This window comes from Nuphar pumila, chromosome 15, assembly GCF_984573655.1.
Source record: "Nuphar pumila chromosome 15, dmNupPumi1.hap1.1, whole genome shotgun sequence".
NCBI classification, from domain to species: Eukaryota; Viridiplantae; Streptophyta; class Magnoliopsida; order Nymphaeales; family Nymphaeaceae; genus Nuphar; species Nuphar pumila.
In genome coordinates this window covers 74,496,647-74,640,825 of record NC_143263.1, presented here as the reverse complement: position 1 = coordinate 74,640,825, position 144,179 = coordinate 74,496,647, and the positions used below count along the sequence as shown (strand labels likewise).

The 144,179-nt window shown below is 37.8% G+C and overlaps 2 protein-coding genes across 4 annotated transcripts; one reads left to right on the top strand and one right to left on the bottom strand.

Annotated features, from left to right (window-relative positions):
• Nucleotides 1-26,168: 26,168 nt before the first annotated feature.
• Nucleotides 26,169-121,807, bottom strand: LOC149815623 (disease resistance protein Roq1-like). Of its 3 annotated transcripts, none has more exons than XM_089990090.1 (4): nucleotides 121,191-121,764; nucleotides 103,912-105,055; nucleotides 27,055-28,500; nucleotides 26,169-26,935 (listed from the first exon to the last, which is right to left on the bottom strand). In XM_089990090.1, the coding sequence occupies exons 1-4, from the start codon at nucleotides 121,694-121,696 to the stop codon at nucleotides 26,510-26,512; spliced, it is 3,522 nt and encodes a 1,173-aa protein (XP_089846216.1). In that variant the 5' UTR covers nucleotides 121,697-121,764; the 3' UTR covers nucleotides 26,169-26,509. The 3 variants fall into 3 exon arrangements, with proteins under 3 accessions (XP_089846216.1, XP_089846217.1, XP_089846215.1); XM_089990089.1 differs by lacking the exons at nucleotides 26,169-26,935; nucleotides 27,055-28,500 and adding exons at nucleotides 101,384-101,661; nucleotides 101,781-103,541 and having other exon boundaries at nucleotides 121,191-121,807; XM_089990091.1 differs by lacking the exons at nucleotides 103,912-105,055; nucleotides 121,191-121,764 and adding an exon at nucleotides 28,986-32,997.
• On the top strand, nucleotides 92,816-94,154 carry LOC149815624 (uncharacterized). Its single transcript, XM_089990092.1, has 4 exons — nucleotides 92,816-93,005; nucleotides 93,100-93,239; nucleotides 93,340-93,522; nucleotides 93,654-94,154. The coding sequence occupies exons 2-4, from the start codon at nucleotides 93,125-93,127 to the stop codon at nucleotides 93,737-93,739; spliced, it is 384 nt and encodes a 127-aa protein (XP_089846218.1). The 5' UTR covers nucleotides 92,816-93,005; nucleotides 93,100-93,124; the 3' UTR covers nucleotides 93,740-94,154.
• Nucleotides 121,808-144,179: the final 22,372 nt, after the last annotated feature.

The following is a 144,179-nucleotide window of genomic DNA, read 5'->3' as shown; positions in this document are numbered from 1 at the left end:
TTGGTCTGTGTGATCTTGTAGTTTACAAGGTTGATAGTAGAAATCTCAAGCGGGTTTTGCTTGGGGACTGGATGTAGGTCGGGATAGACCGAACCAGGATAAAATCTTGTGTTCTTTGTGTGTTTGCATTTTCGATTTGCAAAATCATTAAATATTCCGCAGACAGTTTTTTAAAAGCACTATTCACCCCCCCTCTAGTGCTTGTTGCCTCGATCCTAGTGCACTTTCAGACCAGAGCATATAGAATGGGACAACGGTTAAGAAATCCCCCTCGTGCTCGTTCGATTTGGTTCATCTAGGGAGAGGATGGTTGGTACACAAACTCTGATGAACAAGCCATTAATGGCTATTACGAGCAAAGGTTCGGCTTTTCCAGTCATTAGAGTTAGGAGAAATGCTACAAAGATAGCCACTTCTGCAGAAGTTTGGATGCATCCATAAGCCTTTGGATGCCTTTGAGGACTTACTCTCTTGGTCACTGGCCATCCCCTTAGGAGCGAAATCAGTCAGTCATTCGGTGTATAATAAAATACATAGCATAATGGACCCTCGAATCGATCTCGGTTGTTTCTACGTTTTGTGACTTGTGCGTACCCACAATAGCCAGCTCATAATGAAACAAGATATAACTTACGCACATGATTATGAGATACACGTGCTGTGACGTGAATTGCTTGCTTGTTAGCGTGGTAGTTTGGTACGTTACTCGTCGAACTATTTATGCTTATCGAGGCATTACTCTAGTTGTTAAATTGCTTATGCAGTTTCTTGCTAAGTAATAACTAGATTCTCATACTAGTCAATTGCTTATAATACTAGCATTATGCTAGTTGTTACATATTGTGATATAACTGCTACTGTATGAGTGCTTATCGTGTGTAGCTTATAAATTGTTTGTGATGCAATAGCTTGTGTTTTATGATTAATATAGTCACTTGTCGATAAACTGAACTGTTTAATGGTAATCGTATATATTGTGAGCATTGTTATGAATGCTTATCTTATTCAGTTGCTTTGTTTGACTGTCGGATAGAGTTAGTTACTCTTCACCTTTAGAATTAGTTGGATTGCTTGTTTAGCACTTTGGTCCTCACTGCTCTTATATTTAGCGAATATCTTACTTATTGCAGCCTTTGTTTATTTTTGTCTTTTGCACCTCTACTAGTTTGTTGTGAGACAGGTGGTGGATAGGTTCAAGGTGAGACCCTTTCCCTGACATTATGCTCCTAAAGATATTTTGGTAAATATGGTATAAAGTTTCTTTGAAAGCATCTCTTTTGATTAAAACTCTGAATTATTAAAACTGTGCTACCAGAAAACTTCGTTCTTCTTTTTATTTCAATAAAATATATATTTGAGTTGCAAATCAGTTTGTAAAAGGAAAGTTTGTGCTATAATGCGCCCAAAGTCTAGGGACTTGCTATTTTAAACATGATTTTCCGCTGAACTCATGCTTCAAACTCTGATAAATAATTGATTTCAAAGATTTCAACCTTTTTCATAAAAGGTTTCAAGTCCAGGATTTTGGGGTGTTACAGCTTTTGGTATCAGAGCGACTGGGAAAGCGGTAATCCTTGATCATCCGACATTTGCATTACACTGTGAGTATTATTTCTCTTAAATTATTTTGCATTTATTTTATTTGAAGAATGTGTTTTTGCTTAGATGTCGTTCAATGAACTGATCAAATCTATAGACGCATTAACCAGAGTAGTTGAATGGATCAAAGCGATGGTCCAGAACCTGGATCATAAAGTGGATAGGTTGGTTTGCAAAGACACCAATCTAAAGTGAGGTATTAGCCCTCATATTCTTTCAGGTTTGATGTATCTTCGAAACCCCAATGATTGTGTTTTATGTCGAAAGCTAGGTTATTCTACTGAAGAATGCCACTTTAATCAGGGTCGCTGTAAAAAGTCTGCCAAAGATAGTAATGATAACAAGTGTCGACTTGCTAAAAGGCAGAAACAAGGTAGAGAAACTGAGTCGCAACGATCGTTAAACCCAAATTGTTTGAGATGCAATCATGTTCATCGTGGACAACCATGCTTTTGAGACTCTGGTGGTTGTTTTTATTGTTGCAAAATGGGCCACTTTATCTGCAATTGTCGCGAGAAGAAGGTCGTTGACCTCCAATGAATGGGCGATACACCCCAACCTCTTCAGCAACAGCAACAAGAACAACTCAAGCAGTAACCTATGTCTACTCTCCTATGACAAGAACACATCGAAAACATCAAATAGATGCTTTGATAGTCTTAGTTTAAGACTTTTTTTGTGATTTGTTACGTATTTTTGTTAAATAAAAATTTAGCGATAAAATTATGTATGACTTTGGAGTCTCTGAGATCTCAATTATTATGACTTGTCATGCCTACAAATGATTAGTTCTGACTTATTAGGTGGATGACACCTCGCGCCTACAAATGATTAGTTTAGAATGACACCTCACGACTACAAACAGTTAGTTTTTGAATGACATGTCATGCCTACATAGTGTGTTGCAGAAGATTACATTATGATTGGTTGTGTGAATACATCATATCTGTATAACATGATTGATGAGTATCATGAATATTGGACTAAAATGTCTTGAAGATTTATGCGTGAGCTTCACGCTAGAAAGGTCGAATGCGATGTGCTTTGAGGTAAGAATTGTGAATGCATATGATGATGCAATGATCAAAATATTTGCACATATAATTTGAATCTTATATAAATTTATTGAATTACGTAAGAGTTACGTAAGTTAAAGTTAAGTTGATTCATAATATATTATGTGTGTATTCCTACGTATATAGAACTCATGCTTTGATTACACATGCTTTGAGGTCCTAGAGGTCCTATTTGAGGAATGCAATGTTTCCTGTGGCAATGATACAATGCGTAGTGTAAAATGCTTCTATATGATGTGATTGTTATGCCACGCGATAAGAATTATCAAGAGCATGCGATAAATGTTTAAATTGGATATATGATTATGGTTTATGGAACCTTGTTGGAAGGACATGTGATTTTGTGTTTTGTTCTGCCATGAGAAACGATACGATGCATATTGTTGGTATATATGCTTGAGCCCATATTGGTGGCTACTGACCCTAAGTGCGGTCAATTATTTTGAGCAGTCAATTGTATTGATGCATGTATCACTATGTATGGTATCAGTTGAGGACCTCATCTACAAAGGATTACTTGCGAGGGTATGTATGACCAAGATCAGGTTACCCGACTAGAGTGGTAGATCTCTGTGAGGATGTACATTGTCCAAGAGCAGGTAACCGCAAAGACGGTGAACTCCTGTGAGAAAGTATATGGTCCAAGACTAGGTATACCATCTAGGGCGGTAATTCCTCGTGAGGTCATACATTTTCCAGACCAGGTGATCCGACGTGGATCTTGTTAATTATATTAGTGGCTATCGACCTTGAAAGTGGTCATTTATGTTGATGCATGTATCACAATGATTTTCATTGAATATGGCATTTGTTGAAGATTTGGTTCCCAAAGGATTATCTGGGAGGGTGTGTATGATCAAGATTAGATAATCTGGCTAGAGCAGTAGAATCTCTGTGAGGATATACACTGTCCAAGAGTGGGTAGCCACAAAGACGGTGAACTCCTGTGATGAAGTGTACTGTCCAAGATCGGGTATACCATTTAGGGTGATAATTCCTTATGAGGACGTAGATTTTCCAGATCAGGTGGTCCGACGTGGAACTTGTGAATTTTGATAACCATGAAAAGTTATGGTAAGCCGTGATGATCTTTTGAGATTGTTATTAATAGCCAGTTATGAATATATAGATTTGACTTCCTATTTTAGCATGATTATATGCTGGACTCAGATGTGAGAATCAGATCATTATTGATTTCAGATCATGTTTTGGACCTTCTATAGAAGGGTGGGCTTTTCTGAGAAAGTATGACGCTGTAAGTAAGTCACGACAGGTAGTAGTTGGCCGCGTAAGGTCTCGAGAGATAAAGATGAATTAAGGTTATTCAAGATGAAGAGTTTGTTAAAAATAGTGAGAGAGACAAACAACACCTTGATTTTGAAACAGAGACCCTCGTTCAAAGAACGTAAGCAAGCTAGAGCAATGTCATATTGTGCCTCTTCATCCCTGTCGAATCAAGTAGAAGATAACAAATAAACATTCTTATAGTCTTTTGCCAAACTCTTTTTCTTATAGCTTTGTATGAACTTTTGCGAAGATAAAAGATTAATAAAATCACACGTACATTTTGTTCAATCAAGTTGTTAGCTTTGAACTTTTCTCTGTGACTCATTATGTGTTGTCATGATCCCTTTAGAAGCTTACGTGTTTGGGATCACACAAATGTTGTGTATCCTTGTTAACATTGACTCCTTTAGACTACGATCTCTATATATAACCTTCACATGAAATTTCATGGACAAAACTCTTTTAAGGGGGTAGGATGTAAAGCTCTTTAAAAAAAATATCAAACGGACCTGAGCCCGACCCGGACCTGACCCAAACCTAGGTTCTCGAAGCTTTAAGAACTTACGACTTTTAAAAGATGCAAACGCCTCGAGTGAGCGGCAAAATCCCTAGCCCCTTCTCTCTCCTCTTCGCCTCTCCCGTCTTTGTCCCGTGGTGGTAGGATGCAGGCGACGGAAGCCGCCGGCTGCCTCCGAGTTCCGACGATGCCCTATCCTCAGCTCCCCTTCTCTCTCAGCCTCCAATCTCCTCCCCTGTCATCGCCTCTTCTCTCACATCGGTGGCCTCAACAAACAACCTGATGACCATCGCCGTCTATGACCTCACTTCCCCAACGACCACTTGCTATATCGCTGATGACCTACCATCCGGTCGCTGGCTGTGCCAGAGCCACCAACGCCAGAGTTTTCCAATCTCGCCTCACCCTTTTCCTCACTGCTTCTTGTAGCCTCCTGGTCTGCGAGGAGTCATCAATGACTGAGGCCACCGGCCACACCACCCTCTCCAACTGCGGGCGACCGTCGCCACATTCTCCCTCGCTCTCCAGAAGCCTCCCATTGTCGATGTCTTCTCGGTCGATGACCCTCGCCGCCTGGGTCCCCTATCGCTGCGCTCTGCCTAGGTAAACCCCACCCCCTTTTCTTGTTTGGTGATGGTGGACTAGAGCCACCATCGTGGGTGGATCTAGGTCTACCATGAGGGTGGTGTCGAGCACCCCTCGTTGTCTCCTCTCTTCTTCATCTCCCTCAACCCTCCTGTTCTTAGGTCGGTGGACCAAAGCCACCATGGTGGCTCTGTGTTTGCCAGGGAGGGAGGTACTGAGTACCTCCCCTCCTTTCCACCCTGTGTTCCGGTGGGTCGACAGGGACCGAGCCCCTGCCACCACCTTGGGCTTTTTGGGTGTGTCGGCAGGGGTCGATTGAGCCCCGTCACCCCCCTTCTTGTGTTTCTCGGCAGGGGGCGAGGCCCCCTGCCTCTGTTTGTTTCTAGTGGGGGGCTTCACCCCCTGCCTTCTTGGGTTTTGCCTACAGGGGGCGAAGCTCTCCCTGCATTTGTTTCCCAATAGAGGGCGAGACCTCCCCCTTCTCCCTTGTTGTTTCCCAGCAGGGGGAGAAGCCCCCCCTGTCCTCTGTTGTTCCTCAGTAGGGGCCGGAGCTCCCTGCCTCTTGTTGCTTCCTGGCAGGGGTCACACCTTCCCTGCTTCTTGTTTTGCCGACAGGGGGAGCTTTACCCTACTCCTTTTGTTTTTCTAGGCAGAGGCAAGGCCCCTGCCTTCTTGTTTTCGAGCGGGGGGAGAAGCCCCCCTTATCTCTTTTGTTTTTCGGCAGGGGGCTTCACCCCCTGCCTTGATCTTGTTGCCGGCAGGGGCAAAGCCCCTGCCTATCTCATTTCCACCAGGGGGGCTGCACCCCCTATCCTGTTTCCTGTTGAGGCAGGTTCAGTAGGAAGCCTTTGCCCCGTCCCTTGCCTTTGTTTGTCCTTGCAGGCAGGGAACATGAGCTCCATGCCTCTGTGGCTTTTTGTCAAGCGGGGGTGAGGCCCTTGCCTCCTGTACCCTCGTAGGCAAGGTGCAATGTCTTTGCCCCTACCTCTGCATCTCTGACCATCTAGAGCAGGCCTCCTTGCCCTACTCGTGTGGCTGGGGGTTAAGCCCCTAGCCCTCTCTACTGATTTGAGCATGAAGGGAGCAAAGTCTCCCTGCCTCTGCCACTGTTTACTGTCAGTGGTCAGCAAAGCTCTATCAGGGGGGCCATTGCTGTTCCAGCAGGTAGGGAACCTAGGACTCCCTACCTTGCTGCCTTTGTTGCTTTTCTGCAGGAAGCTGAGCTCCCTACCTACTCTCGTATTTGGGGTCCGGTACCAATGCAGGTCTTACCAGACCCACTTCTCATTTATATTATGGCATATCGTTGACCTTTTTAGCATCACATGTTGAACGGTGGATCCAGCTTGCCTTAGTGGCTCAAGCTCGTGCTTGCTTATGCCGCAGGCGTACGAGGACCCGCAACTCCTCAAGGTAGAGGATTTTTGCATAAAAGGACAATGAACGGATAAATGCTAAAATAAAGAAAGATAACTAAAAATGAAAGAGGATGATATATGTATACGTATAAAATATATATGTCTTTTAATTCAAGGACACGGTTTCGTGATCCTTGACTTCTTTACTTTTCTTGTACTTTCCTTTTTTGTTGCCACCATACTATATGTACCTAGGCTTTTAATTCATGTCTTTTTAACTCAAGGATGTGGTTTCACGATCCTTGTCCAATTTACTTTTTCATACTTTATTTTTCTGCTACCCCGCGCTTTGCACCATGGCATTTACTTGTGTATGTATGCCTTTTTACTCTAGGATGCAATTCTGGTCCTCCTCTACGTTCTCGCACTTTTATTTATGTCTTTTGTTTTCTGTTACCCCACGCTTGGCGCCATGGCATTTACTTGTATGTGTATGCCTTTTTAACTCCAAGACGCAATCCTAGTCCTTCGTTATGTTCTTAATTTTTTTTTCTGGCTTTCCATATTATGATTGCCCCGCGCTTTATGCGCCATGGCTTTACTTCTTGCTTGTACTTTTTGTACGTTACTTTCCTATTGCCATTATGCTTTACATGCCCAAGCTTTCTTTCGTACTTATTTTTTATGCATATGTTGTGTTGTCCTTACGTTGTTATCTCACTTTGCACATATGCTTTACTATTGCTTGTGATCTTATCTCTGTCATATGCTCCTTTACTTGCTCACTCTTATCGTTTAATCGAGATATGACTTTGTGCCTCACGAGTCATCTTTTGTACTTGCTTAGTTAGGTTATGATTTCGTACCTCATGAGTTGCTCACGCATTTGTCTGCTTGTGTATTTCGATGGTTGATGTATGATTCCATACGTTGTGTGTGGCGTGTGTGTTTTACGCTTGAGGTGCATCTTTGCACATCGAGTCTTGCTCCTCGATTTGCCATTGTACTATTATGTGCACAGGTTTGCCTCTTGCCAGCTTGCACTCCCTCAATGCAACTTCGACTGTATAGTGTATTGTTTCGCTTAATTATTTTAAAAGACACGATGCACACTTATGCACTTTGGTTCTCCAAAAACGATGATTTTTAGGTGCGAACCTATTTTTAAAACTGTATAGCTATTAAAGCAAATTTCGAAAGCCTTTTGCGAGATAGCAGTTGGATCTCCCAAATCAATGTATTTGGGAGAAGTGTGTTGCAACTTCAGTTCACGTATCAGATACGGCTCGAAAAACCTTGTTTAGGAGCCTATGCATGAGTAGGGCGAGAGTCCTATTGAGAAACTTGCACCATCGCTAGATCAACGCTATATCACCTCTGATGCGAGACCTAGTATCTAGGCTTTTTGGTCAAACCAAGATAGTTGGTGAACTTCCTTCGCGAGATTATTGTTGAAGGATTTCTTTTGAGAAACCCATGCTCCTCCTCTTGTAGTTGTACTATTAGTCATGTACGGTATGTTTGGACTATGAGGAGAAGGCTGAGAGGTCTGTAGAGACCTCGAAATATGTATTGATAATTTAAGGTAATCATGTAATGTTGATATTCGCCTAATAGGCAAGACGCTTGCGACTGTCTAAAGGACCCACACACGATAAGTTGAAACTCGAATGAGTTCACTATGGACTTCTATAAAGTAGATATGTTGGGGGATTTCCTGTGAGAAATCCTTACCCCCCTCATCGTGGTTGTACTTTTGAACAGGTATGTTACGTATTGTGGTGAGTAGGATGAGAGGTGTGTAGTTGTCTCGAACGCGCAGTGGTGCATGTAATTCACATAATGATAATTATGTGCCTTCACAGGCAAGATGCTCGAGTGGGTCAAAAGACCAGAGCATATAGAATGGGACAACGGTTAAGAAACCCCCCTCGTGCTCGTTCGATTTGGTTCATCAAGAGAGAGGATGGTTGGTACACAAACTCTGATGGACAAGCCATTAATGGCTATTACGAGCAAAGGTTCGGCTTTTCCAGTCATTAGAGTTAGGATAAATGCTACAAAGATAGCCACTTCTGCAGAAGTTTGGATGCATCCATAAGCCTTTGGATGCCTTTGGGGACTTACTCTCTTGGTCACTGACCATCCCCTTAGGAGCGAAATCAGTCAGTCATTCGGTGTATAATAAAATACATAGCATAATGGACCCTCGAATCGATCTCGGTTGTTTCCACGTTTTGTGACTTGTGCGTACCCACAATAGCCAGCTCATAATGAGACAAGATATAACTTATGCACATGATTATGAGATACACGTGTTGTGACGTGAATTGCTTGTATGTTAGCTTGGTAGTTCGGTATGCTACTCGTCGAACTATGCATGCTTATAGAGACATTACTGTAGTTGGTTAAACTGCTTATGCAGTTTCTTGCTAAGTAATAACTAGATTCTCATACTAGTCAATTGCTTATAATACTAGCATTATGCTAGTTGTTACATATTGTGATATAACTGCTACTGTATGATTGCTTATGATGTGTAGCTTATGAATTGCTTGTGATGCAATAGCTTGTGCCTTATGATTAATATAGTCACTTGCCGATAAACTGAACCACTTAATGGTAATCGTATATATTGCGAGCATTATTATGAATGCTTGTCTTATTCAGTTGCTTTGTTTGACTGTCGGATAAAGTTAGTTACTCTTCACCTTTAGAATCAGTTGGATTACTTGTTTAGCAATATGGTCCTCACTGCTCTTGTATTTAGCTGTTTGCTTTATTAGAGTTTGCTTACTCCACAGTACGTTTGGTTAGATCTGCTAGTCTTGCTTTTTCTGCTTGATCTAGCAAATATCTTGCTTATTGCAGCCTTTGTTCCTTCTTGCCTTTTGCACCCCTACTGGTTTTTTGTGAGATTGACCCATTTCATGGGCAGGTGGTAGACAGGTTGAGACAACTTGCGATGACACGATGGTGTGATGCGTTCAAGGTGAGACCCTTTCCCTGACGTTACGCTCCTGAAAATATTTTGGTAAATATGGTATAGAGTTTCTTTAAAAGCATTTTTTTTTATTAAAACTCTGAATTATTAAAACTGTGCTACCAAAAAACTTTATTCTTCATTTCATTTCAATAAAATATATATTTGAGTTGCAAATCAGTTTGTAAAAGAGAAGTTTGTGCTGTAATGTGCCCAAAGTCTAGGGACTTGCTATTTTAGACATGATTTTCCGCTGAAATCCTGTTTCAAACTTTGATAAATAATCGATTTCAACGCTTTCAACCTTTTTCATGAAAGGTTTCAAGTCCACGATTTTGGGGCGTTATAAAAAGGATCTGATAGCGCAACACCTTGTTTCTCTGGAGTAGGCAGGGAAAACTCGATGATTTTGGCTATAGGATGGGCTCCACGTGACAAAAGGGGGATGTATCTTTGTGCCGCTATGGGAAAGCTTCCACCGAGAATTGCTTAAGGAGTGCCATGATACACTATAGGTTGGCCATCCTGGTCAAAAGCGGACCTTAGCACTCCTTGAGCGTGGTTACTATTGGTCGTAGATAAGGGATGACGTTGAGGGTATGCACGAACATGTCTTATCTGCCAACAAGATAAGGGGACAAACAATAAGGCTACAGGTCTCCTTGAGCCTCTACCAATTCCAAAACATTCTTGGGATAGCATTTCCATGGACTTCATTGTTAGTTTGCCAAAGGTAGAGGGCCTCAGTTCCATCCTGGTTGTGGTAGATCGTTTCTCAAAGTATGTCACTTTCATCCCAACTTCGAAGGAGTGCCTTGCAGAGTTGTTTTTAAAGCATGTGGTGAAGCACTAGGGCATACCAAAGAGTATTGTAAGTGATCGCGATGCTCTTTCTATGGGCAAGTTCTGGCATAAAGTATTTCGGCTACTTGGTGTTGATTTGCTATTTTCAACAAGCTTTCATCTGCAGGCCGATGGGCAAACTTGAGCAGTACCTTAGACACTTTGTTAGTACCAATCAAAAAAATTGGGTTAAGCTCCTTGACGTGGGACAATTTTGTTACAATCTACAGAAGAGCAAGTCTTCAGGCGACAACTCGTTTGAGATAACCATGGGGTAGCAGCCACTGACCCCACACACTCTTGTCGCATAAGAAAAAGGAAGGTCATCATTTGCCTATCAGTTTGTTAGCAACTAGCACAAGAAAAATGAGTTGGCAAAGGCATTTTTACACAAGGCGGCAAAGATAATGAAGAAGTGGGTCGGCAAGTATCGTCAGCCCGTAAGGTTTCAAGTTGGAGACCAAGTGTTGGTGAAGTTATATCCTGGTCGAACAGGCATCTTCCGAGGGTGGCACCATAGATTGCTTAGAAAGTATGAAGGACCCTTCACCATCATAAAGAAGGTGGGCAAGCTAGCATACAAGCTAGAGTTGCCCCCAGACTTCAAGTTGCACCCAGTGTTTGTTATCATCGCAAAATTTTACTTTTGCGAGTTAAACTGACCTTTAAAAAGTTTTTGAAAATAACTCACCTCCGTTTTAAAATGTAGGATAATTCCAAAGAATGAGACTTGCTTGTCGGTATAAGATTCAACCGTTTCTAACACCATAACTAGGAGTAATCAAACCAAAGATCAATCGTGTGCTTTGCTTTGCTCAATTTGTCTAAATCGATATTATATTTCTTAAATGCACAAAGAGTCAGGCATGTGTTATGACTTAGAAATTTTTTTATTGAAAACATGATGTTCGCTTAGAATATTTAAAAATACTTGGAGAAAAGATACTTTTGAAAATCATGAATTGTATTTGGAAAGCATTTTTGAAGAAAGGAAAATTAATTTTTGAAGAAAAGGAGATCTTTTTGAGAAAATCAGATTCTGGAGAAAGACTCGGAGAAAATCGATTTTTGTTGAGATTGAAATGGAAAACATCAAAAGGGATGGGCGTGTGACCCTCAGAAAACTTTTCATAATGTAATCTAACCTAGATGAATAAATGATTGCAATTTGCAAAAGCATTTTTTGAAGAACTTGAGAAAAATAATTGAAAAAGGGATTTTTGGTGCCTTATAGAATTTAGATGAAATAAATTTGCCATGTATCCCTGACTATGGCCATGAATACGTATTAAATATAATTTATTTTGATTGTAAAAGAGAAAAAATACTTAAAAAACTTTGAAATATGCAATAGTTTTTTATGATAGCCTAAGAATGTAAGCTGATTGTGGCTTAGAAAAAGATAATAAATCTGGGTTTTATTCGTATTCTTACAATGGCCACAAATATGAAACCCACCGAGTTTATCAACTCCTTAGAAGCTAGTGCATGTGCCATTTGTGTAGACCATAGTGGATTTGTAACATGCATGAATCATCATTCATCACACATTAACATAATTGAAAGAAGTAAACTATATGCAATGCAACCCTATTCTAAGCAGGAAATTAAATTCTTATTCCAAAGTATTTACAATTTACATCAATAATTAATTAAAATAAAGAAAAAGAAAATATAAGAAATACAACTTTGAATGTCCCTGTAAAACTAACAAACTTGTTAGTGGAGATATGTCAGCTTTTCTGGATTTATCCCACAATATCTGAAAATTGAGAGATTTATCCAGATATAAGCCTTTTTTCATGTTTTCCTGAGATAAACATAATAATGATGATATAAATTTGATATATTAATTAACAATATAACAACTTTAAAATTTGGAATTTGGAGAAAAATAACAAAAATACCCCTAAAAATAAGACTATGGCCTTGAAATCAAGGTTTTCAGAAAAGATTTTTGTAAAACTTTAGACTTCAGGCTCAAATGGATTCAAACAAACACCAAATCAGGTGTAAAGTACCCTAGCATGATTATAAACATGATTAAACCCTAAAAATATAAAAAAAATTATAAAAAAATCTAAATATCACAAAAATAATGATTTTCGCCAATGTTTTACTCGAACAGGGACTCCGCGGGCACCCTGTTTTAATGATTTAATCAAATAATATATCAAATGAATTCAAAAATCTATAAAAATAAACATGAATAGTTTTGATAACCCTAAAATTAAATTATATTAAAAAATATATGTTTTTGATATTATTTTAATATGAAAATTGAATAAAACCCCAAATATATGATTTTGCCTATGGGCACATACCTGTCACAGTGTCAGATTCGAATCGGGTATCAAACCACTATATAAATTTATAAAATTTTACAGCTAGATATTATACAGATAAACAGAGATTTCCCTTTTTACAGATTAGAAAAAACATCACTAGATAGGGAGATATCATTCCAGCAATATATGTTTAATTTCAGCAAATAAATAGCAAGGTAAAATAAATACATCCAGTTTCGGGTACAAGCAAATATAGCAAATCATGTTCAAATGTTACAAAATTTTATTATATGATATTATATACACAGATGAAGATTCTCCTTTTTACGGATCATCGATCGAATCTCCGGTGAGGGAAATATGATCGACACAAGTAGATCTAGGGTTTAGACAATACATAACGAGCCCTGTAATCAAGTTCTGATTTTTGACAGAGGAAAAATAGCAAGAAGATTTATAAAAATCTGAAAACTTTACAGAAAATACTAGACATCAAGACAAAAATACTAAAACTTACATATTTTTGATCGAATCTCCGATGAGGAAGATTTTGCCTTGACAAGTTGTTCTCGAATCCATATAGCGATTTCATGATTTAAAAGCAGGGTTCGGTTTTCTATTTTTTTTGGCAGGGTTCCAAAATCCAAAATAATCCGATTTGTTTACAGGAAATCACTGACATAATCAAGATTTAACCCTAAAAAAATTAAATTTTTTTGACAAAAAAATACACATGAAATAACGTGGTTTTCGCATGCCGAGGATCAAAATCTATGGATTATCGATACAACATTAAAAACCCTAATCTAAGCATGAAAAATAATAACAAAATATGCAAATAACATCATGAATTCAGATTTAATGCTTTAATGAATAAAACAAGCATTAATATGATGAAATAAAATAAAAAATTAGGTAAAGCAAGGTTGGAATTCGATTTATCCTTCGAAAAGAGGAATTTGACCCATTAAACGGGTGAATCTCATCTTTTATTTGGCATAAATATAAAAAATGTTATTTCTATTGATTTCAATGGATTGAAATCATGAAAAATGCCCTCAAACAGCATTAGATAACTTTTTGAGTCAATTTTATGGTTTTTAAACGAAAGATGTGCTTGAATCCAATACACAAGGGGTGATAAGGGTAAAATACATGAAATAAGCATAAAAAAATCAATAAAATTAGTGAGATAAAGTGAATAAAACTTACCTTGGAGGTTGTTGCAACAATAGAGGAATGAGAGGATGCTGGGAGGAGACAGAAGCAGCAAGAAAGGGAGAGAGAATGCATAGGGGTCGACCTCCCCTTTTGGCCCTTTTATAGATTTTTTTGAAAAAGCATTAATTAGGATATAATTAATGCTACTTTGACTTTTTAAAACTCTATCTAAAACCAACTAGGGGAGACGATTTTTTATGGGATCCTAACCTAGGTGGGACTCTAATTACTAACCCTAATTGATCTAATTAGAATTCTAGGTGACTTAGGAAGCTTCCTAAGGTGACACCACTTTTTGTTTTTAAAACCTTAATTTTAAAACTAAAGTAAAAATAGAATTTTAAAATCACATTTTGATTTTTTTTAAACTCCTAACCTAATTAGAACACTGACTAACCCTAAGCTAACCCTAACTCTTTCAAATGTGGCGCCACTCAGAGTGGGCCCCGTTTGGTTTTCCAGAAAACTATTTTAAAAAGCCTGAAAATAAAAGGTGTTAAACATGATTTTTTTTTAAAACTTCAAAAATCACCTAGATTTCTTAACATTTTTTTGTATTTTTTTATGGATAAAATATGAAATGAAAGAAATTTGAATGAAAATGGAGAATTTAGGGTTTGGACACTCCATGTATTGTGGGCCCCACCTCAAGAAAGCTGATAAAATTGGATTTTGAAAAGATTAAAACAAAGTTTAAGAAACAGAGTTTTTTAAATGAATAACAATAAAAATAAAAGATTAAAATCACAAAAATTTAGAGTTCTAATCCAACTAGGACTCCGAGACAGAGTCCTGATTCGAGTGAAACTCTGAAAATCTGGCATTTTTGAATGATAAATAAAGGAATTTTAAAAGGTCTTCTCAAAATTTGATAAAATGAGGTGAAAAATGAAGTTAGGGTCAGAGTCCTAGTTCAACTCAAACTCTTGAAATAGAGTCCTAAGTTTACTAAAACTCTACAAATTTAGATTTTTTTCCAAAAATAGGTGAAAAGGCTTTAAAAACAAGTAAAAATGGGAGTTAAAACATAAATTAGAACAGAGTCCTGATCCGATTAGGACTCTGAGACAGAGTCCTAATTTGACTAAAACTCTAAATTTTTTTATTTTTCTGAAAACACACAAGAAGATTTTGAGAGCTTTTCGTGAAAATAGGTGAAAACTGAAATCAAAATTAGACTCCTGATCCAACTAGAACTCTAGGACAGAGTCCTAATTTGACTAAAACTCTTAGAGTTTTGAACAAACAAGGAGGTTTTATGAGTTTTTTCGCAAAAACAAATGAAAACAAGGTAAAAACTGAAATCAGAATTAGAGTCCTGATCCAACTAGGACTCTAGGACAGAGTCCTAAGTCGACTAAAAGCCTTAAATTTTAGAGTTTTTTAGAAAACAAATGAGAGGTTTTTAGAAAATAGGTAAAAATAAGATAGAATTTGAAGTCATGTTCTGAGTCCTCATCCGACTAGGACTCTGGGGAAGAGTCCTAATTCGACTAGAACTCTGAGAAATTTTGGTTTTCTGAAAAGCAAATGACGAGATTTTAAAAAGAACTTTTGAAAATAAGTGAAAATGAAATCAGGACATAGTTCTGATTCAATTAGGAGTCTGAGGAAGAGTCCTAATTCAATTGAAACTCTAAGAAAAAGACCAAATAAGGGGAGTAAACAAGGTATGGACCCACTTCTAACTCAGAATAAAAAAATGGAAGATTGAAAGAGCTTAAAAATGTAAAATGATGGAGACCCAGTTCAACTAGAATTCTGAAATAATTGGAATTGTCATCTTTTGAAAGAAATCATTGATTCAGAAGTGACACCACCCGGATGGGTCTCAAAATAGATTAAAAATTGGTTTGGAATTAATCCAGATTGTTTTTCTAAAGAAATGCTTTTAAAATAAAGCTCTGGGGGTTAGCCAAATGGAAAATGTCAATTTAAAAACCCAGGTTTTTGAAATTGCTTTCAAAAGAAAGGTTTTAAAATTAAAAGTGGATTAGATGTTTAGAAAAACCAGAGTGCTGGATCTCAAAAATGAGGTAAAATGCAATGCAATGATATGAAATAATAAGAAATGATGAGATATGACATGAAATGTCATGTGAAATGCAAACCCTAGATAAAGAATTTCAGGTATTAGACCCCGATCGACAGTTGTACCAGTTTAAAAATTGATAAAATTGATAAAAATAAATAAAATGTTTCAAGAAATGGTTTTTATCCCTACAGGGCCAAGAGTGACACTAAAAACTGGGGTTTTAACTGGTTTGAGTTGGAATGAACTGAGTTCTAGGGTTTCAGGACTCAAATGAGCTGACAAGACATTGGCTCAAACAGACTCTTGGACTGAGTGATCGAAAAATGATGCAATTCTTAGAGAAATACACACTGGAGTGAAATAGATCATAAAATGTACTCGATTTGAGCTGGAATGAAAGTCAGAAATACTTAGATGAACTAAAATCGAAGCTCAAACACTAGCTCAACTGACTGGACTTAGCTCAATTTCTGCTGAAATGGGCTAAAATGGATTCCTAGACTATAAGAAATGGATTTGAACTGGATATAGGCCATTCAAACTCTCAGTGAACTCAGGTTAGACTCAAAAGAATAGGGTCGATTGGGATTAACTGACTCAGGGATAATTGACAGAAATTCAAGCTAGAAATGAGCTCATTTTTGTGGAAATGAACTAATTTTAGCTGAAATGGTCAGAAATGACCAGTGTTTGCTCATCGTGAGCTCAGGGGAGCTAGAAATGACTGACTAACTATTCTGAACTTGAAATGAGCTTGGTTGGCTTTGACTGACAGGGATCTAAGATGACCTAGGAGTAAAATGAGAATTTTACTAGTGAAAGGAGTGAAATGACACCTCAACTAGATTGGACCTAGGGTTAGCTTCCTATGGGGACTGACATCTGTGAGAGGGGGGTGTCTGGGAATGAGCAAGGAAAATTTGGGGTGTTTACACATACCCCTATTTTCTACTAAGCCGGTTGAAAGCCAAACTTAGTGGCAAAGAAAAATACACCAAAATTGGGCTATAAATTTGCCCCAATTAGAAGAATCTGACAGGGTATGAAAGAATGTGCTCTGGCGATGATGGTAGATATGGAATGAAGAATAAATAAGAAAATTTACCTTATCGGAATGAAGCTCAGGCTTAACCCTTAACCTAAATGGAACAAAAAATGCCTCATAGGAGAACGAGGTTCAGGTTTGACCCTTAACCTGAAAAGGAAAATGAAATCCTCGAAAGAAGAAACCATGATGGAACCCTCGAATTTTGCATGATAAATCCGAGAGGGGTTTGCAAAAAGAAGAAAGGGGGTTCCCTAAAGCTTGAAAAGGGATTGATCTTGGGCGTCTTATTACTGAGACTGAATGACTTTTAAGATAGATGACTTTTTGCAAAAATAATTCAGGTTTAACCCTTACCCTGGACTGGAAAAACAGAATCCTCAAAAGAGAAAACCATAACGGAACCTTTGGATTTTGCACAATAAATACAAGAGGGGTTTGCAAAAGGAAGAAAGGGGGTTCCCTAAAGCTTGAAAAGGGATTGATCTTGGACGTCTCATTATTGAGATTGAATAGTTTTTAAAACTAATGACCATTTGCAGAAAAATATAAATGGCGGCTCAACCTCAAACCAAAAACAAAAAAATAAACTGTCTATGGTGGGACAGTGGGGAACACAAGTAAGTATGCAAATCTGAGAGCCTAGGCACTCAGATTAAAGAAAAAAGGGAAGGATCTTGAAAACTCATGTTATTAAGTCCTAAAGAGGGTTAAAAACAATGCCAAGATATATCAAAATGGGCATCAAGCTCTCACTTCATGTCAAGATGACTTTAAAAGATTGTCGTTATCCCTCAAGGACAAAGCCAAGCATTGGCTGAAGGCCTTGGATACTTTCAAGATTACCACTTGAGAACCTCTGCAGTGAGAATTTCTTAAGAAGTACTTCCTGATTGGTAAGACAAACCAGTTTCGAAAAGCTATCACTAGTTTCTCTCAGCTTGAGGGAAAACAATTTCATGAGACCTGTGAGAGGATGAAAGATCTTGTCCGGAAGTGCCCCCACCACCAGGTTCCCCATTGGCAACTGGTGCAATGCTTTTACGATGGCCTGATTGAGAAGGACATGCAAATGGTTGACTCTTCGTATGAGGGCACATTCATGCTCAAGAGCGAGGATGAGACATGGGCCCTATTTGAAACACTAAGCAAAAAGGCCATGCACCACGCCCGTGTCTTCGTGACTTGATAGGACTACACCTGTTCCTAGTGGTCCTAAGAAGTGAGGGATTTTCAAAGTTGGGTTCGAGCATGATTAGCACATCAAAGTAGGCCAGTTGACCGGGAAGGTAGATCAATTAGTATCCAACCCAATTTTGCTAAATCCAGTAGTAAAAGTGTGTCAGCTATGCGCTAGCTCTGCACACTTTGTTTCTGAGTGTCTAACAACACGACTCTATCCTGAATCCATTTTCGAGCAAGTGAATGCTGCCCAAGGTTTTGTGATGGCAAAACCATCCCAACTTCAAGTGGAGAAATCTACATGAGCCACCCCACATGCCTCCCTAGACACAGCACGGACAAGGTAATGTCCCACAAGGTTAATCGTGTCCTACATTTTTATAGGCCCATCACTAGCTTAGCTTGCCTTCTCCTTAGGAGGCCACATCGAGCCCATCTTTCCAAGAAAAGTTGTTCGAAACCTTTGCTGACATTAAGGCCAACCTCTGTTTCCACACGTAGTCAATAGCAAAGCTAGAGAGTCAGATGAAATAGTTGGCTGAGGTCTTAAGCAGGAAAAGTGAGGAAAGCCTCTCTAGTCAGTCTCTTATCAATGCGAAGGGTAAGGAACCCATTTTTCACAGCCTATACCTCACAAAGTTTCACCATAAGCAGGTCAACTCTGTTATGACCCTTCAGAGTAGAAAGACATTCCACCCTACTCAAGAGTCGACTGGTGAACCCACTGCCACACCCATTGACCAATCAATCTCCTCCACCAGGCCTGAGGAAAGTGAGCAGAGCCCACGACCCATGCCTTCTCCTTCGTATATCCATAGAGCCTATTTTCCTCAAGCCCTCAACAAACCACAAGATTTTGGCAAGCAGGAGGAGTACATGCGCAAAATGCTTGACATAGTCAAGCAGGATCATATCAACATCTGCTTGCTTGATACTGCATACATTGATAGATGTTCAGTTCTTGGATCTCTATCATTTAAGAATAGTTTCTACGTGAAGACAAAGCTCCTTCCTTCTAGTGTAGAGAGACATCAGGTCTACAAGGATAGAGTTGGACAAAATACAGTGTGCAGTGTCACAGATGACAATATTTTTCTCAGAGTCCCTGATTGAGCATGACTTTATGTTTATTGATCTCATGGATAATGAAAGGTCTCCAGAGATCCGTCCGGTTGAGGACGTAAAACTTAGCACTTTATGGGAGGCAACCCATATTTGTAATATATTATTAATAATTTTTGTTTTTCTATAGTTTTATTTGTTTAATGAGTTAGATGCCATAATATGTATGCATTGCATTTTTGATATATTTTTATGAGTTGCATAACAGGTAGACAAGTGAAACCTCTGGAGATCCATTCACATGACATATCAGGTAAGGTTCCACAGTGTGGATCAAGTGACTTCTATTACTTTTCTTCCATTTATTTTGTTCTCATGTGCATTCACTTAGTTTCATACAAGCATGGGGGAGTGTCACTGAGGACAATGTCATTCAAGCATAAGGAGGGTTTAGTTTGCACACCCAATTTTTTTTGTCTTTGTACTTGCATTTTTTATGTTAACTCATAAAAATTGGGCTTTTAAGGAACGAGTTTGAATTTATATGAATGTTTTGCAAAATCTAATGTTTTAGAGGATTTTTAAGCCCCATAGAAAAAAAAATCTGACACAGATCTAGAAAAATATGATTATTTATGTGGATTTCAAAAAATGACAATAAATGCATGTTAGAGTTTATTTTGAATCACAAATATGAATATGCATAATTTTATTTTTGAGAACCTAAGCAAATGAAAAACATTGCATTTATGAGCTCAAAAAGTGATAAAGAGCATATGTTTAGTTGTTTGATATCTTTGTATTCCCCAGTAGCTGGACTCAGACACAAGTTAAAGTGTTTAATTCCCATGTCGAAAAGAATAACAAAGAAAATCACTTTTTTGTCTAAGTTGATATCTGTGGCATATTTTGTTCAAGCAAGTAGAGCCTGGGAGGTGTTTACACCTGGTGCCCTAAAGTCATCTGGCTCGAGAGTCATAGGCCCAAAAGCTCGTTACATAAATTTTATAGAGAGTCTAATAGATATTGACATTGCACATGATAGAGAAGTAGACTATGCATAAAATTATAAAAATTGAAGGTCTAGTGACTTGAGCAATTAAGTTTGAGAGATACTTTGTATTTGATGCTCTAAGGTCGTTTGGCCTGGGAGTCACTGACCCAAAGCTCGTTACACGGGTCTCAAAAACTAAAAATTTGATATAGTGCTCAACAAAAGAAAGAAAAAAAGGTAAAAATTTGAAAATCAAAGAAAAAGAAAAGAGCATAAAAAAAAGAGAAAAAAGTTTATTGCTTAGAAGCAAATATTGAGAAAACCTGTGCAAAAAATATGAGTGAAGATGAGTAAATAATAACATATACTTATTTGATTTTTTGAGAATAAAATATAAATAATTGTGGTATTTAAAAAAGTAAAAGAAAATATTTTATTCCGTGGTAGCCTGTAAAGGACTCTAATTTTGTTTTAATAATGCAATGACATGAAATATTTGCTAAAACAAACTCCTTAACTGCCTAATGATGTTTGAAGTTGATTATTTCATGCATACATGACAGAGATGCTTGTGGGTAGTATCACTGCAAACCCTCATGAGACCTTACTCGTCTACTGGGGTAACCCAGGGGTTGAAAGAGCTTGATGCATATGATAAATCCAATCATGATTCTTAAGAAAGTGAGTTAGGTTTTAGTTTAGTTAGTTGTTATTTTTGCTTTTTGCTTTAGTTTGCTCGAGGACTAACAAACAATAAGCATGAAGAAATTTGATCATGCATACATATTTGTATTTTATTCATCTTATTTTATGGATGATCTAGTGAAAAATTATTTTAAAAACCCATTTTTATCGTTAGTTTTGAGAAACCGCATTGAAATTGAAATATCAGAAAATTATGTATTTCAAAGCTTGCCTTGTGCTTTCACTGTTTAGTTTGGTTTAGAACTTTTTAATTATTAGTTTAATTAGTTAAGAAGTGTTTAAGTAATATTTTATTTGGTTTAGAAAATGTAGTTTTATGAAACATTTTTTTCCCAAAAGTACTCTTTTGAAAATTTGAAAATATATTGGAGTTTTCTAGAAAAAATCTGTTACACTACAAGAATTTTGCGGATTAGCGATAGACGCTATTCAATGCAAATCCATCGCAAATTCATTGTTGAATTGTTTAGTGATAGATTGGCGATGAATTAGCGATGGATAGCATCCATCGCAATTTCTTGATCGCTAATTAGCGACAGAACTAATCTGAGGATACTTCCGTCGCTAATTTGCGACGGATTAGCGAATGTCATGATCCATCACGAGTTCGTCACTAAATAAGCATTGATTTGGTTTTGCGATAGATATATATCTATCACTAATCTATCATAAAATTTAAAAAATAATAATAATTTTGTTTGAAATATAAATATCAAGAAAAAATTAGCAAAGCATTCTTGCCCTAAATTAGCAACCGTGTTCATTTAAACTTAGTCATTGCAGCATTTATTTTTCTCGTATTCATTTAAACTTAGTCTATCAATGCATTCTTGCCCTAAATTAGCAATAGTGTTCACTCTGAAAATAGCAAATGTACCCTTACAAAAACATCATTATAAAGATTGGTGACAACTACATCAACCTCACTCTGAGAATAATGGTGCCTGGCATGGAAAATTCAGCTGCATGCATTTTGAGAACCAGAAGAAGGTTCAGTTGGAGTACATATGATCAAGGCAGATAAAGGCATGCAAACAAATTTCAATAAATAAATTTGTCCACATAACTCATTCTTACCTTAACATAGCGGAAGGAGAAATGAACATGAGAAGATTCAAATCACCTTGCCGGTGTATCTTTGGGACATCTCCAATGAGCCTCCTCCTCCAGAATCAGATCCCCAATCAAGTAGCTTCCAGAAGGTCCAACCTTCTTGTTCCTCTGCTTCTTTGGACTAGAGTCTTTTTGCTTTTGCTCCACCCTCTGCATCTTCATCGGATGCTCCGCCTCTACAACCTTCTCTAGATGGATAACTACCAATGCAGAATTGGGACACTCCTCCTCCACCTGATCAACCACCGTCGACACATGATCTACACCTATGCACCGCTTGTGTGCTGATGACAACAAAGACGATGTCTCATGGGCGGTCTTCTCTACAAAATCTGAGTTGCAAGGAACCCAGACATGGACTCCATGCGGCATCCTCCGCTAGGTTGCTGGAGAGCACAAAAATTCAGTTGGGCGGGTGAGAGGAAGAGGAGAGTGTCGCCGGACAAATTATGGGGGAGAGAAAGAGAGTGCTCCAAGAAAATGGGACAAGAAAAAGGAACAGGGGAAATAGCCTTAAATATGGGGCACATTCAAAATGGGAAAAACAGGCCGGAAAATGAGATTTGAGGAGCGCAATTTTTTGGTCCCACCTCTTCAGGTGTCCAAAGAGGCTTTTAAACCTTGAGTTGGACCCTGGCTCAAGAGGACCAAAGTCCACTTCCCTGGCTAATGCCTTCCAGTTCTAGTCTTCCACTTAAGGATAGGGGGGGGGGGGGGGGGGGGGGCATCGGGCAGCCCTGGCCGGTTTAAAGCTTGGCCCAGCCTAGAAATGGTCTGACCAATTTACTAACGGGTTCATGTTTGAAGAGCAGCTCATGATTGGCCCAATAGGCCAATGTGAAGCAGTCTAGGTCCTGTCTTAGATGGGCCATTTTATATCAAAAAGTAGCGACGGATTAGCAATGAAAAAAGTTCGTCTCAAAATCTAACGTTAATTAGCGACAGAGTAGTGACAGAAAATTTTTGTCGCTCATTCGTCGCGAAGTTGCGATGGAGTTTAAGACATAATATTTTCGTCGCTAATCCATCGTTAATTAGGAACATATTTTGAGACATAATTTTTTTGTCGCTAATTCTGCAACTAATTCCATTTTTAGGGACATCTAGTTTTCTCTAACTAATCCATCGTAAATTTAAGATAGAAATAATTCATCGCAAAATTTTGCCGCTAATTAACATTTTTCTTGTAGTGTTAACCTAATTTTTATAGTATAAATAATCTTCTTCTTGAGGGAGAATGTGTTTTTCACCCTATGCAGCTTGTGCCCCTCTCTCTCTTTCTCCTATGTGCCTCCCCTTCTTCCTTTCTTTCCTATTTTCGATTGACCGGTTGCCTACTACGTTCTTCTTGCTTCGTGTGCTTCTCAATCTAGCTTCTAAACCTTATCATTGTCGGTTCCTCGCATCCCCTCTGCCTAAGAGAGAGATGTAGTCCATTGAGTGCAACAAGGTAAAAACCATCATCTCTTCTCTCTTGTTTCACTATAGTGTTTAGTTTTTGCATTGGATAAATCATAGCATCGCATGCATCATTTGATTTTTTGCATATACTTTATATTTAGGTTTGATTAATTTATATTTAGCATCTGAGAATAAAAAGAAAAAAAATATAGATGTTGTTTTAATCTAGTTCAGCCATTTCTTGAGTTATGTATAGAATAATCTTAATTTAGGTAAATCAATAGTTTCGATAAAGGTTTCATATCTTTTCTTGATTTTAAATAGTTTTAGGTTAGGTTCAGGTCAGATTTAGTCGAGGTTGAGTTTATAATATTCGGTTTTCATGAGTTCAATTAGTTAGAAAATTTTGAAGTAGTCGAGTAGTTTCTTTTAGCAACTTTAATTCTATTTGATTTCCAACATTGAGTGTGTTGTTTTCTTTTGTTTTAATGTCGATATTGTTGTGTTAAAACGTGGTACATTATATAGGTTAGCGTGCTTCGTTCATTTTATTTTTTTGCATAGACGCTAGTTGCATTGCTTTAGTTATTTCCTTTATATTAGACGTCTAGTTATTTCAATAGTGTTGATGGTCTTAGTTATATATTTCATTAGATTCTCTGTTTTAGTCATTTAATCGAGTTCATTAGTTATATTGTTTAACGCTTTTAGTTCCTGTGTTTTTAGTTCATTTATTAGGTTTTAAATGTTTTGATTACATGTAGTCGGTTCAATTAATTCTTGATATTATATGTGTTAGTCATTCATCATTAGTCATTTGTTGTAGCTATGTATTGCATTAAACATCAGTAGTTAGATATCTGTTTACATTATTAGCTAATTCTCTTTTATTGTTTTTAGATTAGCCATAGTTCTATAGTTATTTAGTTGCTCATCCATTCACGGGTTAGCTTCTGGTTTAATTTAGATGTAGTTTTAATCTTGCATATAGTTTATTAATTGGTTTTAATTGATTCAGGTTTTCTAATTAACATAGTTTATTCTTAGCTGATTTTCTCTCTTAGTCCTTGTTCCCTTTTATTGACTTGTTGATATTAGAGTCATTTAATTAATTGTTTACGATATTAAGCTGATTATTTTCTTGATCTTTGAAAGTGTTGTAGGATCGAGGCAACGAGCACTAGAGGGGGGGTGAATAGTGTTTTTAAATAATGTCTTTGGAATTTTGAAGGATTTTGAGATTCGTAAAGCAATCACACAAAAAACACAAAAAATTATCCTGGTTCGGTCTTTCTGACCTACATCCAATCCTCAAGCGAAACCCACTTGAGATTTTCACTATCAACCTTGTATAACCATAAGAACATACAGACCAAATCTGATCTCACTTTCAGTAACAACCCTACTGAAAGCAAATAACTCCTTTAAACCAATGAGTCCTTTCCTTTTACAGAAAAATGAAATAATCAACCTACGAGCTATTTTCTTATAAATGCAGATGAAATGCAATTGGCTTCTGAGGTTGTTGAAATACTCAACTCATAAATTCACTATCTCTCAAAAGAATTTGAGTGAAAAACTAGAGTGAAAATATCGAGTGAGAAAACGAATACTTGAATAAATATGAGTGAAAAGCAAAGAATTCGATCTTTGTAATTCAATGTAATTTGATATAATTCGATATTTTTGGGTGTGAAATGCAGTCATATTTATAGTTAAAAGATTCCATATGTTGAGATATAAAGGGGTGTCAAAACAATCACATTTGAACGGTCAATTCGTTTGAAAAAATGAAAAAATACACCTTTTAAAAGTTACAGAAAAATGACAATATTAGTCGACTGGAACAGTAGTTAGTCGACTGAAATCAAATATTAGCATACTCACAGTTATCGTCAGTCGACTATTGTGTTTAACAGAACCATTTTAAAATCTAGAGTTTGAAACTTAGTCGACTAAAGAAAAGTTAGTCGCCTGGTGAAAATCATCAGTAAACTGAAAAACCTTTCAGTCGACTCCTGCTAAATTTTTCTGAAAACAAACATTTTGTTCGATCGACTAAAAAAACCTTGAGTCGACTGCTGCTAAATTTTCCAGAAATCAAACATTTTGTATGGTCGACTAATTCAGAAAGTTGACATTTTTGCTTTGAAAATTTGGCGCAAAAAATTTGATCGACTAGAGAATCTGTTGGTCGACTAATAAACATGAAAAATTAAGTAAAGAGTTTTCTAAAACGATTTTCATTAACGGTTCTTTTAAAAAAGTTTTTCTAAAGAAATGCAATTGAAATATGCACTCTAAGTAAGGCTCTTACAAGAATCTAAGACATTTAATGAAATTTACATTTGCACATTTGTCTTCAAAGATTCTTCATTGAATTATTAAATTCTTGTCATTTTTCTTCATTGCCTTAGCTTAAATGCAATTGATTCACTTGTTCATCATCAAAATCTAATTCTAGAAATGTCATATATGGCTTCGTTGTCATAACAATCTTTAGTTGTAGTTAGTTTCTTGATTTCTTGAATTAGTTAATCATAGCTTGTTAGTAATTAGTTTCTTGATTTGTTAGTTAGATTGTTTTACTATTTTGTCTTTTAGCAAGTTAGTTAGTTAAATGTTATTAGTTTGTATTTAGTTAGCTTAAATCCTGTTCTTGCTGAAGCTATTAAATTTTTCTTATTTAGTTTTATTCGTACTGTTGGGTTTTGTTGTTGTTTTTTGCAGGAAAGCGTGTGGACATGCAGCGAGCCCTTGAATCTACCCTTGAAGAACCACATGAGGTTTCCTCGAAAGGTCCTTAAGGCCCACAAAGAACCTTTCAGAGAGTCCACAAAAGAGAGAAAATCAGAGATCGAAAGATGAAAAGACTCGAAACAATGAAGACCTTTCTTTTATTTTATATTTGAAGACCAAGCACACCAATTCAAATTAGTCTATATTTGGGCAAAATTACGAGGGAATCTAACTAAATTCCAAGACAGAACTGACCCAACCGTTATCCTTTCTGATCCAAAGTGCATACAGTGACATACTAGAATTGCCAATTATCCTAATTAGAGAGGGCCCCTCGGTTGAGAGTTCGGGACAGGTGCAATCATGTTGCACAACAAGAATGTAATACCGAACCTGATGCAAAAACACAAGATACTGCCCCAATAGAGTCATTCATTGATGAACCGCAGAGTAGGGGTTCACTTTGGACCCACACCTCACAGGCTGTCCTCCATGGAAAATAATCGAAATTCTTGGATATCCGTATCAGAGATGCCAACAGTGAGAAAACCGACTGTCATGGGGCCATTGTCGACTGGGAGATGCATCATCACGTAGTATTCATTTCCATTCCCTATTACCCTCCTTATCTCATTCTCACCCTTCTCTCCTAATTTGAAAATGCTACCATTCTTTACATTGTGCATCTTCAATGTCGACTGAAAGAGCGAACGACCATCCTCCACAAATTCAATATGACCAGTTGGATTTTGCATCTGATCGAAGTATCCCTCTATCCCAACTTTAACCATTATTAGGTTCAAGCCTTTGGGAACGACGAAAGACATCCTTTCCCGCTTGAATGAACGAAGCCTCAGTCTTCCTGAGATCGCGAACACTGTCAAACGTTCAAAGCTTGCCTCCTGAACAAAAATGAGGAAATCAATGAGTAACAAAGATTGTGGAAAACCCACTACCCATGTTTCAAGTAAAACCAACACGAGACTGTTTTTTCTTTTTCAAATGCCAAGGAAGTTATTACCTTTATTCTATCACTTAGAGCATCGGGAAGGTTTGTCCATCCTACAAGATACAACTCTTCCAGTCCTTTCAACTTTTCAAGGCCTGGAACATCCACAAGTTTTCCGCAACCTTCAATACGTAATATCCTCAAGTCTCTCAAATTCGAGACATCTGAGATTGTTTTCAAATCCCTGCAACCACTTGCGTAGAGAGAAAACAGTGACGGCGGAAGTGGAGGGATAGACAGCAGCATTGGGCAGTTCCTTAGTTCTAGTATCTGGAGTCGAGGGCACCTATCCAAACTTTCTGGTAGGCTGCAAACATTTTCCCCTTGGATCTTTAATGTAGTTAATGAAGACAGATTACTCAAATCAATCCTTTCTCTCCCCTGTAACCACTCACAGTCCAAGTCAGTCAATTCCTCCAACGAGTGCAGATGGAAAAAACTAGGAGGCAGCACTTTGAGACCGAGATTACCCATTTTCAGCACCCTCAAACTTGTAAGACTTCCAAAAGCATCAGGGAGCCCCGTAATACCATGGCAACCATCTATACGTAATTGCTGGAGATTTCTCAATGATTCAATTGAATTGGGCACCTCTCCAATTTTAGTACTACTTAAATAGAGCTTTCGCAAATTCTTTGCATGGCCAATTGAACTTGGCAAAGCCTCTAATCGACGGCAATTAGTTGCATCGAGTATTTGGAGGTTGGTCAAATGCCCAATGGATTCTGGAATTCTTCTTATTTCTTTGCATTCAACAAGGTCAAGTGTTTCAAGAGAACTCATTTGACAAACACTATCGGGCATAGACCTTATGCCAGTCCTACAAAGGATGAGGGATTTTAGTGATGTCAAATGTCCCAACTGTTTAGGCAAAGATGAAATTTCTGAGCATCCATCAAGGTCAAGTGTTTGAAGAGAACTCAGTTGGCAAACATTATCGGGTAGTTTCCTCACACGTCTGCAACCTCGCATACTCAAGTAAACCAAGCTCCTAAGATGGCCAATCGATTCATGAACTTCAGCCAGCCCAACACATCCATCCAATTTCAACCTCACTACATTGGGCATGCTAGTAAAATCGGTAGTAGTGATGAGATTTTCGCATGACTCCAGATTGAGGACTTTCAATTTGTCGAAGTTACAAGGATAGCTACTCTTAGGAAACCAATCCATCATGTAACTTGATCTTTGTTGATTCGAAATTTGGGTAATGTTGCCAAAAGATAGGTCGAGGATAACAACTTCCTTGAGATCAAATCCTATTGGCAATGACTCCAAGGGACATCGCCTCCACTCCAACCATTTTATTGTCTTAGGAAAATGACGATATTGTCCTCCGAGTGTGGCACGGCTCATATGAAGTAGTCTGAGATTATGCATCTCTTTAAATTGCACTGTTTTCAATCTGATGGTGCCCTCTGCTAGATGGAGAACGATGCCTTCAATATTATTTGTTCCCTAAAATGAAAAGGCCAAATCAGCCTCAGTATAGGATGTGGAAACTCCATGTGACTTTAATTTTGATTTTTGCAAAAAGAAATGCACACACAGTGATGAGAGTACGCAAACCAACACTGTGTTTGTCGTGATTGATTTACAAGGAATGGGCACCTGTATCATGTTTTCCCAATAAAAAAGAATGTGATTTTCTTAATGTAAGAAAAAGGTTTATAAAAATTACATGTGGTGTTAATTTTAAAACAACAAACCCTAAGAAAACATGTCGACATGTCAGAATGAACGACCCAAGAACCAATCATTACCACGAAAATCTAGGCTGCATAGTTGGTTCACATATTCACATCACCAATGCTTATTTTTAATTAAGACTTAGTTTTATATGACTTTTAACCATGTGATATAAACAAAGTAGACTAAAAAAATCTTGAATAAAAACTGAAGCAAAAAAAAAAAATGAAAGCATTATTAAACTCTCAACTTACTTGCATGTTTCTAAGAACGCTCAATGTCTCATCGTCTTCCCACAACCGGCTCCGCATCCCAGGTTTTGTAATGCTTTCATGTATCACGATTTGTCTTCCCATCTCTCGAATTTGGTCATGCATTTGAAATTCACATGTACGTTCATTTATACTAATCAGGGACTTGCGTTCTAAGGCATCGATATAATCTTTCGGGCAGAGCTTAGGATTGTCCTTCCACATAAGAATTGCATTTTCTTTGCCTTTCCCAATAAAAAAACATGCTATGTCCAAAAATATGACTTTTTCACTCTCTTCAAGCCCATCGTAGCTTATTTTTAACTTTTTGTGAACTTCTTTATATTGAACTTTTCTCATCTTTTTTAACATCGCTCTCCCTTCTTCGGGATTTTTTATATGAAAGAAATGTGACCCAAATACTGCTAGGCACAAGGGTAGCCCACCAGCAATAGATGCAACTTCCTCTGCAAACTCGGTATACTCTCTTGTCGGCCTACTTTTCCCAAATGCATGCCAACAAAAGAGTTGGAGGGATTGTTTGTCGTTCAGCTCTTTAAGATTATAGATACCATCTAGATTGTCTCCAGCTAGAGATAATGCACTCTTATCTCTTGAAGTGAAGATTATTCTACTTCCAGTACGAAACCAATCCCGGCTACCTGCTAGTGCACCAATTTGGCTTTCATGATCAACGTCATCAATAACCAGAAACACTTTCTTATAACGAAGTTGCTTTTTGATTTTCTCGACACCTTCACCGATGCTACTGATAATTGTTTTTTTTCTCTTGAGGACCTGATCAAGCAGCTGTTCTTGCAAGCGCATGAGTCCATTCGCTGGTTTCGCTCCCTCACTAACATTTTCAATGAAGATACAAGCGTCAAAGCTGGAAAACAAATTATTGTAGACAGCTTTGGCAAGGGTTGTCTTTCCGATGCCGCCCTTTCCCCATATCCCAATCATTCGGACTTCATCAGCTTCGATTTCCTTTTTCGTTTTTTTGGAGTCATCAGCTTCGATTTCCTTTTCCTTTTTTTTGGAGTCATCAGCTTCAATTTCCTTTTTCTGTTTTTTGGAGTCATCAGCTTCGACTTCCTTTTTCTTTTTTTTGGAGTCATCAGCTTCAATTTTCAACAGTTGCCTCAAATCAGCAATTCGAGATTCAAGACCAACTGGATATTTGGCCACATTGAGAGGGGCCTTGTCTACTGCATCTGATATCCTTTTCACAATAAGCATCATATGAGACCTTGAATCACTATATGGCACTACTCCATCACCGTATCTACGTTTTTTAGTATACTGTTTTTCTGAAAACATCCATTAACAATAGCATCACGTCCTACTCACACATAAGTGCAAGAAACATACCTGAGTACACACATTAACACAAGCACATGTATATCCACTGATGTACACGTAGAGACATGCACTCTCATTACAAGATGGTCAGTTTATAGGGAAAACGATAATAGGAATAAATGCTTTCAACTTTAAAACAATGTGTTCATTTATAAATGAGCTTATTTTAGCTTGGCTCAGTAGGTTTAGACTGCAATTCTATGATTTTCATTTTCAAAAATGAATTTCTTTTGTAAATAAGCCAAGATCGACAGTTCTAGATCCAAAACAAAACTTGATCGAGTTCAGATCAGTTTTGGATTTATATAAGAACTAGATCTGATTGGATCAATTATGAATCCAAATCAAAACTAAATCTGATTGGATCAATTCCAGATCTAGATCAAAACTAGATCTGATTGGATCAATTATGAATCCAAATCAAAACTAAATGTGATTGGATCAATTCCACATCTAGATCAAAACTAGATCTGATTGGATCGATTCTGAATCCAAATCAAAACTAAATCTGATTGGATCAATTCCAGATCCATATCAGAACTAAATTTGATTGGATCAATTCTAGATCCATATCAGAACTAGGTCTAAATCCGGCAAACTATCCTAGATCCAATCAGACAGTTTTGGATCCAGATGGGTAATGTATCTGGATTCAATCAGACAGTTTTGGATCTATATCAGAATTAGGTCTAAATCAGGTTGGGATTATTTTTGAATTTTAAGAATAAATTCAAAATGACCAAAATACCCTTATGTGTACTCGATATCCATTTTAATAAAATGGGCATATCTTTGCATCCCGAACTCGAAATTGAGAGAGATTTGGTGTGTTGCACTCATATCGTATAAGAGAATCTACTCGCTCATTGGTTTTGGTCAAATTAGTGACACAAAAATTAAAGTTTTATGAGTCAATTCAAGAAAGGTATTTTGGTAATTTTGTTAAAATATAAGAAGTTATGTAAATTAATATGAATATGCTTGTATAATGATCAGATCCTACTGTTAGATCATCTTGAGACTTGATTGCAACTAGAGAATAGTATTCACACTCGAGGTAAGGGATATTATAAGTAATTTTAGATGTAAATAAATATTTTTATGTTGCATGTTATTGTAATGTTGTGAATTAATATGATTAGCTTGATAGCTTTCAAGTAAAAACATGACATGCATAAAATTATCATGCTTGATATTATGAGTTAATTGCATATACATGTTAGTTGTGACATACAAGTTAGTTATGATATGTCTTGTGGTATGTCATGTATATTAGAAAAAAAAATTATTTGTGATAACATGTCGGTGTGTTTATTGATAACATGCATTGTGATGAGATTATGTTTAGATTTGAGTTCAATTTATTCTATTCATGTTGTATGAATGAATATATTAAGATTAACATGCATAACCCCTAAATCCCGAAAGTGACGACATGTGGCAAGGGCTTTCTGGTTCATGATCAAAGTGCAACCACTATGAAGAGTGGGCCGCCAGTGACTTAATAATGTGGATACCCTAAATCGTTGTTTGCTTTCTATGAGATAAGTGTGAGTTCTAATGTCATCATGAGATTAAAGAGTGAATCATGTCGTAATTAGTTCACGATATCACTTGTGAGAAAACTAGTGAATTACGAGTTTGAGAATGTGGTTTAATGTGTTAAACTTAGTTTATGACTAACGGTTACACTCACAGAGTGTTTGAGATTTTGGAGGACCATGAATGATTGAGAACTATCATGGTTAGAATGTAGCATGAACCATACAGAGAATGAGATTTAGCCTGACCTCTCGGCTAGCTATCGGTGGGTTTTTCTTTTTGTTTCACTATAGTGCCTGATGGTACGGGATTAATAGGAGTGTATGATTCATTGTTTAGCTAATATGTAGAATTTGAGTGTTCTATGCGAGTTGCTATGCTCATAGACAGCTATGACCGGTATAGCCGACCTAGTGATAGTTTATGAAGATAGAGTGTTTGAGAGAGTTAATGATGGTAATTAAAATATATAAACTAATGTGGTATGTCAAAAATTAAACTAAGACTAAGGGTTAGAGCCCATTACAATTGTAAGTTTAAGTATTTATTTGCTTATAATAATTTTTTATTGGGTTATAGACTCATCCTTTATTTAATTACAAATGTAGATTTCAAGCACACTAGCACAAACAGGACTTGATCATCTTCTTCTTCGGCAGAGTACATGGTAGCTTTTATTTTTTTGTCATTAAACAATAATGTATTTGTTTTTCTTTTATTATGAATGATAATGAAAAAAATTTAGTCATGTTTTCTCTGTATAAACTTTGTACTCTTTCCCTCTAAAAAGTAATATCAACCGAAATCGACTCCTGAGGTCCCAAATCAGGGTGTTATAAATTAATGTCAATACTACCACTGCTTTAACTCCAACACTGCTAAAGCCGCTAGTGACTCCATCACTAACACCATGGTCACCCCTATCTCTCTTTATCACAAATATTGTAAGTCTACTATCACTATCTCAAAAACCACTTCTGCCACCCTCATTCCCACATCCACTACTCCCACCGCTACTTTCATCTCACATTTACCCCTATCACTGTCATTGCTTTTCTCAACCCAACCTTATAGCCCATACCACTATCATCATTTAAACATCTCTACTAGCACTTGCACCACCGTGATGCATTTTACAAACTAAACAACATATGAAAAATGAGTGTTCTGGTTTTCTCTCTCTCACACTATATATATATATATATATATATATATATATATATATATATATATATATATATATATATATATATATACTATATATATATATACCACTTTTATCTATCACCTAAAAATAGGCATTTTCAGGTTTCTTTTTTTTTAAATCCTTCCCTAAAGATGTGCTTGGCATGGACGATTTGCTAGGAAAAGACACTTGGATAATGTTTTTTTGGATAAGAAATGTGATTCTTCAGTGTTTATAAAAATCATAGATCGTTGGTTTTTTAAACCTTATTAAAACCGACCTGTGTGTCAAAATCAGATGATCCAAGAGTCGATTCCTATCAAATCAGGCATGCCGATCACATTTGTATGGTTATATTTAAAAAAACGTAGAAAAAAACCCTCAAAAGCTCAATAGGCAGTTGGTAGGCCAAAAAAGTGGTGGTACAAGTGCCTACCACTTTTCTTGTCTACTGGACCTACCGTGTTTTTGAGAGAGGTTTTCATGGTTCCTTAAATCTTACTATACAAATGGGATCTACATGCTCGATTTTATAGGAATCAATTATTGAACCAACTGATTCCAACACACATGAAAGTTTTTATAAGATTCAGAAATCATTAGTCTAAAACATTCATAATTATTCAAGGCATAAAAAATCATATTTTTTATTGACAAACATAATCCAAGTGTCTTTTTCTAGCAAATCGACGTTGTCGTCGAACAAATCTGTGGGGTTAAATTTTTTAAAACAATCGGGGGACCCCTATTCGCTTGCAATAGGTTGTGGTAGGCATGCTTGCAGTGAACCTATTGTGATATTATACCACCATAACTAATGTTGATATGCACTTTGATTTATATGATCCTAAAATTCAAGCAAAATAAACAATCCTAAGATTCAAGCAAAATCTGACTTTTGGATCATGTTTCACATATTTTATATATTATTTTTATGTATTGAAGTTGCCACAAATATGATGTTCTATGTCAATTTGTGGGCATCTCAAAAACAAAATCTTACTGTGAACTAAACATGATAAAACTTTCTAACATAGTAAATAACCAACATAAGCACATCTATATAATTAGATGTAACATTTGAGGGCTAGATGCATACAAAAGAGTGTGTACGACCTTATAATTAGATGTAACATCTGTTGGTATTAACTTGATTTATGTAATACTACGCTCCAAAAGCAAAAAGCTAACTTTTGGATCATGTTTTGCATATACTGTATTATTTTCATGTAGGCATCTCAAAAACAAAATTTTACTATGAATTAAACATGATAAAACATTCTAACATAGTAAATAACCAACATAAGCATATCTATATAATTAGATTTAACATCCGAGGGCTAGATCCATACAATCAAGAGTGTGTACGACCTTATATTATCATGGTATGAAATAAATATATACGGTGTGTTTTTTTTTTTGAGAGGAGGCTTGAAAATTAATGGCTCAGAATTTTTATAAATATTCAAGCATCCAAAAATCATCATTTTTCATTTCAAATACACAATCCAACAGTGGATTACATCTGCATGGTTCTATTTACAAAAAAAGTGCTAGAAATGTGCAGTTCAAATGGTAGTTTTCATATTCTAGCAATTCTATATATAGCTGAAAAATCAATTGCTTATAGTCTAACAAATTTTCAACACTCATAAAATCATATTTGTGGAGTGAATAGACGTGATCCAAGAGTCAATCACTATTATTTTGACCATGGAAAACACATCCATGGGCCTGAATTTGGTTAAAACAACCTCACACACTGTGTTTCAATTAAAGAGTTCCTTAGTCACAAGGGCCCTCAGTGGTTTCCCCTAACCACACACACACACACACACACACACACACACACATATATATATATATATATCAACTACTATTTTCAACCTTTTTCTACAAATCCAACCTTGTGAATATGTTCTCTCTTTGCTAGGTGTTGGCTATCAGATCATGTTTTGTCATTGAAAAAGCTGGATTTTGCACAAGTAAATATTTATTAAAAATTTGAGTCGTTGGTTTTCAAGACATAAAAATCTTGCTTATGCATAGTAATACGATGATATAAGAAACTATCCTTTTAAAACCAAGTGTGTTGATTACATCAGTGTGGTCGGTTTCAACAAAAAAAAAGATAACAAAAGCAGCATGAAAATATTGGTTCACTCTAATTCTCACATTCCTATGGCCCTAGATATATATAGGGAAGGGAGGCCGTCCACCCAAAAGAAACTCCAAAATCTACAACCAATGATGATCGAGACGGCTCCCCTTCTCCAATGCTTGAGCAACTAATAGATCGGACCTTGTATATTAGTTCTTTATTATATATTTAGCATGAAATGTGCTTTACACAAAGACTTTACTACATAGAAACATGTTTTTCAAAATGTGAAAATCCATGGCTCACAATGCATTTAAAACATTTGATTTTTAGCACTTTAAAAAACACATCTAAACATTGAAAATTCACAATCCATGATCTAAGAGTCGATTTTTCTTGAGTAGTAAAAACATATTTTTTGCCAAAAAACACATGATCTAAGAGTCGATTTATGCTGAATAGATCAGATTGAATACATCTAAGATGTTAGATTGAGTCAAAACCACACTCGCATCATGTATATATAATATTCCATATTTTTCTTGAGAAAAATGCTATTCTCCGTATGAAAACATTAAGGATAGAAAACCCACTTTCTTTCCAGCCATAAATCAACCATTGTGCTACCCTATATATATATATATATATATATATATATATATATATATATATATATATATAGAGAGAGAGAGAGAGAGAGAGATGGATTCGTGCTAAATGAAATATGCGGGTCTCGAAAATTTACATAGATTTTGAATGTTATAAAAACCACCCATCTGTAAGAATTTAATACTTCAAGACCTAATCCCTATAAGATCAAGGACCTAAAAAATTTACAAATAAAACTAAAAAATTCTAGCATATTTCATTTAGAACGGACCCATTATTATTATTATATTTTGGTAGCCCACTAGGTTGGTTTACGCGGCTGGCAAGAACGTCGGTGGGTGTTCCATCTCCAATGTATTCATATGGAGAATAATATTTTTCTCAAGAAAAATGTGGAAATAATATTTTTTGTTAACAAGGCCATCTAGGCTCAGCTTGTCAGAAGCTCGAGATTGATCTTGGAATAGCAAAAACCAGCCTAACCTGAAGAGGGCTCGAAGTGGCAGGCTCGTTGACCAGCAAGGCATTCAGAGAGAGAGAGAGAGAGAGAGAGAGAGAGAGAGAGAGAGAGAGGTTACTCACCCATTTGTGTCTGTCTTTAGATTGTACCCGGAAATTTCCCCAGCTGTCGACAACGCTTTGATCCATCCATTGATCTCCTTTCGCTCTTCCTGATTATCCAGCTGTCGACAACTCTTTAAGAATCCTGATCCAAAAGGCCCTGTCTGATTCTTAACATGGGTTGGTTCTACATCAAAGAAGACGGGAATGATCATCCTTCCGCACTTCACGATCTCGGCGATCTCCCTCAAGCACCATATCGAATCGGCATAGTGCTCGGAGAAGATGGTCACAAAGAGCCTGGATCTCTGGATGTACCCAAACAGCCCATCCAGACTCTCTCCCTTCTTCAAGTCCTCATTGTCTATGAAGGCACGAATACCCTTGTCTACTAAGGCTTTATGGAGATGACCAGTGAAACCCTTGCGGGTGTCGGCTCCTCTAAAACTTATGAATACATCAAACTCCCATCCGTCTTCCCTTGATGAGGATGACCCTTCTCCTCTTTCACTGTTTTTTGCCGCCATAAGAGGAAAAGGGTGAGAACTATGTATTGAGTTTCCGCTCACCTGGGTTTTATAATGGAGGAGAAAGGCAGAGAGGAGAGGGTGGTGTATGTTCGCCCCCGATGATTCACTGAATCCCACGTCTGTGTTTGGGGGATCGAATGAGCGTCACGTATTCATGCACATGGGGCTCGTATTCCCGTGTATGTTGACATAACTTTGCATCGGACTCTGGTGTTGTTGCAAAGGCTTAATCACCCTTACTTGTTTTGCTTGCCCTGAAATGACGGTTCGAGGAAATGACAAAAATATCCTCCATTCAAAAGTTGTGAAATGACGGGTCGAGAAAATGACAAAAAAGTCCTCCATTCAGAAAGTTTGATGTTAACCATTTAAAGTGGAGACGTGCCCTATTCATTAAACTCCTACGCCATCTGCTGTAACAGTTGCTCCCATTATCAACCCAAACTTTGCCTTCGTCTTGAGTCGAGCTTTCCGCTTTGTTTTTTATCCTGTTGTACAACACACTGTCGCTTTCTCGTGCCTGCCTTGTGTTACAAAACATTCCAGTGTCTTCTCTTCATTTTTGCTGTCGTTAGGCATCATGGAAGAAAGCAATGATGCACAAACATTCCAACCAGTGCCATTAAGGCAGCGTGAGTAGCTTTTCATCTCATCATGCTATCGATGAAGAAGGCATGTCGTCTTGTGTGCCATTAAGGCATTGTTTGGTTATTGCAGGTAGATCTTGTTCTTACGAAGGTTGGAAACTTATCGATATTTGTAAGACGCTGGGACCTGTTGACAAGAATTCTTGTTTGCAGATGCTAGGAAGGGCCTCTACCCAATCAGGTATCCTACATTCACTCATTATATGCATTGTATCTCAAACCGCTGTATTAGTAACAGACTCCCGTTGTGAGATACATTTTTGTTAGTTAATATCGATTTGTTTGCTATTATGCTCAAGTTCTTCCTTATCGATTTGTAATTTATTGTGCGATATATTTATCGACCTTTTAAATAGTATGGTTTTGTATCGTCGAGTTGTAAGTTATTATGCTGAACTAGGGGTGGCAATCGGGTCTGGTTGAAGGGTTGACGGGTCGGGTTGGCGGGTTGGCGTGTCAGCATACCTCAACCCGAACCTGACCCGTTTATCAAACGGGTCGACTGCGGCAAACACGAACCCGACCCGTTTAATAAACGGGTAACCCGACACGACCGGCCAACCCATTTAATAAATGGGTTGGGTCGGGTAAACGGGTTCTCAGGTTCGCGGGTCAGGTTGACGGGTTGACGGGTCGGGTTGGCGGGTCGACGGGTTGGCGGGTTGACGGGTCGGGTTGGCGGGTTGGCAGACGGGTTGGCGGGTTGACCCACCCGCCTAACCCGTTTATTAAACGGGTCAGCCGGGTTGGCGGGTTGGCATACCCCCAACCCGAACCCGACCTGTTTAATAAACGGGTTACGCGGGTCGACCCGTTTATTAAACGGGTTGGCTTAAGCCCAACCCGAACCCGCCTAAGAGGCGGGTTGGCGGGTCGGGTTGGCGGGTCGTGTCAGATATTGCCACCCCTATGCTGAACTACCGTATCGATTTTCAATATCTTACAAATCGCTATACATATCGTTTTGTAAGATATTATATGTTTTATAATATGTATTTGTAAGATATTTGTACACAGACTTTGAAAACGTGTGGGTACAGAAACACATCGTTACACGCATGGCGGGGCAATTTTCGCATGCATATCGCTGCTCTCTCAGCGACTTCTATTGAACTCGCTTTAGAGCCTCGTGGATATTATGAGAGCGTTATCGTCAACACACATGTACAACATGTGTATTTTATTGGCATGGTAAGTGACAAGTCGATGCTCAGTATAAGCAAACATCAAACCGCACTTGCTTTAATACTTTCATTCATTAAATCGTTGCTTTGACTTGCTTAACCCTAGTGGTATCCGTTGTTATATATATCCCGATTAAATCGTAGTAAACCTATGCCGCTTGCTAACGCAAATTGATATATTGCTTACAAAACATTCCACTGTCTTCTTTTATTTGTCGTTGTTGTTAGGCATTATGGAAGAAAACAATGATGCACAAACATTCCAACTAGTTCTATTAAGGCGGCGTGAGTAGCTTCCCATCATCATGCTATCGAAGAAGAAGGCATGTCGTCTTGTGTGTCATTAAGGCATTGTTTGGTTATTGCAGATAGATCTTGTTCTTGCGAAGGTTGGAAACTTATTGATATTTATAAGACGCTGGGACCTGTTGACAAGAATGCTTGTTTGCAGAGGCTAGGAAGGGCCTCTACCCCATCAGGTATCCTACATTCACTCATTATATGCATTGTATCTCAAACCGCTGTATTAGTAACAGGCTCCTATTTTTGTGAGATAATATCGATTTGTTTGCTATTTTGCTGCAAACACAAATTGATATATTGCTTAAAACATTATTGAGCTTATCATCAAGTTGTAATAAAGACGATGTAGCTCAATCAATCGAAAGATCTGGAGAATTGAATATCTATACTTATGACGCAACTGAAGAATTGAACATCTGCACTAACGATGCACATGAAAAGAAGGGTGCAAGCATTAGACCCACTATTGACTTGAACGTTCCAGTGGAAGAAATGCAATTCAATGATGAGGTAGACTACCATGACAGTGCACATAATAAAAGTGTAGGCACCGGGAATGTACACGGAAGTACACTTGACTTGAATGTTCCAGGAGAAGAAATGCAATTCAATAATGAGGTAGATTTTGATGTCAGTACACTTAATAAAACCGTAGGAACTGGGAATGTACATGGAATTACACTTGACTCTGTTCCTGTAGAAGGAATGCAATTTAATAACGAGGAAGCTGAATATAAATTTTACAATGATTATGCCTTAAAAGTTGGCTTCAGTGTTAGAAGGTTTTCTTGGTCAAAAAATGCACAGGGTGTCTTGGTTAGAAAGACATATGTTTGTTCCAAGCAAGGTTGGAAGAAATCAATGGGAGGAGCATGCCAGAATCAAGATGTAGATGTCAGGCGAGATTGGTTTTGAGAAGACATCCGAATGGGAAATTTGTCGTGCGTACTTTAATCAGTGATCATAATCATGATTTATCTGCATCATTTATGACTCCTATGATAAGGTCACATCGTAAAGTAACTGTAGCGCATGCTGCAATGGCTGAAATAGCCGATAGCGCTGACATTGCACCAAGGAAGACGCACAATTTGTTTACCTGCATAGATGGTGGTCGCGAAAATGTGCCATTCACACCTTTGGATCTAAGAAACCACTTGAAAAGGAAGAGGACAGATAACATGAAGAACGGAGAAATATGTTGTTTGGTTCGTTACTTACAGAATAAATCAAGCAATGAACATGGTTTCTTTAGTGCAATGCAAGTGGACGAAGATGGATATGCTGTGAATATGTTTTGGACAGATTCAAAGTCTAGAGTAGATTATGAATGCTTCAATGATGTTCTTGTGTTTGATACTACAGTAAAGATTAATACTGAACAGTGGCCATTTGCGCAGTTTGTGGGAGTGAACCATCACGCACAGAGTTGTATATTAGGCGGTGCTTTTGTGTATGACCAGACCAAGGAAAGCTTTGAGTGGTTGTTCAGAGTATTTATACAGGCAATGAACGGGAAGCATCCTGAAACTATACTTACAGATGGTGATCACGCAATTGCGGCTGCAGTGCTTCATGTGCGGCCAAATGCACATCATCGCTTATGTTTGTGGCATATCTTTCAAAATGCAGCAAAGAACATAGGACACATATTTAATCAGAATACAGGGTTTGACAAATAGTTTACAAAGTGTGTACTTCATAGCGTAGACGAGATCACCTTTAAGTCAGATTGAGACAAAATGATTAAGACATACGACCTTACTGACTGTCTGTGGTTACAAAATTTATATGCAGAAAAAGAGAAGTGGGCATTGGCATATGGAAGACAATACTTTTGTGCAGGTATGATAAGCACACAAAGAGTCGAATCTATGCATGCCACGCTGAAGAAAACCATGTATTCATGTTTAACAATGTTTCATTTCATGGAACAATATGAATTATTTGTAGACGGTCTAAGACAGAATGAGCTTGAACAAGACGTGAAATACTTCAATACACGACCTCTAACTTTTGGCATGAAAATATTGATGCGACCTGCAGCTCTGTATACACTAACTGTATTTGAATGGATCAAGAAAGATGTGTTGCATGTCATGAATTGCAAAATAGAAGGACTCATGCAAACCGAGAATATGCACAAATACCATATTTTTTGTCAGGGCGAAAAGCATCAGGAAAGGCAAGAAGCACATGTCACGTACAATGTTGACAACGGAAGGGTAGAATGTTCGTGCAAAATGTATGAATTCAAAGGTATTCTATGCTGTTATGCATTAAAGGCACTCAATCAAGAGAAGATACAAGAAATACCTGAGTCTTACGTAATGCGAAGATGGAAGAGACGCGCGAAGATTGAAATGCTCATTATGGACAATGCAAGTAAATCTGGTGTTGACGAGAAGTGCCACATAGCCTCCCGTTACCAACAACTGTGTAGGTCATTCATGCATGTTGCTGATTTGGCATCGAGAAGTGAAGAAGGCTATGCATGTGTGAGAAAAGCTGCAACGGAGTTACTTGAAAACGTGGAGTTAATTCACATTAAGTCCGTTGCAGCGAATGAATACCAGCCGAAGATAGTGGAATCGAACAACGTAGGTCAAAATCATGTTTCGCTTGACACTCCCGAGAAGTTGCGCCGAAGTGTAAACATTATCTTCAACAAGTCAGTAGTGAACGTTGTTGATTATGATGGATATATTCATGAAGCGAAGGGTATCAAAAGAAAACCTGCCTCTGATCACAGTCATCGGACGACAAAGGGTGCAGTAGAATTGGTTGGCAAGAACAGGACTAAGAAACAACCAACCTGTAATAAAAAACAACAAAGCCCTTCAAATGAACAGGTATGCAAAACATTATATTGCTTCTCATTGCGTGAAGCTTGTCAAATAGCTAACTCATGTAATGTCCATCATGCAGCAATACCCTACAGAAGTACCACCAAACGTTCAAACCTACATTCCTCCCGACCAGATTTTTGGCAATGATCGTTACAGTTTTATAAGTCTTTTGGTATGTAATCAATGTTGCGAGGAGGTATGCATTTCCTGTGAAACTTAATTCAGTGTCTAATATTTTCTCTTTCATGACAGGCTCTGATGCATTCGACAGATATGTATGGGACACAGGAATCTCGTGTGGGCTATTAATTTAGTTGCCATGCCTCTTTGCATGACCCGATCTCCACAATGCCGGATTTGTTGAGAGTTTATAGTCATTTGTCATTGACGACTTGCGGTCCGTGGTTAGATTTGCTTAAATTGATAGATAGCGATTTTTTGCTTCTGCAGGAAGTCGATTGATGACATCACTGTATGGCAATTTGTGGTTATCGTTGAATAACGAACTGTGGCATCGCAGCGTAGTGATTTGAGTGCATTGTTCGAATGTCAATCAAAGCGGGATGACAAAGGTTGTTCAAGTAAGCTTTTTTGGGGCATTGAGCAAGGTTGCGCTTCATTTTATGATCTAAGTATGCTATCACCTGCGCGGTTGAAAGCCTACTTAGATCATAAAATGAAGCGCAACCTTGTTCAAAGCCCCAAAAAAGCTTACTTGAACAATGTCTGTCATCCCGCTTAGATTGACAGTTGAACAATACCCTCAAATCACTATGCTGCGATGCCACAGATCACTATTCAACGATAACCACAAATCGCCATACAGTGATGTCATCAATCGACATCCTGCAGAAGCAAAAAATCGCTAACAGCCACTACTCATAAATTGTTGTCTGACTCACAGCACAAAGTATCCAGCGATGGCAACAAATCCTTGTCCAGATGACAACACATTCGCTTTCCCGCGATAACCACAACTGGCTACGCAGGGAATGCGAACTCTACTTACGCAGCTCCAAGCGATAAGCACTAATCGAAGCTTACACTTCTTCGGCGCCATGCCTGGACGAAGAGAGATCAAGCATGGAACAAAGAAGGAATTCCGGTCAATTTACCAACTTTAGTTGGCAAAGTTATGACGTAGTGTCGATTCAACTTCTTCTCCAGCAAATCTTTCGTGTTCCCGACACCTCTAATTGCCCTTTGAAATCATTATTGTTATCTTGTGAAAAGTTTTATCCATATATTATAAATAAAAGGCTACTCAATGTGTCTTTTTTCTTCCTCACTTTATTTCTTAAGAGGTAAGTAAACCTCTTCATCTGGTACAGGGGGAACTTTGTTCGCTTTAACAGTGGAAGTACAAGTGTGAGTGGTACTCCACAATTTCTCACAATCGCTATGTAGTTCAACCCGTGGGATCTTTCTGATCCGTCGGGTTTTTATCAACAAACGTTCATTATCGCATTATACTAGTATCGTTTAACACCGCAATTCGGTGTTGACTAACACCCTTTACAAAGGCCGAGCATTGTTGCACAAATCGCTTTCCCGCGATAACCACAACTCGCTATGCAGCGAATATGAAGTCAAATTACGCAGTTCCAACGGATAACCATAAACGTTTGATTTGTCGTACAATATTCATTGATCATGTTGGTTGAGCAGTACATCTTTTAGGTCATAAATAGTCGCACAAGTACTGGAAGGTGTGTTTGTCTTCTACTTCGTGAACTAGCAACAATCAAACCGACGGTTCCTTCATAAACCTAGAGATCCGCCCTCAAACATAGAAAATTGTGGTCGGTGAGGCAGACGAAGACAGCTACATGACCAACAATGTCGAATCATGGGTATATTGTCTGCACACCATCTACATGTTCAGCAAAATACGTCTTTTTCATGCCGTTTTTTGCGATTTGTTTTTGTGTACTATATAATGTAATTTCAATATCGTTCGTTGCAATGTCCGCATTCATTTCAGTCGAACATCCACCGACGAAGTTGGGCAAAAACTTAGTCAATCACTCCTGGAGGACATCAACCGAATGCGCAGTGAATTCGTACAATACAACATGATCAGTAATTTTGTTAGTATGAAACTAGTAGCAGTTGTCTATATACGTAAGTCATGTGTACATGCGTTAACAACACCATATTTGCTGCAAACAGACTATATCCGATTTTGTTAGTTATATTAAAAGCAACGCACCAAGCCAGACTGTAAGCGTCGTCAGCCCGTATTTCATGGTATATCGGTTGTATTTTATGCTGCTTTTCATTATTGATTTAGTCCAATTGATTCGTATGTTAACGTTGGTGTTAGCAATGTTTCAATTTGCAGACTATCTTACGTTGTTTGCCATACTCTAGTGGATTTCAAGACGGCATACCTTATTGGGTTAACAGTAATCACTGCAGAGACCTTTTGTCAAGTGAAAAGGTAAGCAAACAAACCTAGAGTGCAATATTATAGCATAACAGTGCTAACAACATTTTTTCAATCTATTTGCAGATATTGATTCCTACACTCTGGCAATCTGAAAAGCATTGGGTCTTATACGTGATGGATTTACACGAAAAACAACTATGGTGTTACAATTCATTGGAAGTTGACAGTGGTTTACGGCTAGACATTTCTCATCTCGTAAGATTCCATTTATATGAGTATTGTGTCGTGTATTGGGGTCATGATTTTACTGTCGGTCGCATTATTCTCAGATCGGTTTCCTCAAGGCCATTTTGAGAGTCGATGTTAGTGAGTGGGTCTATCGCACGACATACCATGCTCCTTTACAAGATAATGGCGTTGATTGCGGCGTATTTGTAATGAAGTACATTGAAGCGATATACAATGGTGAAGAACCCTGTTTCAACGCTGTATGCCATTTCTTGGCCTCTGTTATTGGGGATTAAGTGCATGTCTATTGCTTCTACTTTACAATCTATTTTTGCAGGTTGATATACCAGGATTCCGCGAAGAACTCTGCAAAAAATTGACGTCCTTTCTAATTGCGGAGGAGAAACTGACGGAGTCGTCACGAGGATCTAAAAGGCTTGTAATTGATAAAAGATGTCTGCTCAAACTGCGTGATTGACAGTCGCAGAGTGAGACTGCGATGTATGCAATGAACAAAGACTTCTAATGTTCGAAATGATAATATTCAACATCGCTATGAAATGTTGTATGCTTAAACATCGCTTTATTGCTGGCATATGAAAAAAGTAGTGAATAAGAGCCATTAATGTCGCTTTCGTATTTTACGAATAGTACAAAGCGATACTCTTGGTGGTCTAACGTCAACTACACTGCTACCACCATGAAAACTTGTGCAAGAATTAGAAAATTTCTTGAATTTTAAATGAGGTTTTCTTCAATTATGATCTTGCAGACATATGAAAAAAGTATAGACGGATACGACAATTGCGTCGAATCCGCATCGATTCAAGACCAAGTCGTTTATGTAGGAATTGTCGATTTGTCGGTTCCTTATTCGCGAAGCAAAGTAGAACTGTGTGTTGTGTCATTCAAATATTAATGAAACGTCCTATCACCCTCCGTCAGTTTTCAAGTATATATGTCAGTTTCATTAAACCAAAAGCAAATCTTAAATAAAAATGCACTCTGCATTAATGAAATTGAACAATGTGGGCTATTCTCAATAGTAATCAATGTGATTGGACTGAATTTTTGGGTCTCAAATAAATCCACAAGTACATCCACACGCGTCCCAAGAAATTGCCTTAGGTATACATTATCGTAGGTTCAGCAATACAGCGATTTCTGAGAACAAACCTTTCTTATTCATAAGTTCACGGAATGCGATTTTTAGAAATATTGCGCAACCGCACCAAAATAACTTTCGTCGTAGGAACCACACCAAAGTATCTTTGTCCGTATAGTATTTTTCATTACTGAAGAACAACTTTACCAACATTGGTTATGCGTATACAACACAAAACTATTTCTGAATACGATTTACTTTTCGTAGAACACCCGCCATCGGAAAGAGATGAATACCCATCACCGGAATGACAGCTCCGCTGAGACCTCCTCGCTAGAGAGAGGAAGAGGACGTGGTGAAGCTCCTGCTGGCCACCCTCAGCGCGAATGCATCGACTGAGTTGTTGTCGAGGAGGAGGGCGAGAACGGTGATGGCGGAGCTCGTTAGGTTGTACAAACAGAGCAATCGATAGGTTTCACTTTACATATTTTGTCTGCCGTTCTTTTTAAACTCAATCAATTTTCTGCATATTTCGTAGCGTATTTCCGGCATATGTTCCTCCAACAAAACATGTAATGTGAAACCAATATATAACAAGAATACCCAATAACATCGGATACAAAGCTCATACAGCGTGAAAACAATGTTCTTTTTTATTGTATATTGCTTCAATATGCTTCATTACGAATATGCCATAATCGACCCCATTACTTTGTAAAGGAGCAACATCCACTCGGCAATGTCGACACCCATAAGCCCGTTAAGGAATCCCGCCTGTGATAAATGGATAATATATTACAGTCCGGTTCACCTCGAATAGCTATGATTCACCTATGGGCACAAGCTTACCAAATACATAGTGTCGCGTTCTACGCCACTGTGGCAGTCCAATGAGTTGTAGCACCATAGTTGTTATTCTAGAAAATTCATCTCGTATAGGACCCAATGGTCGGGATTTTGCCAGAGTGTAGGAAGTAAAATCTGCGAATCGATAAAATAATTTTTCATTCCAGAGACATATCGTGATGGGGATGTTACGACTAAACCTTGGAGAAGAGGTTTGTTCACTTACCTTTCCAAATTTCGAAATGTCTAGGCACTCATCATCGTTGTTCCAACAAGGTAGTGCATCTGTGAATCCAATGTCGTATGGCTTTTACCAGACGTATATCTGTTGCACGAAATAGTAAGGTTTAACCACCAAGAAACATGAGTACGTCATAAAAGCAAACAAAACAACAGCATACCAGACATACCATGAAATAAGGGCTGATGATGCGTACTGTATTGCTCGTTGGGTTGCTCTGGATGTAATTGACAAAATCACACATTGTCTGGTTGCACAAATTTATGAACTTCAAAACATACAAACCGAAACGACCTAGAAATTGATAGTGGTTAAATACTTACAAAATTACTGATAGTGTTCCCAACTGCAAATTCATCTTGCATCTGCTCGATGTCATCTACGAACTCGTCAGGGCGTTGCCGCCCACCCTTGCCTGTGGATATTGAGCTGAGTGCACCATGAGCGTGGTATTCAAGATTCGACATTGAAATTATTGTCTACAGTAAACAACACTAGTCCAAATACGACATGAAAAGACAAATGTTGACTAAACCGCTCAGACGTTTCAAAAAATATACGTCTTAAGCGCTAGTGCTGGTACTGTAGATGTGATTGTCTTCTTCTTTGTCGTCGTGCCTGGCCGTTTTGCTTCCATCGTCTTCTCCGTTGGCGCAGTGCCTGGTCGTTTCGCTCCCATCGTCCTCTCCGTTTGCTCTGTGCCTGGTCATTTTTCTCCCATCGTCCACTCCTTTGGCGTCGTGCCTGGTCGTTTTGCTCCCATCGTCCTCTCTGTTGCCGCTGTGCCCGGTCGTAGTGCTCCCATCATCTTTGGCGCCATGCCGAGTCGTATTGCTCCCATTATCCTCTTCTTGGTTGTCATGGCTGGTCGTACTGCTCCGATTGTCCCCTTCTTCGGCACCGTGCCTGGACGGAGATATCGATGGCACCTTTGCAACGCAGATACGGAAACGCCGTCCTCAGTCAAATACAAAGGTAAAGTCCTTTAACGTGCCGCCCTTTTTCGAAAACAGGCAGCTAATTAAATGATTGCGTTTTAAATAAATAAAAATACGTCTTTTCGCATGCCGCCCTTTTTCGATAACCGCCGCCAAATTAAATGATTGTGTTCGAAGTATTTAAAAATGCATCTTTCCACAAGCCGCCCTTTGCATTTTAAATATTTAAAAATACGTCGTTTCACATGCCGGACTTTTTCAAAAACACCCCGCAAATTAAATGATTGGCTTTTAAATAATTTAAAACTCGTCGTTTGTCGGTCGCATTATAACAATCTTTCAGTGGGAGATTGACACAACCCGAACAAACCCGTTTTCCAGGTATGAATAATCTTTCACGATTATTCTATTGATTATCGTATATGGATACATCGATATATTCATGCAACATACTTTCCTTATCGGTTTTTTAACAACAAACGTTCATTATCGCGGTTTGAATTGAAGGTGTCACTGCCAGATGAATAATTGCTGACCGAGAACCGTATCGTACAGATTTTGGAGCATCAACCTTTTCTTATCGCTATTGACTGTTATCATTTACGCCGTCAGAACTCGCTAAATTATTGTTCACGGCTTATATCACCAATCCTTTTTGCGATATTCTTTCGAGGCGGAGACAAATACAGTGATTGCTAAACAGAAATGCTATATCTTAGCGATGCCAAAGAGGTTAGGCAATGCCACGATTTCTGAACAAACATCTATTTTCGATTAAAGTTTATTTATTACCGAGATCCACAGACGAAATGATGCAATAATAAAGAATTAAACAATAAAAGAATATCACGTTACTATAGCTCATTATACAATTACAACAAAAACCTAGCGTGATAAAAATGAAAATCTAGGATTTATTCTGAGGCACTTGATAAATCAGATGAAATATCATAGACTTGTCTCTCACTTTTTATTGGTGAACTGTCTATCATGCGTGGCCTTTTCGTTGCGAAACCTTTCTTAAAAAAACTGGTCATCATCTCTACCACTGAGTTTAATTGAATCCCCATAGTGCTTACTTCTGCCCTTAATTTTTTATTCTCCCTCTCCATAAGTTCGAACCTTGCGGCAGAGACAATGTTCTCTTTTGGAGCAAGTGTTAGGTCTTCCTCGCGCTTTGTTACTGAGGGACTAGTCGTAGTAACCAGAGAGAGACGACATTTTGGTTGTAGAGGCTGCGCTGCAACATGAGAAGGGGCAGTTGGGAGGCATGGGTTCACAATTTTCTCAATCTTCAGATTTCCCTGCATTGGTTCCCAATACCTTTCGAAATAAAAGGGGTCAAATTGTCGTCCTTCATGATCATACGATACGGCAGAGAAACCACCTGAGTTCCAATTTAATAATTCGTCTCTGTAGCGATCGCGCCAATTCACGTTCCTGCCCCTACCACTATTCATCTTCCTTCTCACTTCCAAAGGCTTATTTGGGATAGACTGCCTCAAGCCAGATTGTAGGAGAACTCGACTACCTTGCTGCAACTCAGCTTCAAAATTGCAGAATAGCCACAAATCGCGGTCAGACAATCTAGCAGCCTCCGCAACAACGTCTTCATCATCGTCCTCCCCATCTCCATAAGGTCTCCACAAAACATGTACATTGGTAATTCTTTTTAATAACGAATGACAAATATATTAAAATTTATTTACGCATGATATGGCAACAACGATATATACCACGGAAGACAATCCTGCAACGATAGATACTTAAGAATGCTAAACATTACAATGATTTATAATACTCAATGGTAAATGCTGACGCGATTGTAAATAATTTTAGAACGTTTACCTCGTTTAGTTGCAGCCCATCTAAAATGGACTTAGCATTATAAATTGTGACGTTTATTCTAGCCCAACGACCGATCTTTGGAAAACCACAAATCGGAGGGCCACAACGTGGACGCAATGGAATAATATGTTCCAATGCCCAGGCCTAACAAAAACAATATTATTAGTAACACCACAACCTGCAATGAGATTTGTCTACAATTACTAAGTATGTAATCAACAAATACCTGAACAAATGGCCAAAATCCCTCAACTGTTTTCGTACCATTACTCGCATGGTGGAGTTAACTGTATAAGTGTGCGAGCATAGCGGCACCCCTGGCATAGTTGTCGACTTCGTCTAAGTCTGTCAGGTACTGCAGCCACATGGAACTTATTCTCGAACCAGAATAATCAGAAAATAATGTAAGACCAAAAAAATATAGAAGAAAGTTGCACAACTCTTGGTCAGCTATTTCAGATGCACAAGTAGCGGAGTAGCCTTCCCATTTATTACGAAAAAATGAGACCTTCATTGATGTTGAATTGATTCCACCAGAAATACATTGACTCCATTCGTCCATCGACATTCCTAACAGGGCCGTGCATTTTTCCCTTGCATTATAGTTTGAATGCCGTAATAGGACAGCACTGCCATCACACTTAAGGCCAGTGATCCTCGCCACATCTTCTAGAATCATGGTGATCTCAAAAGAATCAAACTAGAATGTGTTCGTCTTATCATTCCACTTATTTACCAGGTGGGTCATGGTGTTCCAGCAAGTTTCAAAATATTGCTGGTCCAAAAGGCCACCGAAGTGCATATTTCGTAATTGGTTCTTCTGATATGCACTCAGCTGACCATACCACGACAGAACTACAAGCCATTGACACCGACCTCCGAGATTTTCACCTGGTGCTCTACTTCTCCTGTGAACTCCCTGTAACACAAAATAACATATTATTCCTACCAATTATAAATTAGTTCCATTTGTACTTATAAATACTATTCTACTAACCGCTATAAATAATATTGGTTGCAGACAGACTATCACAGTAATCGCTATATATATTAATACCTAACACAGTAATCGCTAAACATATTATTAAATCTTCACAGACAGAACGGATATATTTACCTTGGTCGCTATTTTCTCCTATTCTCCCTCCAACCTGAGACTTTCTGGTGGGTCCACTGCCTCCAATTGCCTTTCAATCTTCATCTCTACCGGCTCCACCATCGCATGCCTTTCTCCCGCCCTCCTTCTCCATCCTTTCTCTATCCTTCTTTTTCTCATCCTCCTTCTCCTTCCTTTCTCTCTCCCGTTTCTCCTCCTCCTTCTGCTTCCTTTCTCACTCCTTTTTCGCCTGCTCCTTCTGCTTCTCTTCTCTCTCCTGTTTCTCCTCCTTCCTCTCTCCCTTTTCTCCTCCTCCTCCTTCTGCTTCCTTTCTCTCTTCCTTTTCTCCTCCTGCATCCTTTCTCTCTCCTTTTTCGCCTCCTTCTCCTTCTTTTCTCTCTCCCTTTTCTCCTCCTCCTTCTGCTTCCTTTCTCTCTCCCTATTCTCCTCCTCCTTCTTCTGCTTCCTTTCTCTCTCCCTTTTCTCCTCCTCCTTCTGCTTCCTTTCTCTCTCCCTTTTCTCCTCCTGCATCCTTTCTCTCTCCTTTTTCGTCTCCTCCTCCTTCTCTTTCCTTTCTCTCTCCTTTTTCTCCTCATCCTTCTACTTCCTTTCTCTCTCCCTTTTCGCCTCTTCCTCCTGCTTCTTCATTTCCCTTTCCTGCACTTCCTCATTCTGCTTCTTCCTTTCCCTTTCCTTTTCTTCCTCCTCCTTCTCCTTCCATTGCCTTTCCTTCTTTTTCTCATTATCCTTCTCCTGCCTTTGCATTTCCTTAGCTTCCTCAAACTCCTTCTCCCTCCTTCGCCTTTCCTTTTCTTCCTCATACTGAGGAATATTATGTTCCTTCTCTTCCTCCTCCTTATTCATTTGCCTTCGCTTCTCCTCCGCCTCCTTCAGTAGCCTTGCCTTGTTTCGCATTGCACTACGCTCCAAGTCTCTCCTCTTACATTATGCCTTAGTGTCCTCCACGAAATAGCTAAAATACCTTTCCCACTCTTCCACATTCTTCTTTCTCCTTTTCATCTGTTGTGCGTTAATCCTCCGCCTTCTATTTATATTCTCATCAATATTTCTTGCCTTTGCCTTCTCTTCGTCATCCTTGTTTTGCATCTTTCGTTCTTCAGAGTCCTTCCTTTGGTCCGCAGCCTCGATATCTGATGGACAATCCTCCGCATAATACGATTCCAAGGCTTTTTCCCTGTCTTCATCGTTCTCAATCTTAAGTATATTTTGGTATCTTTCAAAAACCTTAGATAAATAGGACTGACGGATCACTTCTCTAATAGACAACCCATAGAACAATGGGGTATCTCTAATCTGATGAGGCGCAAACATTGCTAACCTGCACAACACATTACACGATCATCATGATTAGAAATAGTCAGAATATTTGGGTTCATAAGTACAAATCATTGTATAAGAAGCAATCTTCAAATTGAAGAAAGAAACCTTACACGAAACTCACCGAAACGATGGGAATTTGGATATTCCAACTGTAGAGTAAGCAACAGTAACAACTAATATGCAACAGAAGGTGATTATTATGTTGCGACTGTACGTAAGACGGAAACCGATGCTCTGGAACAAAGGAAAGGATGCTTCGACGACTCCAGATGAAAGCAAAGAATCTCCGATAGAGTGCTTAGAGCGAGAATGAATTGTTTTGAACTATTTGAATCCTACAACATAACGCTTGCTACATACGCAAACTCTGCGGAACGTTTTGGCGCGATAACGATGGAGGGCAGTTTTGTCCTTTTCACGAACCGACGATTCAGTTTTCTAGAAGGAGGGCATTTATGTCCGTTCGAGAAAGAGGAAGCGAATGGCGGTAAAGGGTACTTAAGTCTTTGTTGCGGCACCAAATTACGATGCAGTATGATGCGGACACACATGGGGATACATGCCGGTCTGCATCATATACGTGGCGCTATTTGGAACCCCCGAACATGAGATCTCAGTACCGGCCCTGTTGGGGGGGGGGAGACATATAACCTGCTTTGGGCAGAGAGTGCCTAGAAGTTTGTATTTTTACATGCCTGACGCATCATGCTAATCAACGGTCAGATCAACCACCTCTGTCTTGGGATCTCAATCTGATTGGAGCGTATTTAACAAGATCTAAGTCCATATTTATCAGAAAGAGAATTAAAACCTTTCACACAAAACCACAATTGTCAATCATGATTCATCTTGGGCTACTGCCTTTGTGGCTAGGGATGCTGTAGTTTGTCATTTGACATGGAAATGATCACGATCCGAGACCCATGGGATTACTGTATCTTTGGCACAATGTCCAAGCTCAGTGCAGGTTGATTTGTCTAGTCAACGTGCCTATTATTGTGATATCTTATCTTTCTCTCTACGGGGCATTGGAGTAATTTTCCTTATTATTTGTTATGTCTTTCATTGTGGTTGAGCAATCTCCACGACATGGTTGAAGAATAGAGAGCTCAGCCAAGTTGAATTGAGACCACAGTTGCTTACTGTCGTCCCCCACCTCTGATCCTTTCGACCTATATAGGCCCTCAAGCAACTGGCCTTTACTAAGCAATATAATACCTGGCAAAACCAACCCTTCTTCTCTTCAGCCATTTTTAATTCTTTTTAATTAAGAGAAAGCCTGCTCAAGGTGTCAGATCGTTTCAAGTGAGTTCAAAATGCATGTTGACCGGTGCGTATTGTATCGGCAGAAAAATATGCTTCACTCATGAATCGGTTATTTTTAATAAATATAAAAATACTTAAAATTATTTAAATAACTTTAACATGTGTCACATTTTGATTGACACCTAATATTTTTTTTAAATTTTATTTTTTTTGCCAATTCAAAACGATTCACTTAAGTATCCGAATCCGGCAGCTTCACCTGAATAGTTGGTCAAACTATACAGGGCTTATACAGATACTGACAACACTGGTTTGGACAGTAAAAAACACCCTTCTATCACCTCCCTGCCTGCCTGCTAGGAAGACGCTTCCAACGCTCCATCTTATTTAGCAAGGAACAGCGTTAAAGCACTTTTGTCTCTTTTCTTGTTCACTCTAATGCTGAACAACTCTTTAGAACGGTTACTATGGTTCTACTTCACATGCATATTAGTAGGGGTGTCAACGGATCGGGTTTACCCAGACCCGACCCATACCACCCTATAGGGTCTGGGTACGGTGATAAATAAGAAGACCTAGGTCTGGACCTGAAGGTCTGATTAATATATAGATAAATCCGGGTATAATTTGTGAAATTTTATACCAGACTTGGGCCCGACCTGAGTTCCGATTAAGACCCAGAATTTTTCAATGTAAAAACGATAAAAAATATTATTTTCCTATTTGCAATGGAGATGCATCTTAGACCATTTCAAACAGAGACGTCAGTATCACCACCATCACCGTAAAACAATGTCACGAATCTCACCATCACTGTCTCCTATTTGAAACGTTCTTGCCTGCTTTTTATCCTCCTCGGTGACAGCAGTTAATTTGGTCCGAACGAATGGAACGGGATGATTTTGAACCAACCTATTAAACAAATGATGAGAGAGAGAGAGAGAGAGACCATTTGGACTGATACAGCTGAATATCTCTCATTCCGCCTGTTTGACGACACCAAAATTGTTGTATAGTAATAACGTGGCCTTGCGACGGATGTTGGCATCTGTTATTCCATTGTAACTTAACGAAGAAACTTACGACAGATACATTCCGTCACTACTTAACAATAAAATAGACGACAGATATATTTCGTCGCTAATTAGCATCAAAAAATTTATGATAAAAGCTATCCGTCTTTAATCCGACGTTAATCCATCGCTAAGCTATTTAACGACAGATTAGCATCGGATTAGCAATGGATTGAGGTCGTCTTTCGTATAGTGTGAATTATTGTTTTCAATTATTAAAATTTTGCTCAAGCAATGAATGCTCACCAGCTGTTGACAATAACTCTCTCTCTCTCTCTCGTTCTGCCTATCCCAATTATAGTTTTCAATTATTAAAATTTTGCTTGTGATCCAAACGACCTTGACTTGGTAAAATACTCCATGTGACACCCACATTTCTATGGTTTGTCGGAGGGATAAGATAAACCACATTAATAACATGATATAGTTTTGTGATAGAAAATGCGATATTTTCAAAATAGGTGATATTTTGAAAATATCACATTTTTGTCTAACACTATATTGGTTTTTCAAAACGTTGCATTAAAATTGAGAAATTTTTAAAAAAAATGCCCAATATTTGTGACTATGCCCAATATTTGTGACTATCAATTTAGTAAAAAAAGAATTGTGTCAGAATGAGAAAATATTAGATATTTTAGAAAACCTTTCTTTTCTCCACTTCACCAGCTGGATACGAAGGAAAGAGTTATTAATATCTAGAAAGGGGGCCACCCGATTAATGACTTAGGTGGAGAGCACGCTAGACTATTTATTATATGAAAGAGCCCCTCGCCTTAGTCCTACAACTGTGAATGGATGGAGGGATGGCCCTTTTTCCAACTGTAAAAGGGACCTCCCGTGCAGATGGCCTTGAGATTAAAATCATGCCAAGTTGAATATATATATATATATATATATATATATATATATATATATATATATATATATATATATATATATATATAGAGAGAGAGAGAGAGAGAGAGAGAGAGTGTGAGTGTTGAGAATTTAAAACTATATTGATGAGTTAGGTGGAGTAGATTAGTCTCATTATGAAAAGGGCCTCCCACCAATGTTGAGATTTTCCAGCTATGTCCCATGTATTTGCCGTCTTGAACGTGTCCTTTGGTCCCATGCAAGTCTTTCAAGATCATGCCTGATACAGAAATGCATGGCCCAAGGAATAAATCTCTCTCTCTCTCTCTCTCTCTCTCTCTCTCTCTCTCTCTCTCTCTCCGCCTGTCCAAAGGATTGTTTTCAATTATTAAAATTTTGCCCATGATCATCAGCTCAAAAAAGGCAGATAATTCATCTAGACCACCTTGACTTGGTAAAATACTTCATTTCTCAATTATGTTTGTTGGGTCGGGCTTTTATTACCATCACTAATATCATTTATCAGTTATTTCTGACTGGTGACCGACCGACAAATGACTGGCCTACTATGCCCAAGCAATGGATGGTACCCGTCAGTTCAGGGCAATAACTCTCTCTCTCTCTTTCATTCCGCTTGTCCAAATTATTGTTTTCAATTATTAAAATTTCTTGGCCCCCATCAGGAAGACATCCAATAGAATGTGGCGTGAGATGCTGATGGGGGGAGTCATTGAAAATGTGCGCAGTCTCCGCTACTTCCGGACTGCCCACCATGCTGAACACATCCAAAAGCACCATACTCATTTCCAACACCGCCCTTTTGATTTGCTCCCGTGACTTGTAAGGCTTCCAAAAGCAGTAATCTATATGTAATTGCCAGAGATTTCTCAATGATTCAATTTAATTGGGCACCTCTCCAATTCCAGTACAACTTGAATTGAGCTTTCCCAAATTCTTTGCATGGCCAATCGAACTTGGCAAAGCCTCTAATTGATAGCAATAACTTGCATCGAGTATTTGGGGGTTGGTCAAATGCCCAATGAATTCTGGAATTCTTCTTATTTGGGAGCATCTAACAAGGTCAAGTGTTTCAAGAGAACTCAGTTGGCAAACACTATCGGGCAAAAACCAGTGGCATAGCTAGGATTCATGTGAGGGGGGGGGGGGGGGGGGGAGCAAACAAGGTGTAGGGAAAAAAATTGGTGTGATATTCGGGGGTTCGGGGGCAGCGCCCCCCACAAATTTTTTTTTTGAGATAAAATAAAAAATGGCTACAATTATTAATAAAAATCTATTTCATATGGACAAATCTAACTAATTTGCTGCAGTCAGGGCTGGGCTACAAAAATGGATAAAAATCTATTTCATATGGAATCAGGGCTGGGCTTTTAAAAAAAAAAATTTAACTTCTCCAAGTGGCAGGACTGCCCCCCACCCACACACACACACACAGCTCCGCCTCTGGCAAAAACCGTAGGACAGTCCTACCAAGGATGAGGGATTTTAGTGATGTCAAATGTCCCGACCGTTTAGGCAAAGATGAAATTTTGGAGCATCCATCAATGTCAAGTGTTTCTAGAGAATTCAATAGCAAACACTATAGGGCAAAAACCTTATGCCAGTCCTACCAAGGATGAGGGATTTTAGTGTTTCAAATTTGAGTTAATTGGATGATGAGAGGCCAAACTAGGTTTCTTAGAAACCTGGTTTTGCTTTGCAACCTAGTCTTTGGGAAACCTGATTTGCCAAAAACCAGGTTTATTGGTGTTTGGATGACCCAAAACCTCAAAGAACAAGTTTTCAATTTTGAAAACTTAAAAAAAAAAGGATTGCAAGCCGTTGTCAGCCATTTTTCAAACAAAAAAGATTTAAAAAAAATGTTAAGAAATATAGAAAACACGAACAAGAAAAAGGAAAAATGGTGTAGCCAAGTCCGACTGAGAAATGATCGAGCTAGTGGTAGCTGGCAAGAGAGGCACTAGTCCGACCATGTTTTGGCCGGTGGCTGGCCGAAAAAATACCAAGATATCATAAAAACAAAAAAAAAAGTTGAAAATGTTTAAAATTACAAAAAAATATAACATGGCTAAGCAACCGGGACATGGTCGAGCTAGTACCACCTGATAAGGGAGGCACAAGTCCGCCCTTTTTCTAGTCAGTAGCTGGCCGAAAATAGCTGGATATAACAAAAACAAAAGAAAATCTTTAAAAAATTAAAAATCATAAAAAAATAAGAAAAATAACCAGATCAGTTTTCATCTACACACCGGTTGCAAAATGGCCAGGCTAGTTCCACACAGCTAGAGAGGCATCACTCCAGCCATTTTCTGGCCAATGACTTGCCCAAAGATAGCTAGATAGCCTAAAACAAGAAAAAATTTAACAAAAAAAACTTGGAAGAAACGACCAGGACATTTTCCAACCAGCCACTTTACCCAGTGCACCAGCTTGGCCACATCCCGACTGATAGCTAGCCAGAAAATGCTCGATTGTAAAAAACAAAACTATCTTTAAAAACTGTTAAAAATTATCAAAAGAAAAGAAAAAATAGCCGGACCATTCTTTTGGCCAGCCAGCCATTTTTCATCTGGTAACTGGCCGAAAAATGGTCAGATAGCCGAAAACAAGAAAAAATGTAAAAAAAACTAAGAAAAAAAGGAAAATAACCAGGCCATTTTCCGGACAGCTGCTGACCGGCCCTAGCTGGTGTTTTCCTTACCCGGTGGCACCAGTTCAGCCATTTCCCAGATCACGGCTGGCTGAAAAATGGCAAGATACATGAAAAAGAAAAAAAGCTTAATTTCTAATTTGCAGCCGATACCGCCTTTGCTAGATGGGCCAACCTGGTTTTTTATTAGAAGTAGTCATATATGAGAGAAGAGAGTTGGGGTTGGGAGAGAGGGTCGTAGGGTGAGGGTAACCTGAAAAATCCGGTTTTCCTTTGGAAAATTTTCAGAACCTTGCTCAAACCAAAGTTTTTCCAAAACCTGGTTTTCATGTTTACACCCAAAACCAGGTTTAAAACTTGGTTTTGGGTGTCATTCAAACAAGGCCTTAGCTATTTATATTGTTCTTTATTCAGAAAAATGATACTTTATGATTAATTTGGAACATTTTTAGGAAATGCCCCACAAATTTTAAAATTTGCCCAATGTCTAATTTTGCAAGTTCCTGGTTTTTTGGTTTTTTTAAAGACCTTTTTAACCTTTGCATGTGCGAACCTCACAAATTTTGCATCTGAAATACTTGAATTTCCTCCTAAATTTATAGAACAACTTCTGTTCTCAGTCTTTCGACATTAAAAACCTAATTTTTCATAGCCACTGAAAAGCTGCAATCACAAGATTTCCTATTTTGAGTCAGAATCGAAAACCCCCTCTAGGGTTCTTCTTTCTGAGATACAAAACAGAAACATAAAATTGTTCTATAGATTATTACAACCAAACAATATGTATTCCAGAAAGCATTTCTCCTCAATCATTCATCAAATTGATGTGGTGGCATTGAAAAATTAACATCTTGATCTTTCTCTGTTATTTTTTCTATTTTCCCAAATCCTTGACAAAGGTTGTCGAAAAATAACATACGATCACCAGGATAGGCGCAATTGCACCTGTTCATCTCTTGTTATAGGAACGTTCTCGGGGTTGTATCTCAGTGCCCGTTCATTATTTTTCAGTAAATGAAATATCATTGGAAATATATTTTCATCTAGAATCATTATTTATTTTGTGTGTGCTTTTGACTTTTTTGTTTTCTAGGTCAAAAAGTAGTGGCAAGATGAAGTATCGTCGATGTGTGTTTTGCCAAAAATAGTCACCAAAAATCTTGCCGAGAGAGGAAGATGTTTGGGGACCACAAGAAACCCTAGGTTATGTTAAAATAGCTCTGAATTGCGCATAAAAGGTTTTAAGGAACAAAATATCACATTTAGTGTCATGATTTTTGTACTATAGTACCACAATTTTTTCTAGTGTCACGATTTTCAGGAATTTTGCAACCAACAACATGATACTCGTGACGAAAGCCGTAGATAGTGCAGCAATTTTCATATTAAATTAGTTGAAATAATAAATTTCTCTTTTTATTTATTTGGAAACTTTGTGGACATTACATATATACTAGCAGATAGGCTTAAATATATGGATGAATTATTGAGTTGGTGCGATACTTTTGGACCATGGCATCAAGTATGGGCATTGGCCAATCATTTTTAAATTATTGAAAGAGAAAATAATTTAAATTTTAAATAGCATAATAAACAACAAAAGAAATGGTGAGAACATGCAACTACCAGCCATAAAATTTGACAAAAAACAATGAAAATAAGGCAAAGTTTCATGAACTAAAAATGCTTTCTAGTTTATGTGTTTAAATTAGAATGTATGGAAAATAACAATTCTATGGGATTTTATTATTTCCACTACATCATGATAAAATAATCATAATTTAGGTTTTCACCAAAATTTGTGGCTATGCTTAAAAGACCATATCTGGCACGCTTTCAACTTTAAGCCTTGATCGTACTAACTTCCCTTGTAGGTGATGATACCAGTCAAAGTGTAACTATCACAACAATCGCGGAAAACTGCAAATAATGGCTGCCAGACTCTCGTGAGAAATTGAAGTTTCCATACTTGTGTTTTTAACCGAAAAATAAATACAATCACCCTTTTTTTTATGAAAAAAGCATATAAAAATGTTAATTGATATCACGATGGTGAATTTTTGCAGGAAGATTTGGACAGTTTCCAAGATACAATGGCAATCTAGAGAGAATAACCAGCTCTAGCTAGAGGATGCAAAGTGGAGCCCTTTTGAACTTGGCCAGGTCCAGCCCACTGCTTAAACCAGCCGAGCCCAGTTTGAATATTGGATGATCATGATGCACTGAGTAGCCAAAACGTCAGATCCACCTGCAACCATATTCTTGGATATTGGCCAAAATTTCTGGTCTCACTAACAAATGTCTATGATTTGGGTTTGTGGTTCCCCTCTCATATATTCCACCGCACTGGTGTAAAACCTGAGGTCTCCATTTTCTACCAGGGAATACATCTGTTTTCTTCATAGTTACCCGATACCATATCAGCTTCGATTTCCTTTTCCTTTTTCTTGGAGTCATCAGCTTCAATTTCCAACAGTTGCATCAAATCAGCTATTCGAGAATCAAGACCAACAGGATGCTTGACCACAAAATCGAGAGGGGGGGCATTGTCTACTTCATCTAATATCCTTTCCACAATAAGCTCAATCAGCTTCACCTCGTCCCTGCCAATATATAAAGCCACAAGACAATTAAACAAAGTAGCAACTTCTGCTTAACCCCAGCTTGCCTTTCAAAAAAAAAAAAGTGTGGTTCTAAGAATGTACATTAAAAAAAAAACTAAACGTTGACGATGACAATAACATTACGAGAAGAAAATCAATAAGATGACATTTAAAGCTCCATATTGGAATATATCAATTTATTCAGCTAATGCTAAAAATATATCAATTTAAATATACAAAGGATATTCATGTATAGATTTGTAAGACTTAATGTTAGCCCATTTTCTTTTGTTAAGACATGATTATAAAGCCTTAAAATTTGTTGGATACAGAAGAATGACAATGGAAGGGGCGATCGCCACTTATGATGTCCTGAACCAAGTACAAACGATCATATCATACCTGTCCGTATCGACAGTTTTAGTATATTGTTTTGTCTGAAAACATCCATTAACAATAGCATCACGTCCTGCTCACACATAAGTGCAAGAAACATACCTGAGTACACACATTAACACAAGCACATGTATATTCATCCATTGATGTACACGTAGAGACATGCACTCTCATTACAAGATGGTCAGTTTATAGGGAAAACGATAATAGGAATAAATGTTTTCAACTTTAAAACAATGTGTTCTTTATAAATGAGCTTATTTTAGCTTGGCTCAGTAGGTTTAGACTCCAATTCTATGATTTTCATTTTCAAACATGAATTTCTTTTGTAAATAAACCAAGATCGACAGTTTTGGATCCAAAATAAAACTTAATCTAGTTCAGATCAGTTCTGGATCCAAATCAAAACTAAATCTGATTGGATCAATTCTGAATCCAAATCAAAACTAAATCTGATTGGATCAATTCCAGATCCATATCAGAACTAGGTCTAGATCCCGTCAGACTAGCCTATATCCAATCAGACAGATTTGGATCCAGATGAGTAATGTATCTAGATTCAATCAGACAGTTTTGGATCTATATCAGAATTAGGTCTGAATCGGGTTGAGATTATTTTTGAATTTTAAGAATAAATTAAAAATGACCAAAATACCCTTATATATACTCGATATCCATTTTAGTAAAATGAGCATATCTTTGCACCCCAAACTCGAAATTGAGTGAGATTTGGTGCGTTGAACTCATATCGTAGAAGATAATCTACTTGCACATTGGTTTTGGTCAAATTAGTGATACAAAAATTAAAGTTTTATGAGTCAATTCAAGAAAGATATTTTGGTAATTTTGTTAAAATATAAGAAGTTATGTGAATTAATATGAATATGCTTGTTAAATGACCAGATCCTACTCTTAGAGCATCTTGAGACTCGATTGCAACTAAAGCATAGTATTCACACTCGAGGTAAGGTGATATTATAAGCAATTTTAGATATAAATAAATATTTTTATGTTGCATGTTATTGTAATGTTATGAATTAATATGATTAACATGATAGCTTTCGAGTGAGAACATGACATGCATAAAATTATCATGCTTGATATTATGAATTAATTGCATATACATGTTAGTTGTGACATACATGTTAGTTTTGGTATGTCTTGTGGTATGTCATGTATATTAGAAAAAGATTTTGTTTGTAATAACATGTCAGTGTGTTTATATATAACATGCATTGTGATGAGATTATATTTAGATTTGAGTCCAATTTATTTTATTCATGTTGTATGAATGAATATATTAAGACTAACATGCATAACCCCTAAATTTTGAAAGTGACGACATGTGGCAAGGGCTTTCTGATTCGCGATCAGAGTGAAACAACCATGGAGAGTGGGCTGTCAGTGACTTAACAATATGGAGACCCTAAATCGTTGCGTGCTTTCTATGAGATAAGTGTGAGTCCTAATGTCATCATGATATTAAAGAGTGAGACTTGTCATAATCAGTTCACGATATCACTTGTGAGAAAACTAGTGAATTACGAGTTTGAGAATGTGGTTCAATGTGTTGAACTTAGTTTATGACTAACGGTTACACTCACAGAGTGTTTGAGACTTTGGAGGACCATGAATGATTGATAACCATCATGGTTAGAATGTAGTATGAACCATACAGAGAATGAGATTGAGCCTGACCTCTCGGCTAGCTATCGATGAGTTTCCTTTTTTGTTTCACTATAGTGTCTAATGGTACGGGGACTACTAAGAGTGTATGATTCATTGTTTGGCTAATATGTAGAATTTGGGTGTTCTATGTGAGTTGCTACACTCATAGACGGCTATTACCGGTATAGCCAACCTAGTGATAGTCTATGAAGATAGAGTGTTTGAGAGATTTAATGAGGGTAATTAAAATATACAAATTAATATGGTGTGTCAAAAATTAAACTAAGACTAAGGGTCAGAGTCCACTACACTTGTAAGTTTAAGTGTTTATTTGCTTATAAGTATTTCTTATCGGGTTAGAGCCCACTATAGTTGTACATTTAAGTGTTTATTTGCTTATAATTATTTCTTATCAGGTTATAGACTCACCCCCTATTTAATTACAACTGTAGGTTTAAAGCACACTAGCACAAGCAGGACTTGATCATCTTCTTATTCGGCATAGTATATGGTAGCTTTTATTTTTTTGTCATTAAACAATAATTTATTTTTTTCTTTTATTATGAATGATAATGAAAAAAATTTAGTCATGTTTTCTTTGTATGAACTTTGTACTCTTTCCCTCTAAAAAGTAATATCAACCGAACTCGACTCCTAAGGTGCCAAATCAGGGTGTTATAAATTAATGTCAATACCACCACTGCTTGAACCCCAACACTGCTAAAACCACTAGTGGCTCCATCACTAACACCACGGTCGCCCCTATCTCCCTTTATCACAAATATTATAAGTCTACTACCACTATCTCAAAAACCTCTTCTGCCATTCTCATTCTCACATCCACTACTGCCACCGCTACTTCCATCTCACATTTACCCCTATCACTGTCGTTGCTTTTCCCAACCTTACCATACCACTATCATCATTAAACATCTCTACTACCACTACCATTACCACTACCACCATTGTGATGCATTCTACAAACTAAACAACATATAAAAAATGAGTCTCCTGGTATTCTCTCTCTCTCTCACTCTCCCTCTCTCTCTCTCTCTCTCTCTCTCTCTCTCTCTCTATATATATATATATATATATATATATATATATATATATATATATATATATATATATATATATATATATATATATATATATACCACTTTTATCTATCACCTACAAATAGGCATTTTCAGGTTTCTTTTTTGTAAATGTTTCCCTAAAGATGTGCTTGGCATGGATGATTTGCTAGGAAAACACACTTGGATAATGTTTTTTTGGATAAGAAATGTGATTCTTCAGTCTTAAATGTTTATAACAATCATAGATCATTGGTTTTTTAAAACTTTTTAAAATCGACCTGTGTGTCAAAATCAGATGATCCAAGAGTCGATTCCTATAAAATCAGGCATGTCGATCACATTTGTATGGTCAAATTTAAGACAACGTAGAAAAAAACCATCAAAAGCTCAATAGGCAGTCTGTAGGCCAGAAAAGTGGTAGTACAAGTGCCTACCACTTTTCTTGCCTACATCCAGCCTACCGAATTTTCGAGGGAGGTTTTCATGGTTCCTTAAGTCTTACTATACAAATGGGATCTACATGCTCGATTTTGTAGGAATCAGTTATTGAATCAACTGATTCCAACACACATGAAAGTTTTTATAAGATTCAGAAATCATTAGTCTAAAACATTCATAAATATTCAAGGCATAAAAAATCATATTTTTTTATTGACAAACATAATCCAAGTGTCTTTTTCTAGCAAATCGACGTTGTCGAACAAATCTATGGGGTTAAATTTTAAAAACAATCAACTGACCCCTATTCGCTTGCAATAGGCTGTGGTAGGCACGCTTGCAGTGAACCTATTGTGATATTGTACCACCATAACTAATGTTGGTATGCACTTTGATTTATATGATCCTAAGATTCAAGCAAAATAAAAAATCCGCAAAATCTAACTTTTGGATCATGTTTCACATATTTTATATATTATTTTCAAGTATTAAAGTTGCCACAAATATGACATTCTATGTCAATTTGTGGGCATCTCAAAAACAAAATCTTACTGTGAACTAAACATGATAAAACTTTCTAACATAGTAAATAACCAACATAAGCACATCTATATAATTAGATGTAACATCTGAGGGCTATATCCATACAAAAGAGTGTGTATGTTCTTATAATTAGATGTAACATTTGTTGGTATTAACTTGATTTATGTAATACTACGCTCCAAAAGCAAAAATCTAACTTTTGAATCATGTTTTGCATATACTGTATTATTTTCATGTAGGCATTTCAAAAATAAAATCTTACTATGAATTAAACATGATAAATGTAAGACCCATGATTTTTCTGAGAAAATGCAATGTATGATGTGATTCTGTGATAAATCTTTCTTTTATGGTTACAAGGTTTTTGCACAAAATTTTATTTATATATATATATATATATATATATATATATATATATATATATATATATATATATATATATATACACACACACACACATACAAAACCCTAATATATACATATATAGATATATATGTACGTATTGATATGAATACAAATTCATAATGCACTGTTCACCGAAACCCTAAAATCACTTCAAATTTGCATGAGACCAATCATATCTCAAATTGAGGAATTCAAACGATGCTAAAACCCCATTATTTTATGTGAATTAATGGAGAATGTATATCGATAGGGTATGGGTTATACCAGAGAACATTTTCATAAAAGTAATAAAATTAGAAATATACTTTGAAATTCAAGTGATAATTGGAAATTTTATTTGCAAATTTTCTTCGTATATGAGCATAGGTCCGACTAAGGGGTTGACCCAAGCCCTTGGTCGACCTTTACTCTTGTTTTTGGATGACCCTAGCCATGAAGACCAGCAGGTTAAGTTGACCAGCTGGGGCGGTAACATTCCTGTAAGGAATGGGGTGAGAATCCAAAGGGAGGGCCACGATTGGCCCTACCCATAGCTCAAGGCCTCATGATGATGCATGGGGCATCATCATGAGGGTGAGGCGCCCTTCCAAGGGATGCATGGGTTTGCGCTCCATGGGATTTTTGAAAAATCTTAATACCCATTTCAAAAAGAGGCAATTATGAGAGGGGTGAGCCCTCATTGGGTGCACGGGATTGAATTTTTTTTAAAAAACCTTTCAAATTATAAGAATTGAGTGGTGGAGTTGGGCGGCCATGCATGGCAATTACAAGCTTTCCATCGCATGGAGGGGCGTAAAGCCACCCCAGCCCTTCATCTTTCCTAGGCTAATCCTAGCCATTCATTGTGTCTCTCATCCATACTTAAACCTTCAAGAAAGAGAGAGAGCTAAAATTTGTGATTCTCTCTCTCTCTCTCTCTCTCTTCTTCTTATTCTTCTTTCTCTCCACAACCGTGTGAGTGTGTGTGTGTTTGCTAGGGTGTGTTGTGCAACCCTTTGGTGAGGGAAGCTCTCAAGCTTGTAGCTGAATCCTCTCCTCCATCTCCATCCAAAAACCCCAAGGTGAAGCATTCAACTTCGTATTTCCATTTTTCTTGGAAAATCATGTATAGTATGAGCATGAGACCAAGAGTGTCGGTTGCATCTATGGTATGCATGGCTCTTGGTTGATTAGAAATTATTTTTGGGAGTTTTGAGTTTGCTTGAGCATCCCTCTATTTCGGTCCATGGAAAAAGAGGGTGCTCTAAGCAACCGATTCTCATTTGGTTTCTTTTCATATTTTGTGTTGTTGCATGTTAGTTCTTGATCAATATGCGTTGATGCTCTTGTATTTTCCTTTATAGTTTACATTCAGTCAATGCATTTTGGTTTCTTGTAAGGTTTTCATTCAGCCAATGCATTGTGTTTCTGTGTTTCTTTTCTCTTGTTGCTTGCATGCAACCATATAGGCTCAGTCTGAGTCTCTTGGCACACATAGAGCCACTTTTTTTTTCTTTTTGCTTTCAATTGTGCTTACCTTGTCCCCAGCCCTCTCTCTATCATGAGGACGGCTGGGGCACCTCTTGAACTTCTCGGGTGGCTGCAGTGCTGGACTGGGTTTGATTGTAGCCCAGTCCAACCATAGCAAGCCCTCCCAGCAGCTTGTTCCCTCTGCAGCATTGTAGAGCCGTTCACTTTTTTTTAGTTATTTTATTGTTTTGGTTTTCTGTAGCTTCATTTTTTGGTTGGTCTGTACCCATTTGGGTCAGACTCAGCCAGAAGCACCCTGGTCTGAGCAAGGGATCGACCAGGTGCTCCTAGCTAGGCCCTTAGACGCGCCAACAATGCAACCGAGTGCTAGTTGCACCCGGATAGCTTTGCTGATCTGGATGCCAACACTTGGACCAGCTACACCCCCTTAGCAACATCTGGTCCACTACAAGAAAAATGTGGATTAGCGACGGATGCTATCTGTCGCTAATCTGTCTCTAATCCATCGCTAAATAGTTTAGCGACGGATTAATGATGGATAGCGTCTGTCGCATAATCCTGGTCGCTAATTAGCGATAGAACTTATCCATCGCTGCTTCCATCACTGATTTGCGACGAACATGATCCGTATCGCGTACTAACTAAGGTGTTGGCAACTAGTAATTGGTAAAGAGCTTTAATCAAAGGGCACTCAGTACAAGACCAAAATGAACTCTTTCTCTCTCTCTCTCTCTCTCTCTATATATATATATATATATATATTCTACTTACAAATATATAAATTATATATATTTCATGTAGAAAAAATTATACAAAAATATATATTCTATATATGTACAAATAATACGAAATGGTTTTACACTAGCCAGCTCATGTTCGGCTCCAAGACCCATGAGATGGCAGTATCTTTGCCCCAATGTTCAAGTTCAGTGCTGGTTGATTTGTCTAGTCAACCTGCTTATTATTGTGATATCTTATCTTTCTCTCTACCGGACATTGAAGTAATTCTCCTTATTATTTGTTTATTCATTTCATTGTGGTATAGCAATCTCCACGAGAGATCACTAATGTGTGGAGAACACGTCCACAATTCAATATCACCATTACCATCATCCATTTTTCATCATACATAAAACGTCGTGATTATCACCATCACTGTCTCCTTTTTATTTTCCATTTCTTCCCTCCATCGCTCGACTCGGCGTTCATGGGCACCTGTTCATTTTTCAAACCTTAGATCTACCCCCATCTCTTCTCTTGATTCATGTACTCGACCCTACTGAAAAGAATGAATTGACACACTTTACGGTGGTGCCCAATATACCTTAGCATTTCATTTATTGTGTGTTGATCCCAACTATGTGGATTTGTAGACTGGACTTGTGAATTGACTCAAGTTTGAATTTGAATTCGATTTGTCTTCTTGATTTGTAGGCTGGCTCGATTTGTCTTCCTAATTTGTAGGTTGGACTTGTGAACCGATATTTGAATTTGAATACCTACTCGGGTGATGGGTGACAATTGGGACACAATCTGGATTTGGCAATAAGAATTCAAGGTGGAGAGTTCAGAATTAAAAAAAAGTTAGTAGAGTAATTTTATCATGCAAAACCGTGGTTTAAACTTTGTAAAAGCCAGTTATGTTAGAGAGACATGTCTTTGAGAATTAATTTTTAACTCAGGCATGTATTCACAAGTTTTGTAAATAGGTCAAAAGTTGGATGTGCTTTTAAATTTTTTCTAAACAATGTCATGATATTTTCTAAATAATGTGAGACATGATTTTGTACTTTTTAATCATTCAAAGTATAGAATATGCTCAAAATATATATTCTATATACAAACAAAAGGAAATGGTTTTACACTAGCCAGTTCATGTTCGGCTCATCTCATTCAAGTATAAGTCAAGTTTGAGCTTGGCTAGGTTGAACACAAACACGAGCTGAATTCACTGGTAAACAAGATGAGCCCAAATATGACTTGCACGTTTACCAACCTTAAACACAATAGCAAAGGTTTACTTATTGTTTATGCTTGAGTGTGTTTTGAGTCAGATGCAGATCATTCTTTCTAATTTTTTTTTAACAAAAAAAAATTCAAAAAATGACGTTTAACACTTCTTTATAGAAAAACTAATAATATGTTGAACAGACCCCATTTCAAACTTCAACCAAATGCAAAAGTATTCTTCCCAACAATAACTCAGATCCAGTAGAATCAATTATATCACTCCCTATTGATCAAAATATTCAACTGAAAGTTTTTGAAACTGAACACAAGAACCAAGCAGAGTCACAAGCTGCTAGGTTCATTTACCAGCCCTAGTGGCCTAACCACATTTCGTAGTGGGAGTCAAAAGCTTTTAAACAAACAAAGGCCGACCCTTCTTTGGTATGAATATAGTTTTTAAATGAATAATTAAACGTTATTTCATCACATCCATCTAGTGCACGTTACTTTGTGTTGAGACACTGCAGGTTCAAAACCCAATGGTGCAGTTGTATAGCTGGTAGGGGTCTGCCTAACCCCCACATGCCTTTCAAAAAAAAATTGTTGGCTTTTTGTCAATTTCCAACCATTAACATATGAAAATGATCACCATTATTTGGATCTGCTAAGTTACTTGATCCAATTTAGCCTCTAACAATTCAACTCCATTAGATACAAACAAAAATTTAACCTCATGTCAAAATCAAATTTTGCTTTAAAATCTGAAACCAGTTCTATTCATGAATGATGTGACCAGGTCTAATTCGTTGATAGTTGGATAGACTTTCTATGTGGCTGGAGGGTTTTTAACTTAGGTGCTCAAAAACTAGAATGATTAGATAGATAGATAGGTTTCTAAGGGTTCCACAATGAGGTCTAGATTTATTGAATGCTTTCTATATGAGGATGGAAGGTTCAGAAAGATTATCTCCAACTAATGTGCATTTTTGGACCAGATAAATTACTAACAATACATGGTGCTAACGACACATACTGCTAACAATACTCAAGAGCTACTAACGATAATTTATGTGTTATTACTGATAACTGCAATTCAAGACCAGCTAACGTCAATCTTTGAACAAACTCGATATGTTAACTTCTTTAGGCCATATCTTTCTATCAGAATATCATATTGAGATATAATTATGTGTTGGGAAGCTAATAACATCTTCTACTTTAATTTATCTTTTAAGTGTAAAATCAAATTCAATTGATGTGATTGTGAAAAATGCACTGAAAGTAATCACTACTTGAAAAATAAATTTTTATTGACTAAGTTACCTTGTTTTGGTTATAATTTTTTACTCCAACGTTGAATTGAACTGATTTTTATTAAAAAGGTAAGATCAACTAGTTTAATTGATATTTAGACAAAGAACTTGAAGATGCAATTTTAAAAACCAAATATAAAGTTAAATTTAGAATAACTCTAAAATAAGCTAAAGATGCTAAATTTTGGCATATAACACCTGGTCATGCATAGTTTTTGCATTTTATTAATCATTATTTAAGCATGTTCCATGTTAAAATTGATTTAAAAACCCAATTTTATCGTTAGTTTCGAGAAACTGCGTTGAAATAAAAATTATCAAAAAATCATGTTTTTCAAAGCTTTCTTAGTGTTTTTATTAGATTTAGAATTTCTTAATTGTAGTTTAGTTAGCTTAAGTTTGTATTAGCTAATTTTAAATTAGTTTTAGAAAATATCCTTTTAAAAAACATGTTTTTAAGAAGAGACCTGTTTTGAAAATTATTTTGGACTCCTTTTGAAAACTTTGTTTTTAACCTAATTAGATTTATAAATAGTAGTTTAGAGGGTTGGAAAAAGCATTTTTTCAACAGCCCCCTTTGCCTCTCTTGCCTCTTGCCTCTATCTTTCCTTCTCCCTTATTCTTCTCCATAGCCAATTTTTTCTTCTTCAATACTTCTACTTCTTCTTCTTCCGCTTTTTATGCTTTATTTCATCTATCTTCTAATTCCTGTCTTCATCGACTCTTCTAATCATCATCATCGGGGTACCATAGATGCAGCTAGATTGACCATATTTTCCTTCCCAATCCCTCCATTGGAAGTAAATCACGGTTTGCTTCTTTCTCCTTTTTCACCGTAGATTAGGATCATTCATTGCATGCATCGTAGTTTTGATTTTTACATCTCATAAATCATATCATATTTTGCATATTTAGATTAGATTGTGTGATCATCACAAAATTTTTCCTCTCTTGGTATTTCTCTCTCTTCCTTCTCTTTTCCTTTCTAATCCCTATTTTCCTCCTTTTTGAAGGGAGAAAATAAAAGACAAAAAGAAGAGAGAAGAGAAAAGAAGAGAAAGAGGAACTCTTTTGCGGGGTTTCACTTGACCTTAATTTGAAAATATTTGAGAAAATAACTCACCTCCGTTTTGAAATATTTGCGAGAAAATTGGGAGACGGGATCCGCTCGTCGGTACGAGGTTCGACCGTTCCTGGCGCCTTTACCAGGGGTAATCGAATCAAGAGTCGAATTTATGCCTTTTGCTTTGCTAAGGAATCATCTAAGAACTTATTCTAAGTCTAAATGCACAAAGAATCATGCTTGTGCAATGCAAGGATGTATGCTCTTTTTGAAAAATGATTTTGGGAATCTCCAAGTGTTTCTGATAAAAATAGGGTGAAGAGATGGTTTTTTTAACTCAGAACTTAAGATTTTAAAGTTCTAAGTTTTTGAAATAATCAGAGCTTGGGAAAATAATCTAGACTTTGAAAAGAATGAGAAAGGGAGAAGAAAGGAAATTTCAAAGTCATAAATGGACTTTGAATTTAGAATTTTGAACCTGGATGAATGTCTGAAATGGGGTTGAACTCTGACTTTGAAATCAGAAGGGGATTTTGGGAAATCTGAATAGAATTGAAAAATAGAGTTGGTTTTTGGATTTGAGATAAACTTGAAATGGAAATTAGGTTGGGAGATAGAATTTGATTTGAAATTTGGAGTTCAGAATGGAATTTGAATCAAAGGTTTGGATTCTAAATAGAGTTGAAATCCAAGATGAAATTGAATTTTAGAATCCTAAATGAAAATTTAATCTGAAATTTAAGATCCAATGATAATGTTGAATTCTGAATTTTAAATGGAATTGGATCCAAGATTTGGAATCCAAGATGGAATTTGGATCTGAAGTTTGAGATCCAAGATGGAATTGGATCTGAATTTTAGAATGGAATTTGGATCTGAAGTTTAAGATCCAAAATGGAATTGGATTCTGGATTTTAAGATGGATTTTGGATCTGAAATCTGAGATCTAAGGTGGAATTGGGATCTGGATCCTAGAATGGATTTTGGATCTGAAATCTGAGGTCCAAGATGAGATTGGATTCTGGATCCTAGAATGGATTTTGGATCTGAAGTCTGAGATCCAAGGTGAAATTGAATTCTGGATCCTATATTGGATTTTGGATCTGAAGTCTGAGATCCAAGGTGGAATTGGATTCTGGATCCTAAGATGGGGTTTGGATCTGAGATCTGAGATCCAGAAAAGAATTGGATGCTGGACCCTAAGATGGACTCGGATCTTGAGGTCTGAGATCCAAATGCAGAATTGGATTGTGGATCCTAAGATGGATTTTGGATCTGAAGTCTGAGATCCAAGATAGAGTTGGACACTGGATCCTAAGATGGATTTTGGATCTGAAGTCTGAGATCCAAAGTAGAATTGGGTTCTGGATCCTAAGATGGATTTTGGATCTGAAGTCTAAGATCCAATGTAGAATTGGGTTCGGGATTCTAGAAGGGAGTTTGGATCTATAATCTGAGATCCAAAGAATGGAGATTTATACTTGGAAATCTGGATCCAAGTTGAGATTAGGATCTATCTTTGGAATTTTGATTTGAGATTTTGAACTCTGAATATATAAATGAATTTTAAAGTCAAATTGGACTTTGAATTTGAAAACTTGAATTTTGGAATTTTTAGAAGATGAATCAAGAATCTCAAAGTAAAATTGAACTTTGAATTTGATTGGAATTTTGAATAAAAAATGAATTTGGAACTTTTGAATTTGAATATAAAGTGAATTTGAAATCTCAAAGTTAATTTGGACTTTGAGATTGAAAAAACATGAAATAGAATTTGAAAATGAAAGGATGAATTGGATTTCATAAGAATTGAGGATTGATTGAAGAAGATATTTACATCACTTGGAGTTTTGAAAAAGGAATTTTTGAAAATATGATGCAGTTCTATCCTAAATGATGAATGAATTTTAAATTTTGAAAATCGTATTTCATTTTTTACATGAATTGAAATAAGATTGAAAATATAATACATCCTTGACTATGGTCATTGAATATATCATATAATAATTTATATTTAAATTTAGGTGAAGAATGAAACATATTTTTGTGCTTTTATAGAGTTTAAAATGAAATTAACTCTCAATATACCCTGACTATGGTCATTGGTATATATATTGAATTAATTTTAAGTCAAACTCTGATAAAAGATGAAATATTTTAAAAATATGATGATTTTTTAAAAAAAGGATCCAGTGTGGATCCAGTTTATTTTATAAAAGATAAAAATCCTAAGTTTTGTTTACATCCTGACTATGGCCATTGATGTAAATCATCGACTTAGGATTAATTTACCTTTTACGAAATGATGCACGTGCCATTCGTGTTCCCATTTGTGAGATTTTGGAAAATAAAAGTGAAAAAGCATGAAAATAAGCAATTTATGATATTTATAATGCTCATTCATTCTATCTAAAACAGGAAATGTAAATTCTCATTTAAGATCTAACTATTACAATACATGAAATTTACAACTCCAAATAGTGACCTTTTCCACATATTCCCTGCAAAACAACTAGGTTAATATGAAAAATGGAAGAAAAGTGCACGTATTATATAGATGTCAATGGCAGAAATGTATACATGTCAAGGTATTTAAGGTTCAAACTTGTGAAAAAGATGAAATTGATATGTATTCATATACGTATGAACATGCATATATATGTATTATCTACATATAGGTATATATATATATATATAGGTGGAATGGTGTGTGTTAGGTAGATGTAGAATGTATACTGAGGTGTATTTAGATAGAACGAGTACATTGATTGATGCAGGGGAATAAGTTTGCAGCAAATAGCTGTTGTAGATGACTTATAATAGGAAAGGGGTCGGATATGGAGCTGGGATGGAACTTAACCAAAGAACTAACCGAATCTAGATATAAATTCCAATGGAAATGAGGATATGCTGTGCTTAGTGAATGCATGAAACTACAACAATTTTCATGTATGGTGCAAAAGATGACACAGTGAAGGGGGCTGTGCTTAATGAATACTTGATGAATCCGAAACGAGTTCAGTGACACAATAGAACTTGTTTATTGCAGCTGAGAGAAATTAGCGTTTACTTTCTGAACCTAAAAAAAAAAAAAAGAATCAGTACCTGCATGATACATTTCAATTAGTAAATGACTCATTTGCTGAATTTTAAAACAGGTAATTGTAATGTCTGAATCAAAGTTAGCCTGGCTTGCTGAAGTTGAGACAATTTAAGATTTTGCTGGCTGGGCATGGGATGAAGAAATCCTGGTTTGAAGGCCCACCTTGGAGAGTACATATCATCATTTAAAATTCCAAACATGCCTCTCACATCACGTTGGAACCAACAACATTTCAGACCTGAGTTTAGACTTCACACAGTAGATCAATTTCACCCCCTGTTTACAGCTAGCTGACCCAGCAAATCAATATTAGAGATCAGATATTCGAAGCAAGTCGATTTTGCTTTTTTTTTGTGCAACAAGGGTGATACACTGAATTGTGAATCAGACTAATGCAAGATTTGCTTTCACAAGGACTTTAAACCATTCAATAGCAAAACAAAATATTCATGACAGATTCTAAATGAAGATTCATGGTAGTCAATATCACATGTGAAGGGGAGTTAATCAAAAAGATAACTCTGGGTCGAGGCAGAGGAATACAAATGCTAATATATGATGCCTCTGTGTTGCAATGTGCAGAGGTGGGAAGTATGGTAATACAAATGAGTGTTGGGGTTAGGATACACTGGATGTATGATGTCACTGTAGCTAGTGACAAGAGGTGGCTGGGGATATGAATGGTAGTGAGAATATGATATGGGAAATGAATGCAGAGGGGATGTGCTGGAAGTGTGGCAGTGTATATGATATTGTGAATGGGTAGCAACACATAAGGTGTGCACACACTGTGTGTGCACACCATGGGAGATGGGGTATGTGGGGAATGGAAATGACTGCCTAAGACATATGATATGCAATGGAAATGTATTGGCCTATAGAAAATGGAGTGAATGCTACAGTGCATTTTGCAGAATGAGTCCAGACAACACATATATTGTGTGATGGTGAAATGAAAGGATGTGCTAAGTGATGTTGGTGCAACAACATACATGGAGATGCTATGGGCATATACATAATGGGAGCATGCGATGAAGGTCAAATATACACAGCTATATATGGAAAATGGTAGTAAACCATTGTTAATCAAACAATGAATCTTATATAAAAAAAAAATGGAGATGAAGCAACTAAATATCAGGTAAATGTATGCTGATTTAAGCAGTGAGGGAAATGATAGACATGGATGAGTAGCTAATGTAAATGGAGGGAAATGGAAGGTGATAGACAACAGATTGGTGTATTGGTGCGCATAGTGTGGAAGTCCTACAGTGAAGTGTTGTGAAGGTTACTATGGATAAAACAACGCTCATACAAAACTTTCCTTACCAACGACTATTGTAATGGGACCTTTGTTGATTGACAGTTATCTGCCAGGGTCTTGCATGAACCAGGCAAAGTAAACCAAAACCTGTTTTGTAGTTTCTGCAAGATGTGCAGGAAAAAGCTGCAGCAAATGGAATCACTGATGTCCAATTTTCAGCTATTATGGCTGAAATTGAAGACAGGGTCCGACTGTCATTGGAGGCTTGATAGGGTTGGATGCAAATGCTTTTGCCAAGAGAAGACTGGCTGATATCTTGGAAGTTAACCTCCACTTGTTTAGAAATCGTGGCTTGAAGGACTTCAATGATTTCCAAGAGAGTACTCTGAATCAGTAACATGAATTTTTCGCCTTATGTCCTGCGAAGCCTGGATCAGCGATTTCAATTTCTTGACCTTCAGAAGGTTTTAACTAAAAGTTGGCCAAGCATCTGGCCATGCTACGAAGTGGGTATGGGAAAAGGTTAGATATGATGAATCAAGACAAACTGAAAACAAGATAAAATAAAAGAATGCTATGAATTTGATTTTGGATGATGAAGCCTATGCATGTAATGCAGCATGGGTACAATGAAATGTAATAAATATCCAGCAAACTAGTTTAAGCATTTAGCAGTTGCTTCCCCTTTCATAAAATTTCTCATATCACAAAACGTCTTAACATCCTGAATGATAAAAATCTCACTTATTTCAAAAAAAAAAAATCGCAATGTCTGAAGGGATCTTGGGGAAACTCATATGTTACCTCTTATTCCTTTCTCTGGGTTGCTTTAATGGAAAGGTCTAGTTCATCTGTAGTTACCAAGTTTCATGACATTGATAACAGGGGAGCCGTGGCTTCATGAGTTCTTTGTTCTATATAAAGGAGATTTTGATATATGACGCCTCTTGAATATACCCCCTTCCCACAATCGGTGCTCCCATCTTACCTACTGAAGCACATATTTGATCGTCCTCCTTTTCAAGATAAAACTTAAAATTCATTCAGAAATCGACTGTAATCTTCCCTCAAATATCAAGGTTACTGGTGGCAGGATGTTGCCCATAGAGCTTTGGAAAGTGGTTTGGTCATGTAGCTCTTCACACTGGGTGATTGACAGATATTCAGCAGTCGGGGTCGAACAGTCCCCAATTCAAACAGAAAGATGTAGAAGCCAAATACAGAATGATTAGGCATAAAAAAAAAATTAGTAAATAAGAGAAAGAAGGAAACCTGAATAAGCCAATCATGAATGCTCTTTATAGGAGATGGAGATGATAACACCAATCATGAAATTAAGATCAAGAGAAAAACAGGAAAAAAAAAACAGAGAAAATTATCAAATGAGAAGAACAGGAAAATTAAAATGTAGGAGTATAGACACTCCATTAATTCTACACAGCGTAAGCCAATTTTACCACGAGTAAGCTGGCATTACGGAGATGCTTTAAAAAAAAAAAAAAAAGAAACAAAACAAACAAAAAAACGATGAAGATCAGAAGAAAGGAAACCGAGGGAACTTGAAGGCCGAAAATAAAGAATTATATCAAAACAAAGTCTGTTATGGATGGAAACATATAACTTGATCATGAGAACATCGACAAAACTTGAATGTAAACCAATGCAATTCGACAGTAAATCATAAAATAGAGAAAGAAAACAATATAGGGGTCGGAGACCCCGTCAGTTTTGCACTACTATGGACCGATTTGTTATAAATAAATCGGTAGCATAAGGGGTGCTTGAATGAGGACGGGTGAATTGAAAATGAAATCAAAGTAAACTGTAAAAAATTAATGAAATCCATGTGAAGAAGGTGTATTCATGGCCATTTAATGGAGAATTTAGAGGAAAAGAGAGAGTTAGATACTTACCGAAGTGGGGCTTCCTTTCAAAAGTGAAATGAAGATGAAGGGGGAATTCCAAACGAAGAAGCATAGTGGAGTGGTGAGAGCGGATGAAGGGGAAGGACCTCTGAGGTTTGTTAAATAGGGGATGGAGGAAGGATCGAGAATGGCCATCGTGCAAGAGAGGGAGAGAGAGAGAGAGAGCTTTTGTGGCTAACGGAAAGCCGTTTGGGATTTTACGCTGGAGGTCCCATGCTATTTTTTTAAAATTTCAATAAAAGTTTTTTAGAAAAAAAAAACTTTTCCAAAACAGGGTTTTTAGCTAAAGAAGGGTTTCAACAAGTAGATAAAACTACTCTTTTTTTCTGAATTTCGGAAGAAAGATCCGAAAATATAAGGGAGGCATGAGGATTTTAGCAAGCGGGACCCAAACGAAGTTTCTGAAGGGTTTTTGTAAAATTTATTATTTTAAAGTATTTAAGATTTTCTAAAATGAGATTTTTGGAAAATATCGGGTTAGATTTGGAAATTGGGTTTTTAGGAATGGATCCGGGTCCAGGCATTTTGATCAAACATTTAGAATTCGGATCTCAAATTGAGACTGGACCCTGAATTTGAGAAAACCTCTGAGAAATATAAAGAATTTGAAATTTTTGATTTTTTTGGAACAATAAGAGATCCCGGATCAGGATTGGATCCAGATATCCGATTTGGATCAGAAATTGGGTCAGAAATAAAAATTGAGTCTGGATTCTAGCGAATCCGAAAAATGAATGGAATTTTGGTTAAAAATTAACTCGATTATTCAGAGAATGTGAGTTAGGGACAAAAAGGGAATTTTTGGAATTTTTGGAAAATTTGGGGTGTTCACAGATTGGTTTGTATTTAGCGTTTGAAAAATAAAAAAAAAATAGATTTCATTTTGATAGAATAGCCATGTAGTTGTTTCCTGTTTTGTTTTAGCTAATGGGTAGCATCTTTTGTTAATTTTATGCAGCCACGTTTCAGTTTTGTTTTATATTTTTTTAACAGTAAGTTTTTCTTTTGCAAACTGCAAGTTAATGTTCTTACTTAGTGATTTTTTTTTTATTCCAGCATCGTTTCTATACCTGCGTACAACGGTTTTCTTAGTCTTTAGATTCAACGTTGTTTTTGTTAAATAGGTTCAACATTTCTTCCTTTTATTATTTAGGTCAACTTCTTTTTCCATTTTGTTATACTTTATATTCTGTAACGTGTTGCTTAGTTTAGTTATCACTGTCTTATTTTATTTATTTAATTACACTACAACAAACCAGCGGATTAGCGACGACCTAAATCCGTCGCTAACCTGTTTAGAGACGGATTAGCGTCAGATTAGTGACAAATATCTTCCATTGCGAATTTTTCAACGCTAATAAGCGACGACATTTATTTGTCGCCAATTCTGTCGCTAAGTAGTGGCAGACTGTATCTGTCGCCCGTTCTGTCGCTAAATTTCGATGAAATAACGAATGACAAAATTTGTCGCAAGTCCGTCTTCACTAAACGACGACTTCGGTTTGGTGACAGATTTATCGTCGTTGCTAATCCGTCATTGAATTCAACGCCCATACTAATTAGCGACGGATATATCCGTCGCTAATCCATTGCAAAAAAAATAAAAAAAAAGAAATTTTGAAAATTAAATATTGAGAAAAAAATTCTCGTGATACAATTTATATCAACTGTACAATTTATATTTCCTGTGAATAAAAAACAAAGTACACATTAAAATACATGTAAAAGGAAACTAAAACAATTAATCGATCCACTTTAAAATTCGTAAGTTCTTATTATTTACAATTCAACATTTACATTTTTAAAACAAAAAGAAGGTAGAACAAATTCAACACTTAAATCTAATCATCGCCAAGATTTTGTGCGTCCTCTTATTCAGTGTCTCGATCTGTCCCTTCAGCTCCACTACGCTGATTATCGCCATCAACCTACACGAGAAAACAAATGTCAGTATTGATAAACAAAATATACTAAAATATAGCCTGCTCTATATGTGATTCTATCATGCACATATGTGTTCTAAGGCAGTAAAATTTTTTTATACATGATTCTATCATGCTCATATGTGTTATAAAGCAATAAAAAAACTTTGTATGTGATTCTATCATGCTCATATGTGTTCTAAGGCAGTAAAAAAATTGTATATGTGATTCTACCATGCTCATATGTGCACTAAGGCAATCAAAAAGTTGCATATATGATTCTACCATGCCCATATGTGTTCTAAGGCAAGCAAAAAACTGTATGTGTGATTTTATCATGCTCATGTGTACTCTAAGGCAGTAAAAAAAGTTTATATGTGATTCTACTATGCTCATATGTGTTTTAAGGCAGTAAAAAAACTGTATATGTGATTCTACCATGCTCATATGTGTTCTAAGCCAGACAAAAAACTTTATATGTGATTTTATCATGCTCATATGTACTCTAAGGCAGTAAAAAAACTGTATATGTGATTCTACTATTCTCATATGTGCTCTAACGCAGTAAAAAAACTGTATATGTGATTCTACCATGCTCATATGTGTTCTAAGGCAGACAAAAAACTGTATATGTGATTTTATCATGCTCATATGTACTCTAAGGCAGTAAAAAAACTGTATATGTGATTCTACTATGCTCATATGTACTCTAAGGCAGTAAAAAAACTGTATATGTGATTCTATCATGCTTATATGTGTTATAAGGTAGTAAAAAAACTTTATATGTGATTCTATCATGCTCATATGTGCTCTAAGGCAGTAAAAAAACTGTATATGTGATTCTATCATGCTAATATGTGTTCTAAAGCAGTAAAATAACTTTATACATGATTCTATCATGCTCATATGTATTATAAAGTAATAAAAAAACTTTATATGTGATTCTATCATGCTCATATGTGCTCTAAGGCAGTACAAAAACTGTATATGTGATTCTATCATGCTTATATATGCTCTAAGGTAGTAAAAAAACTTTATATGTGATTTTATCATGCTCATATGTGCTCTAAGGTAGTAAAAAAACTGTATATGTGATTCTATCATGCTAATATGAGTTCTAAGGCAGTAAAATAACTTTATACATAATTCTATCATGCTCATATGTGTTATAAAGCAGTAAAAAAACTTCATATGTGATTCTATCATGCTCATATGTGTTCTAAGGCAGTAAAAAAACTGTATACCTGCCGGGCACCGGAGCTCATGTTGAATGCAAACGAAGTTCCTCTGTCTTGAAAAAAGTTGCACAACTCATTACAAACAATGTTGGGAATGGCTTCATCTAAAAAGTTGCACAACAAATTCAATAAAACTTTCAACACCATCCATATATTCATGCGATAACTCATTGTCAACTACCATACGGTACATCCATTCACGGTTTGCAGTCATTTTGTCGTATGATGTTACGAAATGTATCCTAACCAGTTAAAAGAGAACCATCAGAATGCTATGATGAAGAAAATATCAAATTTATCATGCAATATATGATGTCATACAATCACAAGAATTATGATGCATGCATTGATAACTTAATATTTTCATGTGCAAAACTATTCATTACACGATGCATTAATTTGAAGCATACTATCATTATATAATTTTACATGAAAGTCATAATTAAATTGAAATTAACTATATGCAAGCATGGATATAATTACATCAAATATTACAATACATGGAAATCATTCATATAAAAAAATGTCAAACATGTACCTGCAGCAAACACACTTCAATATCTCGCTAACTACTACCATGCCTAGCATGGAATTCGTACTCCAAAAATAAGAACACTTCTATTCTCGTACATTAAAATCATGCTCAGCATGATCTCCAAACTCCAACAAAGCAGTCCTAGATATCAACAACTAAGTGAGTGTGTGAACAGTAAAGTGTTGCATCCAATAAATTAAATAACATGTGAAGCGCTTGCATCACTTACTCACCACGGGTATTTACCCGATTTGCATTATTTTTGTCAATTACTTACCACGGGTGGCGGAGCACAAGCAGGATACGTTGAGAAATCTGCAAGAGATACTGTGTTAAAATGAAATCACACTATGTTAAAATGAAGACACTCCAGAGGCAGTGATCGTCTCCCGAAGCGGCAGGCACAGGGTGATGACGTGGTTTAGGAACCCGACGAGCGTCGGGTTCCTGAACCACGACCCGTCGCCCCCTGCCAGAAAAAAAACAGAGGCCGGAGGGGCGACCACCTGCCACACAAAAAAAGAAGCAGGGTCGCCCCCCACCCCTCTACCAGAGGATCACGGGGGCGACCCTCTGCTCGAATAAAAAAATGAGGCAGAGGGCGATCTCCTGGCGGAGAAAACAAATGAGGCAGAGGTCGCCCCACTGCCAAAAAAAAAGAGGCATGGGGGCGACCCCTTGTCGAATAAAAAAATGAGGCAGGGGCGACCCCCTGCCCGAAAAAAAAAAGAGGCAGGGGGTCGCCCCCCAGCCGAAAAAAAAAGGCAGGGGGCGACACCCTGTCGAAAAAAAAAAATAGGCAGGGGGTCGCCTGACATGCCAAAAAAAAAGGGGCAGGGGGCGACCCCCGGTCGGAAAAAAAAAAATAAATGACAAAAAAAAGGGGCAGGGAGGCGACCCCTTGCCAGAATAAAACAACGAGGCAAGGGGGTCGCCCCCTTGCCGAAAAACAGAAAACGCGGCGGGGGGTCGCCCCCCTGCCTCAGTTATTTTTTTCGGCAGGGGGGCGCCCTCTGCCGGAAAACAAAAAATGTGGCAGGGGGGCACCCCCCCTGCCGGAAAATAAAAAATGCGGTAGGGGGTCACCCCCCTGTTGGAAAACACAACACGCGGGAGGGGGTCGCCCCCCTGCCGAAAAACACAACATGCGACAGGGGGTCGGCCCCCCTGCTCGAAAATACTAACAAGGCAGAGGGGCCGACCCCTTGCCGAAAAACAAAAAACGCGGTAGGGGGTCGCCCCGCTGCCGAAAAAACACAACACGCGGCAGGGGGTCGGCCCCCCTGCCGGAAAATACTAACGAGGCAGGGGGGCCGACCCCCTGCCGGAAAAACTAAAAGGGGCATCCGCCCCTTTTATCAGAAAAAAAATGTGTCTTTTATCGAAAAAACTTGGGAGACGTCGGTCGGGGGGCGACAGACTGGGGGCAACGGGCAGGGCGGCAGGCCGGGGAGCGAAGGGCGGCGGGCGGTGGGGGCCGGGGAGATGCTGATGGACGAGATATGGGGCAGCAGGAGGGAGAGGGCGACCGACGGGAACAGCGGAACAGAAAAGAAAAAGAGGGCTCTGATTAGGGATTTACGCGATATTTAGCGACGGATTTTGCGACATCCTAAATTCGTCGTAAAGCCATCGTAAATTAATATAATTACGTAGCGACGAAACTATTTCGTTGCTAAATCCGTCGCTAGATAGCGACGACACACTTTCCCCCGCCAAATCCGCCGCTAAAATACGCGGTTATTACGACCAAACATTCTGTCGCTAAGCCGTCGCTAATTTGCGACGGATTGTGCGACCAAAGCTATTTAGTCGATATTTTTGTAAATATTACGGTTCTTAGCGGTGGATTTGTTTCTCTCGTTAATCCGTCGATAATTAGCGACGGAAAATTCTGTCGCTAATCCCCCATTTTCTTGTAGTGTTAACTATAGTAGTTATTGTTTGCCATGATGTTAATTTCAGATGATAAGTTAGGTTCAATGTTGGTTTCAATTAGGCTTAGTTTTGTTCATCATGTTTTGATTACTTAGGTTAGTGTGTTGTGTTATTAGTTTTCACTCAACGTTTTCTTTTTTTATCTTCCCATAGTATTTTATGTTGGTTTAAGCACCCACAATAGGCTGCGTAGATTGATTTTACGGTATGTCAAGTTTTGTCAATATGTTAGATATTCATTGCATGTTATATTAGTTAGATTAAAATTAATTGATATAGTGTATAGTTAAGTAGTAATAGTGATATATGTGCATTAGTTCATCAATTGGTTCATCATTTATTTCATAACGTTACTTGATTGTGTTATGTTATTTTATTTCCTAATTAGTTTATTCCCTTAGTTGTTAGTTGCTTAGTTTAATAGTGTTGTAGCTAAGGTCAGCCCATAGTGAATTTATTTTGTAGAATTAGCAATAGGGTATTAATTTTCTTTTTTTTTATTCAAATAATTAAAATCAATTTTTTAGTGTAAGTAAATTAGATGTGAGTATTTTATAGTCTTAAGTAGAAAATCATATTTTTTATTGAAAAAAATAATCCAAGTATCATTTTCTAGCAAATCGACCATGTTGGACAAATTTATGGGGTTAGATCTATGAAAAACAATCTGGGACCCCTATTGGCTTGCAATAGGCTGTGGTTAGGCATGCTTGCAGAGAACCTATTGTGATACTGTACCACCATAACTAATGTTGTTATGCACTTCGATTTATATAATCCTAAGCTTCAAGCAAAATCTAACTTTTGTAGCATGTTTCACATATTTTATATATTATTTTCATGTATTGAAGTTGCTACAAATATGATGTTCTACGTCAATTTGTGGGAATCTCAAAAACAAAATCTTACTGTGAACTAAACATGATAAAACTTTCTAACATAGTAAATAACCAACATAAGCACATCTATATATAATTAGATGTAACATCTTAGGGCAAGATCCATACAAACAAGAGTGTGTACGACCTTATGTTATCATGGTATGGAATCAATATATACGGCATGTGCGGTTTTTTTGAGAGAAGTTTTCAAAATTAATGGAAATTTTTTAATAAATATTCAAGCATCCAAAAATCATCATTTTTCATTGTAAATACACAAACATTAGATTATTAGCAAATTCACCATGCACATCTGCATGGTTCGATTTACAAAAAAAGTGTTAGAAATGGGTAGTTCACGTGGTAGTTCTCATATTCTAGCAATTCTATATATAGTTGAAAAATCAATTGCTTACAATCTAACAAATTTTCAACACTCATAAAATCATATTTGTGGAGTGAAAAAATACAATCCAAGAGAATCACTATTATTTTGACCACCACATCCATGGGCCTAAATTTGGTTAAAACAACCTTCCACTATGTGTTTCAAGTTCCTCTAACCTCTTCTGCCGCTGCCATCCCACGTAATCACATACATATATAATATGAAAATATGAGAATTAGAATGTGAACTATTATTTTCAACCTTTTTCTACAAATCCAACCTTGTGAATATGTTCAGCACACTCCCTTGCTAGGTTTTGGCTATCAGATCATGTTTTGTCGATAAAAAGTAATGATTTTGCACGGGTAAATATTTACTAAAATTTTGAGTCATTGATTTTCAAGACATACCCATTTGAAGATGACATGTTATGACGTATGATGGATTGATTGCATGAGCACTTTGCTAGTTTGAATTATAGTGAAAAGATGGTCTTCTTAGAGAGACCCAACCACCTAGTCACAGAGTTCAGCTCAGTGAACTGCTCCAAGGGTGGAAAGATGTTGCTTATGCATAGTAAGATGATGATATAAGATCCTATCCTTTTAAAACCAAGTGTGTTGATTGCATTAGTGTGGTCAGTTTCAAGAAAAGAAAGATAACAAAAGAAACATGAAAATATCGGTTTACTCTAATTCCCATAATCTGGTGGCCCTAGCTATATATAGGGATGGGAAAACATCCAACCAAACGAAAGTCCAAAATCTACAACTAATTATGATCAACACGGCTCTCCTTCTCTAATGCTTGAGCATTTAATCGAACGGGCCTCATATATTATTAGTTCTTTATAATTTATTTAGCAAGAAATATGTTTTACACAAACTTCTCTCGTTATAAACATGTTTTTCAAAAATGTCAAAATTGATGGCTCACAATGCATTTAAAACATTACAATACAAAGTATTGTGAGGCCGTTGATTTTTAGCACTTTAAAAAAACACATCTAAATATTGAAAATTCACAATCCAAAACATGTCACTCACTAAATGAATGATAAAAATTCAATATGTAAAGTCTGATCGATGAAAAACTTGATCTTTAGATAAGGAACACTGTGATCATCATCAATTATAGATTTTGAACCTTCTATTGGTTGGGCAGTCCCCCTTTCCTATATATATGTTGTGAGAACTAAACATTTTCAACACTTCTTTCGCAAATCTCGCCATGCAGATGTGTTCAACATGATGAATTTGTTAGGAATAGACTCTTGTATTGTATATTTTTTCCAAAAATGATATGGTTACCTGAATATTTATAAAAAAATTTACCTGTTGATTTTCATGCCTTAAAGTTTTTTACTTGTGCATCAGAATTGGATGAGTTAAGAGCTGGTCCCTATAAATCCAAGCATATGGATCACATCCGTATAGTTAGATTTTAGAGAAAAGAATAAAAAACCCATGAAAATATTGATTCACCCAGTAGTTTTCATATATATATACACACACACACGTTGGACGCAAGGGTGCTGCATGATAAGCTGCACTCTTTTTTCGTGCAATATAGGTAATTAGAGGCAGTCACAACCATCACTAAAGACCTTTTTCCAGGTCAAGTCTTTAATTTGGTCAAAGATCACCAGTAAATGTTCTTTTTTTTATGTGGTACACAACCACGCTTCCGATATTTTGTTTGACGTTTTCGTTTAGCGCCTCTAAGCTCAGCTTGCCAGAAGCTCGAGATTGATCTTGGTATAGCAAAAATCAGCCTAACCTGAACACACACACACATAGAAGCATTAACAAACATTGAGCCCAAATAGCAAAGCAAAACAGGCCCGAAAAGCCAAGAGCAAAAGCAAAACCAGAGATACAGAGGAGCTAAACGAAAACACGGACTGATCATCCCGGTTCAGGAGGCATCTAGAGCAGCAGAAAGTGCTGAGGGTTAGGGAACGATAACCGCAAGATAGAATGTACATCTGACAAAATGCAGTGCATCAGCTTATTGGGCATTCTCTGAAGATGGCATTATTGCTGGCCATCCAAACAGCCAACTAGGAAGAGAGAAACCACGTTCTTTAGATGAGTCTCCATCGTTTGCACTTGCTAACAGGATGCGGGCTCCACAATAGATCTAGGGCGAAAGACTCCTGATGCACGATGATGGCAGGCTCGTTCCAAGTATGCTTGAAAGAGAGAGGAAACTCACCCATCTGTGTCTGTCTTGAGATTGTACCCGGAAATTTCCCCAGCTCTCCTCAACGCATACATCCATCCATTGACCTCCTTTTGTTCCAATGCCTGGTTATTGTGAATACTGATTCAAAAGGACCTATCTGATTATGAACATGGGTTGGTTCTACATCAAAGAAGACAGGAATGATCAGCCTTCCGCAATCCACGATCTTGGCGATCTCCTTCAAACACCATTTTGAATCGGCATAGCCCTTGGAGAAGATGGTCGCAAAGAGCCAGGATCTCCGGATGTACCCAAATTAATAGCTCATCCACCCTCTCTCCCTTCTCCAAGTCATCACTCTCTATGAAGGCACGAATACCCTTGTCTACTAAGGCTTTATGAAGATGACCAGTGAAACCCTTGCAGGTGTCGGCTCCTCTAAAACTTATGAATACATCAAACTCCCATCCATCATCCCTTGATGAGGATGACCCTTCTCCTCTTCCACTGTTTTTCGCCTCCATTGTTTTGTATCAATTAGTGAGAACTAATGCTCTCCCACAATAATTGGAAAAGGGTGAGAAATGGAAACAAATCCTTATCTATGTACTTGTACTGAGTTTCCACTCACCGTCTGGGTTTTATAATGGAGCAGAGAGAGGCAGAGAGGGCCTAGAATTAGCCTAATTTTTTCTATTAACGTCGTTCCCATAAGATGAATAAGAAAAGGGTATGAGTATTACCAAAATTTAATTGACATGGTATAATTAAAATAGGACTTTATGGCGATGGTGATGATAATGTTTGGCCATAAGAACTTTAGTCACATCTTATCAATATGAGTATTACCAAAATTTAATTGACACTATATAATTAAAATAAAAGTATAAAATTTTATGGTGATGATGATGATGTTTGCATGATCGGGGTTTTCACTTGCTTCTCTACTCCATTTCACGCATCACTTCCAGCATCCATTTTGGTTCTTGGAAACTATGCATCAAATCATTAGGATAATAAAGTGTCATGTTGGCACAAGTAGGCCCTGGGTTTTTCTTACCACCTACCACATTTCATGTGTAAATCGTTCCGTACCTCTCCCATGTCAAAGCATTCTCATGGGAGGTGAGATTTTTTTAGAAATCTATGCCCTTTCCCACCAAACGTCCTTCTCTCTTCCATGAGAATTAAACAAACAAGCCCATTTGCATGAAAATGGATTCACATGCGAACCTGCCCTTTCCCACGAAAGGCCCTTCTCTCTTTCACGAGAATGAAACAAAACAAGCCCATTTGCTCAAAAGGATCCTTGTTTCTAAAACAAAGGTACCACGCTACCATGCACGTTCAGTATTTTATCCAAGCTACTTTACTCGCTTGTCATGTTGTTTGAAACCAGAAAACTAAGCTGGTAAGGTTATTTTTTGTTATGAATAAATGAGCAATATAGTTCTTGGATTTGAATCCCTAACTTGACTGATAAAAAAACTCACATTATCTCATGAGTCAATTATGTACTTTTCATATTAACGATGAAAAAATACAGAAGAAAAAAACTTTACAAGACCTAGGTTTATAGGGGTGACCTAGGTCTTGTTTTTTTTTTCAAGTTCGAGCATAATGTTTAGTCTATGACCTGCCCATCTGTACCAACTAGGAATATTAGTGAAGCCTTACCCATATAATTTTGTGCTTCTGAAGCTAGCTTCTTAAGAACACCAGTTTGAAACTGAGGATTTTAGAATAGTTACTATTGTCTCACCACTACCTTAAGAACACCAGTGCTTATCCTAAACAAAGATGGGAAGCTGGAGAATCCATCCTTCCCCATATATGTGACATACGACTTGATCGTATCATGTGCCAATAAAAACAAAACTCTTGTCCTTTCAAAGCTACCATAATAATTTTATGGAGAGAAATTTCATTTTCGAGCCATATTTTCTCTGGTATGGATGGCACAATTATTGAAACTCTGCCAGGTGTTCTTTTTTCTCTTTACATTTTATTTATCTCTTTAAAGGCATCATACTTGTAAGGGCTGCTGCATCACGGTAGCTTTTGTGCATTGTTAAGTTGGTACTTGTTGTGATTACACTTGAGCAATTGATCAAAAGTGATTCATGATTATGCATGCTTTGCTGGCAAGGTGAAGGTCATAGATGTCAAAAGTGATGTTTTCATGCATATAAACAAAACATAACGATAGTCACTGGAACCAATCTGTCATATTCTCTTTGTGTGCATTAGATTACCTTTGTGGCAGTCGACGTTATAATGATAAAAATTATGTCATTGAACCCTTTCAGAACTTATATTTATCGAGGCAGACGATGATGGTACCACCTCGAGTGATATGCTTTATCTGATGAACCAAAAAGTTTGGACGGTCTTCAAGTCACTCGAAAGGTACATCACTACTGCACTAGTAGAATGCATCCAAATTAAGCTCAGTTTTGGAGTTTATCATACAAACTGACACGTTGTAGTAATTTGGAGTTTATCATCCAAATTGACACGTTGAAAAAAAAGAGTAATAGAGTAATTTTGTCATGCCAAACCGTGGTTTAAACTTGGTAAAAGCCAGTTATGCTAGAGAGTTATGTCTTTGAGAATTAGTTTTTAATTCAGGCATGTATTCACATTTTTCGTAAATAGGTCAAAAGTTAGGTGTGTTTTTTAATTTCTTTTAAATAATATCATGACATTTTCTAAACAATATGACAATTTTTAGTGTTTTGAATAATTCGATATGTTGAATATGCTCAAAGTTCAGAAATAATTCTATTGCCCAAGGCAGTAAATGACCTCATCATTCAGGCCTATTTCAGTCCTAGTGTTACCAAATCACTTCCTGGCTAAGGTGCTATTTTCTGTTGGCGCTTGATGTGAGATGCGGATGCACGTCAAATTTATATAATTCAGAAAGTTTTAAAACTTATGTTTTATTGTTTTAATTTATTATTTTTATTCAAAACAAATTTTTAACTTTTTTGATTTTATAAAAAAGTGCTTCTAGTTTAAAAAAAAATACTGCTCAGAATTTTTAACCGAGATTTGAATTTGGATTGAATCAAGTTCGTATAATGATATGTTTTTTGGATCTTTACCACCCCCCAATGAGTTGAAAAAAAAGGCTTCACCATCATCCATCTTTCATCATACATAAAACAACATCATGATTATCAGAATCACTGTCTCTTTCTATTTTTCATTTCTTTCCTCCGTCGCTTTACTTGAATAAAACTATGCAAGTGGAGAGAGAGAGATTTCAACTTAATGGAATTAAAAAAAAAAGGTAATAGAGTAATTTTGTCATGCCAAACCGAGGTTTAAACTTGGTAAAAGCCAGTTATGCTAGAGAGGCGTCTTTGGGAATTAGTTTTTAACTCAGGGATGTATTCACAATTTTTGTAAATAGGTCAAAAAGTTAGTTGTATTTTTGAAAATTTCTAAATAATATCATGATATTTTATAAATAGTGAGATATGAAAGTTTTTGGTGTTTTAAACTCAAAGTGTTTGGTCGTTCAAAAATCATTTTATTGCCCAAAGCGGTCAATGACATCTCATCATTCAGGACTATTTCTGTCCTAGGGTCACCATATCGCATCCTTACTAAGGTGCTGGCAACTAAGATAGTGTTATCAGTAATTCACAGAGATTTCATCAAAGGGCACTCAGTACAATACCAAAATGAACTCTATATATTACTCTCTGTCTCTTATATATATATTATATATAAACAATATTAAAAACATATATATACTCTATGTACAAAAAATATACCAAAAATATATATTTCAGGTACAAATAACATGAAATGGTTTTACACGAGCCACCTCATGTTCGGCTATCTCATTCAAGGATAAGCCAAGCTTGGGCTCAGCTAGACTGAGCACACATGAGCCGAGTTACAAAGTCAATCCACTGGACGAGCTCCTGTTGGAATATGATTGGGATCCAACCTGATGTGACCCAATTGGACATGAGTACATCATAGGGTGGTGCATCACTCATGGGAGTTACAGGGCAGTTGAAACGGCATGCATGCTGATAACGACCCACTCCTTCCACTGCATGCAGGCCCTGCTCACCATCGACTTAAGGCTTGGGCTCATTGTGTGGGTCGATAACACCAAACACCCTATGTAGCATCAACCACTTGCTAAGAGAACTACAAATACGTTTTCATTAAAAGTAATTTTAATAAAAATGTGTGTATAACATATCTGATTGTGAGAAAAGTTCCAATGGTTTAATGTTTGACTTTTAAGCACTATCAGTATGTCCAAACTATTGTTTTCAATTATTAGAGTCTTAGAAGTTTACTTGTTGGAATTACCAAAGAAGGGGAGTGTTTGCCCATGATCATCGGCTAAAAAAAGTCAGATAATTCATGACTTGGTAACATACTCCATGCACGCTCCTAATTATGAATTGGAAAAGAGTGGAATGCAAGAAAATAAGAACAAGTGAATATTACCAATTTAGTAGAGGAACGAGACTTTTGGGCTATAGCTTGTAATTATTTGAACTACCAAGTCATTCATCTATAAAATTGTAGTAAAAGATGTCAATAGCTTGCATTAGACAACCTTAACATGGTAAAATAATCTATAAATTCTACTACATTTCCCAATTATGGATTAAAAAATAGTGAAACCACTACAAGAAAAATGTGGATTAGCAATGGATGCTATTCATCGCTAATCTATCGCAAATCCGTCGCTAAAGTGTTTAGTAATGGATTAGCGACGAAAAGCGTATGTCGCATAATCTTGGTCGCTAAATAGCGACAGAACTGATCCATCACTAATTTGTCGCAACTTAGTGACGGATCATATCTGTCGCTAAATAAGCATGGATTTAGTTTTGCGACGAAATATAATCTGTCACTAATCCATCACTAAGTTGTGATGGATTACATTCTGTCGCAAAACTAAATATTAGCGATGGATAATATCCGTCACTAATTCGTCACAAAAATTTTAAAAAAATTAAAACAAAATTAAAATATAATCCTTGAAACAACTTGGCAACATAGATGAGCCGGTCAGATGTACAACTTTTACAGCAATAAAAAAACACATAAAACTGACCTTGATTATTTGCTCCAATTCAATATTCAGGACTTCATTGAACTGAGATTAACTGACACCATCCCTGATTGTCAATAAAATGAAATGGAATGAAGTTTGACGTATAACTATTAACCATTACATTTTGCCTAATGATTAAAAAAGTAGCACAATTGCACCAGAAAATGATCATCTTCTCAGGCTTCCTTTGCTTGGCACTCTGATAGAAGTCAATCAACAATTCTCTGCAAACAAACAAGCAATGAAACTTAATTCAAGAATACACTATATTAACCTCCAAGCAACATAACCAAGACATAAAGTATTGGCAGTCGTTTGGCTGCATACTTTGGAAAAAACTTGCAACATTATATTGATTAAAAAATTAGATTGAACACAACATATATATCCCACCCAAGTTTTACTTTAGACAAAAGAAAGATGTAAGTAGGCAAGATCTTAGCAAATGAACAAGTGGAAGAAAGGTGGTAAACTTCACATGTTTCATAAAAAAATCATTTCAACGGCCTGAGCCAAACACCCCTTGGCCTTCTATAAAGCAATTGAATATCTAAAAACTAACCGCAAAGAACCAAGCTAACAACTTAAACACCTATTAGGCATAAACAATGTGTTGCCTGTAAAAGCATGAAATATTTGACTCAACCTGATAATTCCCCCATCAGTTTTGTTGTCAACAATAAGCTTGAAGAGAGAATCTACCATTTCTACTTTAGGAGATTGGGTCCTAACATATGCCCGGTACCCGAGAAATTAAGGGCCAATCACGAGAACTCACAAGATGCTATGTTGAACACATAAAAAGATATAAGTGAAAACCAATAAAAAATCATTATATAAACATCAATTAGTGAGGAAAACCTACACAGATAATGAAATATACCTATATATAATATACATTTCTGCAATATGAGAGTTTCAAAAAGAAAATGATGTAATTAAAGCTTAGGTACCACTGAGAGAGCACATTACCGCAACAATTGATGGCATATCAAACTGACCAGGTGATCCATGAAACACATGCATTCCAAAAATTATGGTCGGTGATGAAGAGATTATTGGAACAAATGGTGATTTCTCGATAACAAGAAAGGAATTAATCCCACCAAGCTGATTTTGAAGCACACAAAATTCAAAAGGCATTTTAGCAAAATGCTAGAGATAATCAAATAATAAAACAATAAATTTGCAAGCACTAAAGTACCTTAGAATTGATCTTCAGTAATATATTAGTGAGATATTGATCATTGATTTTATGGGAAGGTGCCATACACTGTCACAATACCCAAAGAAAATATCCATAGACACTATAAGAAAAACATTAATTAGGGACGAAAATTTGCAACGGATTAGAAAACTAATCATCGCCAAAATCAAAATTAACGACCGATTTTGCAACTGAACAAATTCTGTGGCAAAATCCTTGCCATCTCAAAGTCTGTCGTAATGTCACGATGGATCAACAACAAAATTTTTTCGCAAAATCTGTAGCTACTTAGCGATGAAAATTTTTTGTTGTTGATCCCTCGCTACTTTTTATTTAAACAGCAAAATTTTTTTCACCCCCTTCGCAATTTCCCCCCTTTCACTGTACGCACCCGCCTTTTTTTTTCCTTTCACTATACGCAACCGCCCCCCGAGCATTTCTCTTCTTCTCCTTTCTCCTTGGCTGAGCCCCATCCACTCCCTGATCCAGGCGGCGTAGGTGACCTTGGCGGAAGATGGGCCCTCCCGTTCTTGAACTCGTCTTCGAGGAGCGGCATCAGTGTCAAAATTGCGCCTCCTCCTTCGTCCTCTCGAACCTCAACCACCGCCCTGAGTTTCTGCAGCGTGGAGGTTAGTAGTATTGTACTGTACGCACCCACCCCCCCTGAGCCTTTCTCTTCTTCTCCTTTCTCCTTGGTTGAGCCCCATCCACTCCCTGATCCAGGCGGCGTAGGTGACCTTGGCGGAAGATGGGCCCTCCCGTTCTTGAGCTCGTCTTCGAGGAGCGGCATCAGTGTCAAAATTGCGCCTCCTCCTTCGTCCTCTCGAACCTCAACCACCGCCCTGAGTTTCTGCAGCGTGGAGGTTAGTAGTATTGTACTGTACGCACCCCCCCCCCCCCCCCCTGAGCCTTTCTCTTCTTCTCCTTTCTCCTTGGTTTAGCCCCATCCACTCCCTGATCCAGGCGGCGTAGGAGACCTTGGCAGAAGATGGGTCCTCCCGGTCTTGAGCTCGTCTTCGAGGAGCGGCATCGTCATCAAAACTGTGCCTCCTCCTTTGGGTGGGCTACGGCACGGTGGGCAGCAGCAGCAGCTTGGCTTCGTCCTCTCGAACCTCAACCACCGCTCTGAGTTTCTGCAGCGTGGAGGTTAGTAGTATTGTTAATTTTTGAATTTTGGGGTTGTTTTTTGTTGGATTAGGGTTTCATTTCTGCGTTGAATGTTCTGTGGTTAGTAGGAACCTGTTTTTTGGGGTTTCAGGTCATTTTTTATGAATCAGGGCTTCATTTCCGTGCCAACAAATATTTTAGGACATCTCAGTGCAGCCTAAGTGATCCATGCAGTCGTCCATCCACCAAGGTATAATGTGCTATTCTGCGATTCAGTTAGGGGTGATTTGATATTTTTTTTATTTTAATATGCTGAATTTGTTCCAAAATACAAAAGACTTGTTCATGTTGTTTCTAGGATTTTGCTCACAGTGAGTGAAAACGAGGGGACTTTGTAGGCCCATTGATTTGCTTTGAGTCCAACAGCTTTACCTGAACATTTTGAGACAAACTGGGATTTACCCAGTTAGGTTGGTGGACTTGGTCATGCTCTTCATATCTACACGAAGGGTAAAAGATGTTGTAATCAGGCCTGACTTAGGCCTGCTGTGTCTGAGCCATCTACGACCCTACAATCAAGGATTTCTCCTTAAATAGTAGGTTTTCTGTGCATACTAAATGTGCTGCATCTGATATTGTGGTTTGCTTGTTATCTCCAGAAATAATTACTTGATTTTTTATTTATTTTACTTCCCTTTTTAACAATATCTGTTTCCAAGACTGTTTTCCTTCTCTTAGTGGAGAACAGGGCTTGTTTCCTTATATTGGATGAGCATTTATGTTATCATGAAGAATGTGTTTGACATTTCTTCCTATTTGGCAGATGATTACTGCAATTTCAATTGAAGATGTTCGCCGGGAGGTGAAAATATTAAAATCTCTATCTGGGCATAAACATTCGGTCAAATTCTATGATGCTTGTGAAGATGCCAATAATGTGTACATTATTATGGAGTATGCTCTCTTACCTTGTCTTGAGTTTCCTAAAAGCATATGGTCTTTTTCTTGATTATTTCTTCTGAATCGCTTTCTTAATTTTGTTTTGCATTGGACGTAATTGCTTGTGTTTTTTTTAGCCTTATCTGCAGTTTTTTCTATTCTTCAGATTTATTTTTTATGTGCCATATTCTGTCATTCTCCACCTTAAACTTTGTGGGTTCTCTCAAGTTGTCATCATCATTTTTCTTTACGAATTTATGTTATGGCATTTGAAAAGCACAAATTAGTTAGGGATATGCCAATCAGTTCATATATGAAGTTCCATTTTAGACTTGTCATTATGGCACCACATTGTTGTGCTGTTCTCCAAAATTAACCAAACATATTTTATTTTCAGATTATGTGAGGGTGGAGAGCTTTTAGACAGGATCCTATCTAGGTTTGTACTTTTCTTGTTGGATGTTTATAATATGTCACAATTAAGAAATTTATCTTGATGTCTCTTTCATGTGTTATGGTTCTTTAGAGGGGGAGATATACTGAAGAAGTTGCAAAAGCGATAGTTATACAAATCTTAAGTGTTGTAGCTTTTTGCCACCTTCAAGGTGTTGTGCACCGTGACTTGAAGCCAGAGGTTTGGATATTACTTCATAACCTTGCTTCTCAAGTATGAATTCTCATTTTCATCTGTTTATTTTCCAACTTGAAGGGTATTTCAACTTTGAAAATCTGATTTTATTCCCTGCATGTGTATAAATGTTCATTTCTTTGCACATTGACACTAACATTCTGGAACAAAACTTTCTTTTCACCACTAGAGATGAAGGTGCACCAATGAAGATTATCAATTTTGGGCTTTCAGACTTCATTAGACCTGGTAATAGTTGAGACTTCTTGAGCAATTTGCAATTTTGGGCTCTCACTCTCTCTCTCTTTATTGGTGACCATGCTATTGATTACAATTTCATTCTAGCTAAAAGTACAATCCTTTGTTTTGTGCAGATGAAAGATTGAATGATATTGTTGGCAGTGCATATTATGTTGCTCCTGAAGTCCTTCATAGATCGTATAGCTTGGAAGCAGATTATTTTACAGAAAACCCAGAGTGCTTCAAATACTTAAATCACTGAATTGCCTAGCTTGTCTTTGCTGCCAATGACTATTATCAATTTCTCTTAAGTTGTCCTTTTTTTTTCTTAGTTCTTTATTAAAGAGTCATTTGTGTTACTTTTTGAGAATTCTCTGGAAGTTTATTTGTAACATGAGTCACTCTCATGGAGTCCTTTCTCTTGGACTTATTTAGTCTGAGCAAGCCATAGAGCTTTTATTGTTTTTGTTGATTGACACCACACCCTGATTGAGCTGTTCACTATTTCAACAGAGAACAAAATTGTATGAGTATGCAAAGGTTCTTGGCAATTCTCAGTTTGTCTTGCAACCATTTCAGCCATATAAACTTGTCTATGCCCACATGCTGGATGAGGTGGGGAAGGTTTTGGAATCTTTGAGGTTGGTCTTGTCCTCTCACTAACTTTCTTAGTGTTCTTCATCTTCCAGTGTCTTAGTGAACATTGATTAACCAGGTATTGTCAAGCTATACTGAAGTTATTGAAGAATGCTGGTTATACAGCTGATGTCGAAACATGGAAGCTTTTGACATCTTCCTTGGAAGAACACCTTCGAACCCATCAGCAGGTGCCTTTCTGTTCTTAAGTTTCTTATTTGTATTTTGATAATCTCGTGTTGACCTCTTTCATCTTTTGGGAGGATATACCTCAAATTTGGCACTTGCAAAGCTGGTGGGGAAAGTCCTGATCAACATCGATATTCATGTTTCAATTTTTTTTTTTAAATTGGCGAAGGATATATTCGTTGCTAATCTGTCACCAATTTCAATCAGTCAATGTTTTGCGATGGAATTTAATTCGTCGCTCGATGTTTTGCGATGAAATTTAATCCATCGCTAAATTTGTGACCAAAAAACTGATGGATTAGCGACAAACTATGTTTGTCATTAATTCGTCGCTAATTTGCGACGGCTCAGCAACAAATAAATTTTGACGCATTTTAGCGATGGGGATTATGCGATGAACTCTTTTCATCGCTAATCCATCGCTAAACACGTTAGCGATGGATTTTGCGATGGAAAGAGTCTGTCGCTAATGCACATTTTTCTTGTAGTGAGACATATGAGTTTTTCCTCTCAGATAAAACACAGGAGGAACTGTGGTTTTGATTTTATCTGATCAAACATTTTTTCATTCTGATGGCAGGCGGAGCATTTTGAAACTCAAGATACTGTCCGAATGTGGTGAATGGTGGTGAAATATTCTGAGTTCTACCACTATCCGATAAGCTTGTCGTTGTGTATTTCTTGGCATAAAGTAGTTGTGTAGCTCCATTTTGAAGGCTTCAAAAGTGTCAATCACACATTGACCTCTTTTCGTGTAGTTACATTTTCATCTCAACCAAGTTATGGCATCTTCATCGAGTAAAGTTGTTGTAGCCTTCACCATTAGGTCTTCGGCCAATACATTCTAAATATCCAAGTAGACTTTTACCTTGAACACAAAGTTCTTTATGGCCTTGATATCTCACGAACCATTAAATTTTGTTGGCCTTGGCATATCTATCTTTGATGGCCTATCTCCATTTTCACCATTAAGGGTCACAGTCCGTTGTAGAGTGTGGTTCTTCAACTGAAGCTCCATAACTTCAATGTGCAGTGAGGTCACTATCGTAGTCAGCGAAGTAACATGTCCCATAAGCAAGTTAACTTGCTCTCACAGGCTCGTCACATCATCGTCCAACTGTCTGAATAACTCAACTGTGCATGAAATTGCCTCTTTGTGTGAAGTCACATCCTCCACTAATTTATTGACGATTGCAGACATTTGTTGAAGGCCTTAAGGTGAACCTATCTCCTCGGCTTCGACAACTACCTTTTCTTTGGTGCTACACAAGTTGTATTGGGCACCACGATGTCTTGCTCATAAATCATGGCTTGTCAGTGTATCTCTTGACACCGACTTCTGAGTTTCTTCTCCAACTCAAGAACGAGCTTTGGTAGCACTTGTTATAGACATGTTTTCTTTAATAGGCCAATGCAGTGTCACGGTCCTTCCTTATCGCCCTAATCTTTTCGGTCTATCGCTTGTAGTTGCAGAAGCTTTGATCAATCAAAGTGCAAGAGAGCGAGATAGAATAGAGGGAGAGAAATTACAATCACTCAAAGGCAATCATAACGAGAGTGTACAAAAGAAAGCTCAACGTATTTACATTCATTTACAATTTTGTCTCTAGGCTCATTACAGTTCAAATCTATGGGCAAACCCTTCAGAGTATTTATCAACCTGAACCAAAGTGCAAGGATGGAGTAAGATACAAGTGACTCGAAATACAAAGTAGGTCACAGGGGAACAAAGTCATTCATTTACAAAAATTAGAGTATAAGATCTCATAAAAATTGAAGTAGAATATCTCAATAGCTTGTGTCATCTGAACTAAATTGTCAAATAGTAGGCTATTATAAATTTTGTGCAAACGACTTAATCCAACTATTTCTAGTTTGTAGAAGAGTTCAACAAAATGGCATATTCAAATCTAAACATAGCTTTGTGCTAGCCAATGTTATATAGCTTTTTTTAACCCATTGGAATAAGGCATCTAGCTATCTCCGCATCCATGGATTACTAATCGGGCTTATGCAGTTTTCTTAATGCAAGGGTCTGAAGATTTAGGTGTAACCTATGGATGGTGATCTTTTATTTTGTCCCAAACCCAAACATGCTCTCATTTGGCTTTCTTTTCCTGTCACCGTTCTATGTTTTCATCTACGGAGATGAGGAACTTGATTAATAAAATTTGGATAGAACAACCAAAAGAAAGATTGTGTATCCCCTTAACATGAGGATGGAGTTTCAAATTGGGTATTAATTTGAATATGTTTGGATGATACCCAAAAGTAGGTTTATAACCTTATTTAAAAAGAAAGTTTGGTTTTTTACACCATCAGGTTTTACATACCTAATTTGATCTAAAACCAGGCTTGTGAAAACTTACAAGGGGCATGTCTTTTCAAGTCACCAACTTTTGCTTGTCGAGGGTGAGGGATCAGGCTCCTCTTCCACTTTCTATCCTCGTTTTATTACTATTACTAATGGTGACCGACCGACAAATGTCTGGCCTAGTATGCCCAGGCAATGGATGGTACAGTGCCAACCATTTGTCGTTGCTTGAGCCCTAACATGCTCCCATGTGTTTAGCTACCCCCAAAAGAACTTCCCTCTCGAACATTCAATCGAGACATCCTAGAGTCGGATCCATTAAGGGATTGTCGAGATTCTCTCAAGTTTCCAATCCATACTTGGAGCCCATCTTTGAGTGATCAAAGTATGCCCTGCAAGCTTCAAAACCCCTTAATCTTAAGGATTAGCTGCATATCCTCTTCCTTCAAAACTGTGATCATGAAGAACCCATTGCGACACGTCGAGAACTACAAATCTTTAATAACTGACCACATTCTTTTCAGAGGTTGATCGAGAAGGTAGATCAATTAGTAGCCAACCCAACTTTGCTAAATCCAGTAGTAAAAGTGTGTAAGCTATGTGCTAGCTCTGCACACTTTGTTTCTGAGTGTCTAACAACACCACTCTATCCTGAATCCATTATGGAGCAAGTGAATGTTGCCCAAGGTTTTGTGATGGCAAAATCATCCCAACTTCGAGTTGAGAAATCTACACGAGCCACCCCACATGCCTTCCTAGACACAACATAGACAAGGTAATGTCCCACAAGGTTAATCGCGTGCTTCATTTTCATAGGCCCACCACCAACTTAGCTTGCCTTCTCCTTAGGAGGCCACATCGAGCCCATCTTTCCAAGAAAAGTCGTTCGAAGCCTTTGCTGACATTAAAGCCAACCTCTGTTTCCACACGCAGTCAATAGCGAAGCTAGAGACTCAGATGAAATAGTTGGCTGAGGTCTTAAGCAGGCAAAGCGAGGAAAGCCTCTAGTCAGTCTATTATTAACGTGAAGGGTAAGGAACCCATGTTTCACGGCTTGCACCTTACAAAGTCTCACCATAGGTCAACTCTGTTATGACCCTTCAGAGTAGAAAGACATTCCACCCTACTCAGGAGTTGACTGGTGAACCCACTGCCGCACCCATTGACCAATCAATCTCCTCCACCAGGCCCGAGTAAAGTGAGCAGAGCCCATGACCCGTGCCCTCTCCTTTGTATATCCATAGAGCCTATTTTCCTCAGGCCCTCAACAAATCACAGGATTTTGGGAAGCAGGGGGTGTACATGCACTAAATGCTTGACATAGTCAAGCAGGATCATATCAACCCCCCCTTGCTTGACACTGCATACATTGATAGATGTTCAGTTCTTAGCTCTCTATCATTTGAGAATAGTTTCTACGTGGAGACTAAGCTCCTTCCTTCTAGTGTAGAGAGACATCGTAAGGTCTACAGGGATAGAATTGGAGAAAACACAGTGTGCAGTGTCACAGATGATAATATTTTTTTCAGAGTCCCTAATTGAGCATGACTTCATATTCATTGATCTCATGGATGATGAAGGATCTCTAGAGATTCGTCTAGCTGAGGACGTAAAACTTAGCGCTTTATAGGAGGCAACCCATATTTATAATATACTATTAGTAGTTTTTATTTTTCTATAGTTTTGTTTGTTTAATGAGTTAGATGCCATAGCATGTATGTATTGCATTTTTGGTATATTTTTGTGAGTTGCATAACAAGTAGACAGGTGAAACCTCTGTAGATCCATTCACATGACATATCAGGTAAGGTTCCACGGTGTGGATCAGGTGACTTCTATTCCCTTCCTCTCATTTATTATGTCTGCATGTGCATTCACTTAGTTTCATACAAGCATGGGAGAGTACCACTGAGGACAGTGTCATTCAAGTATGGGGAGGGTTTAGTTTGCATACCCAATTTTTTTTGTCTTTGTACTTGCACTTTTGATGTTAACTCATAAAAAATGGGCTTTTAAGGAACGAGTTTGAACTTATATGAATGTTTTGCAAAATCTAATATTCTAGAGGATTTTTAAGTCTCATAAAAAAAATTTCTGACACAGATCTAGAAAAATATGATTATTTATGTGGATTTCAAAAAAATGACAATAAATGCATGTTAGAGTTTATTTTGAATCACAAGTATGAATATGCAGAATTTTATTTTTAAGAACCTAAGCAAGTGAACAACATTGCATTTATGAGCTCAAAAAGTGATAAAGAGCATACGTTTAGTTGTTTGATATCTTTGTATTCCCCAGTAGCTAGACTCAGACACAAGTTGAAGTGTTTGATTCCCATGTCGAAAAGAATAACGAAGAAAATCACTTCTTTGTCTAAGTTGATATCTGTGGCCTATTTTGTTCGAGCAAGTAGAGCTTGGGAGGTGTTTACACCTGGTGCCCTAAAGCCATCTGACTCGGGAGTCATAGGCCCAAAAGCTCGTTACATAGATTTTATAGAGAACCTAATAGATGTTGATATTGCACATGATAGAGAAGTAGACTATACGTAAAACTATGAAAATTGAAGGTCTAGTGACTTGAGCGATTAAGTTTGAAGGATACTTTTTATCTAGTGCCCTAAGGTCGTTTGGCCTGGGAGTCACTGACCCAAAGCTTGTTACATGGGTCTCGAAAACTAAAAATTTGATATAGTGCTCAACAAAAGAAAGAAAGAAAAGAGCATAAAAATAAAAGAGAAAAGTTTATTGCTTAGAAACAAATATTGAGAAAACCTGTGCAAAAAATATATGAGTGGAGATTAGTAAATAATGACATGTACTTATTTGATTTTTTTAGAATAAAATATAAATAATTATTGTATTTAAAAAGGTGAAAGAAAATATTTTATTCCGTGGTAGCCTATAAAAGACTTTAATTTTGTTTTGATAATGCAATGACATGAAATATTTGCTAAAACAAACTCCTTAACTGCCTAATGATGTTTGAAGTTGATTATTTTATGCATACATGACAGAGATGCTTGTGGGTAGCATCACTGCAAACCCTCACGAATTCAATATGACCAGTTGGTTCCTGCATCTCATCGAAGTCTCCTCTTATCCTAAATTTAACCATTCTTAGGTTCAACCCTTTGGGAACAACGAAAGACATCCTTTTTCCACCCGAATGCAGAAAGCCTCAGTTTTCTTGAAATCGAGAATGCTATCAATCGTTCAAAGCTTGCCTCCTGAACAAAAGTGAGGAAATCAATGAGTAACAAAACTTGTTGAAAACCCACTACCCATGTTTCAAGTAAAACCAACATAGGACTGTTTTTAGTTTTCCAAATGCCAAGGAAGTTATTACCTTTATTCTGTCACTTAGAGTATCGGGAAGGTTTGTCCATCCTACAAGATACAACTCTTCCAGGCGTTTCAAAATTTCAAGGCCTGGAACATCCATAAGATTCCAGCAACCTTCAATACGTAATATCCTCAAGTCTCTCAAATTCGAGACATCTGAGGTTGTTCTCAAAGCACTGCAACGACTTGCGTAGAGAGAAAACAGTGACGGCGGAAGTGGAGGGATAGACAGCAGCCTTTGGCAGTCAATTAGTTCCAGTATCTGGAGTCGAGGGCAGCTATCCAAACTTTCTGGTAGGCTGCAAACATTTTCCCCTTGGATCTTTAATGTAGTTAATGAAGACAGATTACTAAAATCAATCCTTTCTCTCCCCTGTAACCAGTTACAGCCCAAGTCAATCAATTCCTCCAACGAGTGAAGATGGAAAAAACTAGGAGGCAGCACTTCGAGATTGTGATTACCCATTTTCAGCACCCTCAAACTTGTAAGGCTTCCAAAAGCATCAGGGAGTCCCGTAATACCATTGCAGCCATCTATATGTAATTGCTGGAGATTTCTCAATGATTCAATTGAATTGGGCACCTCTTCAATTCCAGTACCACTTAAATACAGCTTTGGCAAATTCTTTGCATGGCCAATCGAAGTTGGCAAAGCCTCTAATTTAGAGCAATTAGTTGCATCGAGTATTTGGAGGTTGGTCAAATGACCACTGGATTCTGGAATTCTTGAAATTTTGTAGCATTCAACAAGGTCAAGTGTTTCAAGAGAACTCAGTTGGCAAACACTATTGGGCAAAAACCTTATGCCAGTTCTACGAAGGATGAGGGATTTTAGTGATGTCAAATGTCCCAACTGTTCAGGCAAAGATGAAATTTTGGAGCATCCAACAAGGTCAAGTGTTTCTAGACAACTCAGTTGGCAAACACTATTGGGCAAAAACCTTATGCCAGTCAAACCAAGGATGAGGGATTTTAGTGACGTCAAATGTCCCAACCCTTCAGGCAAAGATGAAATTTGGGAGCATCCATCAAGGTCAAGTGTTTCAAGAGAACTCAGTTGGCAAACACTATCGGGCAAAAAGCTTAGGACAGTCCAACCAAGGATGAGGGATTTTAGTGATGTCAAATGTCCCAACTGTTTAGGCAAAGATGAAATTTGGGAGCATCCATCAAGGTCAAGTGTTTCTAGAGAACTCAGTTGGCAAACACTGTCGGGTAGTTCCCTCACACCACTGCAACCTCGCATACTCAAGTAAGCCAAGAACCTAAGATGGCCAATCGATTCATGAACTTCAGCCAGCCCAACACATCCATCCAATATCAACTTCACAAGATTGGGCATGCTAGTAAAATCTTTAGTAGTGATGAGATTGTTGCATGACTCCAGATTGAGGACTTTCAATTTGTCGAAGTTATAAGGATGGCTAATCTCAGGAAACCGCTCCTCAGAAGAAATGTTTGGAGACCGATCCATCATGTAACTTGATCTTTGTTGATTCGAAATTTGGGTAATGTTGCCAAAAGACAGGTCGAGGATAACAACTTCCTTGAGATCAAATCCTATTGGCAATGACTCCAAGGGACATCGCCTCCACTCCAACCATTTTACTGTCTTAGGAAAATGACGATATTGTCCTTCAAGTGTGGCACAGCTCATATGAAGTAGTCTGAGATTATGCATCTCTTTAAATTGCTCTGTGTTCAAATATTTTCTGGTGGTGCCCTCTGTTAGATGGAGAACAATGCATTCAATATTATTTGTTCCCTAAAATGAAAAAGCCAAGTCAGCCTCAGTATAGGATGTGGAAAAAGAAATGCCTTCAATATTGTTTGTCGTGATTGATTTACAAGGAATATAAGAAAGTGATTTTTTTAATGTAAGAAAAAGGTTTATAAAAATTATATGTGGTGTTAATTTTAAAACAACAAACACTACGAAAACATGTCGACATGTCAGAACCAATCATTACCACGAAAATCTAGACTGCTTATTCACATCACCAATGCTTATTTTTAATTAAGACTTAGTTTTATATGACTTTTAACCATGTGATATAAACAAAGTAGACTAAAAAAATCTTGAATAAAAACTGAAGCAAAAGAAAAATGAAACCATTATTAAACTCTTTACTTACTTGCATGTTTTGTAGAACACTCAACGTCACATGGTCTTCCCACAACCGGCTCCGCGTCCCAGGTTTTGTAATGCTCTCATCTATCACGATTTGTCTTCCCATCTCTCGAATTAGGTCATGCATTTGAAATTCACCTGTACGTTCATTTATACTAATCAGGGACTTGCGTTCTAAGACATTGATATCATCTTCCGGGCAGAGCCCATCAGAATCCTCCCACATGAGAATTGCATTTTCTTTGCCTTTCCCAATAAAAAAACATGCTATGTCCAAAAATATGACTTTTTCTCTTTCCTTGAGCCCATCGTAGCTTATTTTTAACCTTTTATGAACTTCTTCATCTTGAACTTTTCTCATCTTTTCTAATATCTTTCCCCGTTTTTCAGGTTTTTCCCCCTTGAAATGTGTCCCATATACTTCAAGGCACAAGGGTAGCCCACCAGCAATAGATGCAATTGACGACGCTGACTCGGTATACTCCCTTGTTGGCTCGCTATTCCCAAATGCATGCCAACAAAAGAGTTGGAGGGATTGTTCGTCATTCAGCTCTTTAAGATTATAGATATCACCTTCATTCACTCCACCTGCAAGTAATGCACTCTTATCTCTTGAAGTTATGATGATTATACTTCCAGTACCAAACCAATCCCGTCTACCTGCTAGTGCATCAATTTGGCTTTTATCATCAACGTCATCAATAACCAGAAGCACTTTCTTACAAAGAAGTCGTTTTCTGATTTTTGTGACACCACCACCAATGCTACTGATACTTGTTTCTTTTTCCTTGAGGAGATGACGAAGCAGCTGTTCTTGCAAGCGGATGAGTCCATTGGCTTGATTCGCTTCCTCAACATTTTCAATGAAGGTACAGGCATCAAAGCTGGAAAACAAAATATTGTAGACAGCTTTGGCGAGGGTTGTCTTTCCAATGCCGCCCTTTCCCCATATCCCAATCATTCGAACTTCACCAGCTTCGATTTCCTTTTTCTTTTTTTTGGAGTCATCAGCTTCAATTTTCAACAGTTGCATCAAATCAGCAATTCGAGATTCAAGACCAACAGGATATCTGCCCACATTGAGAGGTGCCTTGTCCACTTCATCTAATATCCTTTTCACAATAAGCTGAATCAGCTTCGCCTCGTCCCTACCAATAAAGCCACTAGACAATTAAACAAAGTAGCAATTCTGCCTAACCCCAGCTTGCCTTTCAAAAAAAAAAAAGGTGCGGTTCTAAGAATGTACATTAAAAAAAAAACTAAACATTGACAATGACAATAACATTACGAGAAGAAAATCAATAAGATGACATTTAAAGCTCCATATTGGAATATATCAATTTATTCAGCTAATGCTAAAATATATCAATTTAACTCTTTTAGACATAGGATATTCACGTATAGATTTGTAAGAATTAATGTTAGCCCATTTTCTTTTGTTAAGACATGTGATTATAAAGCCTTAAAATTTGTTGGATACAGAATGACAATGGAAGGGGCGATCGCCACTTATGATGTCCTGAACCAAGTACAAGCGATCTTATCATATGAGACCTTGAATCACCTAGTCCGTATCGACGGTTTTAGTATATTGTTTTTCTGAAAACATCCATTAACAATAGCATCACGTCCTACTCACACATAAGTGCAAGAAACATACCTGAGTACACACATTAACAGAAGCACATGTATATCCACTGATGTACACGTAGAGACATGCACTCTCATTACAAGATGGTCAGTTTATAGGGTAAACGATAATAGGAATAAATGCTTTCAACTTTAAAACAATGTGTTCATTTATAAATGAGCTTATTTGAGCTTGGCTCAGTAGGTTTAGACTCCAATTCTATGATTTTCATTTTCAAAAATGAATTTCTTTTGTAAATAAACCAAGATCGACAGTTCTAGATCCAAAACAAAACTTGTTCCGATTCAGATCAGTTCTGGATTCAGATCAAAACTAGATCTGATTGGATCAATTCTGAATCCAAATCAAAACTAAATCTGATTGGATCAATTCTAGATCCATATCAGAAGTAGGTCTAGATCCCATCAAACTATCCTAGATCTAATCAGACAGTTTTGGATCCAGATGAGTAATGTATCTGGATTCAATCAGACAGTTTTGGATCTATATCAAAATTAAGTTTGAATCGGGTTGGGATTATTTTTGAATTTTAAGAATAAATTCAAAATGACCAAAATACCTTTGTGTACTCGATATCCATTTTAGTAAAATGAGCATATCTTTGCACCCCGAACTCGAAATTGAGTGAGATTTGGTGCGTTGGACTCATATCGTAGAAGAGAATCTACTTGCTTATTGGTTTTGGTCAAATTAGTGACACAAAAATTAAAGTTTTATGAGTCAATTCAAAAAAAGTATTTTAGTAATTTTGTTAAAATATAAGAAGTGATGTGAATTAACATGAATATGCTTGTATAATGACCAGATCCTACTGTTAGAGCATCTTGAGACTCGATTGCAACTTGAGCATAGTATTCACACTCGAGGTAATGGATATTATAAGTAATTTTAGATGTAAATAAATATTTTTTATGTTGCATGTTATTGTAATATTGTGAATTAATATGATTAGCATGATAGCTTTCGAGTGAGAACATAACATGCATAAAATTATCATACTTGATATTATGAGTTAATTGCATATACATGTTAGTTGTGACATACATGTTAGTTTTGGTATGCCATGTATATTAGAAAGAAGATTTTGTTTGTGATAACATGTCGGTGCGTTTATTGATAACATGCATTGTGATGAGATTACGTTTAGATTTGAGTCTAATTTATTCTATTCACGTTGTATGAATGAATATATTGAGATTAACATGCATAACCCCTAAATCCCGAAAGTGGCAACATGGCAAAGGCTTTCTGGTTCGCGATCAAAGTGCAACCACCATGAAGAGTGGGCTGCCAGTGACTTAACAATGTGGAGACCCTAAATCGTTGTGCAATTTCTATGAGATAAGTGTGAGTCCTAATGTCATCATGAGATTAAAGAGTGAGACCTGTCATAATCAGTTCACGATATCATTTGTGAGAAAACTAGTGAATTACAAGTTTACGAATGCGGTTCAATGTGTTGAACTTAGTTTATGACTAACGGTTACACTCACAGAGTGTTTGAGACTTTGGAAGACCGTGAATGATTGATAACCATCATGGTTAGAATGTAGCATGAACCATATAGCGAATGAGATTGAGCCTGACCTCTCGGCTAGCTATCAGTGGGTTTCCTTTTTTGTTTCACCATAGTGCCTGATGGTACGGGGACTACTAGGAGTATATGATTCATTGTTTGGCTAATATGTAGAATTGAGGTGTTCTATGCGAGTTGCTACGCTCATAGACGGCTATGACCGGTATAGCCGACCTAGTGATAGTCTGTGGAGATAGAGTGTTTGAGAGAGTTAATGAGGGTAATTAAAATATACAAACTAATGTGGTGTGTCAAAAATTAAACTAAAACTAAGAGTTAGAGCCCACTACAGTTGTAAGTTTAAGTGTTTATTTGCTTATAATTATTTCTTATCGGGTTATAGGCTCACCCCTTATTTAATTACAACTGTAGGTTTCAAGCACACTAGCACAAGCCAAACGTGATCATCTTCTTGTTCGGCAGAGTACATGGTAGCTTTTATTTTTTTGTCATTAAACAATAATGTATTTGTTTTTCTTTTATTATGAATGATAATGAAAAAAAAAATAGTCAATGTTTTCTCTGTATGAACTTTGTACTATTTTCCTCTAAAAAGTAATATCAACCGAACTAGACTCCAGAGGTCCCAAATCAGGGTGTTATAAATTAATGTCAATACCACCACTGCTTTAACCCCACCACTGCTAAAACCACTAGTGGCTCCATCACTAACACCATGGTCGCCCCTATCTCCCTTTATCACAAATATTGTAAGTCTATTACCACCATCTCAAAAACCTCTTCTGTCACTCTCATTCCCACATCCACTACTGCCACTGCTACTTCCATCTCACATTTACTCCTATCACTGTAGTTGCTTTTCTCAACCCAACCTTATAGACCATACCACTATCATCATTTAAACATCTCTACTACCACTACCACCACCGTGATGCATTTTAGAAACTAGACAACATATGAAAAATGAGTGTCCTGGTATTCTCTCTCTCACTATATATATATATATATATATCACTTTTATCTATCACCTAAAAATAGGCATTTTCAGGTTTCTTTTTTGTAAATCTTTCCCTAAAAATGTGCTTGGCATGGACGATTTGCTAGGAAAAGACACTTGGATAATGTTTTTTTGGATAAGAAACATGATTCTTCAGTCTTAAACGTTTATAAAAATCATAGATCGTTGGTTTTTTAAACCTTATTAAAACAGACCTGTGTGTCAAAATCAGATGATCCAAGAGTCGATTCCTATAAAATCAGGCATGCCGATCACATTTGTATGGTCAGATTTAAGAAAACGTAGAAAAAAACCCTCAAAAGCTCAATAAGTAGCCGGTAGGCCAGAAATGTGGTAGTACAAGTGCCTACCACTTTTCTTGCCTACATCCAGCCTACCGGATTTTTGAAGGAGGTTTTCATGGTTCCTTAAATCTTACTATACAAATGGGATCTACAACTTAATTTTATAGGAATCAATTATTGAACCAACTGATTCCAACACACATGGAAGTTTTTATAAGATTCAGAAATCATCAGTCTAAAACATTCATAAATATTCAAGGCATAAAAAATCATATTTTTTATTGACAAACATAATCCAAGTGTCTTTTTCTAGCAAATCGACGTTGTTGAACAAATCTGTGGGGTTAAATTTTTTTAAAACAATCAGGGGACCCCTATTTGTTTGCAATAGGTTGTGGTAGGCACACTTGCAGTGAACCTATTGTGATATTGTACCATCATAACTAATGTTGGTATGCACTTTGATTTATATGATCCTAAGATTCAAGCAAAATAAACAATCCTAAGATTCAAGCAAAATCTAACTTTTGGATCATCTTTCACATATTTTATATATTATTTTCATGTATTGAAGTTGCCACAAATATGGTGTTCTATGTCAATTTGTGGGCATCTCAAAAATAAAGTCTTACTGTGAACTTTCTAACATAGTAAATAACCAACATTAGCACATCTATATAATTAGATGTAACATCTGAGGGCTAGATCCATACAAAAGAGTGTGTACGACCTTATAATTAGATGTAACATTTGTTGGTATTAACTTGATTTATGTAATACTACGCTCCAAAAGCAAAAATCTAACTTTTGGATCATATTTTGCATATACTGTATTGTTTTCATGTAGGCATCTCAAAAACAAAATCTTACTATGAATTAAACATGATAAAACATTCTAACATAGTAAATAACCAACATAAGCATATCTATATAATTAGATTTAACATCAGAGGGATAGATTCATACAATCAAGAGTGTGTACGACCTTATATTATCATGGTATGAAATAAATATATACGGTGTGTGTTTTTTTGAGAGGAGGCTTGAAAATTAATGGCTCAGAATTTTTATAAATATTCAAGCATCCAAAAATCATCATTTTTCATTGCAAATACACAATCCAACAGTGGATTACATCTGCATGGTTCTATTTACAAAAAAAGTGCTAGAAATGCGCAGTTCAAATGGTACTTTTCATATTCTAGCAATTCTATATATAGCTGAAAAATCAATTGCTTAGTCTAACAAATTTCCAACACTCATAAAATCATATTTGTGGAGTGAATAGACATGATCCAAGAGTCAATCATTATTATTTTGACCATGGCAAACACATCCATGGGCCTGAATTTGGTTAAAACAACCTCACACACATATGTATATATATGTATGTATATATATATATGTATATATATATATATGTATATATATATGTATATATATATATATGATGTGAAAATATGAGAATCACAATATCAACTAGTATTTTCAACCTTTTTCTATAAATCCAACCTTGTGAATATGTTCAGCAACTCTCTTTGCTAGGTGTTGGCTATCAGATCATGTTTTGTCGTTGAAAAAGCTGGATTTTGCACAAGTAAATATTTATTAAAAATTTGAGTCGTTGATTTTCAAGACATAAAAATCTTGCTTATTCATAGTAATACGATGATATAAGAAACTATCATTTTAAAACCGAGTGTGTTGATTACATCAGTGTGGTCGGTTTCAACAAAAAAAAAAGATAACAAAAGCAACGTGAAAATATTGGTTCACTCTTATTCTCACATTCTGATGGCCCTAGATATATATAGGGAAGGGGGACCGTCCACCCAAAAGAAAAGAAACTCCAAAATCTACAAGCAATGATGATCGAGATGGCTCCCCTTCTCCAATGCTTGAGCATTTAATAGATCGGACCTTATATATTAGTTCTTTATTATTTATTTAACATGAAATGTGCTTTACACAAAGACTTTACTACATAGAAACATGTTTTTCAAAATGTGAAAAATCCATGGCTCACAATGCATTTAAAACATTACAGTGTATTGTGAGCTGTTGATTTTTAGCACTTTAAAAAACACATCTAAACATTGAAAATTCACAATCCAAAACATGTCACTCACTAAGTGAATGATAAAAATTCAATATGTAAAGTCTGATTGATGAAAAACTTGATTGTTAGAGAAGGAACGCCATCGATTATCATCAGTTATAGATTTTGGACCTTCCATTGGCTAGACAGTCCTCCTTTCCTATATATATGTTGTGAGAACTAAGCATTGCCAACACTTGTTTTGCAAATCTCACCATGCAGATGTGTTCCAGATGATGATATTGCTAGGAATAAACTGTTGGATCGTATATTTTTTCAAAAAAGATAAGTTTTGGTTACCCGCCATTGATTTTTATGCCTTAAAAGATTATGCTTTTGCATCATAATTGGATGAGTCAAGAGCTGGCCACTATAAATCCAAGCATGTGGATCACATCCGTGTGGTTAGATTTTACTAAAAAGAATAAAAAGCCCATGAAAATCTCGGTTCACCCAATAGTTCTCATATTCTAGTAACCCCATATATATATATATGTGTGTGTGTGTGTGTGGTAATAGTGGACAACATTTCATCCACTGTTATGTCAGGCGCAAGGGCACCGCTCAGTGTCACTATTTTTTCGTGCAATACAGGTAATTAGAGGCGGTCAGAACCATCGCTAAAGACCTTTTTTCCTAGCCAAGTCTTTTAATTTGGTGAAAGACCACCGGTAAATGTCCCCTTTTTTGTGTGGTACACAACCATGCTTCTCATATTTTGTTCCACGTTTGCCCATCCATTATTACTCTCCTCTCTCTCTCTCTCTCTCTCTCTCTCTCTCTCTCTCTCTCTCTCTCTCTCTCTCTCTCTCTCTTTTTATATATATATATATAGTTGTTACAGGCATTTGTATGTACAGACGACTTACCAACTTTTTTTTATTTTTGGGTCCAAGTGACCCTATGATGTGATCTACATGTTTTTAGTGAGAACTGACTTTTGAATCTCTGAAATGCAATGTGTATAGGTTTCTCCAGTAGATGAAAAAATCAACCATTGTAAATGCACCAGTTTTTACTGACTAAAAAAAAAATATTTTTTTTTATCCGAGGGATGCGCCTCTAATGTGAGCATGCTGAACACATCTACTTGGTTAGATTGAGTCAAAACAATTCACAGTCTGATATTCCAACTAGATTGTACCTACAATCGAGTATATTATATAACAAAAGTGGTAGCTGGCTACAACTGTTTTAGCCTGCCACCAGCCTACAGGTACCCAAAAGATTTTTCATGTTGTTTTTTACAAACCTGGCCAGGCATATGTGATCAACATGGTTGATTTGCTAGGAGTCGATATTTGGATATTATTTTTCATTAAAAATATGAGTTTTTAAGCATTGAATACTTATGAAAATCTTAGATTGTTTATTTTTAAACATTATATACATGCTTAGCGGAATTGGATGATCCAAAAGACAATTCCGATAAAATCAGCAAGTAAAACACATGTATATACACATTTAAGGAAAACATGAAGAAAAAAAAAACCCTTCAAAAGCTGAGGATAGGCTATGTCACACGGACTCGGCTAGGGAGGTGCTGCACCCGAGTCGACACGCCCCGACACGGGTGCGGCTTCGGACTCGGCCTGGACTCGGTCAACGCCGAGTCGGACTCGGTCAACGAGTCGAGGCCGAGTCCGTCCACATTTTGGACTCAGTCAACTTTGACCGAGTCCAAAAATGTCCATTTGTCCTTAAAAATGATTTTTTTAATATTTTTTATTTAAAAAAAATAAATAAAAAGAGTCACAGACACAGACTGTGTTGTGTCTGTGCACTTTTTTAAAAAATAATAAATATATATATAGCCGAGTCCCCGTGTCCAAAAATTTTAAAATTGCGTCGCACCCGCACCCGCACCCATGTGACATAGGTGGTAGGAAGTTACCACCTAATATATAAATTTGACAGCTTCTATGGTGGTCCACACTTTATATAGATCTTAGGGAGATTTTCATTGGTTTTTTGTTCTTTTGCCTTGAATCTAGCTATATGGATGTGATTTTGTGAACACCCCAGTTTTGATCAATGTATTCTTGAGGTTTTGTCCAAAAGACGGATTTCATGAAACATAAACTTTTTTATCTCTAAAAATCAGTGGCTATGGATATATTGATTTTTCTTGACTAATAAAAACATATTTTTTTGCCAAAAAACACATGATCTAAGAGTCGATATATGCTAAATAGATCAGATTGAATACATCTAAGATGTTAGATTGAGTCAAAACCACTCGCATCATTAGATTCAAACTTGAAGTATATATATTCATAGTCAAAACCACTCGCATCATGTATGCATAATATTCCATATTTTTCTTGAGAAAAATACTATTCACCATATGAAAACATTAGGGATAGAACACCCACTTTCTTCCCAGCCATAAATCAACCATTGTGCTACCCTATATATATATATATATATATATATATATAGAGAGAGAGAGAGAGAGAGAGAAATGGATTCGTGCTAAATGAAATACTGGTCTCGAAAATTTACAAAGATTTTGAATGTTATAAAAACCACCCATTTGTAAGAATTTAACACTTCAAGACCTAATCCCTATAAGATCAAGGACTAAAAAATTTACAAATAAAACTAAAAATTTTTAGCATATTTCGTTTAGAACGGAGTCCGTACCCATTATTATTATTATATTTTGGTAGCCCACTAGGTTGGTTTATGCGGCTGGCAAGAAAGTCGGTGGGTGTTCCATCTCCAATGTATTCATATGGAGAATAATATTTTTCTCAAGAAAAATGTGGAAATAATATTTTTTGTTAACAAGGCCATCTAGGCTCAGCTTGTCAGAAGCTGAAGATTGATCTTGGAATAGCAAAAACCAGCCTAACCTGAAGAGGGCTCGACGTGGCAGGCTCGTTGACCAGCAAGGCATTGAGAGAGAGAGAGAGAGCCAAAACAAGATTTCAACATAGCCATAAAAAGGGTCAACAGAGTTGAACCCAAAGAGAACAAAAGCAGAGCAAAACAAACAGAAATAAGCAAGAGCAAAACAAACAAAAAACAAGCGGCTCACGCAGGAGCCGCAAAACCAAAAATGTCTGGGGGGAGCAGAGCAACACCAACAGGAAAAGTAAGATCAGGAAGATGAATACACAGAATCGCGTAAACATCAACTAGGATTTTGTGCGCAAGAAGATTAATGTGAACCGAAGATTCTCGAAAAATGGCATCGTTGCACGCCATCCAAACGAACCACTAAGTGGTAAACAACCACGACCTCCAGATTAACAGCCACCGCATACTGCGCCAAAAGCAGACCAGATCCAAGATGAGATCGAGCGCAAAGGACTCCTCCATAACCAGGACCTCTGGTTGCTTCCAAGTCCTACGAAAGATCTCCACAAAAGTAGGGCAAGATCAGAAGAGGTGGAAAGAAGATTCTTCAGCAGTATGATAAAGTACACATTAGCTCGGCAACTGGAAGCCCCACCTCTTTAAGGTAGAGTGAGTTTGGACCTTATCGTGCAAGATTAACCAAGCCAGGAGCTGAGATCGGGGAGAAGGGCCCTTCGCCCATATAGCAGATTCGGGCATCCAAGGCGCCCCCAGGGGAAGCAACGATCTATAAACTTTGCTGGTCAGGAACTTTCCGGTAGGAGCAATAGCCCAATGCGCCCAGTTACCAATATCGATTGGATTATCAAAATAGTCGTTGAAGATAGCTAAAGCCGACAACCATGACTGTCGCAGATGAGAAAATGCTTCAGGCCTCGAACGAAGGAAAACTGGAAGAAGAGAAGGAGGCCCATACTTAGAGAGAAGAAAACTAGCGCAAGGATTCTTCGACTGATGAGCATAGAGACTAGGGCAATACTCCTGAGTCTGGGCACAGGAACACCTAAACCGACCATAGAACGCGGCAAAACCACCGAACGCCAGCCAACCAGGTGGCGCTTACCCTTGAGATGATACCCAGACCAAAGGAAGCCTGCCAGTAGACGCGCCAACTGCTTCTCTACACCCACAGGCATCAGAAACATGGACATGAAGAATTCCGGAATGGTCGAGAGAACGTGCTTCACTTTAGTTAGGCGACCAGCAAACGAGAGATAAAGAAGCTTGCCACGAGAGTAATTTGTGCTTAACTTTAAGAAGCGTCGGAACCCAGGCCACAGAGGAAAGGTGCTTAACTTGTAACGACAAACTCAAGTACAACATAGGCAGCTCAGATGCAACACAATTAAAAATCTTCATCCCAGCAGCTAACATAAAGGGTTGGACGTGGAACATAGAAAGGGAACACTTTTGCTCATTGAGAGAAAGGACGAAAAGAGAGAAAAAGAAGAAGAATAAGCTTGAACTGAAGCATCTGTTGGACACTAGCGCGGCCGAAAATGATCATATCATCAGCATAAATTAGAGCATGAAAATTGAAGTTCTGAACCAGTAAAGGATCAATGAAACCATGGTTTTAAAACTCGCCGAGTCAACTCGGTGACTCGGCTGACTCGGCTCGGCTCGGCCCTCCAACGAGTCAACTCGGCAAGCTAAACTCGTTTTGCGAAAACTCGGCCTGACTCGGGCGAGTTTTGGGCACTTTTTTCTTTTTTCATTTTTCAAAGGCTATGGGCATTTTTTTCATATGTAAGTGTTCATTTTTCAAAGAACAAATAGCATAATAACAATAGGCTTACCAACTTAATATAAAATCACAAAATTAGTAAAAGTCAATCAAATTTCACATGTCCATCATTCATTCCTTTTGGTAGCTCCAGGTAAGGAATCAAACCCAGTACCCCTCAATGAGCATAGAGTGAATCCACTCCCCTCAATGAGCATAGAGTGAATCCACTAATCCAGCTAACATAACTGATCCCTCATGCAACCATCTCTGAGACCTACACAATAGTTGACAGTCAGCCTGTTCAAAACCAACAGCATAAAATGCCCACATTTATCATTATAATATATATACATCACAGCATTCTCATTATCCAAAGCTTATATGCATTTATGTGCAGATATATAAGGCATGGTCCAATCAACTCTACATCAGAAACACACTTACAAATATCAAGATAAAGTTCAATGTTCCCAAAATTTTGCAAGGATTTTCTGAGGCCCTGCAACACAACAGCTATGTCCATATATTCAGGATGTAAACCATGATCGAGCATGGCTATTAAAGTTCTTGAAGATAGTAATTAAGTCATTCTTTATATATTGTCTTGAAAGACTTGCTCCTGCTTGTGTAGTTTCTTTAGTAAATGTGAGATTTGAATTAAGAGCAGTTTTACTTGATGTTATTTTACTTATTAATCAATTAAACTAGTAATTAAGTCATTCTACAAACCTTTATATGTTTAAATGACAATTTATATATTGTCTTTGTTTTAAAATCAAAAGTTAACAAAACCCAGTCCGAGTCACCGAGTTGACCCGCCGAGTCACGAGTCAATAAAGAACGAGTCGAGTTCCGAGTCACGGGTTTTAAAACCTTGAATGAAACTGCAGGCAGCGGCCCGCTTAAGCAGCACATTAAGACCCTCAGCGACCGCATTGAACAATAAAGGTGAAAGAAAACAACCTTGATGCAGACCCCGCTCCAGCTTGAACTGTTCCCCGAAAGTGCCGTTGATATTCAGCATAGCATGTGCATTCGAGACTAATTCCCTAACCCAGCCAAAGAACCGACAACCAAACCCGAAGTTCGATAACATTTGAAATAAGAAGGGTCATTGCACTGAATCGAAGGCCTTATGAAAATCTAATTTAAGAACGAAAGAAGGTTGACTGCAAAGATGCAAAGAGTGCACAACCTCGGTTGCCATGATAAAAGAATGATGCACCCTCTTATTATGGATGAAGGCGAACTGAGAGTCCGAGGAGATCTGTTGAGCCACCGATTTCAGCCTATTTGCCAAAACCTTTGCAATCATACGGTAAAGAGCACTCATCGCCGAGATCGGGCGAAACCGAGAGATATCCGAAGCGTCGACATCTTTAGGAATAAGCGAAATAATGGCTAAATGAAAAGGGTAGGGCAGCCTGAAATTGCGATAAAACTCATCAAAGAGGCCAACCACGTCCGGTTTGACGGAATCCCAAAAAATCCTGAAGAAGTCAACATGGAACCCATCAAAGTCGGGGCGCTTTCCAACTAGACAGATCCTTGATAGCACGAAAGATCTCAACATCCGAGAATCTACTTTGTAAAGCACAGGCTTAGTCATGAAAGATCATCCGTAGCATGACAGACTCAATTTTCCCCTCTACGACCACCGAAGAGGCATAAATGGACTTGAAATAGCACGTGACGGCCAGGTTGACAAGTTGATCAGAGAAAGAGACACCCCCAATGGAGATGGAAGGGATAACCTTCCTCCGATGACGATGCGACGCATAGGAGTGAAAAAATTTAGTATTGCTATCACCGGCTTTAAGTCAATTCAGCCTGAATCGCTGCTTCCAACGGATTTCATCCCTGAGTCTCCAGTTATTCAAAAGCATAGATAGTTCAATGGACCTGGCCTGGAAACTCAAAAGTTGAGGTTCTGAAAACCCGACTGGGGAAGACATAGACTAGTACAATTCAGAAAGCTCATGCTCTGAGGCATCCAAATGTTGAAATTTCACAATGTTGCAATTATGGATCCAGGCCCTGATATCCTTAGCAAGACGCGAGAGCTTGTTGATAAGCCATAGAGCAGCCCAATGCTCGACAGAAGGTTTAGACCAAGAGGCAGAAATAACCAAATTGAAATCCGGCTCTTGTAGCCACCATTGCTCAAAAACAAAATGCCTGTTAAAGGAGAAGCCATCCCCCCAAATAGTGATGAGCTGACCATGATCAGAGATAGAGGGCGCCAGCAAGACACATTTAACATCAGGGATGAGGTCCAACAAAGAAGGGGTGACAAATACCCTGTCGAGAACACGACAGCACGGGCGATATCGCCTATTTGACCAAGAGAAGCGCTCGCCGGTAAGAGGAAGAGGGTACAATAGATGCTGATGAATAAAGTCTTGGAAGCCTCAAATGAAGGGATTAGGAAGGACGATAGAATTGGAATCATGAGGAGAAAGCAAACAATTGAAATTGCCCATAATTAGGTGGCACTGATCATTAGAACTAATCACCCTATCAAGGTCTCCCCAAAACGCTGGCCTCCTCGCAGCGAGATTAGGTCCATAAACCACGAACACTACTGCTCTTCGACCAACTGACTATAAGCTGAAGGCAACAGACAAAGAGTAGATACCCACGTCCACCTGCGATAAATTTAAAGACTTCTTACCGAAGAAGAGAATACCACCAACATGGTTGACTGCGGGCTTAAAGAAAAAATTTGCTCCCGCCAAATGGAAGAAGCGATCACAAGCGGGATATCCTCCATTTTAGTTTCACAGATGGCAAACAAGTCTGGATTAGCCTGTCTAATCCAACTCACCAAAAACAGGTGCTTGGAGGTATAATTGAGGCCCCTAATATTCCAACAAACGAGCTTCATGAGACAAAATCTGAAAAGACCCATGGTTGTCGCCACCTGGGCGATCTACGAGGAGACCAACCAACTGAGGCAGGAAAGACAACCCTCCTGGTTACCAGTGGGGGAACGCTGAACATTCCCGACAGGAGAGTCAACCTGCGAAGAACCGAACGACGCCGGCATGGGGGGCAAAGGATATCCCCAGAAACAGAGTGGAGACCCGAAATAGTCGAATCCATGATAGCTGATAGAGCAAGCAGTTGAGATACAGAGAGAGAGAGAGAGATCCAGCAGTCGAGCAGCATCGCCGATCTCAATACCCAGAAGGAGCTGAGAGGAAGGCAAGTTAGTCGACACACCCTCCCCCCCGACAGACTGTTGTCGAGGGAAATGATAGGTGAAGAAACCGGACGTGGAGAAGATGAGATAACCTCTGAGGCACGATGGTAAAAGGGGCGAGGATGAGGAACCGAGAAGCTAACCACCATGTGGTTGCATGCCTGGTTGGAGACAACATGAATCGCCATAATATGGATAACAAGATAAGCAAAACTCCAGAATAAAAAGAGAATGAAGGAAGATGTTGAACTAAGACCGCCATGAGCAAGACTGTCCACATGTGCCACCGAGCAATAGCTGGAAAGAGAGAAGGTCGAAGCAAACACCGGTTCCCCAAGAAGCGAAGAAATGATTGACTGAACTGGAGGATGGAAATGGGAGCAGGCCATGGTATGGGACTGCGAGGTCAAACCTGGCAGCACGAGCTGCGAAGGAAAAGGCAGAAGCACGTCAAGCTCACCTCGAGCAAGCAAACCTGAAGGCGACATGAACGAGACTTGGGAAGGTGCGCAAGGATAGGCAGGTTGAGGTCCCCATCCAGAAGCAGATAAAAGCACCAGGTCCCGAGAAGAGAAATCATTGAAAGGAACAGACTGCATGGGGCCTTCTCCATGCAGAATGACCGACGTCCTGGGGAGGGCTGAAGGAGCCGCCAATGAAACTTGAGAAAGAGCGCTAGAAAAAACAAATCCACATGAGACAGCTGACGGCTTGGATACACGTTCCTCGAGGAGTCGGGCCAAAATGAGAATATCCTTCACCGGAGAAGAGGCAAGGGAAGCCGAAGACGAGGACTGAGAAACCTTAGCAATGGGCGGTCGGAGAGGGACCCAAATAGACCCAATCTTGACTACAAGGAAGGAATATGTCGGCTGCTGAAGATCGTTGATTTGCACCTACGGTGAGAAGAAAAGATGACTGATTGGCCGAAGGTTACTCCGGCGAGCATGATAACGCCCCAACCCAGTAGGGACTTGGGATGGAAGAGACGACCTCACCGAGAACGGAGGAGAGAATGTCGAATCCAGACTGGGTGACGCAGAGAGGAAAAGGAGGAATCACACTTGTGGCAGTGACGACGCTTATGGAAATTCAGGGAGAAACAAGAAGCACACCACCAATCCCCTGGCCTGGCAAGGCTTAACTGAGATCTAGAGCGAAGGGCATGAAAAGAGCGCTGTCAGGAAGAGGGAACTTGCTGCCATGACTTATCTGTCGCCCGATTCGATGGCACACGGAAGAAGAATGGCGAAACCAACATTGCCTGAGCAAAGCACGTGGCGAGAGGCTCCAACCTTACCCCACGTAAGAAATGCTCAACATCCGAGATTAGAAGCGAGCCCAATGCAAGGCAGGAGCACAACGACGCCGAAAGCAAAGAGAAAAACCTATAATTAAGCCTGAAAGAGAGGACAGCGTCGATACCCCACCGGCAGAAAGCAAAGGCAGCCCCCCAATCATTGATGGCAAGCTTGATGAAATTAAAGGCTCGCTGGTTTGAATCCAACGAACAATATGGAGCGAGGCCCCAGAAATGGGTCGTCTGTTGGCGCATGCCGGCAGAGAAAATAGGGTGAGGAAAACAGGAGAAGTCGACCGATGGCAAGCCATCTGATGCGGGCCTTCCCCTTCTTCAATCTAACATAAGCTCTGGTTTCGTCGAACACATGCCACCGGCCAGCCACCACCGGACAAAAACCCGCCCTGCCTTGGCTAAGGTAGGGAGCCGGGAAGAAGGAGTGAGAGAGAGAGAGAGAGAGAGAGATCATACCTCCTTAGCACAAAGTTCTTCCGATTAAGAAGCCCAAATTCCTTGAGGAAGATGACAGATAGCAGAGGAGGGAGAAAACCCACACCCGACGAAACCGGAAAACCACCGGAGGCAAACGGCAGCTGCGCCTGGGCTCAGAATGTCAGCAGTGGCCTTCCCTTCGGCACCGGAGAAGGGAGAAAACTGGAATCCAGGCTGCAATGGGACCGGAAACCAGGCTGCAAGTGGGGTCACCAGAGGTTCCGTCGAGTCGAGTGAGCAGAGAGGTGACCAGACCGAAAACCAGGCTGAAGGGGGGTCGCAGGGGGTCCACAGTTGCAGGGGGTCTGGGGAACCGAGGCAGAATGGGGCGAGGGAGATCGCAGGGGGAGAACGTGGTGTAGCCTGAGGCAAAAGGTCGGCTGCCCGTTGAGGTGGGCCGGAGGGGGAACGGGGTCGGGCAATAGTCGCCGGAGAGGGAACAGGGTCGGGTAATGGTCACCGGAGAGTGAACGTGGTCGGGCGATGGTCGTCGGAGGGAGATGGGGTGGGGAATCAGAGAGAGAGAGGACAGAGAGAAAGGGACGGGGGCCTGAGGCTGATAGTGAGGAAGACGAATGGTTGCAGGGCGATGGTCGCCGGATTGGGATGGGTCAGGAATCAGAGAAAGAGTTGGCAAAAAAAAAAAGTAGGGGGGGGGGGGGGGGGGGGGGGGGGGGTTGGTCGGGAATCAGAGAGAGAGAGAGATGGAGGCAATAGCCACTGTGCAGGGATTAGGCGCAACAATAAAACCCCAATGGTGATACAATGGTCACGGTTCAAGGATGAGGTATAACAGAACCCTAATGGGGGAGGCAATGGCCACGGTGCCGCAAAGAGAGAGAGAAAGAGGGTTTCTTTTCTGATCTCTGAGGGGTGTTTTTGCTGAGCGTTTTTTGAGTGGATTATTGATCGAGGTTTTGGGGATGGTGACGCTGGAGGAGGTGGATCGTCCAGAGAGCGAGAGAGAGAGAGAGAGGGCCAAGAGAGAGACGAGAGAGAGAGAGACGTCAAAATGGTGGTGAGTGGGAGGAAGATGAAAATGGAGGAAACTGTAATGCAAAAAAAAAAAAATTGATAGGGAAAATTGAGAGAGAGGTTACTCACCCATTTGTGTCTGTCTTGAGATTGTACCCGGAAATTTCCCCAGCTGTCGACAACGCTTTGATCCATCCATTGATCTCCTTTCGCACTTCCTGATTATCCAGCTGTCGACAACGCTTTAAGAATCCTGATCCAAAAGGCCCTTTCTGATTACGAACATGGGTTGGTTCTACATCAAAGAAGACGGGAATGATCAGCCTTCCGCACTTCACGATCTCGGCGATCTCCCTCAAGCACCATATCGAATCGGCATAGTGCTCGGAGAAGATGGTCACAAAGAGCCTGGATCTCTGGATGTACCCAAACAGCCCATCCAGACTCTCTCCCTTCTTCAAGTCCTCATTGTCTATGAAGGCACGAATACCCTTGTCTACTAAGGCTTTATGGAGATGGCCAGTGAAACCCTTGCGGGTGTCTTCTCCTCTAAAACTTATGAATACATCAAACTCCCATCCGTCTTCCCTTGATGAGGATGACCCTTCTCCTCTTCCACTGCTTTCTGCCTCCATTGCTTGGTATCAATTAGTGAGAACTAATGCTCTGCCGCAATAAGAGGAAAAGGGTGAGAACTATGTATTGAGTTTCCGCTCACCGTCTGGGTTTTATAATGGAGGAGAGAGCCAGAGAGGATGCCCTAGAAGTTTGTCTTTTTACTTTTTAGATGCCGGATGCCTCATGCTAGTTAACGGTCAGATCAAACACCTCTGTCTTCGGATCTCAATATGACTGGACCATATTTAACAAGATCTAAGTCCATATTTATCAGAAAGAGAATTAAAACCTTTCACACAAAAGCACAATTGTCGATCATGAATTAAAACCGAATTTTCTCCATAAGACTATTCAAGGGGGAGAGTTCACCTTACTGGAATTAAAAAAAGATAGTAGAGTAATTTTATCATGCAAAACCGTGGTTTAAACTTGGTAAAAGCCAGTTATGTTAGAGAGGCGTGTCTTTGAGAATTAATTTTTAACTCAGGCATGTATTCACAAGTTTTGTAAATAGGTCAAAAGTTAGGTGTGCTTTTGAAATTTTTCTAAACAATGTCATGATATTTTCTAAATAATGCGAGATATGATTTCGTGTTTTTAATCATTCAATGTATAGAATATGCTCAAAGTGTTTGGTCCTTCAGAAATCATTTTGTTGCCTAAAGCAGAAAGCTATTGACATGCAGTTGGTCATCTCGTGTTATCAGTCATTGGCAAAGAGCTTTAATCAAAAGGCGCTCAGTACAAGGCCAAAATGAACTCAATATTTCTCTCCCTCTCTCTTATATATTTCATGTAGAAAAAATTATACAAAATATATATCTATATATATATATATTATGTACAAACAAAATGAAATGGTTTTACGATAGCCAGTTCATGTTCAGCTCATCTCATTCAAGGATAAGTCAAGTTTGAGCTTGGATAGGCTGAACACAAACATGACTTGCACGTTTACCAACCTTAGACACAATAGCAAAGGTTTAATTATTGCCTATGCTTGAGTGCGTTTTGAGTCAGATGCAGATCATTCTTTTTAATTTTTTTTAACAAAAACAAATTCACAAAATGACGTGTCACACTTCTTTATAGAAAAAACTAATAATATGTTGAACCCCAATTCAAACTTCAACCGAAAGCAAAAATTATTCTTCCCAACAATAACTCAGATCCAGATCCAGTAGAATCAATCATATCAGTCTCAATTGATTAAAATATTCAACTGAAAGTTTTTGAAGCTGAACACAAAAACCGAGCAGAGTCACAAGCCTTGTTTCATTTATCCAGCCCTAGTGGCCTAACCACATTTCGTAGAGGGAGTCAAAAGCTTTTGAACAAACAAAGGCCGACTCTTCTTTGGTATGCATATAGTTTTTAAGTGAATAATCAAACGTTATTTTATCTAGTGCACGTTACTTTGTGTTGGGACACTGCAGGTTCAAAACCCAATGGTGTAGTTGTATAACTGGGTCTGCCTAACCCTTGCAGGCCTTTCAAAAAAAAAATTGTTGGCTTTTTGTCAATTTCCAACCATTAACATATGAAAAGGCTAACCATTATTTGGATCTGCTAAGTTACGTGATCCAATTTAACCTCTAACAATTCGTCAACTCTATCAGGTACAGACAGAAAATTAACCTCATGTCAAAATCAAATTTTGTTTTAAAATCAAAAACCAGTTTTATTCATGAATGATGTTGCCAGGTCTGATTTGTTGATAGTTGGATAGACTTTCTATGCGGCTGGAGGTTTTTAAACTTAAGAGCTAAAAAACTAGAGTGATTAGATAGATAGATAGGTTTCTAAGGGTTCCACAATGAGGTCGAGATTTATTGAATGCTTTCTACACGAGGATTGAAGGTTCGGAAAGATTATCTCCAACTAATGTGCATTTTTTGATCAAATAAACTGCTAACAACACATGGTGCTAATGACACGGTTAACGATACTCAAGCGCTACTAACGATAATTTATGTACTGATAATTGCAATTCAAGACTGGTTAACGTCAATCTTTGAATAAACTCGATATGCTAACTTCTTTTGGCCATATCTTTCTATCAGTATATTTAATTGAGATATAATTATGCGTTGAAAAGCTAACATCCTCTACTTTAATTCATTTTTTAAGTGTAAGATCAAATATGATTGATTTTTATTGCGAAAAATGCACTCAAAGTAACCACTACTTGAAAAATAGATTTTTATTGAATAAGTTACCTTTTTTATTATAATTTTTTACTCAAACATCGGAATAAACTGATTTTTTTTTCTTTAAAAGGTAAGATCAACTAGTTTAATTGATATTTAGACAAAGAACTTGAAGATGCAATTTTAAAGACCAAATGTAGAATAACTCTAAAATAAGCTAAAGGCACTAAATTTTGGCATATGACATCTAAGTCCATATTTATCAAAAAGGGAATTAAAACCTTTCACACAAAACCACAATTGTGGATCATGATTCATCTTGGGCTCCTGCCTTTGTGGCTAGGGATGTTGTAGTTTGTCATTTGACATCAAAATGATCAAATCCGAGACCCATGGGATGAGAGTATCTTTGGCCCATTGTCCAAGTTCAGTGCAGGTTGTTTTGTCTAGTCAACCTGCTTGTTATTGTGATATCTTAACTTTCTCTCTACGAGGCATTCAAAGTAGTTTTCCTTATTATTTGTTCTCTTCACTTTTATTTGTTTTATTGCGGTTGAGCAATCTCCATGACAGATCACTAATGTGTGGAGGACACGTCTCCAATTCAATATCGACTTATTCTCTTCTTTGCAATGGAGACACATCTTAGACCATTTCAAAAAGAGATGTAGAATCATCAACATCATCCATCTTTCATCATACATAAAACAACAGCATGATTATCACTATAGTTGTCTCCTTTTTATTTTCCATTTCTTCCCTCCGTCGTGTACTGACTAAGGTGTTCGCAACTAGTAATTGGTAAAGAGCCCTTTAATCAACGGGCACTTAGTACAAGACCAAAATGAACTCTCTCTCTCTCTCTCTCTCTCTATATATATATATATATATATATATATATATATATATATATATATATATATTCTACTTACAAAAATATAAAATATATATATATTTCATATAGAAAAAATTATACAAAAATATATATTCTATGTATAAATAAAATAAAATGGTTTTACACTAGCCCGCTCAAGTTCGGCTCCAACACTACAAGAAAACCGTAAATTAGAGACGGATGATATCCATCACTAATCCATCGTTAATCCATCACTAAACTGTTTAGCGATGGATAGCATCCATCACAAATTTTTGGTTGCTAATTAGCAACAGAACTTATCTGTCGCTAATTTGCGACGGATTTGCGACGTACATGATCCATTGCGAGTTCATTACTAAATAAGCACAGTTTTGGTTTCGCGATGGACATTATCCGTCGCTAAAATAGTGACGGATTAGCAACGGATAATATTTATTGCTAAATTTAAAAAAACAATAAAAAAAAATTGCTCCCTGCAGGGCGGTATTCAAGCAGCAATAGGCCGAACTTGTACCACACCCCACAGGCGTTGCACAAGGTCTTAGACCTCCAACATAGAAGAAAAAAGTAACAAAAACCCATCCCAAGAACCATCAAAACAAAGAACCCCACTTCATTTTCTGACGAGAATCTTGCTGAAAACCGAAACCCCACCTCTTACTCTGGCGACGTCAAAACAGGGGAGTGTTCTTTCTCAAAGCTCGTTATCACAACACTCTTTCACACAAAACCGTAGGATTCAACATGAAGTATCAACTCTCACAAACATTGCACCAAAAACCCACCTCTCAAAGTCCGTCCAAATCTCCAGCAACAAACAGAGTAGTGCGACTGCCCAACCCAACCCATAATAAAACAAAAACCCACATCTTAAATTCCGACCACATCTCCAAGAACAAAACAGGAAGGCGATCTTCTAAATCCAGGCCACATTACACCAAAAAACCACCTCCCAAAATCCAAAATAAAACTCTGGGAACAAAACAGGGGATGGCGAGCTCCTCAATCCAACCAGCACCGGCGACTCCGACTCTTGTTCTTCCTCGCGTTCCTCCGCCACGAAGTCGTCTTTGTTTGAGAAGTCAAGGAGGCCCTCCAGGAAGAAGGCGGTTTAAATCGAACGACTTTTGGGTCGGTTTAAATTTCCCACTGGGAGAGAGGAAAAATTTCGCTACCTAGATGGGTCGGTTTAAATTAAAAAGTAGCGATGAAATTAGCGAGAGAATTTTTTCATCGCTAAAAACCCATGCATGCTGATAACCACCCACTTCTTCCACTACAAGCTCTGCTCACCATCGACTTAAGGTTTGGGCTCATTGTGTGTGTTGATAGACTAAGAAGAACACCAAACATCCTACATCGCATCAACATCTATCGACACATATATTAATTTAGTTTGTTTTTTAGCATATGCCTACAACCCCAGCCCTACACACAATTGCAAAGGTTTAATTATTGTCAATGCTTGAGTGCATTTGAGAGTTGGCGTTCATTTAAAAAGCTATATCTAATCCACTTTCTAATTATGGATAATGCTTGAGTGCGTTTGAGAGTTGTTGGTTTAGCCCGGACCCACTTGCTAAGAGAACTATAAATATGTTTTCATTAAAAGTAATTTTAAGAAAAAATGGGTGTATAACATATCTGATTGTGAGAAAAGTTCCAATGGTTTAATGTTTTACTTTTAAGCACTATCAGTATGTCCAAATTATTGTTTTCAATTATTAGAGTCTTAGAAGTTTACTTGTTGGAATTACCAACGAAGGGGAGTGCTTGCCCATGATCATCGGCTGAAAAAAGTCAGATAATTCATGACTTGGTAACATACTCCATGCATGCTCCTAATTATGAATTGGAAAAGAGTGGAATACAAGAAAATAAGAACAAGTGACTATTAGCCATTTAGTAGAGGAATGAGACTTTGGGCTATAGCTTGTAATTATTTGAACTACCAAGTCATTCATCTATAAAATTGTAGTAAAAGATGTCAATAGCTTGCATTAGACAACCTTAACATGGTAAAATAATCCATAAATTCTACTACTTTTCCCAATTATGGATTGAAAAATAGTGGAACCACTACAAGAAAAATGCAGATTAGCGACGAACGCTATTCATCGCTAATCCATCGCAAATCTGTCGCTAAAGTGTTTAGTGACTGATTAGCAACGAAAAGCGTCTATCGCATAATCCTAGTCGCTAAATAGCAACAGAACTTATCCATCACAACTTAGTGATGGATTAGTGATGGATTAGCTATGAATCATGTCCGTCGCTAAATAAGCATGGATTTAGTTTTGCGATGAAATGTAATCCGTTGCTAATCCATCACTAAGTTGCAAAAAATTAGCGACGGATTACATTTTGTCGCAAAACTAAATATTAGCGACGGATAATATCCATCACAAAATTTAAAAAAAATGAGATATAATCCTTAAAACAACTTGGCGCCATAGATGGGCCAATCTCATGTACAACTTTTACAACAATAAAAAAACACGTAAAACTAACCTTGATTATTTGTTCCAATTCAATATTCAGGACTTCATTGAACTGAGATTAACTGACACCGTCCCTGATTGTCAACAAAATGAAATGGAATGAAGTTAGAAGTATAACTATTAACGATTACATTTTGCCTAATGATTAAAAAAGTAGCAAAACTGCACTGAAAAATGATCATCTTCTCAGGCTTCCTTTACTTGGCACTCTGATAGAAGTCAATCAACAATCCTTGCAAACAAACAAGCAATGAAACTGAATTCAGGAATACACTATAGTAACCTCCAAGCAACATAACCAAGACATAAAGTATTGGCAGCAGTTTGGCTGCACACTTTGGGAAAAATTTGCAACATTATATTGATTAAAAAATTAGATTGAACACAACATATATATCCCACCCAAGTTTTACTTTAGACAAAAGAAAGATGTAAGTAGGCAAGATCTTAGCAAATGAACAAATGTTAAAAAGGTGGTAAACTTCACGCGTTTCATAAAAAAATCATTTCAATGGCCTAAACCAAACACCACTTGGCCCTCTATAAAGCAATTGAATATCTAAAAATTAACTGCAAAGAACCAAGCTAACAACTTGAACACCTATTAGTCATAAACAATGGGTTGGCCGTGAAAGCATGAAATATTTGACTCAACCTTATAATTTCTCCATCAGTTTTGTTGTCAACAGTAAGCTTGAAGAGAGAATCTACCATTTCTACTTTAGGAGATTGTGTCCTAATAGATGCCCGATATCGAGAAATTAAGGGGCAATCATGAGAGCTCACAACATGCTATGTTGAACACATAAAAAGATACAAGTGAAAACCAATAAAAAATCATTATATAAACATCAATTAGTGAGGAAAACATACACAGATAATGAAATATATCTATATATAATATACATTTCTACAATATGAGAGTTTCAAAAAGAAAAGGATGTAATTAAAGCTTAGGTACCACTGAGAGAGCACATTACCGCAACAATTGATGGCATATCAGACTGACCAGGTGATCCATGAGACACATCCATTCCAAAAATTATGGTCGGTGATGAAGAGATTATTGAAATAGATGGTGATTTCTCGATAGCAAGCAAGGAATTAATCCCCACCAAGCTGATTTTGAAGCACACAAAATTCAAAAGGCATTTTAGCAAAATGCTAGAGATAATCAGATAATAAAACAAAAAAATTGCAAACACTGAAGTACCTTAAAATTGATCTTCAGTAATATATTAGTGAGATATTGATCATTGATTTTATGGGAAGGTGTCATACACTGGGTCACAATACCCAATTCAGAGAGATTTTTCCTCTTCCACGACCCTAAATCAAAGAAAATATCCATAGACATGAGTTTTTCCTGTCAGATAAAACACAAAGAGGGAACTGTGGAGGTCCAGGTAGTTTTGATTTTATCTGATCAAACATTTTTTTTACTCTAATGGCAGGTGGAGCATTCCAAAACTCAAGATACTCTTCGAATGTAGCAAATGGTGGCAAAATATTCTGATAATAAGAGTGTTAGTATTAATGAAACAAGCTATAACATAAAAATTAAAGACAAGATGAAAATGAAAGTAATAGAAAGATATTCCCAAAACTTACATTGCCTTTGCTTCTGCCAGTATTGGCAAGTCCCCTAGCAAGATGATCTGTATCACATCTTGCAGAAAAATTGACGATTGCCCAGTGTTCAAAACTGATAGGTTTCAGCATTTGCTGCACATGGAAGTTGCTAATCCGAATCATATTCACTTCAGATCAGAAGATCTAGCAGAGAATAACAAAAGAGACTTATATATACAAATAAATGAAAACAAGTACCTTCTGATTAAAGTTTCACCATCCATTTTGCAGTGCAAACAACTCCCCATTGCCAAAAACAAGCTTTAATAAAGCTTTAAAGAAAAACAGGAAACAACTGGGTAGTAAGCACCATAAGATGTTAATTTATATTATAAAGAATGAAGCAAGTCTAATGAAGTTATACCTTTGAAGAAGGCAGAATTCCGGTGAGGGATTTTCCTCCAGTGATAGATACCCGAACAAGGTAGGAATGAGGGTGGCGATGAAAGACCTAGGCGGCGGCGACGAGTCACAGCACCGCTTTCGGTGAGTGCTCGAACGAAAAAGAGAATGTGGTGACTGCGTGAGAGGTGGGGAACGAAAACAGAGGAAGAGGCGGTGGTGGTCACGGCGGTGGCGCGGCTCCGGCCGATTGGTAAATGGGGAAGGAAGGAGGTGTAGATGCGGAGAGAGCATTCAGTTGTGAACAGTAAAGAGGAGAAGAAGGTGGTGCCCTTCGGCCAGTAGGGGGTCAGTGATGGTGCGGCTCCGGCGATGGTTGACAACAACAACATCTGGCTCCGACCAAATGCGGACCGGGAAGGGGAGAAGGGAAGAGAAATGTCGATCGGCAGGGGTGTCGACGACGGCACAACTCCAGCGAGGCCACAAATAGGGAAGGAGGAGAAGAAGGTGAGGTGAGAGGCCACAACGACGGCATAAGGAGGTTGGTTGTTGGCCAACGTTCAGATGGGGAAGGAAAGAAGAGGTTGGTGTTCGGACAGGGAAAGAAAGAGGAGGTCGGTGTTCGAACGGGGAAGCCGATTTGGGGGTAATCAGAGAGAGACAATTTTGTGCTCTAGATGGGACGGTTTAAATCGAAAAGTAGCGACAAAATTTTTTTGTCGCGAATTCATCTTTAATTTGTGATGAATTTTGTGATGGAAAAATCTTGCCACTCATCCATCGCAAAGTTGCGATAAAGTTTGAGACAAAAATTTTCGGTCGCAAATTCATAGCTTATTAGCGATGGATTTTGTGACAAAAAAATTTCATCGCTAATTCCAATTTTGGAGACGACTAGTTTTCTCTAGCTAATCCGTCGCATATTTGCGATAGAAAAAATCTGTTGCAAATTTTGGTCGCTAATTAACATTTTTCTTATAGTGAACTCTTGAAGACAAGAATATGAAAATAATCTCCATTGCAGTTGAGGAATGAGACTTTGGGTTATACCATGTAATTATTTGAACCACCTATCATATGCCTATTTTTTTTAATAGGCCAGTACGACATGATGGTTCTTCCTTAACACCGCAAGCCTTTCGATCACTCGCTTGTCATTGCGTAAGCTACAATCAATAAGAGTGCAAAAAAGCGAGAGAGAATAGAGAGAGAAAAATTATAATCACTCAAAGGCAATCACAACGACGGTGAACAAAAGAAAGCTCAACACATTTTCATTGATTCATAGTTTTGCCCTCGAGGTCATTATTGTTTTGTTATACAAGTTAACCTTTTAGGGTATTTATCAACCTGAACCAAAGTGCAAGAGTGACCCAAAGAAAGTTACAAGTGACTCGACACTTACACCAAGACTCAACCAAAGCAAGACAGACTCTAGACACAACTGCACAAAGTTGGGTCGCAGGGGAATAGACTCCCTCTTTCAAATCATAAGTCATTCTCAATGCTATCTGTTTTGTGGTATGCTCTGACTTCGACCGAACAACGACTCTTTATCCAGAATGTTGACTCTCATGTTGGTTGTGTTGTCTCCTCTAATTGCACCAAATACTTCTTCGCTATACCCAAGTAATTGACCTTAAGGTGAAGGATCTTGCTAAAATATTTTTCAGCATGTTGTGTTGTCGAGACCCTCCACAGGATAGGAGTGCATTGTGGCATGCTATGTTCTGAATCCCCCTCATCCACATAGAATGGTTTAAGGTTGCACATGTAAAACATCGGGTGCACCTTAAAGGCTGTGAGTAAATCTAGCTTATACGCTAGATTGCCCACTTTCTTGATGGTGATGAATGGTCCCTCGTACTTTTTGTTCAATCCGCATTGCCACCCATAGAAGATGTCTGTATAACCTGAATAGAGTTTCACCAACACTTGGTCCCCAACACAAAACCCAGTGGCACGTCGATACTTGTCTGCCAATTTTTTCATCATCTTTGTCGCTTTGTGCATAAATAACTTCACCAGCTCGGTCAGATCGTGTCAGTCTCGAACAAACTAATAGACAAAGGATGACATTTCCTTCTCTTGTATGGCTACAGTTTATGGGGTCAACTACTATTGCCTCATTGCTATCTCGAATGGGTTGTGGCTTGAAGACTCACCCTTCTAAAGATTGTAACTGAATTAGGCAATATCCAAGAGCTTTACCCTATCTTTTTTATTGACACTAATAAAGTGCATGAGGTATTTCTTCAATATCCTATTGATGCATTCTATCTGCTCAACGGTCTGTAGGTGAAAACTTATCGAAAATAGTAGATCGGAGCCAAGTTGCCAAAATACTTAATGCTAGAATTTGCTCATAAAGCGAGCATTGTGATCACTCACAATATTTTTTGGTACACCCTAGTGTTTCACAACATGCTTAACAAATGGCTATGTAGTCTTCTCTGTAGGGCATTCCTTGAAAGCTTGAATAAAGGTGGCGTACTTAGAGAAATGATCCACCACCAGTAGGATGAAGCCATCTACCATCGAGAGACTAACAATAAAGTCCATGTGAATGCTTTCCTAAGGATGTTCTAAAAATGGTAGAGGCTCAAGGAGAACGACAGTCTTCTGATTAATCTCCTTGTCTTGTTGGCAAATGAGGCACATTTGCACATATCCTTCCACATCGTATCTCATTTGCAACCAATAACAGCTATGCTCGAAGAGTGCTAAGGTCCGCTCTTGACCTGAATGACTGGCTCATAAAGTATCATTGCACTCCTAAAGCAGTTCACGACGGAGGCTTCCCAACCGCGGCATGAAGACACATCTCCCTTTAGTCACAAGGAGGTCGTCTTATAGCCAAAATTGTTGAGTCTTTTCTGCCTGTGCTAGAGAGACGAGGTGTTGCGATGTTGGGTCCTGTTGAATTCTTTCGCGGATGCGGTCAAACAATATGCCCTCTAAGTGAACTTCGAAAAGCTCCGCCTGCACAGTTGCGAGTTTAGCCTTGCGACTTAGGATGTCAACAACAACATTGGTCTTCACCTTATACTCCAAAGCAAAGTCAAAATTAGCTAGAAACATTTACCTTTGAGCTTGCTTGGGCGTTAGCTTTTTTTGCATCTAAAAATTGCTTGTGGTCACATTGTTCATCTTGACAATAAATTGGGCACCTAGAAGACAGTGTCACTTTGTTCTGAGGCAGTGCATAATGGTCTTCATCTCATGCTCATGCACTGCGTAGTGCTTCTCTGCATCCTTCAGCTTTCAGCTCTCATATGCAATTAGATGACCATCTTGCATAATAACTCCATCGATGGCAAATTTTGAGGCATCTATATGAACTTCAAAAGGTCTAGAGTGATTTGGCAGTTGCAACACTGGTTTTTTCATGAAGGCCTTCTTCAAGCCATCGAAGGCATCTTGATAGGCTCTTGTCTAGAGCTATACCCGATTCTTCTTTAATAAGTCTGTGAGGGGCACAACAATGAGGGACTAACATTCGATAAACCATCGATTATAATTGGACAAGCCAAAGAATAACCACAACTCTGGCACTTTGCTTGGCAGATTTCATTTCTGGATGGCTCTTATCTTTTGCTCATCCATGCACATCAAATAATGTCTCACGATGTGGCCAATGAAGTTGATCTCTTCCTGGTCAAAGAGACACTTCTCTTGCTTGACATAGAGGTTATTCTCATTCAGCACCTGAAACATTGTTCGGAAGTGCTCAACATATTTTTCTATGCTTATGCTATAAATCACGATGTCATCAAGATAGACTACCATAAGCTTATCTAAGTAAGAGTAGAAGATCTTCTTCACCAATGTCGTGAATATGGCTGGAGCATTTGTTTAGCCGAATTGCATCACTAGAAAATCATAAACCCCATAGCGAGCGACGCAAGTCATCTTAGACTCATCACCACTAGCAATTTTTACTTGTCAGCAACAATGAGATACTAACCTTCGATGAACCATCGATTATAATTGGACAAGCTAAAGAATAACCACAACTCTGGCACTTTGCTTGGCAGATTTCATTTCTGGATGGCTCTTATCTTTTGCCCATCCATGCACATCAAATAACGTCTCATGATGTGGCCAATGAAGTTAATCTCTTCCTGGTCAAAGAGACATTTTTCTTGCTTGACATAGAGGTTATTCTCATTCAGCACCTGAAACATTGTTTGGAAGTTCTTGACATATTTCTCTATGCTTCTGCTATAAATCATGATGTCATTAAGATAGACTACCATAAGCTTATCTAAGTAAGAGTAGAAGATCTTCTTTATCAATGTCGTGAATATGGCCGAAGAAATCGTTAAGTCGAATTGCATCACTAGAAAATCATAGACCCCATAAAGAGTGACGTAAGTCATCTTAGACTCATCACCGCTAGCAATCCTCACTTGTCACTAACCTGATTACAGATCTAACATTAAAAAGACACTGGTACTGTCTAGCTGATCGAATAAGTATGCTATCAATGACAACAAATACTTGTTCTTCACTGTGACCTTGTTTAACACACGATAATCTATACATAGTTGTTTGGAGTCGTCATGTTTCTTATGAAAGAGTATTAGGTCACCAAAAGGTACTTTTGAAGGATGAATGATACCTGCTTCCAACATCTTGTTCAATTGCCTACGTAACTCTTTCAATTTAGTGGGCCCCATGCAACAAGGGACTATAGAAAAAAGGCTTTGCATCAGGAGTCAACTCTATCTTGTGGTAGACCTCACGTCTCGGCGTAGACGATTCTGTAACTCTAAAGGCATCAATCCCTAAAACTCTGCCAATAGTGGGGCAAGGGTCAATGGCACTGTTGTTTCTACCTTCCCTTCTTCTGTGTGCACTGCTACTAGAAATATTTGCTCTCCTCGCTTGATACAGTTCTTCAATTGTATAATAGATAATATCAAAGACTTGCCTATAAGAGTAAAGCATTGTACCATGTGTGTAGAGTTTGACCCTATAATCATCAACAAGTTAAACTTCAACAATATCATCATATTTTGGCTACAAAGAAACTTCATGCCCAAAATCATCTTGAAATCGTCTAGGAACACCACTGAGAAGTTGGCTTTGCCAACCCAACTCACAATTTGGATAACCATATTTCTTGCTTCACCAAGGATTGACTTGGCCTCAGAGTTCACCAACTTGATGGTCCTTTGATTTGGCCTAAGCTTCATGCTTAACTGCTTCACCTCTACCCACGAGACGAAGTTATGTGTAGCCCTGGAGTCTATCATTGCCGAAGTAAACTTTTCATTCACAATGACTTCAAGATACATGACATGTTCTCAATTGTGTAACTTCTAACTCATTGCTTCTATCCTTGATTGCATGATCTTGGTGTTGCTACTCTTCGTCTATATAACATTGATATGCTCGTCATCCTTCGCGAGGCGCTTTGGACATTGCCTTGCGATGTCTATCGTCACAAAACCAATAAGTCACAACTGCTCCCTTGTTGTCACTATTTTTGTGCTTTTTATAATTCAGTTTCCTGTCAAATTGGTGTGGGGTTGATGCCTCACCTTTATTGTTGCATCAATCCTTCTTCTTGACTCTATGGTCCAGCTTCTTCCCAACCTTGGTCGATAGAGTGAAGGGCTTGTGTTGAGTATCCAGTAGTCGCTCAGCCGTCACATATGCATGTTTCAAAGTACTGGAATTTCTCCTTTCTACTTTGAACTGTGCCCACAGTTGTAGTCACACAATAAACCAATTGAGTTTGTCTTTATCTGGTATATTGGGTACCTCAAGCATGATCTTCTAGAATGTCTTAACATAGTCTTGCAACGATCTAGTGTATTTGAGTTCTACTACTATCCGATAAGCTTGTCATTGTATATTTCTTGGCATAAAGTAGTTGTGTAGCTCCATTTTGAAGGCTTCAAAGGTGTCAATCACACATTGACCTCTTTTCGTGTAGCTACATTTCCATCTCAACCAAGCTATGACATCTTCATCGAGTAAAGTTGTTGTAACCTTCACCCTTAGGTCTCCAAATAATACATTCTAAGTATCCAAGTAGACTTCTACCTGGAACACAAAGTTCTCTATGGCCTTGATATCTCATGAACCATTAAATTTTGCTTGCCTTGGCATATCTATCTTTGATGGCCTATCTTCATTTTTGCCATTAAGGGTCACAGTCTGCTGCAAAGTGTGGTTCTTCAACTGAATCTCCACAACTTCAGTGTGCAGTAAGGTCACTATCGTAGTCAACGAAGTAATCTGTCCTATGAGCAAGTTAACTTGCTCTCACAGGCTCGTCACCTCATTGTCCAGTCGTCTGAATAACTCAATTGTGCATGAAATCGCCTCTTTATGTGAAGTCACATCCTCCACCAATTAATGACAGTTGCAGACATTTGTTGAAGGCCTCAAGGTGAACCTATCTTCTTGACTTTGACAATTTCCTTTTCTTTGGTGCTATACAAGTTGTATTAGAGCACCACGATGTCTTGCTCACAAATCACGGCTTGCCGACGCATCTCTTGACACTGACTTCTGAGTTCCTTCTCCAACTCAAGAACGGGCTTTGGTAGCACTTGTTACAGACCTATTTTCTTTAATAGGCCAATGCAGTGTGACTGTCCTTCCTTACCACCCTAATCTTTTCGGTCTATCGCTTGCAGTTGCAGAAGCTTTGATCAATCAAAGTGCAAGAGAGCAAAATAGAATAGAGGGAGAGAAATTGCAATCACTCAAAGGCAATCATAAAGAGGGTGTGCAAAATAAAGGTCAACGCATTTACATTCATTTACAATTTTGTCTGTAGGCTCATTACAATTCAGATCTATGGGCAAACCCTTCAGAGTATTTATCAACCTGAACCAAAGTGCAAGGATGGAGAAAGTTACATGTGACTCGAAATACAAAGTAGGTCGCAAGGGAACAAAGTCATTCATTTATAAAAATTGGAGTATAAGATATCATAAAAATTGAAGTAGAATATCTCATTAGCTTGTGTCATCTGCACTAAATTGTCAAATAGTTGGCTATTAGAAATTTTGTGCAAACAACTTAATCAAACTATTCCTAGTTTGTAGAAGAGTTCAACAAAATGGCATATTCAAATCTAAACATAGCTCTGTGCTAGCCAATGTTACATAGTTTTGTTTTAACCCATTAGAACAGGGCATCTAGCTATCTCCGCATCCAGAGATTACTAATCAGGCTTATGGAGTTTTCTTAATGCAAGGGCCTGAAGATTCAGGTGTAACTGGTTGAACTTTTGACAGTGGTAACTTTAAAATATTATTTTCAATAAAATTATTTGGAAAATCATCAATCAAAGATAATAAAAACCGACTTTCCGCGAATGTGGCAAGTACGGGTCAAATCCTCAAGGAACGAGATATACTCACAAGTATTTCTAAAAATTTCAATTCATTAATATTAGAAATGTTTACAACTAAATTCAACAACTACAATTAAATGACAGAATAGAAGAAAATCCTAAACTAAGTTGCTCAAGCTTCTTCAGGTTGCAGGGGTATTTTGGTCATTTTATTAATTCAAGCTTTCTTATGCTTGACGAAATTAGCCTTCAACTTGTAACTGCTTGTCAACCTAAATCATAGAAAAGAAAAGTCAACAACAATTCAATAGTCAATTCTAAAAATTATGCTAACCCTAATTTTAAACTAATTACCAAACCAAATTACAATTAAAAACAAAAATATGCAATTTTTAATTAAACTAACTAATTAAATTAATTCTAACTAAGCTAACTATTGTAAGTAAACTAACATTATACATAAAAATAATAAAAACTACCGAAAATCAACTAATTAGTAAAATGACTATTTTGCTCTTAATATAGTGCAAATTGGATTTTTGATAGGTTTTCGAAAATAGTGAATTTAAAGAGGCAAACGAAGTCCGATTTTAAAGATTTTTTTTGTTCTCTTTCTGACAGATTCAAGAATTTGTTAGACTTTACGGATTTGAAAAATTCATCCGAAAGTTCCCAATATAAGTGTTTCAAGTTCTTAAAAATTTTGGAAATTGTTTGTCCCAAAATTTAAAAATGCGAAAAACCTGATTTTGCAAAATGCTTAAAAATCAGACTAAATCAGCTCTAAATGAGCTGAATTTTGGTCTGTAAATATTTGACCCACTAATAAATAGAATAAAATATTTTTTTTGGGAAAACTCAAAAAAAATTACATAAAATAACGAGTGTAAATTAGTGCAAAATTATGGTTTTTATTTCAATGTACTATTCATTTCAAAGCATCCAATTTGTGCACTTTTTTCTTAGAATACATGCAATAACAATCATTCACATCCCTAATACTAACTAACAGAAAATAAAACTAATTACATTAAGACAATAAAATCTAAATTAACTACCTACATTATTTGTGAGAAATACACATTAATGCTCAAATAGAATACTAGAATGCATGCAAGTGTTAAGCTGATTTACACTAATGAAATCAACTAACCTAATATAATTGAATTAAGATCACTAACTAATTAGCTATAAGCATGAACATTAATTTCTAAACCTATCTATTTAAATAAAGTTAATGCTACTTGAACTTTAACTGAGGTTAGTGACTAACTTACCTACCTTAATGAAAAGGAAATATGCAACTATGAATAGACTTAACCTACATTAACATTACCCTACCTATATTCAATGAATCTAGACTACTGACACGATTTTTCCTAACACAACCTAAGACAAAACCTATATGGAAACTGCACTAATACTAGGGAAAGCACACAATACTTGCTTAATAAATCGCAGTTCATGTTTTGGAGATCCGACCTAAAAGTCGAAGCCTACACATATAACTACCATTGAAACCCTTCAAAAATTAATATTTGCCACAATCAGCCCTAGAAGGTAATCTCTAATAACTAACATAACAATGCACATCTGGGATCTACCTAAGTGCTAGACAAAGAAAGTACGACTACCTAACATGCAATACATGCTCATATTCAAAATAATCAAAACTTCCTAAAAATTGAAATGCAAAGAGTGAAAATCTATTAAACTATACTGAGTGCAATAAAATAATGTAACCTAACCCTACCGAACATAATCTAACCTAAATGCATTAATGATACTGAATGATACGCTACAACTAAGAATTATGAAATTTTGTACTACTTGATATGCAAAAAAAATGAACTATCATGCTTAACATCTTGACTAGGTTAATTTTAACTATGCAAACAACCAAATAAAGCTAGTATCTACGTTAATCTACTGTTAATATGCTGTTAAAAATCAATACCCAGACTTTACATTAATATAATTACAACTAAGACCTAATGAATTAATACTCACCTAATCTTGATCGGCTAACTCTTCACCTAATGTTAGTGGTCGGATCTTAGCTGCAGCTAGATCACGGCCAGACTCTACAACATAAACCACAGCTAATCTGAACACCCCAAAAAAATATAAAACTTAGCAGTAAAACTGGTTTACAATCAGTACAGTAGTCAACCGGTCGAAATTAAAAGATTAAATCGGTGAGATTGGATCCAATCGATTGACTAGAAATTACAAGATCAGCTCTTAGTCAAGCAAGAGCTTGATCAAAACAGGAGTTTAAATATTGAAAATAGGTAAAATCTGGACTGGCAAAGGTTACCATGACAGACCATGATAAAACACAATATATGACTCGATTCTTGACACAAGGACTGACTCGATCTATGCTAAATGAAAGGGGGTGAAGAAGACTTACCGTGCACAACTTTGAAAGTTCGACGATTGAAGGGGTACGAGGAGAGGTGGACTCTGCCTTGGATATACGTCACCAGAGCCTCGGTGGTGTTGCTACTGTATCTTCTTTGCTTCAGCCTATTGGAATACGCAAGTGAGAGAAGAACCGAACAACAGGAAGGAGAAGACGACCGGCTAGAGAGGGCGATCGATCATAGTGGAGCAGATGGTGTTCCAGCTAGAAGCAACTCCCTCCACAACCTGTTGTTCCTGCAAAACATGAAACATGAGCCATTAGAGCAGCAAGGGGAGAAGAAAGATAGGTGTGGGAGAAGAGGAATGAAGGAAGAGGAAAGTGGTGCTTCAATGGAGGGCGTGGCAAGGCCAAGCACACCCAAGAAGGAAGGAAGAGGTGGTGCGGTTGTGTGGCTGAGGAAGACAGTGGTGGAGTGAGAGTTAGCTGGAGGAGATGCAATTTCCAAAGTAGAGACGCCTAGGGTTTTTTCAAAACTCATTTTTTAAAGGCAAAAACCCAATTTTTGGTTATTTCCCAAAAAAGGATTAAAAAGGAAATATATGTCAGGTGCCTTTTCTGAGGGAGTTTTTAGTAAAAATTTTAAAAATCATGAATGGGGTTGGATTGAGTTGGATTATGGAGTTTTAGCCGAGATCCAAGGCCCAAATAAGTTGTTTGGATCCACTTTATCCTGTTTCGCCCTAAGGTCTGACCCACTACACTGTAAATGCGATCTCTCTCGTTTTAAGTCAGATTCGAATGAAATTTGAATTGTAGCTCAATGACATCTAAATGCATCTAAGTGAGGGTTCTAAACCTATAAATGATGCATTTATGTAATAAAAATATATTATAATTACAAGTAATTTATGCATCATCAATAACCTATACATGATGATCTTTTATTTTGTCCCCAACTCAAACATGCTCTCATTTGGCTTTCTTTTTCTGTCACCGTTCTATGATTTCATCTACGGAGATAAGGAACTTGATTAATAAAATTTAGATAGAACAACCAGAAGAAAGATTGTGTATCCCCTTAACATGAGGATGGAGTTTCAAATTGGGTATTAATTTGAATCTGTTGGATAATACCCAAAAGTAGGTTTATAACCTTATTTAAAAATAAAGCTTGGTTTTGTACACCATCAGGTTTTACATACCTGATTTGATCCAAAACCAGACTTGTGAAAACCTATGAGGGGCATGTCTTTTCAAGTCACCAACTTTTGCTTGTCGAGGGTGAGGGATCAGGCTCCTCTTCCACTTTCTATCCCTGTTTTATTACTATTACTAATGGTGATCGATCGACAAATGTCTGGCCTAGTATACTTAGGAAATGGATGGTACAGTGCCAGCCATTTGTCGTTGCTTGAGCCCTAACATGCTCCCATGTGTTTGGCTACCCCCAAAAGAACTTCCCTCTCCAACATTCAATCGAGACATCTTGGAATTGGATCCATTGAGGGATTGTTGAGATTCTCTCAAGTTTCCAATCCATACTTGAAGCCCATCTTTGAGTGATCAAAGTACGCCCTGCAAGCTTCCAAACCTCTTAATTTTAAGGATCAATTGCATATCCTCTTCCTTCAAAACTGTGATCATGAAGAACCCATTACGACCCATCGAGAACTACAAGTCTTTAATAACTAACCACATTCTTTTCATTTTTTTTTTGAAAAATGAATTTGAATTCCTTCTGCTTCATCTTCTCCTCTCCTGATTCTCCATCAAAACCAACAACGTGCGAGAATAAAAAATCTCTCATCCACTTCTCATGGTCCTATCAGAAACATAGACTACTTTTCTGTCCTCTGTAATCACAGATCTAAATACACAACTATAGTCGTTGCTTGAGGTTGGCCGTTGTTGACGACTGCCCTAGGTCTGCGGTCCATGGTAGTTGTAGTGATTGTGGTTGTGCATAGCCACAGTCGGCACTGCCAGCACTACTGGCTGTGACAACCAGCAGAGAGGCTATGCTCATTAGCGATAGGTTGACCCTCACCGTCTGCAGTGGAGGCGGCGGTCCACGACGATTGCTCTTTGGTTACAGGTGGGAAGGAGTCTGCCCCATCTGAACCACCTTCCACCCCCACTGCCATAGTTGGCATGGCCGGATGCCACTGCCAGAGTCTAATGAATGTGGACGACGATGAAAGCTCGTCGGTTCACGGCCATCACCGTCGACAATGGAAGTTGGCCGCCGTTGGCAACCAAAGTAAATGGTTGGTATGAGTGGTCAGGCCCTACTAATGAAAGTAGAAAGTCTAAAGTTGAAAGTTCAATTGATAGGTTCCCAAAGGGCTTTGCCAATAAAAATAATCCATGTACAGGACATTCTCCTCTTAAACAGAAGGCTATACTTTTTGAAAGGCGTGTAATTCCCTTCAAATTTCTAACTTAGGAAAATTATGGGAATAGAATGCCATTGATAGGTGTAAACTCACATAATTTTGAGATAAAATCCCAAAAATCCCCATATGGATAGAAAATATGGAAACACATAAGAGGCTATTTGTGATAATCCAATGCATAAATGAAAATTTTAAAACCCTTAATTCAGTGATTAAATCTATTACTATCAGAACTGTGTTGTCCCTGGCAATGAGTCTTGGGTAGTTCATATATCAATTACACGTTAATAATGCCTTTCTACATGGATATCTTTAAGAGGAGGTGTATATTGCTTAACCTCAAGGGTTTGAGAATAATTACTATCCTAACTATGTTTGCAAATTTAATTATGCTTTATGTGGTTTAAAGCAAGCTACCGGAGTCTGGTCTGAACGATTGCAAGATTGTCTTATTCAACTGAGTTTTGTTGACTCAAAAGCTAACATGTCTTTCTTTATTAAAAAAATATAGAGATTTTAGCCACTTTGTTCTTGTATATTGAGATGATATCAATGTGACAAAAAACTCCCATGTAGAATTAAAAGTTTGATAAATAAGTTTATGAAAGAGTTTTCCATCAAAGATTTGTGCTCTTTGCATTACTTTCTAGGTATAGAAGATATTTTCATGTCCAATAGACTCGTCATGTCTCAAAAGAAATATATCTTGGATGTTCTAAAGCAAGGTCATATGCTTGCGGCCAAACTGGCAGTTAATGTCACATTGTCCAAACATGAAAGAGAACCATTTGAGAATGGAACTCATTAAGCATTATTAGAACTCTAAATAGATCATTTTTAATCATCCAAACATCTCCTATCCAGTGAATAAATTAAGCTTGTCAATTTTTGTATACTCTAACTCATGATCATTGAAATCATGTCAAAAGAATTCTTTAGTATCTTAAGGGGACTGTGACGTGTGGTCTTCATATTCACAAAAGTAAGTCCTATCAACTCTCAAGGTATGCAGATGTTGATTGGGCAGGCTTCCCAGATGAGTCTTTCAACTTTCAACTGTTGGTTATCTTACCTTCCTTGGTACAAATTTGCTCTCTTGAAATTCCTTAAAGCAACAAACTATAGCAAAATCCAACACTAAAGAAGAAACACAAATCATATGGGTTATCTATTAGGTTAGGAAGTGTTTCATACATGAGTTGCATATTGAACAAAAAGAAACACCAATCATATGGTGTGATAATCTTAGGGCCACATCTTGCAACAAATCTAGTTTTTCATGCTTGCATGAAACACATTAAAATAGATTTTTACTTCGTCCAAGAAAAAATTAAGAAGAAAGAGCTTAAAGTCTAGTTTATTACATCAAAAGAACAATTAACATATACTTTGACAAAGTCTCTACCCACTGGACATTTTGAAGCTCTTTGAACCAAGCTCAACCTCACCTCTGAAGAGATGAGCTTGCAGTGGGTGTCAAATATATTAAAGTTCCACCAAACGACATCCAAGATCCAAATTCAGATCGACATGACATCAACATCAAGGATTCACATGAGGGGGTCTCCAAGAGTTTCATGGTTCTAGAAAGTTTACATAAGAAGAGTTTGGTTTCTTATAAGAGTCCTAATTTAGAAAGACCTTCATGTGGTGAAAAGGCATGTAGATTTGAGAGTTTGAAATAGGGAAACACTAAGTTTCCTATTCCACATTGTCCCTTGTTAATGCCTATAAATATAAACATCTCCCTCTCTCTAAAAAAATGTTGAGAGAGAGATAGACTCTCGTGGATGTAAGCTTGCCCCAGCCAAACCACATAAATCTTGTGTGAGTTTTTGCTTTTTGTTTTTGTGTAAGATTTGTTCCAACATCAAATTTGGTTTGCTTTCATTCATAAGATTCTCTTGTGTTTGAACCTTGTCCAATAGAATTAGCCAACAAAAAAAGATCCACAAAGAGTGTGATCAAGCAACAATTGAGTGCTACATGTTAGCGTAAAATGAATCGTAGAAGAACAACTTACCAGCCATGGACAATCCAAACTATGATTCAAAGGATGCAGGTGGTCAACGTACTCCTCAGCCAATCGATGCCCATAATAAGCCCATGCCAGAATGTCAAAAGGTGAGTAGGACCGTTTGAACCCAAATATGTTGAGTGAGACCAATATTACATAGATGACACTCATGACACCATGTAAACACCCCAAAAATTTCAAGCTCATCTTTGGACATTCTCCTTCACAGATGCCAACCCCGACTAGCATAGGAGTCTAATCCCTAGGACCATTCTAATTTAGGAATCATTTCATCCCATTTTTACTAGAAAATTTACCATTTGGCCCTTAGATAACCTTAGGCACTTATTAGTTGAGTTTAAATAAACTCATTTAAGCATAGAAGAGTTAGAATATCAATCATTTATAGCCCTCTGAACTCACAATGAATAGACTATGTTCATCTCAGCTAAATTTGGTTTGTTTTATGTGAAATGAGCTTGTTTCTAGCTCAAATTCAATCCAATTGTCCTAGAGTTAGTAATGTAGAGCATTCTGAGGATCTCTGCATTGAAGACAAGTTAGATCTATATCTAACTCATCAGATTTGATTCATGGCAGATCCAATCAGGCAGGACCATTTGGGTCTAATTGGATCTCCGTGTACTCAAGGCCATTTTGAATATCAAGTTTTAATTTCTGGGATATTTTGTATTTTTCTCAGAAATTTCATTTCTATGTTTGATTTTATTTTTATATGTCTGGAATCATTTAGACTTTTATTTATTTTATTTTTATTATTTTAATTTTCTTTTTTTAGGTGCTGGATTCTACAGATTCGGATAGTTATAGTGCCCTATAGGATTTTTTTATGGCACTAGAGGGTGTACAGGGTTTATAGGGTAGTTTTT

What these genes read in the sequence shown, in the direction of transcription:
- LOC149815623 (XM_089990089.1), bottom strand. Translation starts at nt 121,696, where the DNA reads ATGGAGGCAGAAAGCAGTGGAAGAGGAGAAGGGTCATCCTCATCAAGG. An exon ending in GTGTTCTACAAAACATGCAA is followed by an intron (nt 103,542 to 103,911) that starts GTAAGTAAAGAG and finishes TTTTCATTTTAG; the next exon opens with GGAACAAATAATATTGAATG. An exon ending in CTCTAAGTGACAGAATAAAG is followed by an intron (nt 101,662 to 101,780) that starts GTAATAACTTCC and finishes ACTTTTGTTCAG; the next exon opens with GAGGCAAGCTTTGAACGATT.
- LOC149815624 (XM_089990092.1), top strand. Translation starts at nt 93,125, where the DNA reads ATGGGCCCTCCCGTTCTTGAGCTCGTCTTCGAGGAGCGGCATCAGTGT. An exon ending in TGAGTTTCTGCAGCGTGGAG is followed by an intron (nt 93,240 to 93,339) that starts GTTAGTAGTATT and finishes TCCCTGATCCAG; the next exon opens with GCGGCGTAGGAGACCTTGGC. An exon ending in TGAGTTTCTGCAGCGTGGAG is followed by an intron (nt 93,523 to 93,653) that starts GTTAGTAGTATT and finishes TTTATGAATCAG; the next exon opens with GGCTTCATTTCCGTGCCAAC.